The following is a 118294-nucleotide window of genomic DNA, read 5'->3' as shown; positions in this document are numbered from 1 at the left end:
TCTAAAGTGCGTATAAATGCACACTTGTTTTAACTAGTGCAGTAATGAACAACTACTAAGATTCAACGCTGTTTTAAACGTTAACTTTGAAAAACTACTAAATAACAAGATGTGTTGATTTTTCTTCTGGGTTTTACGTTTACAAATGGACACCGAGTAACAACACCAATCAATGAAAAATCTAAACAAAACATGTACCTGTGTGTTACAAATAGAAATAAAACCAATATTATAATCGGAGGAGGGTAATACATGAATTAACCTTGTTGTCTATGCTTTAAAGTGCATTTGTGAAGCCCAAGTAAACGAAAGTATTGTATAGCAAAATCCAGCGTCATATTCTATAAAAATTCAGTGGTATTAGTTCCTCCACGTTAACACTCGAGATGTAGTACTGCCTTCCTATACATTAAGTAACACCCGAGCCATAGATGTTGATCGTGGCTGAATTACGTAACTTGGTTACACAAGTTCAATGTGAACGCGCTATTTACTGCTCTCTCTCCGGACTCCATGCCAGCACTAACTCGTCTGCTTATAAATTGGCGTCACTTTGCCTACAGTAGAATGGGAGACATGTCTTCCAAAATACAATTACCAACTGCAGAGGCGGCACTTCCTGGCAGAAGTGAAAAACTACAAGTTTCAGGTAGGAACAAAATCTTTTTTTTTTCCAAAAGCTAAAACTATCGTTGTAAAACTTTAAGTAATGGGTTCAAACAAAACGCCAACACCTGGTATAAATAATGTTGCAGGACGCAACAATTGTAGTATCTACAGTATAGCCTGTCCCGTAGTACTTCAGAGTAAAATCCTGCGTAATTCATTGAGAATGAAAGCAGTCGTGAAACGTCCGCCCTGCGCTTTTGTTTGTCCCTAAACTCGCATGCTCAAAGGGCATGCTCAGAAAGACTGCCTCCCAGCACACCATTGTACCAACTGTATATCCGCTTACATTCGCTGTTATGAAATGCAGCACCTTTTTGTTTCAATTATAACAATAAAGCTAACGAGGGATACGTTTCTATCTGTTGATGACTCTAACTTCTGATTGACGTCTTATCTAAAGCTCGACACTTCCGTAACAAAAGTGTATTAAAAATAAACCCAGGAGGTATGATCGGAAGTCAAGTTGCAAAATGAATTGTGGGATAATGTATCTTTTTCTGAAATTCATCTGGTTGAAGATGTTTATTAATTCAGAATTCATGAACGCACAAATGTGGTTCACGGTGCACAGCCCTAATGAATCTCGAAACTCGCAGTTGTTCACAGGACACATTCCGTTGCCTGTTTTTGGGGCTTGCCTGTGTGCGTGTGTTTATAGCAGCATTCTCCTATTTTCTTTAGTGTACAGTATGTACTGTATCCAAAAAGCAAACTAACCTAAACCCATTTAACAGAAATCGCTGTTGAGATGTTGTCTCCGTTTGACATCTTTAACAATTCTGCAAGTGCAATGACAGTGAAGAGCAGGTAAAGCCCACGAGCACCAAGACAGTCATATTGTAATTTTAAACCAGTTTGAAATTGATTTCCATTATATTAAAAAAAAAGCTAACTCGAATTTTAACTTTCATCACCCGGCACATTATGCAGGGAACCTAATGAAACGTTATAAGTATGATGCAAAATCTTAGTTGCCATTCATTGCTTCGTAGATTGTTTGCAGTATTTTGTGTTGCAGTTACTCAGATATTGCTACATACTGTACTGTACATTCTGGATGGATAAAATGAGTCACACCGTGCCGGTGCTTGCTCACTGTTTTTCAACAGTACCAGTCCAAGAACAGTACCTGAATGTTTCACAGTATATGTGCTAGGTAGGGAGACATGACATTCAGTACAAATGGGGTGAAGATCATTCTGCATCTGTAATATCAATAGCCATTCTGTGACTCATTTATCCACAGTTTGCAAATGGCTTTTACCAGTCATAGCAATCACCCGCAATACATTTTGGACCCACGCGTTAGTCATTAAGGGTCAAGTTGGACTTTGTATTTTGCATTTTGCACTCACACGGTCACTGTTTTTCTAGGCTTGAAGTTAAGACACAAGCTGTTAAGCAAAATGAAATAGACCCATCATGCTGTTATTTACCTCAAACAGTAAATAGCAACGCAGTGGCGGAGTCTGGCAAGGACCATTTCATGAAGTCACGCATGCAGGGTCATTGTGCCTTCAGGTTGCAATTTTGATGATTATTTCTAAGTGTCTGCATGAACAGTAGCTTGTCTGCAGAAGACTTGGGAGTGCAGAGATGCTGCAATGAATAAATCAAGCAGTTAAAAAGATCTGTTTGCAGTGTTGTCTCATTTGGAAAGGGTTAGGTAGCCAACAAGCCATCCAGGTTTCTTACTACTTAGCCTACAAGCAAATATTATGAAGCTGGCTGCTGTAGTTTGCCTGGATCAAACATTTACCCGTTCTGACTCTGCATATATACACTCAAATATTTTCGTTATATGGTACATTTCATACCAAATGTAACTGTAAAATGAATCCGTTTGTGTAGAATGTGCAATTTATTGACCTCTCAGCATGCTCACAGGGTACTGCATTCTCCCCGTGGAAAGACATCACAGATCAATCGTATCAAATATACTGTATTGAGTAGTATTTTCACTCTGTGGACTAGCTGGTGTGGAAGTGATATTCCTCAAGTGAGGGGAGAAATTTTACCATAAACAAGGCGATTGAAAAATGGTGAATCGTACTTGGGGGGGGGGGGAACGCTTAAATAACATAAGCTGTTTGGCTTTCAAATAAAATGACTTAAGCAAGCAGCCGCGCCTCATATTCCAGTATGTCACATTATTGTCACACTCTGTTTTCAAGGTCTTCAAGTGAATAGATGTTATTATTTTAAGATGAATTGCTGTAATGTATAAACAGGACAGCACACAGCATTTCTGTTTGATTACTTTTACCGCCATTTCTGTTTAATTGCTTGCCATTAGGTGACCTCTGGGAACTAATGGATGAATTGACAAATTCCTATGCGTATCAGTCAGAAGTCATGTTCTCTTCTCCACAAACACCAACTGAGACTGTGACCAACGCTTGAGGCTGGGCAGTATTTAACAGTAATATAAAACTTTGGTTTTAGGTCCAGTTATTTGTTTGTTCTAGCCACCCAATTTGGAATAGGCAATTGTGTATTGTGTAATTTTCATATCTCGACTCTCTGCTACCCCTCAAGGGCACGAGTGGGAGAAATTACGAAGTGTAGGGAGACTCCGTCTGTTTGCTCACCTTCAAATCATTTGTCTTTTCAAGTGTCAGAGGCACCACCGCCAGGTGTGCAGGTGGTTCAGCGCCATTTGAAGTAGAGTCTTGTCCAGACAGCACCAGTGAGGCTGTCTGGTACTGCCTGGAGAATCCCAGTCATGGCTAGTGTCTCCAGGCTCGGAACCATGATTATAGAGCTCGTAGTGTACTCTGTAGCAAACATTTGCTGGCTGAGCTAATCAAGAGGCCACAGTTATGCCGAACCTTTTATTTGGTAATTCCAGCAATGTTACTGTATCATTACAAAATGGATTTGTGCTGTACAATTTGAATATTTTAAAGTATGAAATCATTCTTCCTAAAAGCCTAGGATTGAAGATTGTGAAGTATTTCAGTAGCATAGAGCACTGAATGAGAGTCTGAGATGTTTCTGTGGCCTGCAGAATTAGTTTTTAGTCAGTGCTAAATATCCCTTTTGCCTTTAAAAAGTCTCCATCTGTGACTCACACAATTGGTATGTTTGCTTAGAATATTTGTTGCTACAATTAGGGTATTTCATAAAATTTTGAATTATGTAAAACTGAACATTGGCTACACCAGTCTTTTTTCCACTCACAACTTTTGAGTCATAACTGTTATAAACATTTACTGTTTTATTGAAACCATTTCAGTATAATTTTGTAAGAATATAGCTATATAACTGTAATTGTGTAACTAAATACTAGCTGTTATTATTATTTTAAATGTATCTCTGAACAATTTATAAATATATCATTTAGTAGGACCCTGCAAATAGATTTTAAATAGAGGGAAATGTGTGTTTAAAATGAGTTAATGCACAATTTCAAATATTATAAGTGCTTAATTTAAAAATGCAATTTCACACAATGCACTTGCTTTAAAGATTAATACTGTTTCCTTTGTGCTTTGTTACAGAATTAGACAGAAAACAATTGTTAATAGGCCACATTCTACACTCTTAACTCCAGCACTAAACACAACTAGCCAGGAAAATGATAGTTAGGATCTCAGCAGTGATGTGCAAACGTACCAGAAACGATCAACGACTGAAAAAAGAATGTGGCGCCCTGTCTGCTTGCTCTTTGAACAGCAGCTCTATGTCTTAAGAAATATCGATCAGGGAAAAACATAGTGCAGTACCTTCAGCGGTCGGGTCTTTGTTGCAACAACGGGTATAATGAAAGAGAAATAAATGGCTTACATTGAATCCCTGAGAGGTGTGAAGCAACCGGGAAGGCCCCAGCCGTGCAGAAAGCTCAGACAAGCTGGGTAAGCTTTCAAAAGCTAAATCTGTTTCCAAGGTGGTACACATCAATGGAAGAAAAAAAAGGGCTTGGTGCTATATCAGGTGGGCACACTGAGTTTCTTTCTGCTGAGCCTTTTTATGCAGAGATGTTAGTGCATGTGTGTGTTTTTCTTTCTCCACTTTCTCCTCTCCCTGTTCTGCTGAGAGAGTAGGATCCCTAGAGCTGTTTTGGGCTGCTTAAGATGCGCCTCACATCACACCTCTGTGTAATGGTATGAGACACAGGCGTGCGGAGATACACCCCGCAGGACTGCAGCAGTCTGATTACTGTCACTGGCCTCCACAGGCTTCCCCTTGGCAACCGAACAGCGCTGGGGGGCTTGGACGTTGCCAGGAAACAGTTTGAAACCAAGACTAGGAGAGGTACTTGGTGGGCGGCTCTCTTGTTTCAAGACATTCATAAGGACTAAATTGGAACCCGTAGATTATGAGGGTGACAACAAAAAGATTCAAAGTCAATATGAAGAGAATTGCTCTGGAGTTGCGTTTTTTTTTTCAGAAATCTAAAAACGAGCTTCTCTCTACCATACTGAGCAGTAATTGCGGCACTCTAAAAGGACAGCTGTCCTGTGAGTGCAGACTACCATAAAGAAATATTGCACTAAATATACAAACCGGATTTAAGCACTTATAAAACAACTGCTTTATTCAGCTTCTTAAATTTGCTTACAGGAGTCTTATTAGTTATAGAGAACGAAAGCTGATGTTACAAATTGTGTGCCCTGTATATCAGCCTTTTTGTAGATATGCATCAGTGTAAGTAATTTTTCAGTGTTATATTTTCTGTCTTTTATTGAGGCTTTTTAATGGAGGTTAAGGCTAGATTGCTAATTTTGTTCCTATAAACTCTGAAATATGACTACAAGCCCCTCTCAGGCACTAAGGAGAACATCCCTGTTTAAAATATTTATAGTGTGTTTCTGCTAGTTTTACACTCTCCCATTACTATTCTATTTCTGTCCTTAAAGGAATAGAAATATGCTGGTGACTGATGATAATAATGATCTTATTACTTTTAAACTCTGCTCTACCGTATTTAACCAGATAACTCTGTTGAATACAATTTCTCATTTACAGTGATGACTTGGCCAAGAGGCTTACACCAGTTTTGAACCAAAGCAGTGTAAGAAAGAAAATAACAAGCAATTAAATGCACATAAGATATGGCAGTGTTAGTATGTACAGGGGCCAGGAAGGTAAAATTTAACCATACAGCTGAAAATGTCCTCAGATATGAAGGTGGACAGTTTAAGCTTACTGGGCAGTTTGTTCTAGTCATTGACAGTGGCAAGTTGAAGTGACTTGCACTCAGGGTCAGTGATTGTTCTTGGGAGGTTCAGTTTTTAAAAAATAAACCATCTAAAATTATAGCATGGTGCAGAGAAATAAATTAGATTATTAAGATCTGTGTTTTCCCAGTAAAAGATCTGGAAATTAGTTTAAACCATTAAATTTAACATTTCTAAAAGTTCTGAAACTATGTTGTCGAAGCTGGTACTATCGCCTCTTTCGAAAATTGGTTGGATGACACCCTTGGATCATTCATCTGCTAAAAACTAAATGAGCTAGATGGTCCAAATGGCCGCCTTTCATTTGAAGATTTTCTATGTTCTCATGCTCGGTGAAGCATTCATTTATACACAGAGAGGACCAATCAATGAAAGAATAAAGATCACAATAATGTGTATGATTGCAGACACCAGTGATAAATCTTACAGCAGAATGGTACAGGTTAAGACAAAAAAACAGATCTAGAGGTCATTCTGTAAACCACATTCCTAGTCTCAAAATGGAGAGTATGGGCATTATAGCTAACATGCTAATGAAATGCAATGAAAAAGACTAGATTTTAGCTTGTAATTTATTAGTATTTTAGATTTGAGAATATAGCTGTTTCCCCTATGGCCCAGGTCATTCTCATACCCCTACAGCAGTACTTTGACTTTTCCTGAATTGCATGGCAGTACAACCGTGTTAATGAAAAATGATTGTTCAGTTTACTGCTGGATAGACACTGGACAAAGTGTACATAATTAACACCCACTCTAATGAAAAGACACAAAGTTAGTTTCATTGTCCTTCAAAAGATGACATAGTTCCTCAAGTTAATATCTTGTAGCGTTTTTAATCTCAAGCAATATGTAATTTCTGCATGCTGAGTTACACTAAATTCACAGGCCTGTGAAATTCCCCAGATGTGCCTTTGAAGTAGAAATTTCTGAACATTCCCTATTGTACATTTTTTATTTTCTGAGTCTGTTTCATGTTTTAGAGTTTTGATTCTCTTTAAACTGTTTGATTTTTATAAGTTACCCCTTGTGTATGCTTAATCCCAAATTGTATGGACCCCTTTTGACTTGAACTCTTTTATTATACACGTACTGGGAGAGGTTACGATAACCCTTACATATTCCTAAATAATGCATCTACCACCTTGATGACTTGAAATTGATATACCTATCACAAAAGTATAAGTGGCAATTAGTTGTTTATTATGTGGATTGAAAATAAGGCTAATTAGCAGTTCGTTAAGCAGGAAAAATCAGATTTCATAATCCTGTGGTGTTTACCAGTTTGAAAACAAGTGAAATTGTAGTGCCGTTAGGATCTACAAACTTCCCCAATCTGAATTGCACCTGAAAGGATGATTTATCAAGAAATATTTATGGGACATTTGGAAACTCAGTCCTTTTTAATAGTATTATGTTACGAATATTTATATTTCTGTAAGAATGGTAAATGGAGACTTTCAGAGATAGTGTTGTGCTAAAAACCACAGTACTCTTGCAATAAGCTTTTGTAGATATCGTTTTGTGTTCAATTGTTTTTTAGCTTTCTTTAGTGATTTAATTGGTCGCACTCCTCCATTTCCATCCCCACCACCTCCTTTTTTTCCTTTCCCGATTTACATGAGCTTGTTCAGTTTAGTCTCTTACTGCCCACTTGTTCTGTCATAGAAGAGCTAAGAAAAATGAACACACATCCTCCTTGACAAATCCACTGCCTAGCCTTCCTCGCATTAAGATCCTGCAATGCACACATCAAGAGTTCCAGTAAATGCAAAAGGACAGGCCAGTCCCACTGGCTGCCAGCCAGTAACTGGAGCAGCCAAAGGCCCACAGTGTGTTCCGGTCAGTCCCAAGCAGTCTTGTGTTGCTTTGGTCAGAGTCTGCAAATAGCTGTAATTACAGTCACTATCGGGTATTTCTGCTTATGGTCCCTGATTGGGGACTTAAACTGAAAGAAAGAGATTATTACAGTGACCAAATCAGTAACAATTGTACTGAAAATAGATTGGTAGTTTGCTCCTCTTTCAGATATGTTTCAGGAAGTTTAGCTTCCTAAAGTGTGGAAAGACAATCGTATGAGGATGATGTACAAGCTGTCAGTGGTTGGTAAGAAGTATGTACCGTAAACATTATTTTACTTTTCTTTTGCCGTTTTGCCATCACAATCCCAGTGCCTCCTCTGAATCTGATGCAGTATTCCTAGATTTGAATAGTCTGGAGATTTCACCCAACATTCCTGATTAACTTCTCCACTCAGCAGTTTCTTTTTGAGACTTCACTGCACTGTAGTTGATTCCTTGATATTTTTAACCAGCTTTCAGGTTATAGCTACCTCTGTAGTCAGGCACTGTCTGAATATTGAGTGAGCTTCCATTTTCGTCACCACCTACAGAACCATTTGTCTCACAGTGTTCCATTTCCTGCCCTTCTTCTCTCTGTACCACAGCTGCAATGTTAAATGCTACTGTCCTAAGTGCCAGTCGCAGTGTGTCAATTTTACTGAAATTCATCTTGAATACAGCATTTTTTGAAGGCTTTCGGTATACAAGGTATTGAAAGAAATGTCAGGTAACTAAGGGAATTGTTGTTTATACTCTTTTCAAGTTATGTGGCATTTAGTGGTGATCAAGTGACATTTTGGGTAATAATGAATATCCTGTTTTTTTTTAAAATAGGTGTTACAGCATTTTTGGACCTTTTCATGCTCAATAATATGAATGAAAACTTTATTCCATTCCAAGCATTACACTTTCTGAGAGAGCTCAGGTGTTAGTGGCCTTTTCTCATTTAAATCTTGTCATGATCAAACAATCATGAAAGCTGCCTGTTCTTTTGCGCTTAATGAGCTGTGCTATTACATGGTAAATTCTGGTACATACAAGCACTCATCCCCTACCACATATTAATAATAAACACTTATTCCTTCAACAAGTTAATAGACAGGAGGAGAAAACCAGTTCTCTTAGTTGAAATGTATTCATACTGTATGCAACAGAAAATTGGTTTTAGTATGCATTAGGATACTAGATGCTAGAACATCCCCTTTAATGTCCCTTTGGCCAAAGGAGATCTTTGGGATAAGGTAACATATGCCTTTAAGAGGAATTTCCAACCAATCAACTGCCTTTTCTTTTCCAATAGAAAGAATTATGCATCTGCCACACTTAGCTGAATCCCATAAGGCTATGTTATGGAGAGGGTGGGTACACTTGTGTGAGAGTGGGGGGTGCTGTGGGTAGTGGGCACTGACATGTCCCTAAACCACAGAAGGTGGCGTGTTTGGCATGTAGTGAGTGGATTTCCTGGCACTGAATAGCAAAACAGGACTTGCAGGACTTACAAAACTGTTCACTTCAAAGACATATAGGAGACTATTAGTAAGTGAGTGAATGATAGGCTTAGAAACCCCTGTACATTTGGTAGGGGTGGGAAGAGGAGGTGAGGGGGAGCTGGAGAGTGTGCCATTGTTAACTGTATATATGTGTGTGTAGCCAGGAAAATGGAGGCAACAAAGGTACATTTGTAGTGCCAGGGAGCGCTGGTGATCATACGAGAGGCTATTTATTTATCGGCTCATTTTGGGGACATAGACACAGACAGGCTGGCACAGGCTGGAGCTCCGCCAATGCAGCTTGGGAAGGTTGCCATGCTGTGAGAGAGAGAGCAGGGAGGGAGAGAGGAAAAGGAAAAAAAGGCAGGCAAGACTTGGCACGGTTCTATCGCAGCTCCTTTTGTCTAGTTGCTCGGCTTTGCGCTAAGGAAATCAAAATACCAAGGGTGTAGGATCTCGGCTTCAAGGCTAAATAGACAAAAACAAGAAAACAACTTCGAAAATTTTTTAGGGAGGAGTGGGCGGGGGGCGCGATCATTTTAACAAAGAGATGCGGTGTAATGCAAATGATAGGAGCACACCTAGATCTTTTAGACTGAAACAAGTTATTTCATCTGAGAGATGACAAAATGTGTGTGTGTTTTATTAGCAAGAAGGATCCTCTGTTTGTATTTAAAGTACAGAAGGAGATGACTTCAAAGTAGGTCAGGCTGCTCCAGACCAAGGACCGCCAGCACTATTGCAGCCAGACAGATGAAAGAAAAGTTTATGGTGTGCAGTTTTTTGAAGCTCTGGGTTCACATGCTTTGTAGTTGGATGGCTGCACATTTCTTGCTTGTTCTGAAACTGGCTGGTTATTATGGTTGATCTCTACACCCCGATGACCAGTTCGGAGGGAGTGACCAACAGTTTGAACTCCAAGGAGAAGTTGGGCGACTTCACTGGCAACTTCAGTCCCCACAGCAGAGCGTGCCTCCATGATTGAGACTTGGTTCTGGTCCAATTAAAAAAACAAAACCCGAAAAACGTTTAAACTGGACACCATGGTTCCTTGGCTTTTGCTGGGATTCCAGAATGACCTTTGGTTTGTCGGCAAGAAGACAAGTCGCAGTGTTCCTAAGGAAGGAAAGTACTTGTACAGTTCGCAGTCCTATTGAAGTACAGCTGGTTCCAGCTGCATTCCGAGTTGGAAAGATGGTCTCTGTTTTGTGGTGGAGTTTGGAATAGATTCTTTTGATGCTGCTTCTTATGCTGGAAAAATCCTGTTAAGCTTGGGCAGGCCTGGATGTTTATCTATGTGTATGCAAATAGCATTTCTGCATTTTTAAAAAAATGAAAAAGAGCGGTTCCAGTCTTCATTAACATTGACCAGGACGTCGGTGTTTTGCAGCTTTCTAGGCAGTTCCAGTTAAGTAGTACTACTTAATAGAAAGATCTCAGCCTCACTTGGGACAGAAAGGTAACCAACACTGTATCCCTCATTGGTGTATCATGCCACCTCCTGTCTCGCTGCGCCTGGAACATGTCTTCTTTGTGCACTGATTGTATTTCACTGGTATGTATAAATTCATTAAACACTGTTGTTCCCTCTTGAGTAAATGCAGTAAGCTGGAGCAAGTGAGAATACAGACAGCTCTTTTGCTAAATCCAGTCAACCTACTGAGTGTGTGGGCATCTCTATGTGTGTGAGGCTAAACTCCTATTTGCCACGCATTCTGCATGTACCAGCTGAATTTCACCACTCTGATGTTTCAGGCTGCTTGCTGAAACATCATGCTTATGAGGAAGCCTACTGGGAAGATGGCTTTTTTTTGTCTGAATTCTCAGCAGGCAGTGGAATTACTATATTTTGAAATGCTGTTTCTTTAAAACATATCTTCATATTGTAAGACTTTTTTTTTTCTTACCCGGCTAAGAACCTTGTTTGGCTCTTGTCCCCTCAGTGGGCATTTCTGCTCATTACCCTTTTGAGTGTATTAGTCACTCATCTCCTTTCCTGCACGAGCATCAGAATCCATTACTGTGCCTGCTTTTAACTTAAAGCGTGAACTGTTATAGTCATCTGAGGCCAGTTTTTTATCTTAACCATAATATTCCAGCTCCTGAATTGGTTGCCCTTTACAATGCACAATTCATTTTATTTAGTTCATTTTGTTGCTTCTGTTTTTAAACAGGTATGGATGGTACTTTCAAGCGGTAGTATCACTGACATGTTTTTTTCCAAATGAGGCAGGTATCCATATTTTTACACAGAAATGATGCTTTACCATTTTATCATAAAAATAATCTTGCAGATGCATTCGGTTAGAGTTTTTGGAGCAGGCATATTGAGATGTAATTTAATGTTTTGTATTTCAGTTCCAAAATTTTAAGCAGCAATTGTTGATTTTTGAAGCACAGTGTTGGAAAAGCTCACAAGTCTCTTTGAATAATTTGCTGTTTTGTCAGATTGTATGAGACAGTTACTGCTGAATTTAGCAAATATATCCGTTAATATGCACAAGCTAATCCCTATTTACACTAATTGCATTTGTACCTCTGTTGATGGAGTTTTGGATGCAAAAAAATGTTTCATTGATAGTATGCACTAAAAAGCTTGTTCCTACTCCCTTGTGTGGGCTTTGACCAGGAGGCGCTATGGGCACCTTTATTCATGTTTATTAATGTCCAGATATAGTTTTGGATTTGGGTTTCTGCTTCTTTTTCCAGGGTTTTGAACAGGGCCTTTTTTTGCTCTTGGATCTAATTCAGAACTTAGCTTGTCATATGAAAAGATGTTGGCGCTGAGCTGGGAGCCCCTGCTGTCCCTCCACCAGCATCATTGGATCCTACCTCCTTGATATTATTTCTATGGCGCTTTCCTGTGCCCGGATCCATGGTGCTGGGTTAGGGAATGGTGGAGGCTTAGTGGGTCACAGCTGATATGGTGAGATCTGTACTTCACAGTGCCACTTTTGGATCTATATAGTTCAGCTTTGGGGTCTTTTGGGAAGAGTCTTGGAGAGGGTACCACTGATAGTGGGGGACGTGGAGGAATATTGTTGTTAATTGGTTTTATTTCCTTTTTTAATATTAAATAAAACAACTAAAACTGTTCCACAAAAAAGTTAGGCTAATAGAATCAGGGAGCCTGGAGTTGCATCGACCAGGCTGAGGATCAGGGTCTGTCAATGTTTTTCCCTTCATGTCCCAAATCCTCACTGTTAAAGCAGCGTACTTCAATTCAATTCATCTTCTTCTGGAAGATGGGTTTCTGGTGTCTAAGTTTCAGCTACAGTAACACCCAGTTCAAAGTTCAGGTCCAGGTGGCCCACGTTAGAAATAAGCAGTCCTTTCTAAGTCCAAGACAATTTGATCAGAAATCCATCCCTACTCCATGGTTTAAATACATTGAGTTAATATTGACACTTTGTGAAGGAATGATAGTGTTAATAAGATATAAATATAAGATTATTAATAAGGAGGACTTCATTTATACCGTAACTCCTTAACAGTGTTATAAAGAAATAAAAAAAAGCTTTTGAGAGAAAATCCAAAACCCATGTATTATGTTTCTCTTCTTCCTCTTTGAGAAATGCTAATGAGAAATTAAATAACCTGTTGAAGATTTCTTTCTTTCCTGAAGTCATTCCTTTTTGTGCCAAAAATGAGCACTGTCTGCAATAGTTATTGATTTGGATTGCAAAAAAATGGTTTCCATTTTTTAAGCAAAACAGTAAGCACTTGCAGACCATTTGCAAAGGAGCATTTTTGGTGCTGAACTGTATATAAAATTATATTAGTTTTCTTAAGTAACAGCAAACAACACCATTGTGACCCATAAAGCAATAATAATTATAAACTAGTTGTTTCTGTGTAGAAAAAGCTGCTTATTTTGCCTTTGCCTCCCCAAATCCTACATCTAAAAATAACCAAGGCCAAATAGAATGTTTCTTTTTAATACAAGTAGCCCAAAATGTTAATTAGCAAAGATTGCTGGCCTCTGAAATATGTTGAGAATTACTTGTTTCAGTTGAAGTCCAAGAAATATAAAAAATTTAACGTTTCTGTTAAATCCTAGTAATAAAGAATTTATAATCAGGTCCGGAATATAGTTTGTTAATACTTAGCAAGTTTGCACATGGGTTTTTAGTCTTCTTAAAACATGTTATCCTCTGTTGTGCTGAGACCAGTTTTAAGTTAACAGGCACAGTAATGATGCACCACATTGCCAAATGGAAAGGCAGTCAGATTAAAGAGTGAGTTTCTTTTATCACAGAAAGTTTCTGAAACCTCTTAAATAATAAATACATAAATACATACAATCAAAATGTTTTTGATAATCTTGATATATTAAAGACTAAATTACTATGTAGCACTATTGCAACATTAACATTTCAGTATGAGCACTGAGAATGTCTTTTAAACAACAAATAATTTAATCCTCAGTGATTTGTTTTATGCACTTGGATAAATACATTACTACATTGTTGCATTCACCAATTTGAAATGCAAGCCTAAGCAGAGGTTAAAAGTTACTTACTGTATGTCTCTCAGTAGAAGTGTTGATTATAGTTATTAAGATGGTTTGCATTCAGTATTTATAAACTGAAGAAAACTGAAATGAAGGCACCCTAAACAATGGTATTTTTACATGGGATGAGAAGAAGAACCTTAGACGAGCACAACATTTCCCTCCACACGTGTATTCTTTTTCAGCAGCTATCGATTTGAGGATGATCTCTACCATAGTTCATTTACTGTTCCCGAGGTGACTCAGGAGACTATTTCTAGAGGCACAGACCCACCTGCAAAAGCTGGATTCACTTCCACACAATGTGGTTGTTGTCTGGTCATTTTTGTATCTTGTCAGAATCAAGAGCAAGTGCTTCTCATCAAGAAGGCCCTGTATGATAGAGGTTGCAGTGTCATTGAGATCATTTCATGGGCAACTCCTTCCTGCTAGTGTCAACATACACTGGACCTCTAGTCTAATGCTGCATGCTTCGTAAGGATGTTTGCAGAACTATGTTTTCTACCATAGAAGCCTGGATTTGTAATCACCTAAAAAAGATCAAGTTCGAGGCCTGGTGGCAATGGAATTCCCCATTTTTCTGCAGGCTTCATTTGCCTTCATAACAGTTAACACTTCGATTATTTCTTCCTCCTGCTTGGTCATTGAGGACTTGTGGGACCATACTTGGTGTGGAACCACTGTTGTGTGTGCGACACTGTGTGTGCAGTCCTAGGGGTCAAATGGACATGCAGGTCTCTCCAGTACAACCAGGACTTGGTCCACAGACTTGGTCCACTTATGTACTAAAGAGATAAAAGAAAGGGAATGATGTGTAACATAGATATTGGACCCATTTTTCTGTTCTGAAATGTATCTCCTCCCTCAGCACCTTTGTTGTTTGGGCTTAACTTTGTTTTGTTTTATTTAAGCCTGTCCAGTATCCACTACCTGTAAATCACTTTGAGTGGAAAGTCCAGAAAAGCACTATATACTACTATTTTCTCCACTATGTACTCCATAAATATTCCCCTACTTTCCAATCTCTTTTAGGATTGGAAACAATCCTAAAACAGGGAATATTATTGATTCATTTATGACAGATCAGAAAACTCCAAAAACAGCACAATCCCATGTTTTGTGTTCTTTACCATATGTCTGAAAATATAACTACTCCAATTTTTTAAAGATTTATTTGGTCAGCGGTTTCAGGGGTGGTACAAGTTTCAGGTTTTGATGAGATGCTGTGCAATTCAAATTGCTACAGTACATCATTAGTTTAAGGTAGACACTTTTTTTTGGATTTGTTTTTTTATTACGTTAAATGTAATTTGACCTACAATCCTGTCTTTCTTTTAAAGCAACGTTTGCAAAATTTCTGCATCATGCTCAGGAATAGGAGTGTCACCCCAGTATGACTGGTCAAATAATATGATTATTTTAATGAATTCCTTCATAAAAAACATGTATTGTTAGCCAGGCAAACTGGCATAAAAGTGTTTAATATAATATTATTCATAATCAATCAATTAAAAGTACTTAGCACACATTAAGTGTCCTACAAGTTATGTTATTCGTTTTTTATATGTCATTTCCTCCAAAAATATGCTATGTGTTTTTTATTTCATATTATTTGAAGAACTGTTACTTTAAAAATTCTGTAGAATACAGAATAAAATTATGAGTAGTATTATATCATATTATAATGATGCTAAGGCCTACTAATTTGTGAGAGAATAAAGCAATAACAACTTCAGAAGTTGGTGCTCTAAAAAGGTTTTATTTCAGGTATGGACTTGTAAAGGAAACTCCTTAATATTTTAGATACAAATGAATAACAAAACATTTAATGAATACTGTCTTTAAATACATTTTCTCTGTATTTTACTGTTTCTTAAATATGGCAAATGTATAGAAAGGTATGTGAAAACAGAAGTGGTATCCCATTTTAAGGACTACCTCTTTTCCTCTTGATCTCTTCATAATGTTGTGCCAGAGTCATTAAATTGATCTGTGAGCACAATGAATTAAATGATACTGCTACTTGATATTGATAGGCAAAAATAAAAATCCTTGCAAATTTTAAAATGTTATTAAGGTTCTCACTGGTGGGGGGGTTATATAATTCATCTCACTGAAGGTGTAGGAGGAGGATAGTGCTGGAAACAGGCCTGGGAGATCTAGAGTTAGCCTTTGTGTAGGTGGTAGTGAATCCAATCAGTCAAGACCTATGTTAAGTGCCCTTCTGTGATGGTAGTTTTACATTCACACTTTGTGATCTATGCTCCATTTGACCTTGCAAAGCAAAGGTTTCTGAATCCAATAGCAACTGCTTTATTGCTATGTGTAAGAGCAAAAGTAAGTCCGCAGAAACACGACCAATGAGAAAATCAAATCTGCAGTCGTTATGGAAAATTCTTTATGGGTAATTTTACAGATTTAAGAAAATTAGAAACATGTAATGGTGCACTAGTTTTGAGATTCATTCTCTGTCATTCTCTCTCCACCTCTATTTTTTTGCATTTAGAGTTGCCAATTATTTTTGTACCCACCTTATTTGGGCTAGCCTGTTACGTGTTACCGAATTTACCCTCATCCAGTGCTGTTTTAATGTTTTGCACGCACATAAACAATAATTTGCCAGCAGCTATGTCACCTTGTTACTTACATCTGACAACCCATTGAAGATACGCAGGTGTGAGCCTGGCCAGTACCTTCTACCTGTAAAGCACTTTGAGTGGAGTGTCCAGAAAAGCACTATGTAAGGATTATTATAATGACGTCCAAAAGGCTTTATTGTATGTGTTTTCAGGATTAACAAAAAAATGCAAAAATCCTGACTACCACTTGCACCCTGCACTCCAATCATATAGTACACAGCTTAACTGCGAGAATATGCAACTCTAAAGTTTTTTCCAGTTATCCAGTAATTAAAGGGGAACTGCAGTGCTATAGTTATAGCTATTTTTGCTATTTTGGAGTTAGAAAGAATCGGCATTGATGAATGCATTTAAAACTACAATGAAAGTAATATTTATACAGTAATGCGTAAAACCTCCAATTTACATCACAAAATAGGCAAAAGTACATTGTAATTACATGCCCTATTACAGTGTTAATCCAATAGGAATATTGCTCTCAACTTTGATATGGTTTTGTCGCTGAATACAACTTACTCATTGACTCTACGTGCAATTATGTTGGAACATTTCTGTAGTGAAATGTCTTCTGCACAATCTGTATTTATTCGCATGTACATCTCATTATATTAGTCATTACAGTTGCCAGAGAGCAGGAAGGGCTGCTTCACTTCGCAATTCTCATGAACTCTTGCTCTCAACCGTGGCGAGACCCGTGGTTTGCGACCCGACAACTACACGGTATTTTCACAAAGTTCACGATTTTGCACTGAATTTGAAATTTGTAAGATATTTCTATACTAGCAATTTATTTTGTTACCGAGATTTAATAACCATTCTGAGAAATTGGGACTACTGTTCCCTTTTAAGTCAATCATCCCTGTGTGGCTATTTACAATCATCCCTGTGTGGCTATCTAGTGCTTAGATGCTGTGTACCAATCTCTAATGGCAGACCAGCTGTAACTGCAGCTTCTTCTCAAACCAGCAAGCCCCAGTGATTTATACACATCTCTGCTGGCAGCTACAAACCCACAACTGCACATTGGGGAAAATGAGGAAGTGTAGGCAGAAACCTGCCTCAAACCCATAATGACAGAGCTTCGCTGGTGCTCAGGTGAGCACCTTTACTGGTTGTACCACTTATTTATAAATGCTTACAGTGATACACAGGGCTGATCTATTACCATAGTAATCTATAATCAGTATTAAAGATTAGTATTATATGTCTGTAGGTGAATATTTACTCTGTTACATTTGTAAGTAATCACCTTTGCCTTACATTTGCATACCAGCACAAGGATCATGTGTGCTTTCCTCCCTAATGTGCAGTTATAAGAGACATCCACCATTTTCAAGGTAGTCTATAGAGGTGTTTACAATATCAGAAATATGTGGAAGGATAAGACAGGGGGATGTTTTCCAGTCAACATTTTGTAAGCACAAGTACATTTTCAGAAATTCCAGTTCTTATTCTAATATATTATCTCAACCTTCTCCGATCAATATCTTACACTGAACACCAACCAGCAATCACTTTGATTTGTTGCTTCATTCATTGTAAGTATTTGAAAGATAATTTTTTTCTGTGTGGGTTTTAGATAGACCGTCATTAAGCGGTACTATTAAACATCCATCTAGTTTACTGCTTTATCCAATACAGGATCACAGGGGAACCCGAACCTAACTTCACAAGTAACGGGCGCACAACAGGATACACCTCGGAGGTCCATTGCAGGGTAGACACACACATACAGGGCCAGTATTCCCAGAAGCCAGTTAACCTACCAGTATATCTTTGGATTTTGGGAGTAAAACCCATATTAATATAGGGTGAACATACAAACTCATAGCATCCCAGGAATTGAACCCAATGCCTCAAAACTGTGAGGCAGTAGTGCTAACCACTGCACCTCTTTGCCACACACATAATAATTGGGGAAAAAGATCAATTAACACTCACCTTTTTAAGTTTCTTCTACTCATCTTCAGAAGCTTAAGGTATTTTCAAATGATGGTGCTTTTTCTGTCTTCATCACACCAGTAAATCGGCTTTTTTACTACAGGGAAGGCCTGCACATGCTCTGCTGTTGCAAGAAATACTGTCTAGTGTTTCAACCAAGTGTAAATGCACTCTTCCAGGAATTAACCATTCCCTAGCGTCTCATCTCAAATGCAAGCTTCTGGAATGCAAGCTAAACACAACCTATGAGAATTAACATTCTTATTCTTAAGTTCTAAGTGAAAGCACCACAAGATGCCTAGTACTTAAAATAGATCACTACTGGAAAGAAAAACAAACCTACCCTGTCTGAAAAGTTGCCCAACTTCAATGATGCTCCACAGTCCCACAGATATTCCCAATCACAGTCAGTTACTGACGTAACCTGAAACTGAATGAGTGATTATGTTTTTACTAGTTACAGTAAGTCATTCAACCCATATTCACTTTTGTATTTTGTCAGTAAATATACAGTATAATTTGTAGTATCCTCTAAATTTATAAAATATCCCCAATGAAACAAGGAGCAAAAAACTTTTATGAAAAAAGATTTATTGGATTGGCTAATTTGTCATTTTGAAAAAAAAATCATGCTATATTCTTAATAGCATTTCACGGACCAATGTAACATTTGTTTAGAAATAAATAATAATAAAAACACAAAGGCTCACTTTTATTCTCACTCCTGTAGTTAGTATTTTGTAAATCCTCCTCTGGCATAGATTACATTGACAAGATGCTTCCTGTAGTGTGCTGTGTGTTTTGGTGAAGGGATTTATGATATTTGTTCCAGGTATAATTGTTCCATGTCCTTCGGACCCTTTGGTTTCTATGTAAGACCTGACGTCTTGAATTTGAACAATGGATTCCCAATTGGAGGAAGGTCCCAAGATTAAGTCGGACAGTAAACAACATTAATTGTGTGTATAATTAACCACTTCTTTGTCATGTTGGATGTAGAATCATTGTGTTGATGGAATGTACACTTTCAGCCAAGCTTTAACGTCTTAGCAGAAATAACCACATTTTTGGCCAAAATGTCCTGGTATTGTTTGAGTTCGTGATTCCCCCTGCCTGCCTTTGCAATGGTTCTAGTTGTCGTTCAGTTGTACTTAGTCAAAATGATGGTGCCTATTATGATGGTTCACCCTCAAAAGAGGCGTCTTCCTTGCAACTTGGCCATGAATGCCTTAGTAACTGGTAAATTACCAATTACCTTGATACTTTATATCCAGGAGATGTCAGTTTGCAGTTTCCAACTCTTGCCTTTATATTCACTCATATTGTTTCCTTGGGGCATGCCCATAGTGGCAGGATACACTTACGTCCTCTTCTTTTTAGGGCTGCTGTAGCTACCCCCCAGAATTCTGTTTATCCAGCAGGTTGGTGATCTCAAGCATTAGAAAAAGTTTGAGATTTTTGCAGAAAGAAAAGACAGACTGGTCTTCCAGCCCTATTAAAATTCAAGTCCTGGAATATAATCTCATCATTAAAAAATAACCATTCGAAGAGGCAAAGAACAGATAATCACAGGGAATGTACTGTACAACAAGAAAATTGTTCAACAAAAAGAAATTTATCAAGAACATTTTAATTGTATCCTGTTTGTCTCTAACACCTTTTGCAGCTAATGGAGCACTAGTAAAAGTCATGCAACCCAAGGTAAATAAAGCGCAATTCTCAGAAGGAGTTACATATTTAGGAATATTTCTTAAGTTTTACTGACAACATTTTTTTTCCTATACAGAATAATTTGTCACATGGGGCCTAATTTTCTCTCTAAGCTTTTGTGTTAAAGCATGAGTTTACTTGCAGAAATAAAAAAATGTCATCATCTGTGATGATTCATGTATTTATTTCAGCTTCTTGTTTTTTTTTTCACTTTTATTTGAGTGATTTACCTTCATGCATCTTGTTCCTTGATCTCCCTCATTTAATGAAAATGAAGTGGCACTTTTCATACACCATGATAATGGAAAGTAGAAAATACAAGCCATAAAATGGTAGTGAATAAAAGCGAATATTTTAAGCATTGTGTGCTGGCTGTGACATGAAAGAGATATTCATGTCCAAAATTATGTTAAAAATAGAAGAATTTCCCCCTCCCTCCATAAGATATTAAACTCCAGATAACACTTGATAAACAAAGAAATGAAGGAATTAAACGTAATGAGGTTTCTTGTTCCTGGCCTGTATTCCTTCCTGTATTTCACCTACTACAGTATATGTGATAGTTACTGCAGACTTATTTCTTTGAAAGAAAAGGAAATAATATTTAAATAGAAAAATATACATTTGATGAATAACCGTCAGATTAAAGAGAGTACCCCTGTGCATTCCCAGGATAAAAATTCGTATTAATCTGTTATATATTTTTCTTGTTTTCCCCTATTTTATTTATATTCAGAATGTAGGCTTCAAGCGTGGATTGTGCTCATTTATAGTACAAGAGACAAAGGCCCTTACGATCCCAAATTTCGCAGTTAAACCCTGAATATGTTCAAACACTTCATTTTGTTTAAAACAAATCAGAGACACAAAGAGAGATGGCAACGATAATTAGCACGAAAACATTTCTAATGATTACCTCTGTAAAATGAGTAATTTCTCTACTGTTAATATACTGTTGCAGCCGCTTTGGAGATTTAGTTGTGCTTTTATAAAAAACAGTTTCTTTTTTCACGTGCAGCACTATTTAATCAAATATAAAGTAATAAAATAATTAGGGTGTACGGTTTTCAGTGGCATTTCAATTTAACAACCCCCCACAAAAACCACCCTGCTGTGAAGATAGCCTCATTGGGATTTCTCTGGGAAAATAATACAATATTTTAGAGGGAATGATTTTAGGCCTACAATACTGTTCTCTTGATTCTAATGTAGTTTTTTTTCTACCAGGCATATTTGTGTATGGGGGTGTTAACATAACTTTGAAGTGGTTTCTGTGTTTTAACAGAATTTCTCTCACTCTGTCTCTCCCTCTCAATTTTCTCCGTCTCCCCATCCCCCATCCTAAACCGCGATTGGTTGAATTAACTCTGCAGCCTCCTGCTGTGAATAATTACTTTTGATCCAATGCGGATTCTGCCGTCTTTCTCCTTCTCTCTCTCTCCCCCTCCTTTTATTTTTAACTCCCAGTACCCCCCTCCCCTCAGCCCCACGCTACATGCACTCAACACACACGCACAGGCACATACATATACTCCCTGGTTATCAATGTAGGCTGGGGGCTTTATTAAAATGGGGGTAATGTTGCTCACAGCTGGCTTATCAGCACCAAGGGGGGCTGTTAGGGAATTGGCACAGCTGAACGTACTGCACTGTTAATTGTATTGCTTTGATTGCAGTAGACGGGACATATGTAAACTGCTGATTATTGCTCACTTCTTGAATTTCCAAGGGGTAGCTGCTAGATAGCCCTTCAGAGATGTCAGTGGGTGAACACGATTGTGCATGTGACTGGTTTCTTTTTAAGAAATGGGCATATTATATATGATATTGGCGACATCCTTGCTTTGCCTATTGAGGCAAAAAATGTCTTTCTCCTCTTGGTTTTTAATATTACAGAGCAGAATACTGTGCAAGGATGAGACAGAGCAACAGTGACCCTCCCCAACATTGAGCAGTCATACAGGGGTCTAATACTGCATGTTGAGCAGTTTTTCTGCAAATGGCACTGCATGTCCTCACTGGACTACAAGCGTGTTCTGTCCTTTTCAGCCTGACTGGTTTGTCAGATATGCTCATGTCACGGCTTTAACATAGCACTACAGTATTTTAATATGAAGAGGCTGCTGGTTCTAGAAATTCCTTTTTACACTTGCCTAAGCAAAAATCTCAAGCTTGAAAGTGAATGTTCTGTTCTCCTGCTTTTAGTGCAATTCATTTTAGACAATCAGCATTCATCTATATAGATACATTACTCTAACATCAAAGATAAATGTGATCATATGCATTGAATCATCTAGTAGTTGATACAGGAAGCAAAAACAGGGAGGAGATTCTAAAAAATAAGCAAAATGTTCAAGAAATCAATAACTGTGTCTCTGGTGCAATTACTCAACTTTGCACACAGGAGGTTTGACCAGGAATTAAATTTTAAAAAATCACGGAACCATACTATTCTATCTAATGGAATTATGCGACGAAAGCACAGCATGAACATGACATTGCTTTTCAAGGAACTGTTACTGCAGACTCAAGAGAGAATGTGCCAAGGGAAATAATACACTCGATTTCAATAGCAACTTGTCTTCGTCCTCATCTAGACAACTTGGGCAGAGAACAAAAAAGGTCCAACAAAATGGTTGGATTTACAGTGAGGGATGTAAAATTAAATTGGTGAGAAAAATGTTTAAAATTGTGCATTACATTAGTAATATATAATTACTAATGTACTAAAGTAAAGTATAATATAATAATACACTTTTAGTATATTATACACAGTTTTCTCTAATCCTGGTACAAACATAACTTCCAGTATCAGAAAGAGTTTGCAAAACAGCAAATAGGATAATTAGGGGTTCACAAGCATATCATAAACAGATGTGTTAAAGGAACTGAATCTTTATAGTATTCGGACAAAACATGAGAGCGTGAGCATATCTCATTCAAGTGTTCAAAATCGTCAAAGACACTGACAGTTCAACCCGTTGGACCACTGATTTCACAGTGAAATCTCCTAAAAACATATAACTAAAGCTGAAAACTAAAGAGGTGGAATCAAGAGCAGTACCTACAGTATCTGTGATGACAGACAATGTGTGAAAGAGTACTCTGAAGAAGAGAGAAGGTTGAACGTGAACACAAATGACTCCTTTCTTAAATGGTGCTGCATATTTGCTGGCTTAACATTTACATATTTAATATTTTTTAATAAATATTTTTTTCATTCTGTTTGTAAAACAAGGTGAAGTTTTCATATTAGATGCATTGTCCATGATAATCATATGTTTAGTCTTCTTGCAAATGCACAACAGAATAAAAGTAACACAGAGAAAGTTGTCTATAGCTTTTAATACCCTTATCTTTTTACTTGCTTTAGTTGTAGGTATAATTCATTCCACTAAACTGCCTCTCACTTTGGAAAAGAAAGCAGCTGATTGAGAAGTTTGCAGAAGGCATTATTTGTTCGGTTTCAGCTATACTTATGATGAAACCATCAAAAAATATGAAATGAAAATGCATTTATTTGTAATTTGTTTTTTAAAATTCAGTCTGACATCTATGATTTTGAGCTTATGTATTCCATTTTAACTTCTCATTATTCTCATTATGTCTTCCTCATTATTCACCTCACTATTAAGTGTTTTTTTCCCCCAAAATTCGCACTAGTAAGAAAAAACACCTAAATGGATTCTCTTTTATGTGTGTACCAATCAAAAAAGTCCCTTTTAATGTTTTGTCCTTGGACTTCTATTCACTTATTATTCAGTGAAACTGCTTTTCGTCTTTTCAATTCCACACAAGAGCACAGGAAGATATGGAAAATAAAAGATATTGGATAGGAAATCTTTGTTGGAGATTTTTTTCTGTAGTGTTATGGTAGTCAAATGATCTGTATGTAATGTTGCCTTCAGTGCACTTCAACAACTTGCAGTCTAAATGATAGCCTAGACCGGTCGATGCCAGGAATCACAATACAGTAATGTGATTTGATTTTTATGTCATTAGTCTTTGACATGAATTCCTTCAGAATTTGATGTTTGGCCTCTATCTCCTCTTTCTTAAGCAGGATAAATTCTCAGCAATTAGAGGCTCTTCTTATGTATTTTGGTAAGGTACAAAATATTGCATTTATATGAGGTGACAGAGACTACTGTAAATATCTTATTCCATACTGCCCAGATGAACTGATAAAGGATTATGGAATATAATAAAATGTTCCTTTTTCTATCCTCTGTATATCCATGATTTTATATTGTTTCTAAAACTATATATATGATACAAACAATATCGTAATGTAAACACAGCAGACAAAATATCAAAATGCAAATGTTATTTTGTTAATGCTTAAATTATCTGTGGCCTTCAGAAACTTAATGTGCAGACTACACAAATGCAGACTAGTTAATATGAGCTATGTTTTTATTGCTACCCTACCTGTATTCCTCACTTAACGTGAAGCAGTAGTCAAATGATATGGTGAGTCAGTACGGGTTGCTTTCACGTGAAGTATCTTCCTTCTGCAGTACATTTGCCTCTTGCTTTCTTTTTCTCCATTTGTTGTGAATTCAGTTTTCCAATAAAAATGTTGTGAGCTAATGGATTTTTTTGTTCATTACATGCACTGAATGATGACTCCCTGGGCAGTTTTTAAACTTGATTTACAATTAAAGGAAGTTGGGCTATTTTCTAATGATTCGTAGCTGAGCAGTTTTTATTGCACTACTAAGCTGTGTTATTAACAAAGCCAGTACTTTTTATTCCATTGGGAAATCTAAAATGCTGTCTCTTTTTTTTTCTCATGGAAAAAAATGAAAAAGGCATTTTTCTCAAGAATAAATTGTGACTTTTGTTGTTGGTATAAGCACATGTATTGTTTTCTTTTAATTTATCAGATGAAACGTTTAGTTAATTCACAAACATCCAGGAGACACATATTTGCTGTATGTGTTTCAGTAGTTAAGGGAAAGGTCTTATTACCAAGGGGTTATTGGTTCAATTCCTGACTCTACCACCCACACTCTGTTACTCTTAGCGAATTATCAAACTTGTTCATTGTCTTCTGGACCAAAGTCTTTTTGTAAGTGATGCTGCAGGTATAGTTTTTCTAAATGTCAAGCCCTTCAAATCCGTTTCCAAATTTATTGAAATTATATGACATCCTCATGGGCTTTATAAACCTTATAAAACCTGGTGTTGATTTGTGTCAGAATAAGCAGAATAAACCTGTTCTCGCAACAGGCTGATTCATGCCCATGTGGATAAAAGCTATATAATCTAACAGAAATGCAAGGATCTTAACCAGGCTCTACTTAATGACATAAAAATCTATTTTGTCCATTGCGTCTATATTGATTTTCTTGTGTGTTGTTCTTTTGATGTTCCTTTATAACTGCAATGTTTAAATAGTAATTCGCATTATTATTCTCTGCTTCTTATGAAAACCAGGACATTCTGGTTGTAAAGACTTCATGCTATTTTAGAATGATGGTCTTGTCTTGGCAGCACTGTGGCCTGGTGGTTAACGTGGCTGCCTTTTTTTACTTTGGTCCTGGGATTGATTTCCTTCTGGGTTGGGAACATGTGTAGAGTCTGCTTATTCTCCCAGTGCTTTCTCTGGATGCTCCAGTTTCTACCCAGAGACATGCTGGCTGTGTGTGGGTATGTATGTGTATGTATGTGTATGTATATGTATGTGTATGTATGTGTATGTATGTGTACTGTATGTGTGTGTGTGTGTGTGTGTGTGTGTGTGTGTGTGTGTGTGTGTGCCCTATGGTGAACTGGTGTGCCATCCAGGGTGTTGGCTTTCCTTGTGCCCTATGTTTGACTGCTTAAGCTCTTACTAAGGAATAAGGATCTTTCTCATAATGTACCTGTCTTTGTCTTGAAACAACTATACTCTGTGTAAACTGAGAATCTTAGTGGAGGAACAATAGTTAAATGCTAGAAATATATCTGCTTCTGACAAAAATATATAGTGATTATTTTGTGGCGCTCAGAGAGGACATTGCTTGAAGGCATTTCTTTAGAAAAAAGCTTTAGTTAGCAAGATACATGGACCCAGGTTTGCAGCAGGTTAATAGATTTACACAAAGTGTTTCAGCAATAGGATTCTGTTTAGATTTATTTCTCTGAGGGGAAATGCATCTTAGTAAGTGGAAATGCATTTTGATACCCTCTGTGCAGAGTCTCTGTTCTAACATGTCTGTGCATGCATAGACTTTGTGAAACTGAAGGACAGAAACGGTTGATAACGAACCTCTAATATAGTTATCTACAGTCACAGACAAACATTTGCATGTTATTTACAAAAAATGAAAAAAAAAACACCTTGACATACGATAAAAGAAAAAATTGTTTCCTTGAAATTGAAAATTGGCACACGTTTGTACTTTTTTCTTTCAAAGAATGGTGTCAACTATCTATTTGGAAAAAAGAGATAGCACTTACCTAGTGAATACTGTTAACACTGTAAATAAGTATCGTTCATACTTTATTTTAAAATATTGAATTCAATCAAAAGGTATGGAACCTCATACTGTATGTCAGTATTGATGATTTTCGTGACATCCTGTACTGGGAGAATAGAAAGGAAACAAGCATACAAAAAAAAAGAACAAGGAAAGTGTTTGGGCTTTGGACGTACATTGGAGAAGGTCAGTCATTCTCCCAACAAGCCTATTGTGGGAGAAAAGGTCTTTGATTTCTTTGCGCTTGCCTTGATATAAGAGCAGAATCATGGCTTTCCCAGCGATGCTTAAAAGTTTCTTTTCAGAGAGTCACAGCAGTCATTCCATTGAGAAAAGAAAACATTTCAGTGCATTTTAAAATCCACGCCCTGCCATTCTGATTCAACCCAGACATTAGGCAATTTAAACACAGAACACAGAAAGCAGACGGCTATCACTTTCCTTGATGGACCGCACAGTCCACAGTGTAGGGGTTGGTTTGAGACAAGTATCAATCTCAGCATGGATCACTGGAAAACATAACATTCCAAGTAGCAAAGTGAGTTTGACGTTTATTGTAGAAACAGCAGGAAAATCCTGCAGCCAACAGAAATCACAAATGTGTATTGCATAAATTAACTTCAACTTGAACTTCAACTCCAGCTTAATCTGACGTGAATAGAAATTCAAATAAAACTAATAACATTGTAGTTGTGCATAATATCTAATATTAGGGAGAAAATCTATCTATAAATATGACAGTATTTCATGAAACTAGGCTAATCCGAGGAATTATTACTATGGCTTCTAGTTTGAGATTATAAACAATGCTGGGTTTGCTTAAATTGCAACTGCGTAGATTAATGATGTTAGTTTTTTTCCACACAAGGAAACACAATGGAAAGAATGACTAAATGAGAAGGCTGCTGAGTTGTTGGGTCCTTTTTATTGCTCCTCGTTAAGATCACTGAAATGCTCTGCTTGCTGCTTTTCTTGTAAAATTACTTTATCTTGTTTAGCTTGCATCTCCTAAACTCACCACTGTTTGTCTGTCATCCAGTCTGCCTTGTTCTCAGACCGTTGAGCTGGCTCCTTGTAAAATTAAAAAGCATCCCCATAGCTTTGCTTCCCAATCACAGGGCTCTTCATGACCTTAGCTTCCTGTCTCTTCAGCACTTCCACGTTTTGCTCTGTTCCTGACCTGGTTTGGAGATCACCAATAGCTAGTCATTTGTTTGACTTACTGCACAATTAAACTTTAAGTCACTTTTGGCCCTTACGCTCCCTGGTTTAGGTAACTCAATCCCAGTTAATGTCCATCTATCCAACTATCAATTCTCTAATCGTTTTATTGGCGATACACCTTGGACATGGTGGGACGCCAGTGCACACACAGACACAGACATGTACATACTCACACCAGGGCTAATTTTCCCAGAAGCCAAATAACCTACAGTACATCTTTGAACTGTGAGTAGAAACTGAAGCACCTGGAGGAATCCCAAGCGAACAGAGGAAGAACATACAAACTCCATGCAGATAGCATTCCAAGTCCAGAATTTAACCCATGGCCCCAGCCCTGGAAGGCAGCAGTGCTAACCACTGTGCCACCATGCCACCCCCAGTTAATGTCACACAAGCCTGTAACAAGGCATTAGAAGAACGAGTTAGAAGTCCAAACAATGGATATATGATATGTTTCTTGAGTACATCAGGAATTAATTGCCGAGAGTACCTATATGTCTGTTGGTTAGAGAGATCCACATTGAATATTATAGTTTCCACTAGCTGCAAAACTATCTGGAGGAACATTTTACAACAGCTCTATCTGCTCTGTACACACTTGGATGTAGATTTACAGTATACAGTCTAATGCAAAGAAATCACCAAATCATCGTGATGATTAAATAATATTATCCTGACCTTCCCATGCCTCGAAACGTTTCATCCTCTAGCACAGTTTCTACATTTTGGCATGGTCTGAGCATGCAATGTAACTTCTTTTTTTAAGAAAGAATATTAGATTCTCCATTTCATAAATATTCAGATTGATTGCTATAGCAAGCTTATATGAGTCTAGGAGCAAAATAATAGTTTGAAAGGTCACAGAATTAGTGTAATGGTCTCCGTGTGCAAGGTGGTTTAACTTGACTTCAGAGTAAATGCATCTGTCTCTGTAAATTCCCTCACATATTGGATTTCAAGCTGCAACTGACATAGTGATTGACCACATTGACCATGAAGACCAAGGAGGTTTTGAAACATGTCAAATATGAAATGGTAGAAAGTCTCAGTAACTGGCAAATGGTTACTTATCTCTTTCCGTATGGTGAAGTCCATCATTAGGACGTGTGGTGCGCATATTGCACTACCTAGAGCAGCCTGGCCTGATTCTCCAAACTGGTTAAGGATGCCACTATGAAGCCAAAGTATGGCTTGCATGGCCAAGTAGCAAGAAAGAAGTCTTAACTGAAAAAGACTCATATTAAATCTCATTTGAGAGATACTGCGGACATGAGGCACAAGGTATAAATGCAAAGTTTTATGGATAGTGCAAATCCAACACAGCACATCAGCCAGTTAATTACATCTCCATTGTCAAGCATAGTGGTGGTACTGTACCATCATTTTATGTGGATGCTTCCCATCTGCAGAAATTGGTAAATTTGTTGGGATTGAGGGGAAAATGGATAGAGCAAATTACAAGCAAATCCTAGAGGAAAACCTCGATTCACTCAGAATCTAAAACTGGGTCGAAAATGAACTTCAGCAAGACGATGAGCTGAAACACAAGGCCAATGTCACATTGAAGTGGCTTGATAAGAAGTGATATGAATGTCCTTGAATGACCCAGTCAAAGTTCTGACTTGAATGCGATAGAAAATACAAGGCTTAACAACTATCCATGAAGTCCATGAACTATTTTGAAGAAACATTTAAAAACTGGAGCAATTTTGCCACGAGGAATGGACAAAGTTAAATTATTTCCTGTATGTGCAAAATGTGTAGAGACCTATTGAAAAATACTCAGAGCAGTAATTGCTGCAAAAGGTGCTTCAATGAAGTGCTGACTTTGGGGGGGGGGCGACTACTTACGCTACTTATTCGTAAAACTTTCCAAACTTGAGAAGATTCCCTTCTCTGCACTAAAGACAGAAGTTGCATCTCCATTAACATCACCCATTAGCATCTCCGTTTCAGACTATCTGCAGCAGTACCTTTTTATAAAGTATGACCAAAGGGACATAGAAAGCCGCTGATGTGACCACTATGCTCACATCACTATTTGCTTAAGAGAATTCAACCCCATCTCTCCACGCAAAGGCCTGACCAAGCTAGACCTGATACTCACATATGCCTCTTAAAATTGAACGCTGCTAAAAGACTGTCTTTTATGCGTTCAGTGCAGGGTAGTATGTGCCACTATAGAGAGAGGGGAAAAAGAAGCAATCATTCATTATATTCTGCTCTAACACTCTCCCAACAATCTGTCACTGATTGCGGCTGCTGTGTCTCCTGAGTCATCAGTACTGGTGTAATGGTGTGGAACTAGCGAAGGTGAATGGTAATTACTTACTGAGTTTCTGATTGCTGGGTGGAGAATAGAACTAATTTATTACATCAGGGGAGAATGAAGGCTGAATTAGAGACATTTCCAGTTGCCTATTAAAAGTGTAGAATCAAGTGGCCACTTGTCTTTTTTAATTTTGTTTTATTTTTCGTAGACCATCCAGAGATTCTTAAGGCACTGAGGGTTCTGTTTTAGAATGTGTGGATATATCCATGTACCACTGCCCAGTGAGCACTTTAGCTGAATTTAAACTTTTATTTTATGTGCTGAACAGTTACAATCAAAAGGAAATTGTGAAACATAACGATCAGGACAGGTCATTTAATCCATTAGAACTGACCCTTTTCCTGTAGTGACTATTATGGTATCAATTTCATTTCCAAAATTCCATAATATACTGAAAGCCTCCAGTCCCTGCATTAATAATACTGTGTTTGACAGTGTCCACTAATATCTTTAGTAAATGGGATTCTCTTATGATTTTAATTTTCTTTTGTTGGCATTCCTGAATGGATTATGGGGCAACCTAGTTTAATCATTTTAAAATTTTATGAACTTCCATGATGACTCTTTTTACTGTAGCTATAGTTTATTGAAACTAAAATGATGAAATTCTTTTAGTCTTATTCTTCTATAGCATGCCCTTTAACCCTGGAATGGATAGTTGCCTATCTCTGCACATTGGGGCTTCTATTCTTTTTATTACTTTGTGACCAGAGAGGTATGCAGTATTTTAGGTGTAAATGAACTAGAGCTCTTTAGTTTCAAGACAAGTTCTTTTTATTTGTATACTCCATTCTATGCTCTTTGCCTTTTTAAGTTAGGTAAATTCATTGAAGTGATGTATTTATTTCCAACACCTACAGTAACATTAGAGAGCAGTGGTTAGGGCTCTGGTTTTGTAATCGTAAGACTGTGGCCTAATTTCCAAGAAAGGCAGTGCAGCTGTGCCCTTGAGAAAGAGACTTCACTGCTATTGTTTCAGAAAAATGCCCAGCTATGTAAACTTAAATCATATTGGAGAAAGGTGTTCACTTTATATTTTTTTTCAGACTTTGCATAGTCTATTTTTTTGCTTACTACTGTTTGTGTTTATGTACTGTACATGCACAGTTTTATGTTGTATTGAATTTTCTTCATTGCATACTGTATAAGCGCATTTCATTTAAATTACTGTGTATTCCCTAACTTTTAGTTGTAAAAAGCACTACTGGAGTAGAATGGACATTTGTCAGCCAGGATCTTTCAGGATTTTGTTAAAAGAGAGACTGTTGTGAGGTAGTGTGTTGCTTGCAGTGTGTAAAAAGATTATATTTCTCAGAGGGGTGTGCAGCACAAGAGTCATGTCTTCAGACAATTAGCTACAGTACTTCAAACTGGGAGGGTGTGCAATGAAAAGTCATTGGCAATTTTATTAAAACACTGAAGTTTGTTTATATAGATTCCTCTGTCCAAGATTCATATAAAAAGAGAGAGGATCATGTAGGAGACTACAAAGATCTCTGCAGGTCTATTTTATTTTTTCATAATTATTTTTTTAATGCCAGGATAAAGATTGCAGGAACTAGTTAAACGAAAACCCACATTTATATTACATAAAATGATTGATATGGTTTAGAGCAATTCCAGACCTCTCAACATGAGAGCCTGGCTAAATGGGAAAATTTGCTTTCTTAACGCATTGTTTCATATGTGTACCTCAGAGGAAGCTTTGAAGTGTTGAGTGAATCTTGACAACGTTTGAATGGCCTGAAAAGTAAAGTAAATACGTGTTGTATGGCTTGACATTTATTAAGACTGCTACTTTAATGCATTAAGATTCATGTTTACAGTCTGAAGTAGCCTCATGTTTTTATTCTCTTGAAAACCCTTTACAGATTTGTGTCAGCGTTGGTCTTGAACTTTGTGACAAGCTCTGTGAGTAAAATGAGATGAAAGCAGGCTGTATGTTATTTTTGTATTAGAAATTTATAAAAAAGCTTGTATTGACCAACCAAAGTCCTTAAACCTCTACCCCCAATGTCAAAATCTACAGAACAAGCCTACCTACAGAGTGAGGATACAGTTAGAGAATACCATACCATAGTAAGGTTTTGAAAAGCCATGTGGTCAAGGTCTCATATGTTTGGGGAAGGTTGGCAAAAGGACAGATTTGATTTTTACTTAGACAATTTCTTTTAATTCTACAGAAATGTACACCTTAGGCTTACATGAAGAACCACACTCCATTATCTACTCAGACAACACCTGCCCACCCTGCTTGAAAACCTGCATCAAGGAGCACAAACTGAATGTGATGGTTCTTCTATCTTGAGATACTTGAGGTGGAATATGCTATGTTTAAAATTCATAATCGCACTCGTACTTCAAATCCTTTTCAACATCCACTCTCAATGTGCCTATTGAAATGCTCTCCTCAATTCCTTAGGACAGTATTATTGTAGCAAACTAGATGGCTAAAATTGAGTCCCTGTTAGCAATTGCACTCAGCCTTGAAACGAAACCAGAATTTCGTTTTCCTTTTTTTTTCTTCCAAAATCAGAAAATGCTGAGTTTGTTTCTTGTCCACACAGAACAGGGCTTTACAAAAGCTTTCCTTATCTATTGAGTCTGCTAAATTTGGGGGGGGGGGGTTCGGGAGAAGGGTAGGAGATACCGTAATTGAGCAGGATCTCTGAAGCTTAAGGTCATTGAAGGGGAATTTTCACTTGAGCAAAATGATGTTTTGTTCACAACATTTTCCATGAAACTGCATTACAAGTAACTCATATATCATTGCTCTTTCAAACCTTGTGTCAGTTTAGCTTCAAGGTATTGAGAGCCAACACTGGCAATGGATCACTTTATAAGATGTAAAAAGATTAATTTTGTGCTGATAAGCCTAACAAAGGTAGAATCTTCCATCTTCCCAATACATCGTCTGACCCAAGGAATTTTAAATCACTTTTGCAAAGTCCTCAACCCTTGTTTGTTAATATCATGAAAAAGAACAAAGGAAATTAAAGTTCAAATAGCAGGGTTATTGTAGTACACTAATTGTTCTTTTAGGCCTGATCAAAAGGCTATAGCTGCCCTAATATTAGACTAGATTTAATTGTTAGTGCTAACCTAAATCTGTGTGAAACTATGGGAAATGAGTATCTGGGTGGCTTCATGTTAAGATGAATGGGTAATATACTAACTATTTTTAATACAATTGCTTCTAGGGCCACTATTGTGGTATCCAGAGTTCTTCGGGGCTCTGGGGATGAAAATACTTGTGAGCAATTTATCATACCGTGTAGGTGAAATACAGTACACAGGGAGGCAGTTGTTGCAACAGCTGGTCAGTTGTTACAGTCACCTGGTTGAAACCACATAAGAATTAAGCAGAGGTCAGAAGAGGTACAAGAGCTGTTGATTGGTATCCCTTGACTACTTTTAATAAAAACAACTAGTGGGCCAACAAAGCAAAAGAAAATGAAAACTTCAGTGTGTAGACTACCATGATCTGTGAAGGTTCTTTGCAGCAACTAGACATGTACAGTAGATGGACCAAATTCCAAGGGACTGACCCCATTGAAATCCACAGAAGGCCAGGTCCTCCTTAAAGTCAAGGATGCAATTCAACAATGTTGGAAGGAGCACTTTGCATGTAAGTCAGAATACTACTGACTCCATTGCCTAGCACCCCATTTGGGGAACACTCACAGACCTCATACACTTGAGGAAGTAAGACTGTCTGGCAAATGTATGAAAAACAAAAAAGCATTAGGCCCAGATGGCGTTTCAAGAGAAATTCTAAAAGCAGGAGGGGAAATACTGAACAACAAGCTTCGCTCTCTGTTCCGCAAAATATTGAACAGTGAAAAGATCCTTGCTGATCTACAAAATGCCAACATAGTCACCATCTTTAAGTTGATACAACTCTGGCAACTATCACAGCATTTCCCTACTCTCCACGACAGGGAAGAATCTTGCCCTCTCCTTCTGAAGCTTATAATGCCACTGGCAGAAAGCGTCCTTCCAGAGATTCAGTGTGGTTTCAGGCATTCTTGGGACCCTGTAGATATGATCTTTGTGGCAAGACAACTACAGGACAAATGCCAAGAACAACATCAATAGCTTTTACTGGCCTTTATTGACTTGATCAGGACCTTTGATTATATTAATCGGGTGGCATTGTGAAAATTTTGACTAAGTCAGGATGTCCTAAGAAGCTTGTGAGCATCATCAGTCTCTACACGCCTGAAGAAGGCTCCACGGCCGAAACACGCTTCCTTTCTTTTCTTTTCAGCATGGAATAAACCCATTACCTGTTCCTTTGCAGCCTACGCATGCCGACGCAGCTACCTACTTGAACAAAATCATCAGGCTCCTAAATGATGAAACGACAGCTTCTGTTATGTGCTGTGTCTCCATTTTTGAGCCCTTGGCTGTTCAAACTGGAGTTAAGCAAGTATGTGTGCTGGCAACTGACACAGTTTTCCATCTGTCTTGCTACACTCCGCACATTCACCCAGAACCTTGCACCTTGAACCTTGAACCTTTGGTATCACAATACAGGACAGATGGGAACCTTTTCAAACCTGCCAGATTCCGTGAAAAAAACAAAACATCATTTTCATCTTTCAGAGATCTCCAGTATATTGAAGATTGTGTCACGGTTGCACACTCAAAAAAGATCATTGGTAAAACCCAGGTTCTCCATCTACCAGCTCCAGGCCCACCACGTAGCCAGGACCACTTTGCCTACCTTGGCAGCCACCTGTCAAAAAGCCACAATGGAGGAGAAAGAGCAGTGCAGAGTAAATATGTGTTCTACAACCACAAACAGCTAACCTGCACCAAACTTCTAGACTACAAAGCTATAATAATTCCACCTCTGCTCTATGGGTGCAAGGCATGTGTCAGCATGCGTAGGCTGCAAAGGAACAAGGTGACACCTGAAGAATGCTCCACGGCTGAAATGTTGTGTTGTCTTTCTTCTTTTTTTCACCATGGAATAAACCTATTACTTGTTACTGTGTATGGGTGTCAGACACACGCCTACCAAAGCAGCTAATTTACGGCCAACTAACGCAGGGAAACAGGCACAGGGGGGCTAAAAGAAATGATTTAAAGACGACCTGAAAACCAATTCAGCAATGTAAGGTAGATCCACATGCCTGGGAACTTCAGGCTCTGGAAAGGGACACCTGGTATCAACTGACCCACGATGTTACTCAGCTACTGAACGATGGCAGAAAAGAAAGGTGAGCTGCTGACACTCCTATAACTTTAATGCCTCATCCTCAAATTACACCTGTTGCATCTGTGACTAGGACTGTCATTTCAGGATCGAACTTTGCAGCCATCACAAGACCCATAAATAACACAAAATGAACAAGTTACCTGTGAAGAGAGATCTACAGTACCTCGTTTCGAGGGATCGCTGAGAGAGACAGTGATTAGGCAGTACTATTTTCATTCCAGTTTCCAATATCTAAACTCAATTTGACACTGTTCTACGCAAGTTGATTACTGACACATATAAATTGTGTTTGGCAACTCATTAGTACTGTATATTAGACAAATACTGTACACAGACATTGACACAGATATAGAAATATACTGTACATTTAGATAAGAGAAATGATGTAAGTGCATTTAAACTTGAGTCTTACACCCACTGATAAATTTGGATTTCATATCATATTTTTGACTTAATTGGCCTAGTCGTTAGCAAATACACATCCTGCCACAACGTGGGGTTCAGTTGATAATTTAATAATGCTGATGGGTGGCTAATAAGCTTTGTGGTTGGCAAACGATTATGCATGTTTGTGTTTTTTTAACTGTCTAGTTATATCATTAATCCTCTTAGTCTTTAAGACATGGCCTTCTCTACCCTCTCTTGGTGTCTGTGAAATATCTTGGAAGGGCGATTAGGTTAATCACTACAACATGTTTCCTCAGGATCCAGAATCTTAAAAGGACATACTGTATCTGGATGAGGAGGCGGGCATTTCAAACTGCTCCAGTTCTAATCCTGAACAATTAATTAGGGTATTAGTTTGTTGCCAGAGGCATCTGCTGTTTAAGTCTCAGTGTGGTCTGTGTGACATCCCTTTTTCTGTTTTAAGCTCCTTTATTTTACTTGCCTGATGTTTTTGCTTAAATTATAGTATGTTCTTGTATGTTGTTACCCTTACACAGCATTAATGCCGTGAGGGCATTATATATATCCACAACTGTTTAATTTGAAAATAAGCAACACATTTATTCCCATGAAACATCACAGTAATATTATAGCTAAAGTCAATGAACAAAAAGAGTTTCCATTTTCCACACAGTGTCTTCATAAACCGGATGGTTTAACATTATTTTTGGTCAAATCTAGGTAAAATGTCATGTTTATGTTTATTTCATCGATTTTTTTTAGTAATACTAGACAAAAATTAAATTAAGGCTTTAACATCGTGTTTTTTGGTTATTGTTTAAATTAAGTTATGTAATTGTTTATTGAAACCCTTTTTCAAGTTAGTTGTGTTATAGTTTTTATCAGTTTATGCTAAAGGATTTACATTTTATTTTAAAGGTTGTTGCCCACAAAGTAAAGCACATCTTATTGAAGATGCATAGCAAAAATACTTCTCTATTTGCTATTAATAGAAGTTGCTTCATTACACTGCAGACCTCCAATGAACCTCGCAACCTACCTTTAAAAAATACTCTAGGAATGACTAAGTTGTTTTTGTCTTGAGCAGAGATACTTGGAAAGAACAGTTTGCGGAAGTAATGACAATTCTTTAAATGAAATGGTATAATCGAGTTAATTAAAACATTATTAATTCAGCTTTCAGAAACTGTCCCAGATGATGTAGATGATTAATATTCACTCTGAGTCCTGGAGGGCCACAGAACACCAGGTTTATAGGTAATTTACAATGTTCAATGATTAAAGACCTGGAAACACAGGTAATGCAGGTCAGTTGAGTGAACAATTGATTCCAATCAAGTCATTGATTGTCTAGAGTGGAATGAAAAGCAGAAGACATGGTAGCCCTCCAGGACCTGGAGTAGATATCAGTATTGTAGATGATAGAAAAACAAAGCACAGCTTCAGTCTTGCCAGAACAAGGGCTGCTTAATTGAGAGTTTCAAAGGAATTCAAAAAGTTATGTGTGAATCCTGTTTCATATCAAATTTTATGATCCGAACATTACAATATTTTGATCATATCTGGAACAGTGTTTTAACTGCAGCTAAAAGAAAGTTAATTATGCACTATGTCTTACAAATCATGATGAATTAATTTATCCAGCACATGGCCTTTATTTCAAACGACTTACACAAAATAATCACTATTTGTTCAATGATATACATGTATAAGAATGTTACGGTCAGTCCAGGCATCACTGACTGTAGAATATAATAAAGCTAGTTATATGCCATAACCCATGGAAATAAGAAATATAGAACAAAGAAAAGAGCAAAGAATGGAATAAGCAAAGCAGCAGATGAAAAGTATAAGGTTATGATCAAACAGGAAAAAAACCCAACAGTCACAATAGCGGCTTAATAATTTGAGGTGTAAGTGTGGTGATGCCTCAGTCTATGTCAAGCAGTGCAGTGCGAATGATGAAATGTATTTTAACACTACAGTGGAAAAGGTAGGAACAGAACCTTAGTTACCAGCTTCTGAGGCAAGCGAGTTACCTCAACACCAAAGGTCCCAACCCACCGGCATGCTCTCCCTTAGGGTTGTGTCCATTAATGAAACTCTACTAGATTTTCGGTGAACTTTCATGTGTTTTCAGTGTTGTTCAGCCTTGTTTGCTAGGTAGCTACTGTAACTGCACACTCTGTGTAACTTGTGTATCTATCTGATGCTAATTGGACTGGCAGTACTTGACTGTTTGTGGACGTCCAATGGATCATTCCAGTGATTGGGAACAGAAATAAAAGTATTGTGTTGATTTTTCTCAAAGGGGGGTTCAATGTCCCATTCTGGTGGGCAGTGGGAAGCGATCAAATGAAAGGCCCACTCTGCTTTAGGAGAGAGAGTTTTCTCAGATGTCAATACAAACAGTTGGCTAAGGCGTGACATCTTGTTTTGTTTTAGTTTTGCAGTCTCCCTGTTTTACAGGTTTACTGCCTGTTTCTTCTTTCCTTGTCTGAATTTTTCTAGTGAGGGATACGAATCATGATCAGAATTGTGCCTTTTGTTGCGTGGGATAAGTGGGAAAATGGAATCACAAGAAAAGCTCTGTGTTCATTTTAATATTCACGAGAATAATAACTGAAGGGATGTGCTTTGTACAACCTCAGTACACTAACACGAATACCACTGTTACTTATACTATATTACTTGTAATAAATGGATAGAAAAAAGAATAGATGTGCATATTTAATGGCTGGTAATACTGCATATTTGGAGACAATTACAAAACCTAATTGCCCCTGCGACGTGTTGGTGTGCTGTTTTCTTTTCCAGAAGGGCCATTGTTGTTAAAAGAGGCTGTTGCAGTCAGCCTGAGCAGAGCATCAATGACGCTGGCTCATTTATCACTGTCAGCTAGGCAGAGAGAGCCGGGGAGAGGGAGATGCCTACCCAGCTCCCCTGCTCATCTGCTGCTTGTCTGCTTGCTGTGACTCCCTGGACCTCCGGATCTGGTGATCTGCAGCAGGGCGGGGGGAGGTGCGAGCCAGGAATGGTGTATTGAGAGCCGGCACACTCTGCCATGTCTCCAGATCTGGATGCAGCCACAATCAGAACTATGCAGCGACCCTGCCATTACTGTTTTAAATGCAAGTGAAGCAAAATTTGATGGCTTGTTTTTTTTTATTTCCCCTCTCACTTCTTTTCCTGAAGTTCAAGCATATGCCGATTATTTAAAAGAACGAGATGCAGTTCTTACCAAACCTTTCCATCCTTTTAATCTCCTGTCTTTTTTTAATTAACGGACAATTGTATGTGTATATATATATTTGCAAAAAGGAAATTTCCTTCAGATTTTCACTTGCCTCAAAACAGGATGTGTTTACATAGTGGAGTAAAAGACGCCACATTTACAGATATCAGATATTGGAATTCATGCTCCATAAAAAGAACCAATTCTGATCAATGATTCATTGGCCAAGAAGCATCTGGTTTGAAAGCTTAACCTCATTGTTTGAAATGCTATATATGATGTCTGTTGCTTTCTATAGTGAAGTGCTGTTTAATCTAGATATACTGTAACACAATGAGTGTTATTGTATAGAAGCTTCAGAAGTTTTCATTTTTTAGACATATTTAAACTGACCTCATATTTTTAACTTTCATGTACCAAGTTAAGACAGGGGTCTGATTTAAAATGGAAGTTCAGTTCTTTATGAAATGGTGTTAGGAAATTTATAGAATCTTAACATATGCCCATGTTCCTTTCATCTCTTAAACCACAACAGACCTTTTTTATTTTTGGTTTGTGAAGACTAGTTATGGTTTATACTTTTTGGTATGCAAAAGCTTATGCAGTTTTCATGTACCTACATGCAATTCAAAACAACCCTAGATGCAATCAACAGCTCCTTTCACAAACAAAAAAACTGACAGCCAAAGCTCTTCCAAAACTGATGTATTACTTATAAGAGCAATATTTTATTTCTAATGAGTTGCACTTGATAGTAGTTGAGTATTCAGCTCTAGATAATAATGAACTTGTCTACAGAGTAGAGGGAAAAATAGATGTGAGTATTCAAATATTTCATTTTAGCATTAAGTGGGGAAACATTAAATGGTTTAAGTCAAAATATAATTACTGAATTCTAGGGTTGTTTCGAATTTTAAAAACAATGTGAGTTTGACAGCTCAGCACACACTTAGGAAAACGTTTGTCCTCACCAATAAACTCCATCACAGTACATCACGATTAGAACCACCTGATGCTCTCCAAAGTAGGGCTCTGAAGTGTTATTGCACTTTTAAGTACAGAGTCAATCTAACAAGGATGAAGAGCATGCAATACAACATGCATCATTTGTTTTCTGGCTATATTGTGGACACTTTCCCTGCAGTTGACATTCAAGCCACTTTGCATTAATGAAAAGAATCTCCTACAGCAAACGATAATGCCACCAGGTATCAACAATTAGTCTGCAAAAGAAAGGAGCTACAGTAGTTTCATACCTTCATCATGAATAAAAGCAAGATAATAAAGTGTAGCTTTCACTGAGATATCACGAAGGAGATATCGCGAAGGAGAGAGGAAACTGTAGGGTGCAAGGTTTCACAAATTAATCAGAGGAGGACTACAGTCCTGTATATATGTGGACTTGAACTGCACCATCAGTGGCTGTTATGAAGAAGGTACTATAAATGGGAAAATTTTAATTTTAAGTTTGCTACACTTTCCTTCACGTCACACGATTAGGAACTGTAGATTTGTACTGTAGTCCACTATTTGGACTATAATCAGAATATCCCATGGAGTGTGTGGCCTTTTAAGCTGTATAAACTGTATTAAAGAGGAAGGAATACACATGGTGACTACCCAAAGGCCTTGAAAGTTCCATGTTCCTCTTGTGTGTAAAGCAAAAAACTAATAGACTAGCTAAAAGACAACCATTCAAAAGGACGCTTGATTTTAATTTTTCTCCTTCACAAAACCGTCATCGATATTAATATGATACCTATTCTTAGAGATCTGACCTGTGTTAAAGAACCTGCATACTGTACATTACACAACAGCCTGATTTCTTTTACAAACCAGCATTACATATGAATGAAATACCCATTTAAACTGAATTCTTATTGACTGGCGAGTAGCAATGCTGCCTCACAGCTCTTGAATTGTGAGCTTAATTCTGACCGAGGACTCTATCTTTGAGGAGTAAGCATGTTCTCTATGTGCTTGTTTTTTCTTGGTGTCCTGCCTTCTTCCTGTAATCAAAAGATAAGCTTTTAAAGGGTGTCTCAAAATAAATAGCTTACAGTTTGTGTGTGTACAGTATGTGTATGTCCTGCATTGGGCTGGCATTTTACCATACTGTAATCCTGTTTTGCATCCTCGTGCCTGATAGACTCCAGCACAGAGCAACCGTCTAAGGGTAAATTGGTTGCAGAACATTAATGGCTGGCTGAGTACACTGATCCTAAATTGAAAAAAAAATTGCAGAGAAATTCTGTGTAAAATATACTATGAATACGTACGCTCAGAGAAATTGTTAAATGAGGTGTACGTTTTTAAAGCACTCTGACATTTAATGGGACTTTTCTTCTTCCCCAGTACAGCAGTGTGAAAATCACTAGAAAACAGTGGGGGAAGAGGTAAAGTATATATATATTTTATATCTATTTGTTCATTTAAAGGAAAGAAATAGGTTTGGAATGGGATATACAGTGCAATCATGTTATACTGTAGTTCCTAACAGAAACTGCAGCAAAAGGATACTGCTACAAGGCACCAAGAGGAAATTTAAAAGGTAAAAAATACTGGAGCACTTCTTGTTTCTCAGACAATAAATACAGGTACTGTAGGCAGTAGTAGTGCAGCTATTCAATATTTTAAACGAGACTGGAACTGAAGTGGTCAGGTGACTTTGTAGAGTTAACTTAAATAGAGCATTACTAACTAATGCAGTCTTTGTATGGGCTTTGGACCTGTGCTGATGATGGGAAAGCCTGCATGCCTGTCTGTACAGTATGTACCAGGGCTCTGCTTTTCTCGCTGTTTTCAGGCTTGTTTTTTGGAAGATGTTTGAAGGCAACCTAGTTAGTTTGAGAAACTGTCTGAGAAATTGGAATAATTGCTGACTGGCGGAGGCAAAGCGAAAACCCCCCTCTGATCTCCTTTGACTGAAGGAAAAAGTGAAAACTCAACTATTCATACATTGCAGAAACAGTGTCATCTCTGACTTTTATACAGACTTAAGTGGTACTTCATGGTGTTCTTATTAATCCATTAGTAAGGTGATTATAACTGCCTTTCAGATACTGATTGTTATTATTTTTTATCATTTTCAACCACTTATTTTACAGTAGCAGGTCTAAATAATGTATGTTAGTACATGGAAGAGCAGAGCAATCCAAATTTCAACTGATGGTTCTCAGCTTTAAAAAATGAGCAGGTTTTAATTTCATTATGCTTTGTGCAAAATGTAATATATTTGATGCTAAATGCATTCCTGCCAGACAAAAAGAATCGCCAGGCACAGGCAATATATGTCTAGTGATAAAAGAGCAGTTTAAAACAATAAAAGATGATGGTTTATCTCAAATTGTATTTATATAGTAGATATAGTAGATAAGATGAGATACTTTCCATGTTTTAGATATACAGTACTAGATATAGGTGTGTTGTATAAAGCCGCAGTACATTTTGTTCATATATTTTTGAGCATGTCTGTGCACTTAAAAAGGAACATCTGTGCAGCTGATTAAACTTAAAGCCTAAATTGCAATGTTTTTCATGTAAGAGCTGTGAAAGTACAAAATCATTCTACAAAATTGTTTGCAGAAATACTGCCATTTCCTTTTCACTGCCTTTACTGATGCATTTGTGTCAGCCGAAGTCTAACCCTTTCAGAGGCTATCATTATTTCGAATAGGAAGTTATGCAGTTGTTAACTTGACACCTTTTTTTAAAAAGAAGTGCAGGCGCTTGAAGTCTGTAGCATGTCTGGCCTCTGTGATGCGTACTTTCATGGGAAATGGGTAAAAGAGGAAACACAACATCATTCAAAATATCCCTCCACAAGTGTCATTGTTGTGACACAGGCAGCTGCTTCGCCCACTGTCTGTCCAGCTCAGTCCAGAAAGCAGGCGGCCGTCTCCCTAGTCCCTCACAAAGAAAAGGCAGCCTGTTATCATTTCTCCAATTAATATTCGCCCTTAACTCACTGCATCTCTCTGCTGACTTTTCCATTTAAATTGTTTATCTGACAGTGGGTGGTGCGACTGCTTAAATGAATCTGGTTATGTTTACTGAAAGGTGGTAATTACTACGCTGGCAATGAAATAATCAAAGTCGAGCAATTTGGTTGGTGGTTATTAGGGATCGCAGTCTAAGAATCCCTGTTCAGTGAAGTAATGCTTTTCATGCTCCACTGCAGGGGAGACAGTGCTTTTTTCTACCCAGCACTCCGTTACTTCTTGTCATGGCTGCTTCACACTTCCTTGAATGTTGCAACACACCATGTAAATAATTCACAACACCCCTCGTGTATGATGAACTGACACTTTACTTTGTATCCAGTCTCGTAAATGGTTAAAGAATTTCTTTGAACTGCTTAAATGACTGCATTTACTGTAACTACCAAAAGTATTCACCACCCCCATTTCCATTTTATTGTGGTTCAATATGGAATTGTAATACAGTATATTTGACTGGCAGTTTTTACCATTGACAAACTCTATAAAGTGTCAAAGACACTTTAGACCTAAACTGATTATAAATATAAAATGGAAAATAACTGATTTCATGAGTAGTCACGCCCTTGGAAACAGTATCTGGTAGAAGCATGTTTAGCAAAAATTACATGTATAAGTCTTCTTGAATAATGTTCTACCAGCTTTGCACATTTGGACACTGCAATTTTTACCTATTCTTCTTTGCAAAATTACTCAGACTCTTTCAGTTTGGATGGAAATCATTTACTTTTTTTCTTTTTAAACTTCTTTTATTTTTTGGGGTCATTGTCCTACTGGAAGATGAATCGTCACTCAAGCCCCATGTCTCTTGCAGACTGGTGGACTCCAACAATATGACAGTTCATTTACAGTTAGAAATTTGACTTTTAAAGACATTTGGTTGCATCAGAGCCTATTTAGGTGTTTCATAGTAAAAAGGAGTGAATACTTATGCAGTCATTTATCACTTATCTTCTGTTTTAGATTTATGATTAATTTAGGATGATCTGTAGAATTGTGTTTTCAGTTTGAGAGTGCAGAGTGTTTTGTGTTGATCAAAGGCAAAATATCCATGTGATTCTATATTGTAACACAGTAATATGTGAAATAGTCCAAGGGGATGAATACTTTTGATAGCCACTGTCGATAACTGACAAAGCAGATGATTTCTGTTGTGTTAACTGTCTATGCTTTTCGTACTCTGCTAGATACAGTATAAACTATTGAACTTTCTTGATCTGTGGTTTTTGACTCCTAAGTCAGAATTGTGCTTTTCTTTAGATTTATAACAATCTATCAAGGTGCTTTTCTATAAATTCAATCATATTCTTACCCCTGTCAGTTCTTTGCTTCAGTTCTTATTTCTTTCTTGTTATCCTTTTATTGTTGTGTTCTCCATCGTCTTAGGAATATTCGTACTTACTCCGACATAAAAACAAGAGCAAAATGTATCATCCGACTGCTGTGTTTTTGTGCTTAGCTCATTTTTTCCCATTCAACCATTTATCCATGCATTTTCTAACTGCTTTATCCAAAACATGGTCACGGGGGAGCCAGAGCCTATCTTGGCAAACAATGGATGCAGGGCAGGATACACCCTGGATGGAACACTAGTTCCTCACAGGACACAACATGCCCTCATTCAAACCAGGGACAGTTTTTCCAGAAGCCAATTCATCCAGTATGTATTTGGACTGTTGGAGGAAAACCACATGAGCACAAGGAGAACATACAAAGTCCATGCAGATAGTGCCCCAGGAATTAAAAGCAATGCTACTGTTCCACTGCACCGCTATTGTGCCTTCATTGTTTCCATTTCTTAATAATTATGTCTGTGTCAAAAAACAATTCCTTGGGTATTTTGATTTTAATGACAGATAGCATGGTCCACAAAAAATATACATATACCCCAAAATGAAATATGGTCCATAATAAAAACAAAATACATAATCAAATCAGATGTGAGAGATGCATTTACAGGTCTAAGTAAGAAGGTGTCCCAGAGCTTGCAATATCACCAGGAATTTTGTTTGCAAATAGAAAATATCCTTTCTTCTTCCATGTAAAATCCAGTAGTTTATGAATTAGTTGTTAGCCAGGACATATCTGTTTGGAATGATATGACCTAAGTGACTGAATGTGTAATTTCCTTGATGTTTGTAGTGGTAATAGAGGACAAATGCATTTTTTGAATGTTTTGAATGCTGATAAAATGTATTTCTGTGTCAGAAAGTACTTTGTGTCACGTTTAATCCAGATTAATCTGATATATGTTGCTTACAAAAAGTTTGTGAAATTTGATAGTGGTACTGCCTGTTTAGTGTGGTATATTTTGCTCATTAAAGTTAAGGACTAGAGTGTGTCGATAATGGGAATGCTTTCAATCACAGCGTGGGCATAATGTGAGATTCATCCTTGACTGTTGAGTCACTTTTACTAAAAACCATGGCGACGGTATAGAGTCCTGTGCTGCTGTGTAGCCTGGTCCCTTCATCTGCAAAAGATGAGCTCTCAGCCTCAACAACATGTGCACATACATTATGGAACCTACTGCAAATGATTTTAAATTCTGCCTCGCCTGCTTATTTTCTACAGAACATCTTTAAATTTCACATTTGTCTTGTAAACAGTTTGTCCTAATTACGACAAGTGGTAGTCTTTATGATGTGAATTTCTGAAATTTGAGAAGCAGCTAAATGTAGCAGTTTAACAAGCCAGCTCTATAAATCACTAGTGCTGCCAATGCTACTCCTGCAACTTTGGTTGTCTTCTGTTTGTTAGTATAATAAATAAACTTAATAAAGTGAATTATAATAATTAGTAATAATACCAGTACTAGTACTGGTCTAAAAGTTAATGACAATGATGATAGTACCATTAACACATTTGTATAGAGAAAACCAGGTGTTCCTAATAGCTAATGAAGTGCCTGAGCCAATAAGGAAAATAAACTCTTGTTATTTATACAGGCCCCATATTGAGCATAAAAATTTAGCATTTTCAGAGATTTTGCTCTCTACCATATTTGTGCAGAATACAAGCTTTTGCATTTGGATCTTCAGCACAGGTACATTACAGTAATAGACAGCAATACAGCGTCTTTACTAATCTTTCCTTCAAGGAATGCTTAACAATGATGAAATTAGACTCTCTGTAGCAAAATTCTTTTAAATCAGTTAACACCGTCTAAATGAGATCATGAGATTTTCTTCAGGTAAAAAAAAAACGAGTGTAAAATTTAATCAAACTTCTCTTTATCTTTCTCAATGCATTAACATGAGGAAGTCTGAGCATGCAGTGATATGACAGTAAAAATGCTTTATTGTAATCATTAATATCAAATGAAAAACTGGGAAGAATACAGTCATGTTTAAGATGACAGAAATAACAATTTGTCATTGTACTTTTCGCGAGCAGTGTTTTTTTGATCGTGGTGGCTTTGTGAGACTTCGCTCAGTTCTAACAGTGATGAGATGAGATCTGTACACAGTGGGATGTAATGATGGAATATGTTCTGTATCCACCATAAAGTGCATAGCGCTAAATGGAAATACCAGTGTACTGCAAAACATAGCTTGACAGCTGCACACTACGGAGCCGAGGGGATTTATTCCCCCTGGCCTGCCCTCGCAGGCCATGTGGCTGACTTTTGGAGAGAATCTGCTGCTCCACAGAGACCGCGAGCGGCTTGGATGAGCCCAGATGTTGAACTCGGTACTCCCTCGTTTATTCTAATCTGTTAAATGTCCTATGAAACAAAGCACCGCACCACCTGCATTTTAAGCAGCGTCATGAGAGCTAAAGACACTGTAAGCAACTGCTGAATGTTAAAATGCTGCTGCTGTTGCCATGTATACAAATGATTATTTTTTAAGCTTTGTCTCCAGTTGACAGAAAAGAACTGAACCGCAATGAACAGCCCAGCAGTGCTGGGGGGGGGGGAAGGGGAGAAGGGGGGGGGGTCCGTGGAGACTGAGAGAAACAATATAAAGGTGATTTTCTTAAGACTCCATCTTCAATTTCTTAGGATCACCCAGCTGGCACACAGATGCTTGAATGCTTTTCCATTAATAAAATTGATTTTTTTTTCTTTTAGCATTTTCCCTAAATTATTTCGAATAAATACATAGATGTTGCAGCAATCATTGTTTCCCAGCAATTGTTTTCTTTAAGATACAGCAGCACAGAGGAATGGATATCTTCACAAGCTGCCCCTTTTTCTGTCCTGGGTTATTAGGGATATCCAGAATTCCAGTAGCTAAAACCACTAGTGCTGGATTTGTACCTCTATCCCACACCACTGATAGAAACAAACAAACAAACCTGCTTCATGATCTCCAGAACCAGTAGACAGGACAGGATTGTTTCTGATTTTAACCACAATACAGCCAGGATTGGGGGCCTGTTCCAACTCATTTTTGTCTTCTGTGGCAAGGAAATGCCCAAGTTGTAGTTAAAAAGCAAACATTCTGTTGTGTCTTTGTAGGGAAACATCACGTTAATGGAAATAAGACTGTGCCACCGTTCCCTGAGGGATTGCAGATGGCCATGTTTGGTAAGTGATGCTCGTATTCCAAGAGGAAAAATGACAGTGGGGGGTGTCATGCAATTAGTTTTTTTCTAGTTAAAAAAAGGTTAAAAAAAGAAGTGCAGAACAAAAAAAAAGAAGACAAATTAATTGCAGCTGATGATAACAATCTCATTTTAATAAAATGCATTACTTCAGCTGTTATTTTCTTTGCTCAGGATTCAAGCTAGGTAATTAATCATTGCTGACGGAATCGAATAGATTTTTTTATTGTTATTGTTGATTTTTTTATACAGATAAAATATGTTTTACAGTAGCCCCTTACATTTTGTGCCTACATATAATTTACAATCACAATATACTGTATTCTACAGGTTGTTAAAAAGGCGGTTCTAATCCTTGATTTTTCTAATATTTTTTTTAAACTGACTTGATTAATTCCACTAGTCTCACTGGAAACTTGGATGAAAGATTTTACTATTCTTTCACACGCAATTATTGAGCTTCATTTGTATGAAGAAAAGACAAGTTTATCGATAGCAGAGAGAGTGCCTGAGTAATGATGCTCTGTGTTCTACTGCAGGGTCTGATCTAGTGATATTTCTATTTCCTGTTGTTTTTTATTTGTTCATATCAATTTACTAATTGCAGAAATTTGTATGAATATGCAAAAGTAAATTGTGAAGATTCTGAATATCCCTGAACTAATTTGTGAGATTCAGTTAAAAAAATTGTGGTTAGGAAAATTATTGTGTAATCAGAAATGAAAAATAAACATTTTTGACAATCAGAATCAGTGCAATTCAACATACTGTAAAATAAAATACTCATACACCGAGTTATTCCATTCTGAAAGGAACTCTTAGAAGAATTCTGAAAGGCCTTTTGTCATTGATCCCAGGAGTAGAGGAATCTTCAATAGCAGGGTCAGGACTAAAGTTGACTAATCTGGATTGAGATTTGATTAATAAATAGAAAACAGGGAGTACAGATATGGGTGAATTCTCATATTGATGTGATATACTGTTATCGCAGTGGTTCAAGTAGGTAGCTGCGTCAGCATGTATAGGTTGCAAAGGAACAAGTAAAGGTTTATTCTATACTTTCAGCATGTAGGAGTAAACTTTTACTTGTTCCTTATCACAGTGGTTACTATTGCTGCCTCACAGTGCTGGGGCCCTGGTACAATTCCAGACCTAAGGTGCTATCCAGACCTGAGGTGGTGAAAACTGTCCAGTCCATCACTGGGGTTGCCCTCCCATTTATACAGGACATTTATGACAGACAGTGCTTGAGGAATGCTCTAAGCATCATCAAAGACCCCACACACCCCAGCTACAGACTGTATGACCCTCAATTGAAAGAAGTGGTTAGAAAATGGATGGATGTGATGTAATTAGTGGAATTTCAAAGGGATCTATACTAGGACCACTGCTGTTCTTCATATTTTTACTTATCATCTCAATTCAGGTACAGTCATTAACTGTCAATGTGAGACAGCAATAATAAAGGCAAACAAAATATTAGTCTACCATATATAGTCAAAAGTGTAGAATTCAAACTGTAAAAGGTTAGTTTAACATTTTATGATGCACTAGTTAGGCTTTATTTAGAATATTGCGTACAAGTTTGGTTAGCACATTACAGAAAATATTGGTGGTCTGGAACGAGTCCTGAAAAAAGCCACCAGATGCGTTCTGTGGCTTAAAGGAATGCCGTAGGCTGAAATGACTAAATATTTTAGTCCCGAACACAGGAGATTAAGAACGGGCCTCATGCAAGTATTGAAAACCCTCCATACCAAACCAATAGGACATTGACTAAGTAAAAGGAGTGAACTTCTTCAGAATGAACAGTGAAACATGAAACCAAGGGACACACGTGGAAAAAGTGGACACAGGAGACAATTCTTTGCCCACTTTCTTTACCTAAGTGATTGTAGAAGTATGGAACATGCTTCTCAGTTATGTGGTCGAAGCCGAAACCTTGGTTCCCTACAAGAATTGGATGTAGGAGATCTGTAGATCGATTGGTTACTAACTACCAAATAGGCGATATGGGCTGAATGGCCTATTGGCCTTTATATATATAATATATAGGCCATTATATAAATATAGACCTAATTGCCTACAGTTATAATCCCTTTTAACTGTGTTTGTGGTTGTAAACCAGATATCACAAGTGCAGAAATTAATTTATGGCTCATTTTTATACATAGTGTTTGGGAGTATGGAATAAGCTACACAGCCATGGTGGTGAAGCCAGTACCTTGCAGCTGGGTGTGATCCTCAGATATATTAGCAACTAGCAACTCGATGTGCTTGATGAGCCACATGGTCTCATCTTGTGTGTGATCTTTCTTATGTTCTTAAGTCATAATTAATCAGCAACAAATTCCAAAATTCCATGGTGCATTTAAATATATCTTGTATACATTATTATAGTCTTCCTTTTCCTGTCATTGTTGACTCAAGGTCCCCATTAAAAGGATGTATGCTTTCAGGTCATAACTGGTTGGTTGTGACTCAAACATACACCTGACCTAAAACACTCACTTGTCTTCGACTCTTGCATTCAATTTTATGTGTTCTGTATTTTGTTTTGTGTCTCATTTCATGAAGTGAAGTGCTTTAATGTTAATTTATATATCATTCACAATTTTCCTGAAAGGCCTGGAAGCAGTGGTGCAACCCTAGACAGACAGTTCTTTACATGTTCTCCTCAAGTCCATAAGAAAACTAGCCTACCTGTTTTTCAAGCACTACAGTACATGCCTACAGACTGTGCATGGAGTGTAAATAAATTCTAACATTTTCAAACTTGCCTCTAGCAAATAAGATAAGCTAGAAAACCGTGCAATGATTTTTTACTCTTATTTTGTTAAGATAGTATTTTTTGGTCATAAAATATCTTGAAGTTTATGTGTTTTAGTGGCCCTAAGCACATCAGAGACCTGAAGCAACATTGTTATGTTTGAAAAAATGTAGTTATACCATAAATATATATCTTGATCTTCTTACTAATCATTGCACAATGGATCTGAAAACTATTCACACTGCTGAGAAGAAAAAAAATAGCCAATAACTCTATGACTGATTACATTAACTGCATACTGGAACAGAGGACCTCAGTGGTAGACATTTATTTATCATCACAGGTATAATCAGTTCTTTGAAGAAAACATTTTTAAACCAGAGCTAAGTACCATGTTGAATTAAATTGAATGTAATTTAATGTGGTTAACAGTGTATGTTGTATTCATGGCCAGAAGACAAATTCTACAAAAAAAGCTAGCTCATCCTCATGTTATCTTTATTATTCTTTTTCTTAAAAAAAAGGTATGGGCTGTTTCTGGGGAGCAGAGAAGAAATTCTGGAGACAGAATGGTGTATATTCCACGCAGGTGGGCTATGCTGGTGGATTCACTCCCAACCCAACCTATGAGGAAGTCTGTAAGGGTAGGTCATTACTGTACATTGATCTTTTAGGAAATAAGAAGACAGGAATATTGGTGAAATGAGAGCCAATAACAATAAGTTCTCTGGAAAGAATGCCATGACAGAAGCCCCCAGATATACCTCAAGTCTGACACCATCATATCAGACACCAAGCTAGGTTAAGGATGGTCAGTATGTGGACAGGAAATATCCAAGGAAGTTCAGGTTACTGTGTTAGCAGACAAGTAGGTGGCACTCTTGCTTTGGAACCCAAAACCGCAAAACTTAGTACTCATTTGTGTGACAAGGTATGCTGTATTAGAAAAGGTATTGTCCTTTCGATAAGATTTTACAAATGTTTTGTATTTCTTTATGCTGAATAATAATTTATATTGTATTTTCACTTTACTCCTTATTCATCAAAACAATGAATATGTGCATGGCAGAAAATAAAGCTTACATCTGGATCCTAATACTACTATAGTATCTTTATTAATGTTCAGGTGGGTAGCTGCATCAGAATGCATAGGCTGCAAAGGAACAAGTAATAGGTTTATTCCATGCTGAAAAGAGAAGAAAGAAAACACAACGTTTCAGCCATGGGGCCTTCTTCAGGTGTGAGGCCTAAGCAAACATTTTATGACTTAAAATGAAAACATAAAATGAAAAACATTTTATTAATGTTTGCTGGCATCATTCAAATAACTGCCCTGCTGTTAGTAAGATTCATTGTAAATTCAAATGGAAATTGAAAAGTATTGTAATATTCTTAATTCAGAATGAATGAACACTTTGGAATCAATTATAAATTTTGCAGTAAGTTCTGTTTCTATCTACCATCTTTGCACACATTCCTAATTTATGTTCCACTATGTTACCTGTGAGACGTTTTGTGAAAACATATCCCTGGTTTCGTTTCGAAAACTTAAGTTGACAAATGTCACAGTTCTCTCACATGAGGTGGTTCATCTCATTAGCAGGTTCAGTCTTTGCATTGTCACACCTAAATCGAGAACTTGGGAGATTTGCCTTTATCACAAAGAAAGCCAACATCAGTGATTCTGGGTTATAAAGGGTTGTGAAGTAGAAATTTGTTTGATGGCTTTTGTCTAAAAGCCTCTTGGCAGAGAATGTTTTTTTTAATTGGTCAAAATGCATACTCAGTGGAATTTGGACATATTTGAACATCAACATTTTTTTTCTGTTTATTTTCTGTTTTTATTCTGTTTTGAAAGAAATTTTATCATTGAAATGCATTATTTTCTGTGAACAAACTGGCAGTTGCCTTTCATGTTAAGTAGGCATTTCAAGTTTAGGCATTTCAAAAATACTTTTGTGTTAAGACACAGTGATGTTTGAGGTTGCTTCTTTTGCTTCATCACCTTTTAATACATGATCCATCTCTGCAATAATGTTGAAAAATTATAACCAAATTCATCTATTTCTAGCTGATTTATGAAAATGATACTGTACGTCTTATCAATCTCTCATTTTCCGCTGAAGTACTCTGAGCAACAGTTCTTCTGGTAGTATGTTATTATCTTCACAATGATACTGTACACAAAATCATGTGATTGCGTGTGATGTTGTTTTTTCATATAGAGTGAACTGAAGTTAGTAAAGCAGAAAACTTTCCAAAGAAAAATAAATTAAAACAATTGTCAAGAAGAATTGATTTGACAACTAGAAGCCATGAAAAAAGTAAATGTGTTTCATACACATCTGATAAGCAACAGCTACTTAACTCTTATTGTGAATACTTTTAAAGTGAAAAATATAAAACAAAATATATTTCCATTTTTGTATGGAGCAATTAAAGCAAAGTAAAGATATTACATGTTTAGTTTACTTGTAAAATAGCAAATTGGAGTTCTACAGGAGCAAAAATTACTACTGAAATATACTGAAATGAAATATACAGTTTAAACTGGGTCTTTTAGCATTTTTAACTGTCATAGATTGGATCAAGGTGAAATAATGGAATATCAGGTCTTATTTTTAATTGCAAGACTTAAAAAATGGGATTTCATAAATTTAGCATAAGCATTGCAATAAAAATGTACTGTACACATTTTTGCTTTGTGGAGGAACAACTAATAGGTTTATTCCATGCTGGAAAAAAAAGAAGAAAGAAAACGCAACGTTATGGCCGTGGGGCCTTCTTCAGGTGTGAGCTTTTGCTTTTGTGCTTGACATCTGTTTCAGTTTATATCGGTCTCCTGACTGCAGAAGGAGCTGTCCATTCTAGAGTGCTGAATGGGACACGCAGCATGCAGTTGGGAGTGCATTTTCCTAGAAGCTTCTAAATTAAGTATTTATTGCTCCATAAAAACTATCAAAAGCTGAACAAGTCACAAAGCAAATGAATAGAATAGAATGCATTCTACTTATGTCACTCATTCTGATTCACCACTGTGCACTGTGCAATATAATTTTTTTAAAGTGTTTACTTTTTATATACGTGGATATAAAAGAATATCAAATTCTGTGCTATATGCAAGTAGAAAGCATTTAGTTCTTTGAGTGCACTGAGATCAAGTCAGTGGTGCTGCTCCATCAATCGAGCAGCACCACATTAAACACAGCAGTAGGTATGTTTTTTGTCACCTTTGTCTTTATACAGAAGTGCTTCCCACCTCCAATCAGGCTCAGAATAATAACCATTAAGTTGGAGTGTGTGCGTCAAAATGCCTGAACATACAGTACTGTTTGTTTGTTGGATTACTTTTTGTAACTCTCAATATGCTTTTTTGTATACAGTAATGCCTAGCCTTGAATGAGTCAGATGCACAAATAACAAATTAATATCTGACTCTGCAGAGGTTCCTGACTCACTGTTTTCACAGCCACAAATTCTAAAAATGTTTGGACAAGCTTGTGCTCTCTTGAGAGTATTTTAACAACCATATACTTGCCTGGGATCAGGCTTCCTGTCAGCCTTTGAGTATTGTTTAAAGACAGTTACAATATTCATTTGAGTCACATTATGGAAATAAATGAATAAAATTAGTATTTGACTTTCACTGTTGCTTTCTAAATAGATGACTAATTAGTGGTTGCTGATGTTCTGTGTTTAGAAAGGCTTTTCTTTCACTCTGCAATGTCAGGCTTACCAATTCAGTCTGCCAAACCAAACTGTCTAAATAGGTTTTAAAAGCAAAAACTGAACACTGCAGATACGTTTAAATTCTAACACTGTTCCTGCATTAGATGCAGTTATAACATGCATTTAGTTTTATTGAAGAAATATTCTTCAATAGAAATATACTTCAATAGAAGTATCTATATGAGAAGGGATAGGAGCTGCAGGAAGCTTTACTCATCAGTTGCGACATTCTCGAAACACTTTCTATCGCTGTGTCCACCCTTCATGAAGAAGCCGCTTTGTCCTATTATTGAAATTGCTGTGTACTATTTCTTGTCCTGTGCAGATGCTCCTTCTTAAGAATCAAAGGGAAGACCTCTGCTTCACCACTGCAGTTAGACTTGCTAATCCTTGGAGAGTGTCTGTGCTGTGTAGATTGGAAAGAGATCCGATGTAAACAAGGGATTAATGGCTGCTGGAATGTCTATGGAACACTGGCAGAGTACAAAAAAGGAATAAATAAATAATATGGTGCTTCCAATTTAGACACTGAATCACTCTCACACCAATCACGACTTAATGTGCTTTCCACTTGCCTCATCCCTTATTTTCTGAAGAAAAAAAAACAGAATCAGGTCTCATGTTAAATTATTTTGAACTGGACCTGCAACAGCATTTGAAATATTGTTAAAGGTCTATAAATGTTAAAGGTCTATAAACAAGTAAGTCCTTTGGCTTGGTGCAATACTGGAAATTTTCCACTGGTTACTGATTTTTATTGCTTATTTCACTGCATCGTTTTTAGTGATGTCAGACAATTTGAGTACTTTCTACTTGTGATCAGTCTGAAATAAGTCTTAAAGTGATAAAAAAAGAAGAGCTGGTTTCCTCACATTTTGATCATGCTTACATGATCAAACATGCTGTTTGTTAAGCTATACTTTGCAATAATATGTCTACTATGGTTCTCGGTTTTAGGATTCTTTAACAAATTGGCTCTTTTCATTTTGCAGAGCATTAAGTTCAGTTAAGAGGTTATGTACTGTAAGGTAAGACAGTAAAATTGGCAACAATGCAAACATGATACAAGAAAGAGAGCAATCACATTAAAATGATACAGAACTATAGGAACTCCCATGGATAAACTCACTTTAGGCTGTTTCATACCTGCAAACTCTACCACCTTCTGAAATATTAAGTGTATAACTGCCCAGAGTTTATGAATCATGGGAACAAATTTTCATGGGCAATAATTTATATGCATAACTTCAAATTGAGTCTTTTCATTGCTATTCTTATGAGAAAATGAATCTTTAGATGAAATTGCTCATTTTTTTCTTTTTTTTCATTTTATTTTTTATCAGCATGCTTAATGGAAAGCTGGCAGATTCTGTTACAACTGTCTTCACTTTGGCTCCTAATGGTTATGCATAGCTACATTCCTACATATAATAAAAAAATGCATTTTACATTAAAAGAGAATGTTATTTTCTTATTACAAATATCTGTTGAAAAAAATAGCTCTATATATGCCAAATATCGCTATTGTATTGTTAGAACCCCAATATGTTTTAAATCCTCTCATCTCTTTTTGTTTTTATTGTCTTGTTGGCTTAATTTTAATTTTCCCATTCTGTACAAGAGGGCTGTTGAAGGTATCACGTTCCTGTAGGTAGCAATGAAACTGACCCATACTGTAGGTTATTCTTTATTACTTTTTTAATATTAGCACTATAGATCTGCCAGTGTACACAGGTGATGTAGCTTTCCTTGTGGCACAGTAATGACAAATGTTAATGGCAGATAGATCTCATTGGGAATGCATTTGAGCTTTTCTGCCTTTGGGCCTTATTCACATTTTTATAAATATCTGCATTTTATCCCCTTTAGACTTCAGTATGTACCTTGTACTTATAATACCCATCTGGAATCATCAAATGGTTTAAAACTCAGCTTCCTAGTATTTCTTCACCTGCTTTAAAGAATGATTTAATCATATAGATATGGTCCTTATACATGCCTGCTTGCTGAGCCATTTCTTACGTTGTAATGTCCACAGTGGCTGACAGGAGAGTTTTTGCCAATTGGGGGAGCAGTGTGTCTGTCACTGGAGCCGTTGTATCCCCAGGTTTAAAATAGTAAATGTCTCAAACCTTGCAATTTAAGCCGTTTAAAAAGTGCATCAAATGTTTTTATGAGATTGGTGTAAACTCTTGGTTTTTCTTTTCTTATACTGGGAAACTTTCTTCAGATACCTGTGAAGCTCTAGAGGATAAATAAATTCAGAAAAGGTTGAACAAAAATAAAAGCCAATTTCAGCTGCCTCATCTTCAGTTCAGGGTGCTGTTGAGGTCTGCCTATAAAGCACTTTTTAGGGAATTTTCTGTGTGAAGTGCTAGATAGATCCAACATTTTATTACTGTTTTCGTAGAAGTAGTGTGAGGGGTACCCAGGGTATAAACTTGTTTCATGTTTAAAAAGCTCAGATGTAAATTAAATTCTCTACATCAAGGCATGTACTTCTAAAATAGAGAAATTAAAAACTATAAAATACAGCATGTAGTATTAGTAATTATATGTATGTAACTTGATGGCTAACTGCTAGTATTTTTAGTGGTGTGTTTTCCTGACCAACAAATAAGCTTGGATGTGAGAAGGATTATGCCAATAGATACAGTATCACCATTTCTTACATCCTAGACCTAGATTTGATTAAAGCTCTTAAGTATAAGACTGTATTTGAAAAACTTTACAAAACTGGACTTTATGAAACAGTAACTGCACATTATTTCATTTTCAGTGTTCTCTTTCCTAATCCTGACCATAGGCTGAACCTTACCCCCTCCCTCAGGGTCAATAACAATATTTTTATAATTGTTTATGATATCATTAATAACATGTTCATCGATTGCTCAAACACAATTATGAGGAGTTTTTTTTCTCAATATTCTGAAAATAAATAGTAGAAATAGTAGAAAAGTAAAGTAGAATAGTAGAAAGTAAATCTGTGGATATTGGAGAAGTGGAAAAAGGTCAGAAGAGAGAACACAGGAAAGCAGGTGCATGATTTTACTCAGCTTGTCTTATTCCATTATAGTTTACCAATATTGATCCCAAGTTTAAAAAAATTAACCCCTTCCCTTCACTGGAACAAAATTACCATAGAAATTAACTTCATAAAATTGATGGCTTAATGAAATTTATTGTTTACTGACTTTACTGACTTACTTCCCTTGCTTTAATGTAGTAATACATTTAAATTGTTATCAAATATTTAATACTCAAAGGATTTGAGCTAATTAAGCCACAGAACATCTTTATCCAAAACAGCACAACAAGGACTGAAAATACAGCAAGCTCAGAAGTGGAAAGTTTGGAAGTGAGCCTTTCAAAGTGAAAGTAGGAAAATGTGTGGACTAATTTAATACAGATTTCCAGAAAGTTTTTTTAGGTGTGAATGAATACATTATTGATGTGTATGAGTAGGTTTCATGTTATTCCTTACAACCAAGTTACCAAAGTGATAGTTTTGTCTATTAATTGTAGTGTAATGACAATGTAAGGCAATGAATGGTGTGTCATGTACTGTAATATTTTATTTTGACTGCTTTACTCATTGTGCCTATAAGAGAATTTGGTGACGTTTTCTTTCCCAAAGCAGTTCTCTTCAGATTAAGCACAAATGGAAGGTGGAGGGAAATGCATTTTGAAATCTTGTCCATGACAACATATCCCCTCACATGCCACCCACACTGTGTTTTGCTGCGTGCCAAAGTGTGTTTTACACTATTTAAAGTGTGCAGGTCTTTTATTTTAAAGGCTTGCTCATATAATCTGTTTAGTATTTGTTACGCCTAGACTAAACCCTCCCCATTGCTTTCTTAAAAAAAAAAGAATTGTCTGTATGGAAGAAGCTATGGGCATGCTGGTGCAACACTGGTTACCATTGCTGCCTCAAAGCACAGTGCCCCTTGATTCTAGACCTGGGGTGCTGTGGATGTTCTAGACCTTTGGAGTTTGGATGTTCTCTCCATGTTCATGTGGGTTTCCTCCGGGTGCTCCAGTTCCCTCCCACAGTCCAACGACTACATCTAAAGGCCCCAGTGTGACTGTGTGTGTCTGTATCTGCCCTGTGATGGACTGGAATCCCCTGCAAGGTATTACGTTTCTTTGCGCCTGCTGCTTGCCAGGATAGCCTCTGGCTCTGGATGAAGCGGTTAGAAAATGGGTGGCTGGTTACAAGAAATGTTTTATGTACATGTAAGAAAGTGCGGGTAAAAGAAAATGTATTTATTTTAAAAAATCAAAGAACACACGTGATTTGTAAAAATATTTTGCATAGGGGAAATATTAAATGTTGTCCATTACATTTTCATAGATTAGTGTTTAACAACTTTCTTTCTATACTTTACAGCCTGTTGTACAGTATCATACATGTTTCATCATTGATACTATGGGGGAAGTTCATTTCAAAACAAGAAGGCAGTATAACCTTATAGTACTCATAATCCTCCATCTACCATCTCACCTTCTCTTCTACCCTCAACCTTAACTCTAACCCTATCCTAAGGCTCAAGTAATAAACTAATCCTATCCCTTAATGTAACCCAAATCCTAAACCAACTACTAATTGTATACCAAAATCATACTAAATACTGTGATCCTAAAGCTAACTCTACCTCATCTTTAAAAATATATCTATAACCGTACTCTAACAAATTGTAAACCCAGACTTTCTATACCTCTTTCTCTTTCTATACCACGGTCCTACCTGTAATTCTAAAACTCACCCTAGTGCTAGTACTGAATTGGATCTTACCCGTAACTGTAAGCCTCCCTATAGTTAACCTCACCAGACCTGAGACTAACCCTATCCCAAACCTTAACTGTTGATTTATTAGTATTCCTAGCCATAGACCTAACCTGAACCCTACCTGTATTCCTCAGGTAAAACTGGACATGCAGAGGTTGTTCGAGTTGTGTACCAGCCTGGAAAAATCAGCTATGAAAAGCTACTGAAGGTGTTTTGGGAGAGCCATGATCCCACACAAGGTACAAATTATATGCAGTCTTGAGGAATGAGAGGATTTTTGATTGAATGTCCATGTGTGTATCAGGGTTACAAACAGAGGGATAAAGAGAGAGTCTGTGACTGTTATGTTTTTTTTTCATTCTGTGTTAACCTGTTCATCACCCCAGTAATTTGTTTTACTTGATTTGGAACAGAAAAAAAGAGCTGTCATTTTTGACTTGTAGTAATTAGGGGTTTTGTTGGCAGTAGAATACAGTGATATTCAGAATCAGGAAGAGAAGGGCTTAATAGCAAAATCTCAAACAGAGGTATAAAACATGATTTGCTTTCATTGATTTTTCCAAATGCCTTGAGATCTGGGGCACAGAAATTCACCAAGAATATCTTCCTGAACTCCTAATCTGTGCCTTTTGGTATTCAACTCACATATCCGAATACAGCAAAGGTTGTCAACGGATTTGATTAAAAATACAAAGCCTGACCTGTCCTTATTAAATCTCTTGATTTGGAGGCACTTGGATTGATAAAAGACAGCTTGTGTTGTGAACATACAGAAACACATAGAATTTCCAATATCGTAAGAAAATCCTCTATGACCTTATTGGTTTCATCTCAGTTATCACACATGAAAAGGGCTACTTGTGTTATCTAGTGCAGTTAGTCTTCTTAAATGCATTTCAACACTTTGCTGGAGGAGATTATGTAGATTGAAATGAATAGGAAGAGAAGTAGTACTGTATTACCATATTTCACAATATTTGCTAAAAACGAGGAAGATCTCTGATTTATATGCATTACCAATGCCCTTGTTTTGAATTGTATTGTACCAAATGCAATATTACAATGTCACTTTTAAAAGAGGAAAAAAAGAGCTGTGACACTACAAACCTGCACATTTCTTCACAATACAGTAGTTGGAGATCTAGGATGTCATTCAGTATGTAGATATCTTTGTGGATAATAACTTAATTAAATCTGGGCATTATCATGTATTTCTAGGACATCTCACTATTATGCAGCCAATAGGTCATTCAATAGTCCCTCACTGTGGGACTTCTTTGTTAATTTATTCATCAATTGTCCTTCACCTGCTAGGCTTGCATAGTGGAGAATTGTTCTTTACTTGAAGATTGTTAGATGCCATTTGTAAGGTTTGATATTTCAAAGGTAAAAACGTAAAGCAGGGGGCTTGTTATCTTTCTCCCCAGGCAAGTGCTTGTCTGCATACATCCTGTCTCTTGTTAAGGTCAATAATCATTTTCTATCAGGATTTTATCATCAAAGAATATTTAGCTCAGAGCAGTGAAATAATTAGCTGTGAGCACTTTTCGATCAAGGGAACTGTTCTTTGATTATAATTATATACAGTTTTTTTTTTAGTTTTCAGGTAACTTTATATTTGATTGACTGTGAATTACTGTAGTTCTCCCTCGGAAAAAGGTAGACATTTCTAAAGCGGTGTTTAAAAAAAAAGATTTATGTGGCTCACAAGATTAGTTTCAGTGGAAGGAGGGGTAAGAGCCAGAAGGTGACATGATGACAGGTGCTATTGTAAGATGTATTTAAGTTCTTGCAAATTGAGAACTGACTGCTCTGTTTCAAATCTATTTGAATATAAACTTCTTTTTATTTTTAGTTGGTACAAGCACAGGTCACAACTATACTGTAAAGCAGCTTTTCCATTTTCCCTATTTTCCTGATGACTGAAGTATAGGATTTCTTAAATATACATCATCAAGTATTCTTTGAAACAAATGAATTCAATTAATGTGTCTTATTTACATACCTAATACCAATATGTGACTGAGATTACTGGATTTATCTGGAGTTTTGATTTGTCCTATTCATTATACATTTTTTTTTCTTACAACCACAAGTGCCGTAATATAATTCAGCACTGAATTCTCGTCTTATATAGGAATGCGGCAGGGCAATGATATAGGAACACAATATCGATCTGCTATCTACACTTCCTCTCAGGAGCAGACAGATGCAGCGATCAGGTCTAAAGAGGAATACCAAAAGGTAATTTTCACTTGTGTTTTTATGTTAACTGTCTATTTCTAAATCTGGAATTATGCATTGCTTTTCCATGTATATGTCCAATGGAAATTCTGACTCTTGCAGACTGAATGGACAAAGCATTGAAACTTGTATCTTCTTGTATCTTGTATCTTCCTGTATGTTTAAATGGTTAAATGCTATTTAAACATACAGGCTGATTGCCTCTGTGATACAAAAGCTCACTTTCTCTCACTTAGCCCAGCCTTCATAGTCCTGGTCTTGGTGGCCCCAGGTGCTGCTGGTTTTGAATCCAAGTTGTTTTACTGACCTCTTAATTGAACCATTTGTCTGATGGACCATTTCAGTGGTATTCTGCCCCTACAAAGGAGAAGCTTTCAACATACTTTTTAATTTTTCCATGTAAAATAAATTCTACAAAATATAAATGGTAAATTATTATTAGTCAAATTAAGAAATCAAGAGCTCAGCAGGAACAAACACCAACCACACACTGGGATCATGGAATCCAAGATTGGAAAGTCTTACCCTATAGCCTGCAATAAAACAGTCACACTTGGCCTTAGCACTTGACCAATATTAAGCACTATTCAGGTTAAACAAATACACTCTCTCGGGGGCATTTACTCTCAATAGACTAAACTTAGCATAAGGCTGTATTTTTTAGTATCCTGGACATGTAAGAGTTACAAGTAATAGGTTTATTCCATGCTGAAAAGAGAAGAAAGAAAAAACAATGTTTCGGCCATGGAGCCTTCTTCAGGTGTGAGCACGGCCAAAATGTTGTGTTTCCTTTCTTCTCTTTGCAGCATGGAATAAACCTATTACTTGTTACTTTGCAGCCTATGCATACTGACGCAGCTACCCACCTGAACTACTTCATGTTAAAGTTAGCCTGATATCTATACCTTCTCAAATATATCAAGATATTTTAAAGATATGGACGTGTGGGATTACCTCAAATGATGTGTAAAATAGTTTAATGCAAATTGTTTACAAACTGCAGGACTATGACTACTGTGGTCATACAGTACTGTAGTAGCTAAAATCATAGACATATAAATGTAAGTTGGTTAAATTAAAGGCTACAGTAAAACACAATCATTAGATTGTTATTGCAGCAAGAATTCACAAATTCCCTTTATGTTTAGTTTCACCTGTTTACTGAAATATTTAGGGTTTTCATTCAGATCTTTAGCTTCAGTGAATATTAGTTTTACATACTGTACCATACAGTATGTAAAACTAAATTGTAGTTTTACATACTTATTGTACCATACAGTATATAATGTATATTTAAATAAGCAGTGCTGAAATAAGTTTAAAAATAATCCTTTACAGTTATAAATCACTTGTGTAAGGGACGACTTCTTATACTAACTAGAATCTATAAATATAATTTTAAGGTCATCAGTCTCAGTGATGTTTTTAGTTACTTTATAAAGAACATTACCCCCAAATTATTCTATTACAAATGTTTGAATACACAGACTACACATGTAACTGTAATGGATTACATTTTAAGAGTAACTCTTCCACCCACAATATATACATACTGTATTTTACAGGTTTATGGTGTTTTGTAAGGGTTTGCAGTCATTGTGAATAAAGGATATAAGTATTAATAAACCTATGCTGTTATTATCATTAATAAAATTAAAAAAAAACAAAATTAAAAGTATATAGGTAAGAGTTACGAATATTGATAGATTAATGGCCTTCACACTCAAGATCAAGCAATTTCAATTTTCAACAAAACAGAAAAAGCAGAGACATATACTCCAATCTTACAGTATTGATTGTGCTGCAGAGTTTTTTCATGGAGCTGCAGGGTTTCTTTTTGATATTTCGTCTGAAATGATTTGCTGCACAATGTAATTATCAGTAAATGGATTTTGATTCTAGATAGCATGTTCCAATGGTTTTCACTAAAAGGTGTACAGTACAAGATTAATCTAGAAACATGAAGGAGAAACTCTTCCAAGGCAGTTTCTGTAAAGATTTCTCAAAGATCTTTGTTTGAAAGTTTGATAGGAATTTGAGTACTTTTTTCAAAAACTGTTAATATGCACTTTACTGTAATATGCCACTATAAAAAGCAAAGCAACATAAAACACAATGAAATTAATGTAAATGAATCAGTGGCTTCATAGTACTGTAGAGGCACTCACCTAGTACATACTTTGTAGAAACCATGACTATATTGGATTAGAGTGTGTGCTATACCATGATACACTTACAATGACAGCTTTGTTGTCTGTTGTGCCACTCTTAAAACACTATATCAGTCCCTCCATCTTCACTGCATTGTCCTTTATGGCAGCAGTCATTGGTCTGTCCAGCTATTCAGACTATTCATTTTCCATCACCGAGCAGTTTCTACCAAATTATTCTGTCATTCTCCTCTGAATGTCGCACAGTTTGACACCCCCAACAAAGACACAACCTGGTCAGTCTTCTCTTCTCTAACACAGCACGTTTGTAGTGACACAACCATCCATCCAGCATGACAACGAGAGAATTGAGAAGTAAGTGGTCAACCAATAGCATGTCAAAGAAATTTTTTCAGTAAATCCTAAAAACAAAATAGGCATGAAAGGTTTCTCAAAGCCTTTCAACTTTACTGCTGTTGTGAATTAATAATCAATTTTACTTGGAGGCCAATGTAGAGACCTAAGTCCTAAGTCCTTTTTTTCTGCCTAATTCTGCTGTTAATGTACAGACTGATGGAAAGTTTATGTAAAAGATTCAGTGTAAGTAAGGCAGTTTCCTTCTTTATGTATGAAATGGCTTACGAAAACTTTGGAGCAGGGTACTTATTCACTGCAAAAAACAAAGGAAGTAAACAGGTTAATAATTGATGCTACACCACAAGCTTGGAAGCAGATGTAAAGTTCCATAATATAGACAAGTAGTAGATAAACATTTTTTCTTCTTGTTCCAGTCAAAGCTCAACGCTAATCATCACATAGTGAGCATGCATCAAATCTGCACCATCTACATAATGCATATGCTTCTCTTTAATTGACAAGGATTGCAGGCAAATGTGGATTCCCTTGGTGAATTGAAATGGAGGTAGCATTTCCTCAGTAGCGCAAACAGGAAACACAGAGTGGTACACATTGAAAGCAGTAAGGTTTTTATGTCTTTGTATATGTGTGGAGGAAATTGAGCCTCAGAATTAGCAGAACCTGTGTTATACCCAGTTGTTCTGTTGGACAGAAAGTCCAGAGGCAGTTAATTGTGGAACAAACAATGCAGTTGACAGTGGCAAGAAAGTCACAGTTTTACATTTTCAAAAATTGGACGATTACAGCATTAAAAGCTAACAGTCATCACCCAGAAGTAAGTTTAAGTATGTGAAAAAGTCTGTTTAAATACGTAAAATAATTGATTGTGTTGTCTTAACTGGATGTATGAAGATTAAATCCTTGTTTAAAAATACAAAATAACTTATTTTCAAGTTTCAATAAAAGAGTTATTTCAAGTCCTTTCAGTGTAAATTATTTCATACTGTAATGTCGTGATGTTTCGTTTATATATAATTTTACATGCACTACTTTAAAGTCATTTACAAAGACTGAAATTCAGTGAAAGCAATCCATGAAATTAATAAAACATAAATTACAAACATTCGTGAAAAAAATGTTTTAGCTCTATGATGATCTTGTATATAAAATAGACTAATGTTTGAGGTTCCTGAATTGTTGATTTGTGTTTTACAATGTGAAAACCATGGATCTGGTCTCAGACCATCTCCACCTCAGCTCAGCGATTTCTCCTACCTCAGAGGCTGAAACCACCCTTTATGCACAACTGGGGTGTACTACCACCTCTTTCCAGCAGAGGCCGCCATGAATACTTTCTCTCTGCATAGACGCATTGCAGACAAACAGGAAGGCTAATGTTTTAGTGAGTAATGTGTCCCGTTTAATTGAATAATCTCGATTTTTAAAAGATTGTAATCACTACAAAGATCAGAGAAAGTGTTGTGATATTACATAATGTGAAATCGACAGGAAAGGAAACAGTTCAGACCTTTTCATGTCTGTGGATCATTTTTATTACTCTTTCACATGATCATTTTTATTTTCCCTTTCACAGAGGGAACCTTGACATATTTGTCCACAAGACCATATACGTGTGTATTTATGTAGTGGAAAGCATTAAAAATGCAACAAACGTTATTGTGTTATAAAGCCAGTAAATACTGTACATATAAAGGCCAGCCCATACTGTAATGCTGCGCAAAACTAACACATGCAACATGCTTCACTCATGTGAAGAGCATTGTTCTTTTGGATCAGCAATATGATGGCTTCTCCGTTGCCGAGACAGCTTGCACAGGCTGCCTTTGATTTTCATTTTTTTGTTCCACTTTTAATAGTCACCGCCATAAATCTAACAGCATCAGACACGGGATCAGACAAGAAAAAGCACCTGTTTTCATCCTGTGGATTAGAAAAGGTCTTTGCAATCATAGTAACCGTGAAGAATACTGAGGCAGCCTTTGTTAGCAAACTGGTTTATTTGAAAAGCACTGCTCTTCAAAAGTCCTTCAGTTTGGCTTTCTTTACAACATCGCAGCAGTCCAGCCAGGAGAATGCACCGCAGAGCTCCTCTAAGGTCAAATCCATCTGCAGTGCTCACATTCCTTCCCGATGACAGAAATAACTGTAAAAGTTTTAAAAATTAATTACCCGGCTTTAGGTCTCTTCTTTCCCAGCCCCAGGCTGGATATAGTCCTGCGGCCTCCAGCTCTGATTTGTTATTATGTGTCCTTGTGAGCCTCTGTATAAAGTGGTGGTGCCATGTCTGTTTGTTAAAGATATACACAGCACCGCAGCAAGTTCCTCTCTGCATTTAACTCCATAAATATGTACTACTGTACATGCACTGTGTTTTGGCTTGTAAGGATTTATTCTTTTAAACAAAGCTAACTGTTCAAAGGTTTTAAACAAAGTTAGAGTTGAAGGGAATTGGATGAAACCGACTGACTCAGATGTTATGAAGCACACAAGTAGATTACCACAAATCTCTTTGTGAATCAGTTCCTTGTGAACTGATTTTTGTTGTCGCTGAGTGGCCTATTTATTTTGTGTCCTATAAACTAGAGTCAAACTTGGGAGAGGACTGCAGGAAACTCTTCTCTGTGAATTATTAGTAGTTTTTTTAGTAGTACATGACTGAGCATGGTAAGGGCAATCTCAGTACTACTGAGAGCTAATGTAGCAATTTTGCACTACATCTGTATTTGCTATAAAAAATCTAAACAGAATTTTTAATCGACCCCGATTAGTATCAGACCAAAAAAGTCTTGTCGAGAGGCTCATGAACTCACCCAGGAACTAGAGAGAAAAGCTAGGTTTATTTTTTTCCTCACAGTACAGTAACCACTGCTGATTCTGTACCTGGCTTAAACGCATTCATCCAGTGATCAATAACTCAGCGGCACCAATTGATCAACTTTCCTGGATACAAAGAGACTCAGTCTTGGTTTTGACATCAGTATGTGCATGTCCACAGGTTTCTTAACATTTTGCCATTTATGTGGTGTGAAGTTGAAATTGCAAGTTGTAAATTGCTCAGAAAAAGAAAAAAACATGTCCTGGTATATACAGTACATTATGCTGTACATGAATAAACAGATGCTTGAAGGAGTCCAAAGCCAAATCTGAATGCACAGGGTTAACAATGCCAATAGTGTTTTCCATCTGTGTTTTTATCGGCTGTGGTGGATGAGAGATTAAATTAGTGAATAGCAATGAAAACACCATATTGTTCATCCATTGTTAAAAATACACATGAATTGCAAAATCAAGTAAAAATACTTTGACAATTTTTGCAGATATCAAGCTTGTAAAAATTCCTGATTGAAATTAGATCTATTACTGCCTTCTTCGTCATTATGTCCAGTCTGGCGTAATGATCATATCTCAGGCCTTAGAGACACTTTTGTGTATGCGATTTGGGACAGCAGTAAATGCAGCTTATCACTGAAAGCTGACTGACAAAGTCTAATAACTTTTATTTATTAAACTCAGGATGAGAAAAGCTTGAAAGCTGCTGTTTGAATTTCATGGAAATATAAGAATACTATATACAATTGCTGTATTTAGCAACCACTTTCACTAAACACAGTAATGGCGAATGCCGTAAATGCTCAGTCATTTACAGCGTGCTGAAGCTGTTACAGGTCTCCCTCTACTGGTAATATATGGCAACATGCTTTTTTGTCCCTTTTCCATTGTCTGTTTTCTCCCCTCCCATCCATTTCTCCCAAGAAGACATCTGCTCAGCACCACTGCAGAGCACTAGGCCCTGTCACCATGGCAACAGGCTAGGCTGTCATCTTCTGATTGGATGAGAGCCTGAATTAAAAGGCTACCAGGGTTGGAGGTCATTTGTAGAGTGCCGCCGTGCTGCCGTTTTAATCAGTTGTTGACCCTTGCTTTAATGAAAAGGATGTCAGAAGGCAAGGGTTAATAAAGGCTGTGGAGGCTGGCAGCTGCGTCCATTATTGAGGAGAAGGGGGGTGTAGGGGGTAGAGAGCAGTCGGTTATAAGTATGGGGAGCCAACAGAAACTGAAAGGTCAATGTCATTACAGCTTTTGTTCCTAGGCTATCTGCTGCTAGCAGAAATTCTAGGCTTCAGTGCTCTGATTTTTTTTAAAAACGTATTATGGTTGAAATATAAAAAGAAACATCACGAGGGTACAAGCAAGAGGCACCACAGGATATGGCTCTGCCAAGCAGCCACTGCAAGTTATAGAGTACACGGAAAGAGCACACCCCTGTACACGAGCTGGCCTCGCACTGGATTTTTAACAATTTTTAAGAGCAGCTTCATTTGTTAAGCTCACGACCTTCTGTGGTTGTTGTCCAGCAGGTCCTTAATGGATTGGTCGTTAAAATGACTAAATATTAAAACACATTTCAGCTGCTGCCTTCATTAGCTATTCCAGGTTACAATGCAATAGTGGCTCTTTGAATTACATAAATGTAAAGCAGTTACTGCCTACTCTGGCAGTAACTGGGCTGCTAGGATAAAATTTGAAATTGAATGACGGGATTAAGGTTTATATTGTCTCTTTTTGCTAATCTGTCAATGGCCCTATGAACATTTAGTAATCATGATATAAAGATTATAAAAAGACTTTTGTGGGTTCGTGAGGCAAAGACTGCTTCGATTTTGCAGACAAGATGATTCTCAATGACAAGGAAAAACCCTAAGAATGCCTCTTAGTGATCCATATAAACTTGAAAATGTTAAGATTGGAATGCGGTGCGGGGAAGTCTTTGAAATAAAAGAGAAATCTCATTGGAAGTATTAAATGACAATACACTGAAAAACAGTCCTTTGCTTTTAAAAGCAGGGTATTTAGTATGTGGGTTTGTGAAACAAGTTTTTATTTCAACCCAAGAATAGCTCCATATTGTTTTTCTGCTAGTTTTTTTTTATTACTGTTGTTAGCTAATGAAATCTCCTCCTGGTTAACTCATTCAGGTTTAAAGATTCAAGTTTGGGTTTAAAGAGACCATTAGCTTTGTAGCGTGTTAGTCCAGATGCCTTTCACTGTATTCTATTTACTGTATTTAAAAACTGAAAACGTACAAGCTGTGGAGTGAACAAGCTTCACACAATGACCTTAACACACATTACTGACCTTTGTGTTGCTTATGTGTTAACATGAATTTGGTTTATTTGATTGTGTCATCACACTTGGACATGGACCAAAAACAATTTCTAAAGTGACTGAACTGCAGCTAATGTGCTTTGAAGACAATATAAGTGAAGTGGTTTTCCCTCTCATTCTGGGATAAACTTTGCTGTATGGTGCTCTGCAGCTTGCAGTGTTTGTGCATCTGAAGTTTTTGTGAATTTATTCATTCTCTTCACATTGGTGTTTTTCTAGTGACATAAAACTGTATTAATATCCCCTAAATAACGTGACATTTTTATCATTTGTAAATATAAACATAATGACCTTTAAAATCAACCCAATCTATATCAACCCCCTGATCTATGTCAAAAAGCACCTTTAAACTGGGTGTTTATTTTTTTTCTGTTTAAATTCAAACCCCAACTTGGGCATGAGAAAGAAAACACTGCCTGAGTCTTGGACTGAGTTGAGCCTCATCTGTGATGGCAAATTTCAACAGACGTACATGTACCACAAGAGGCCACTGTACTCCATTCTTGTGTGAGGAGAGATAACAGCAAACACATCTTCTGTCACAAAAAACGAGCTGCTCTTTTTCTGTCTGGAGTTGGAATAATAGGATGTGAGGTATATCCACTTATATTATTATCTCAATTAAGATGTCTGAGCAGACTGGTTGTGCCCTTGAGGGTTACATATGTGCTGTATACTCAGTACAGATGTCTGACAAAAAAAAAACCATTTGGTTTGGCAAACCAATTAAGTTTATTGCTAATATTTGAAGGATTGAAAATCTTTTGAATTTTGTTCTTTGTAGGCTATATTTTAGTTTAGTCATTCTAGTTTTCCACAATTACAAACTAAGGAATGTCCATGATTTGGGTTTGGAACCCTTTTGAACATTCTTCTAAGTATAGTACTTAGTAATTGTTAGATAGGAAGATAGCTGTTTCATAATTGTGAGACATACTCTTTTAGTTTTTTTTTTTACTTCAGTTCACCACAGTGAGGAAGAAAAGCCTTAATTTCCATATACTGTAAGTCATTTCATAACTAAATTTGTTTTATTTAGAATATTAATTTGTACCGAAAATTGTTTCGTGAAAAAAGGTGCACAGCAGCAAACAGGTATAAAAGAATACTATGACCAACTCAAGTTTAAGTCAATTTTCATATACATATTTCCAACAGAGAATTAAAAGGGCATGTAATTAATTCCACCTGAAGGGCTGGCACAGCTCACAAAGAAATATTTATTCCTACCCTCTGGATTGAACCTACTCCTATTATAACACTTCCTCATGGAGGTTTGTGCTTGTTAAATTACCTTAGATGAAGGTTTTTATTGAATGAATTCCTGAAAATTCACAAGTCTTTTCTTTTCTTAAATTAGCATATCAAAATTAATTTCCCATATTTATATCCACCCACAGTGCCTTCAAAAAGTCAACTGCATCTCACTGACTAGTAACCCTCCCTGAACAATTGCAATTATTGTGTTAATGACCAGAATTCATAATGCATTGAAATGATTTTCACAACATACACACCAATTTAAAGGGGTAAAACTATTTTTTAACACATTTTTTTAACAAAAATTCATGAAAAATAAAACAAGAAGATTTTGTTTACCGAAGTGAAGAAACTGGGGTAGAAGCACCTTTTGCAACAATTATAGTTTTGAGTTAACTTATGTATTTGAGCATCACCTTTTCACATCTAGAATTGGGGATTTTTGCCCATTCTTCCTTGTAGATCTGTACCCCTCTGTCTTGACTAATGTTCTGTTTGCCTTTTTGTATTGCTTTCTCACATTGACTGGAAGATGTAGACATCTAAGTCTTTTTTAATAGCCTTGCTATTTACCATTTTGTATTTATAGCTTGGTTTTACAAGCATGCAGAACCTTTCAATTGTCTACATTTAACATCATCAGCCAGGTGGTTGCTCAGTCTTTATGTAAAACTTATTTGCTGCTTCTACAGTGTTACTAATTGTCAACATTTGGTGTCATCTGCAAACTTGATTATTTTAATTACTGTACCAGAATTGAGATGATAAGTATAAATGAAGAACCGTAGTGGTCCTAGTACAGATCCCTGTGAAAATCCACTAATTACCATCACATCCATCCATTTTCTAACCACTTCTCCCAATTGAGGGTTGCGGGGGAGCTGAAGCCTATCCCAGCAAGCAATGGGCGCAAGACAGTGTCCATTGCAGGGCAGACACACAGAAACTTGCACTGGGGCTAATTTTTACAGAATTTTCGCAGAAGCCAATTAACCTATCAGTATGTTTTTAGACTGTGGGAGGAACCAGGAGAATCTGGAGGAAACCCACATGAACATGGGGAGAACATACGAACTCCACACAAATAGCACTTTAGGATCACCATGCTAACCACTGTGCCACCATGCAGTTTTCTTCTCATCTGAATAAATCCAGTGTTGTCTAAGCTGGTCTTAGCCTTAAACCTTCCACTGTTTTATCTTCCTGCTCTAATTTTATTAATTTTCTATCAAAACTGTTAGTTCAGTGCTTTTTTCTTTGAATAATCCTAGCCCATAGTCTGCAATCTCAAGATCAGTCATGGGCTGATGCTGTTTTTTTTTAAAAGGGTTTGGAAAATGAAATGTATCGAGGCTAAGATGAGTCTGAACAAAATTGCAAATGAAATGAGAACCCCTGCTCAACATATTCCTGAGGTCAATAATGTGCTAATGGTCTCTTGTGGGAGCTTGCCTGTGCCAGCTAACAGAGCACATACAGTACACGTTATTAACAGGTGTAACAGATCTTGTCTTGGGTAATGTGTAACTTAAGGACCTGCTCAGCAAAGCCCAGACTGATTGTTAACCTCTTGCTTGCTTATCTGCAAGTGATCTACATCTTGAACAGTGTATAAGGTTTTGGTTTAAGTACACTGTGGTAGATACCCTTTGACCAGGGGTTGGGAATTAAATGATGACTTTCTCTGACAATTTGACACAATAACCGTCACCTCTATCTCCTGATCTGCTTCTATTTTTCTATTCTTATGTCTTTCTAAGACATTGTAACACCTGCAACTTCACCAGCCTTCAACCCTAATATTGGTGACTGCTGTCTTGTTTTATACAGTTTATATATTGTTTTAGCGATCTCCCTAATTCGTCGTGAGAATGCAGATAGTGCTCTTTCATTCACAGGAGTGATGATCATGTTTCATATGACATCTCCCGGACTGTTGCACTTCATTTGAGATCTTTTCTTGCTGACCGGCTGGTGCCTTCCTGATTCCACTGGGCAGTTCTATCCTGCTTTTTCCATTTCCCTTTCCATTACTTTCTGGCCTGGGCTGATTAAGCCCAGCCGGCCAGTAATTAACCTTTCTGTTTTCACTTCCCTTTTCTCCTGGAGCATCCTAGCCTGCAATCAAGTCGGGTCTCCATGAGTGTTCCGCCACTCTCCGGTCACTTGCACTTGGGTTCTGAGCATCACCACCCTCGTTGTAGTAACTGGCCGTGGCATTACTGCTTTGTCACACAGGCTACGCTGATCAGTTGTCTTCTGTTAAAATTTCACTTGACTCTTTAAAATTACAATTCAAGAGATATGACCTAGAAAAAGAAACAAAAGAAACAAAAGCTTTTTTTTCCGTTTGACTAAGTGGAGGATAATGTTACTAGAAGCTGTTTCTTACTCTATATTTTTTATATTAACATTTTGAATTGATCTAATGGAAGACTATAGTTGATTATCTTGGGTGCTGTGTAAATTAACATACATTACACTGAGTTAAAAAGCAGCAAAATATAATACAATCACAGTACAGCAAAGCACATTTAAGGTGTAATAATGTCATTATTACAAAAATGCAAATATTCACTATGGCAAATTTGTATACAGTGACTACAGTCTGTAAGGTGGAAAATGTTTTTTTAAATCTGTTTACTATGTTTACTCATCATGCCTTTGGGGAAAATTAAGTCCTTTATTTTGAGATAATATGATAAATAACTCTTACCCTGAGATACCTTTTTGGGTAGTTAACAGATTAATGGAACATGAATGCAACATTCCAAGGATGAATGAAAATGTATAGGACAGTGGGCACAAGGGACCATAGTTGCAAACAACGGTCACATTAACTCATAGGACGAACAAAAACCTGCCAATAAGATAAATGATCTGAAAGTCAGGAACTTTGTTTTTATTGTACTCTCATCAAACCAATCTATTTTTTTCTAATCAGCCAGTTTTGTCAATGACTTGATTAGTAAACCACCAAAATTCAGTAACACAAATATTAGTTCTTTTAGTTTAGAGAAAGTTATGACATATTATTCGTAATCACATCTGATACGTAGCACGGGCCTCAGACTATGTATGTTTAAAAACATTTCAAATCAAAAATCATTTCAGTGAAAAGAAAAAGGAGAATCATATTCCTCATTAAAGAAAATTATGTTCACTGAGCATATGAAGTGCCATACATTTGAGACACAGAAAAAGAATAGATGACCTAACAGTTAAACATGACAGCGGTTCAGAAATTTTTTGGAATTGCTCCAGTAGTTCACAGCCCATTCTTTTAATCTTGGGTTTTGCGAGCCACTCAAACAATTTTCTTTGTGTAAATTGAAGCCTGTGTGCATAAAAGCCTTTTATGTTAAGATTCCTTTGTACATTTCATTTATGCACTGCGATAAGCCAGATGTTGCCAGGTCTTTGTTTATATCAGTGACTTACTGTAATCTCTTATTTTTGCAAGCAGCTAACGAATTCTTCTATATTCCATAGTCACAATTCCTCTGATTCATCTTCTTATTTAGTTTTTGTACTTTAAATTATTTTTTATACTTCCTGATGTTTGCTGTAAGCTGTCTTCAATATTGCTTGAATTATTTTCTATTACGCATTTTTATACCCCAAATTATAGCAGCCCTCTTACCAGCATGGCCGTGACCAACTTTCTCTGACACATACAGTACAATCTAGAGCCATTCTGTTGTTTTGACACTGCGCACAGCAGATTTAGGATCCCATGGAAAACTAATATGGTAAAACCACAACATTTCAAGTGTTTGGTAAGCCACAAGGGGATTATTGTATGGAAAATACAATAAATACATCTTATCACAATATCTTATCATATGTTGCATATCTGGATTTTTTCAGTCCTGGTCAGTCCATAGACCAGTTCTGGTCAATGACATAGTAAAGGCTAGAGCAGAGATACTGTACAGTATGTGGGCTGCAGCATTCCACCTGACCTCTGAACTCTGACAATTCACTTTGCTGCTTTAGCCTTTTGGAGTCCTGTTTGTTTTGGTTAGTATGTGTTACGGTATATTAAGTCCGCACCCACTTTGATTTCCCCATTGATGGAAAAAAATGTACATTTTCCCTTATGGCTCAACAGAGTGCAACAAAACTGTTTCTGTTGATGAGGTGCTAGAACTAGCTCAGCTAGGCAAAATCTCTGATGATGGATTTTAAATCAAATGAAAAAGTGTTTTATGTCATTCTCAGCAGAGTGCAACTTGAAAACAAATATTCTGTCATTTCACAACTAATGGTTGTAAAATGTAAGGATTTATTCATTTTTAATAGCCATCCATCCGTCCATTTTGTAACCACTTCTTTCAGTTCAGGGTCACAAACACTGCACGCGTGCTTGCCGTAGACCCTGGATGGGACGCCAGTCTAACACAACACAGACAGACACAAACACAGACATGCACACACTCACACCAGGGCCAGTTCTCCAGATACCAATTAACCTACCAGTATGTTTCTGGACTGTGGGAGGAAACCTTCATGTACACGGGGAGAACATACTGTAGAAACTCCAAGCAGATTGTGAGGCACCAATGCTAACCACTGTGACCTTGTGATTATTTTTTATTATAAACAATAAAATTTTATAGCATACAGTATATAGTGGTATGCTAAATTGTTTAGGTTCATGTCCTTCAATGCTATGAACCTGGGCACATCAAGGCTGAAATTAACCTCTGCTTCTTCCTAACAGACAGTTACAACATATTTGAGAGGAGGCTGGTTTGCATGTTTGGTACTTAATAATTGATCCAAGGATCTCATTTAGCGGTTTCTTGAAAAAAGTCAGGGTATTGGCTCCAAAATCATAGTTGGGTAGCTTGTTCAATACTCCCAGAACCCTTAGGGTAAATAAGTACTCCCTGTTCTCATTTTTATAAGCATTTCCACATTGTTTCCACTTCTGTCATCTGGTTCACATTTCACTGTGCATTCTGAAGAAGTCTGCTGTGTTGCCTTTATCAATACCCATGAGAATTTAAAAAATGTAGATCACTTTCACTTTTACTCTTCTCTGTTCAAGATCTAAATGGTTAATCTCCTTCGGCCTGTTAGTGGAAGACACTTAAAGCCTAGAATATACAGTATGTGGGTTGTTCTTCTCCTAACTAATTCCGAGCACAGCAATGTTTTTGTGACATATTGTAAATGAGATATTTTGAGAGCATTGCACATTTTTAACAGAACACCTCTTGAGTTCAGTTCTGTGATATGCAGTCAATACAGTATATATTAAGCCTCTTTTTATTGCTTCCACAAATTGGTGATAATAAGTAAAGATGTGTCAACACAAGTCCTTTTCGTAAGTAGCCTCTTCAGGCTCAATGTTGACTATTTTGTATCCCCAGTCATGAATTTAATCTACATCATTTTGAATTTCGTTTTCTGCTTCTACAGTTTTTGCTGTCGCCTTCCGATGAACTGCAACCTTGACTAGTTTAGTAACCATATTTTAATCTAGAATAACTATATAATTGATTTATCTTGAGCATTAATATATTCATATGTCAGTACCAAGTGGGTAAATGTTCCCCACTTCTTAGTCCATTACTTCTTAGCCAATGCCAATACCACCCTACAGATCTTCTTTTATGTGTTCACATTCCTTCACAAATTTATACATCATCTATTGTCAGAATGTATCTTATTAATATGGAACAGTAGATGTTACAGAGGTTAAGGGTTGTTATCAGAAAGTTCCCAGTTCCCAGTACTCACTATTATTATTTACTTAGCAGGTATCCTTATCCAGACTTACCAAATATGTAATACTGCATGACATAAATACACAAAACGAATAAATCAAATACAGATGACAAACCGCAGTGAGGAACAGTACATGTTGGAAATACAATGCCTTTGCAACACAGAGCAACCTGAAAACAATGTCTTTCAAGTGGTAAACAAAGTGTAGGTAAGCAAGGAATCACATTAAAAAGGAAAAAATGACATTGGATTGGGTAGGGGTGAAAGTTTACAACGGTGCGAGAGATCACAGGTGCTGTCTAAACAGATTAGTCTTGAGGAGGTGCTGAAGGTGGTCAGGGACTGATTTTAACTGATTTTGATTTTAACGGGTAGTTAATTCCAATACTGCAGAGCCAGTGGTGAGAATGAACAGGCCCTGGAGGTGAGGCAACAGACAGTCTGGCAGAGGACAGGTTAAGAGAGGTTATAGGGAGAGATGTGGGACTGTAGGAAGTGGGGGGGAGAGTGGTTAAGGCAGCAGTAGGAAAGCACAAGTGTTTTGAAATGGATTTGTGCAGCTTTAGCAAGCCAATGAATGGAATCGAAATAATGGCTTGGCACAAGAGAAACAAGGCTGAGAAAAGACCTGGCAAGTGGCATAATTCTAAATGAGCTGGGGAGGCCGATAGTGCTGGCCAGGAGGCCAGCCAGGAGGAGCTGCAATAGTATAGACAGGAGATCCCCAGGGCCTGAACTAGAAATTGTGTAGATAAGTTAGTGAAGAAAGGGCACATCCTGTGGTAACTGCTCAGCAAGGCAGGATGGGAACAGAAGAGAGAGGAGTCGAGAATGATGCCGAGGTTCTTGGCAAAGAAGGTGAGAGAGAGCTTGATGGAGTCGAGGAATGGTGATGAGAGGTCCTCAGAAGGGAAGAAGAGGTCAGACAGTTTCAGTTTGAGATGGTGGGATTGAAGTTAGGAGGATAGAGCTGTCTGCCAGGCCTCAATACAGGAAGAGAGAATGGTTTCAGGCAAGTTATTCTTATGTCTCTCAGAGCCAGTATCTTAACCTGCTTGTGCATAATGTACTCTCTTATTTCTGCAAGTCATATAATATAAAATGAAAAATTATTTATTGTATTGTCTTAATCTTCCTTCCAGATTGCTACTTCTAAAATCTTTCATCTTACAGTCTCCACTTCATAGTTATTTGTATAAATGTTTTTTTTTAAATAGAACAATGTATAGCAGTTTTGTTTTTTATTAAAGGCTACCTTGGAACACAATGTAACGTCTATGATAGCAGCTGTCTCTGTCTTCATTACTGTGTTGCAGCTTGTGAAAGTACATCCGTTTTATTAGGATAGACCTGTAAAGATTCATATTGGCAACATTATGCTTTTCTTTATGCTTTAAAAATTAAAAGCATGTTTTTAAAATTAATGTGAAAACTAAATGGAGGCATCATAGAATCTGCAGAGAAAATGATCTAGTTGATTTTCATGTCCTGATTTTCCCTTTTGCTCAAATTCTCACAAGTCACAGGACTGTACCTGTGATCCTGAGCCAGAAAAAAATAAAATAGGTCAGTTTGGTGTGGTTATGTGGGCTGGGTAACAATGAATTGTTATATTACTTCTTGTGGTCCCGGTAGGGCTAGGAGGTTGAGAAAATGAGTGCAGGGCTGCTGCCGACTTGGGGACACTTTTGCTTTTGCCAGGCCAGTGTACAGCTGGGATGTCAGTGGATGGGATTGAGGGTCCATTTCTGCCCACATATGTCGCATCTTCAGAAAGAGAAGAATAATTTATGGTGAAGCCCCTGTCATGGAAAACCAAAGATACAGCTGTGATCGTTCCTCACCTGACAATTTGGAGGGTCTTGCGCTGAACTACTGACTGACTGGAGGGTACTGCTCCACTAATTAGCTTATCTGTGTGTCCACTCTCTGACTGCTCTCGTTATTTCCTGACCAGCTTGTCTAGGCCTGGCACCCCCTCCCCCTCCCCCTTCAGTGCCTCAGCAGCATCTGTGGCCGTTCTAAATGGAGCAGTGTTACATGCTGCTCCCCGACATCCTAATGTACCCTACCAGTTGGTTTAACAAACACTGTGCTGCCAACCATCTGCCAGCCAAATCTGTGTTCAGATTGCTTTAGTAACAAACTCAACTTTCTTTCCCTCTTTCTTCTCCCCTCTCGCTCTCCCTCCTGTACTGCATATTAAAGGGTTGGTATAATGGAACAGGTGAAGTCAGAAATGAAACTTCATCACAGAGATGGTAATAGAAATCATTTTCTTTGGTGCATGGGAAGAAATACACCATAAAACAGCACAAAATTACTATCGCATTGACTGCAAATGACTACTAAACTCTTTAAGTCTTTAATTTCCAACTGTTCCTAGCTATCTAAGAAGTTACCTTGCATACTGTAGTTTCATTATCAAACATTGAGTTATTTTCTCAATACTAGATTCTGACAGATGCTAGATTCTAAACAGAAGCATTTTCCACAATCAACCTACAAAATCTTTGTGATATTCCCTTCAAACGTGAAGATATTGTACTAATTGCTAAGTGCCGGTGGTAGAATTTATCAGTCTGATGCTCTTTAGAAAGGATGAATGGCTGCATACAGAAAAACCTATTCTAAGTTTGTTAAAATATAAGAGTGTTGTTTATTTGTGATACAATACTGAAGCTGTAAACAAGTTTACTGAAACTTTTTTACAGATAATTTTACCAGCATTATGTAAAGAGCTGTTTCTCGTGGAGCCTTCTGAAGATCTGCTGGTACATTATTCCAGTCATGCACTATCCTGCAAAAAAACAAGCATAGAAGCCAATAGCTGTCCTCGCCTTAGGCAGAGTAAACACAGTATGTTGTGAGTATACGTCTATATAAATCTTTTTTGTTTCTTGACAGAACTCTCAGGAAACATTGCCAGTTGTCTCTTTGTTTTCAAAGCTAACTGCCTGTGCACTTCATACATCCCAGTGTTGTGTACTGTAAATATTGTATGCTGCAGAGGAATTGAAGACTCAGCTGAAGGGACTTCCATATGAATACCGGTTAAATTCTTAAAATCTGGGGGTTTTAAAACACATTTTTTATTTCCTTTGTGGGGTATGAAAAATGATACTTGGCTTCTGTGTAAGTTTACATTATTCTCATCCCACAAGATATTTTCAAAGGTTGTTTTGATACTGAGGGTGCAAGAAGAAGATTATTTGAGAATTGTATAAAAAGTACATTTTTATTTTTAGTAGTTTACCTTTTATTTGGGTCTGTTAATTTCCACTGCTTAACAAAATGTTACTGCAGTTTGATGGAAGTTTTCTTAGGCTAAGGAAATAGTAGCACATTAAAACTGACCCAGTTGCTACTGGCCTACTATGGCACAATCTTCCTTTTAACTTTTTATGCAAACTTTATTCCAGTACCCGTACCACACTAGAGTCACTCCAACAACAAAGATGCAGCAAAGGTTTTCAAGTATTTTCTTTCTTCATAAAATTATCACTCTGTGGTTTGAAGTTAATAATCAGTTAAAAATTGTAATGCGCCACTTTTAAAATCCTAATTTGTACCTGTGTCCTTTCATACTGGCAACTTTTATAACACCATTCTTGTACTGTATATTGCAATTTTTTCTTTACTGTGTTGCCTCTACTTTATTGCATTGATTTTAATGTACTGTATTAGTTTGTATTGATTTTGCACCAATGTGAAGTTTCCCTCTTTATTAAACCTTTTTATTTTAACCAGTCCTGCTTATTGTATATTCCAGTGCCTATGCAAGACCTGGTGATGTGGTTGTAGGTCTGTACTCTGACCTTCATCTTCTCACGTGTACTCTCAATGAATCAGTCTGAAAGCACAAAAAAGAGCAACAAAAAAGAATGAAGAAACATAAAACAAAATTAGACCATTTCTGTGTATGAGCCCAGATACCTTTTGTTTGTTTGCTATTCTTTAGTTATAAGCTTAGACAGCAACTGTCAATTAAATTCTCTTCTCACTCTCCTGTTATTAAATTAAGCTTTCTCCTGCTTAACTCCACAAACCTCTTGTGACATTTCTTTTGGATCCTGATGGTCTGGACTTCATAATTCCAATTAATCTACTTTTCTTTAGGCTCCTATTAAGTCAGTCCATCTCTGAATTTCACTTGAGTAACCTCTGTCCTGTTAGTCATATACTGTTGCTTTTGCTTGAGTGAATATGCCTTTGAATGTCTATTCTGAAAGAAAATGCACACGAAGAAGCACCTACTGTATATTACTGGCAATCTTATAGCTTCAACTTGGTACTTTATTGAAGGTCTCATGTGATTGTCTGTTAGGCCATCCACACCTCTAACCACCATGATCTGTCCAGACAGTAGGAAAATAAAAGATGGAAACATTTGGCATTTTAGCTGCTGTATGGAACAGTCGTTTTAATTCTTTCAAGTTGTTCATCCTCCCTGTTAGAAATGCAGTGGATTGTTTAATGCCAGTTTTTGACCACGGTTTACTGTTATATTGTTCCCAGACCTTCCCATTTTCATTTTATTTTTATAGTCCCCACAGGAGACCTGAACAAATGGTATGTAACAGATTTCTGGCACTAGTATCTGCATTCCCTAAACATCATTATGGTCACAGGCACATTTCTGCCAGAGAATGAGCAACACTATTCTGATCTCCAACTTCACTTCAAATGTATATGTATGAGGCTGGTTAAAAAACTTCTGAGCCTGGTATAGAAAGGAGCACTGAAGACCGCTCAATTTCAGTGTCCATGCTGAAAATATCAGATATATTTACCATTTGCGTATCCTGTTCAGGAGGTAGACTGTAGTTGTTTTGCACTCTTTTCTTAATAAAGAACCCTCAAGCATTTATTATATACTACACCAATTAGAAATTTCAAACTCTCTATGTGGCACAGCTCACAGGATTGAACCCTCTCCCTGCACAAGTAGAATGAGCAAGAGTAGACAGGCTCCTCTGACACCCACTGATTGAACCATGTTACTTCTGACATGCTACAGGGTCCATAGTAATGTCTGTAAAGTTCTGCACTGATCTGAGGAGTAGAACGAGCCTCACAGAATTCACAGCATGTCTTCAGGCACCTGGGAAGTCACAAAAGCCTCCGTTTTTCCAGGAACTTTGAAAGTCCTGGCTGAATAATCCCAGCCTATGGTGCTGAGGCAATCATGTGTCACCCAGTCAGCCAGGCTACAGCCTGACATGGCATCTGGATCATAGAGCCTAACCTGAGTTTAATATGAGTTCTTTTTCTGATTGATCTAGTCAGGAGTCTGATAAATCAGTACAGTACTGTCATCATACAGTACTGTATGCTTGAATATGCATTGCTATCTTAGATTTATTGCCATATTCTTCTTTTATGCTCAATGATTTTGCTTCTTCATAGTGTAACCCATTTCTGAGATTTTCTGTTACTAAGATTTTGCCTAGTTTGTTTTAAGTAAACAATTAATCCTGATATTTCAGTATTTTGTGGTACTGAAATGTAGCCCTTTTCTAGAGGAAAGAAATAATGTTAAGAACAAGAAACATTACCTTTTGTTGCGGTGATCATGTTTTTGAAGAATTTGATCAGTGTGAATTATAATTGATAAATCATAACCATGGTTACTTTTCAGCTCTTTTTATAGCAGTCAAACTTAAATGTACTGGTGAGGTCTTTGAATGCATTGTTGATATTCACAACACACACATACTGTATATTGTAGCTCCTGCTTGTGTGTGAGCTACAGTATATAAGACTTTCGCACAACAGTGTATCTACACTATAAGCTTGTTTTTAAAATGTGGAATCAACACTTCTAACATACCCACCCAATATGAAATTGAATTGTTTTTAGACATGGATCTCTTGCAACATTTCGTACTGTAGATCCATGTGATATCAATCACATGAGCAAGTTGCAGGAGTTGATGTTATGTCAAGATCTGAGAGACCCCTGGCTGACTAATGCCAATTCTACATCAGTGGAGCTCAGACAATTGTGTGTCACTGCTTCTGGAATCCCACAGTTGATAATAACACATCTCTTTATTTCCTCTTACTGTCTATTATTGTTAAATAAGGAATTAGTTTCTTAAGCGCACTTAAAACATTTTCTTCAAAGGAGTAAAGTTATTGTCCTAGCTAAATCTCACTCTTGGCTTGAACAGTCTGGCCTTCCTGCAGCTCTTTCCTTTAGGAAACAGGTGAATTAATGTTTAGCTTTTCCACTCAAGCTACAATTCAGTGGGGCTGTTGGTGCAAAATGGTTACCATGCATCACCCAGGAGAGTGTGTTATATTTTAATGGTGACAGGTGGCACTGTTATGTAGGAGAACGGAGACATTCGAAAGGGACATTAAGTCAGGTTCCTGACTACTGGGTTGTTAAAGTTCACATGGTAGTGGTCATGAAAGGGTGTTAACTCATTTCCTGGCTAAATTCCTCTTTGATCATACACAGTCTGGGTTTCCCTATAGTTCCCCCTTAACTCAACTGATGAAGTAATGTTTCGCTTTCCTACCTGAACTACTGGGTATTTGGCTGCCTTGCATCTCCCAGGTGGGTCCACTTCAAAGGTGAAGTCCCCCCCTGCGTGTAAACGACTGGAATGAAAAAGATCTATAGAAATACAATTCTTTTTTTTTCCAGAGGGTTACATAGTATGTTCATTGAAAGGGATGAGAGCAGGTTACCAAACAAAAATGCTGTATGGTCCCTGAGGTAGAGAGTTCAAAAAGAGATAAGTGGAAGTGTTTGTCTATTTAATCCCCAAATGTTTTGTTGCAGCAAAATGCATAAAGGTCTGGCAGCATACTGTAGATTGTGGAAGAAAAAAATCACATCTTTCTTTTCCTACAATATATAATTTGGTGAGTTTAAATTATATGAACACTAATACAGTATGTGCAAAACTATAAAGGTTTAAACACAGAGAGTTAAAAAATATTTAATATTGTTTTTCCATAAAAGCCTGTGATGGAAATAAGAATTTGCACAACTGAATAGAGGAATTTCAAAACTGTAGTTAGGCAGTAACAGACTAGCCATGTGATTTTTCTTTACAGCAAAGTCTGTATATTTGGGAGCTCAGAGTTGTACCGATGTTTTTGTTTTAATGCCTTCACTGAACTGAATTATTCATCGAACCATGCATTGTCTAACCAGTTCTTCCAATTCAGAGTCACAGGGGAGCCAGTACCTATCCTGGCAAGCAACAGGCACAAGCTAGGATACACCCTGGGTGGGAAGCCAGTCCATCACAGACAGATACATGTACACACTCACATCAGGGCCAGTTTTCTCAGAAGCCAATTAACCTGCCATGTTAGTCTTCGGACTATGGGAGGAGCACCGAGATGAAACTCATACATACACTGGGAGAACATACAGCCTCCACGCAGATCTTGTCATCCTTAGATCTCCTATCATACTGCCAGTTGTGCAGCAGATTGAGTAGAGTAGACTGAGACTGAGCAGTTTCAATATGATGTAGAAAATCTTGCAAACATTCACAAAGCAGAAATGTCTTACTTTTACAGTTTGTTGTTAATAGAGGTTATGCAGGGGGGACAGCATGTATCTTGATCAGTACACCATGTGTCTTCCAGATGATGGTCATTTTACCAATTTAGACTGCAGCACTCAATCAGTAAAAGGATTAAAAATGTTTCCTTATGCTTACTCACAAATTCTGAATGTACAGTAATGAAACTGCCTAATTAGTATGTATAATTATTGATTGAGTGCAATTGAATGTTTTTGAGACTGTTCCCAAATAAATTCTCTAAACAAAAAAAAAGCACAAAAACAATAATTGATGACTGGGTTGTTTAAAATAGAATTATGGATAGACAGCTGTTTAGTTGGGTGAGTTACTTTACTAACCTCTGCTATACCAACAGAAAGGAAAAAGGATTTTTACAACTGTGTAAATTATTAGAACTTTAAGAACGATTTGTTATGTCTGTGGAAATTTTGACATCAATTTGCTGTTGCTGTGTGCTAAATTGTGGAGAAGTACAATGCAAATTAACTCAGTCTTTCAGTCAGAAAGACAACTGAAAGAAGCCTTCTGATGCTTTTTTGTTCAAACTCACAGGCTATTCATGGTTCCTCTTGTCCGCCTTCATTCCATCGTCAATTGTATGCTCTGTATTTCTTCATATGCAATTAATCCTTTTGGAAAACACATTCATTTTATCAAAATTATGGTAGATTTAATATGGCTATCTTTCTCTATGGATCAGCAAGTTAATTAGCTCTGTTGCACCAAATAACCTCCATTATTTTCTTTTGATTTCACACTCCATTCTGTTTGCATTGGTTATCTAGTTTGATTACTTTTTAAAATAAATAGTGTTGTGTGTCCTGGTTTCTAAAAGAAATGCCAAATGTAATTACAGTGTCTTATTAATAGATTTATTTTTGCTGCCCTTTAAAAAGAAGGAAGGTTTTTGTCTATTTATAAACATCTTGATATGTTATAGAAATAATCTTGTATAATTCCTTATAGTTATAGAAATATAGAATTTTCTGGCCCTCTTATCATTCTAAATTGTTCTCATGAGTGCTTGGATCAAGTGATAACTATTCCCTTGATTCAAAATCCAGAACATGTTCTGGTCATTCTGTTCTTTCATATCTTTTGTTTTCAGTGACAGTGATGTAGCCTGGACAGTAATCCATATGGTGCTAGTTTATCCTGGTATCAAATTCCATCACCATTCAAAGCTAAAATAAGATGAGCTCCATAAATGCTTTGAACAAAGGACTTTTCCTTTGACTTTTCAAGGACTTTCCTTAGACTCAAAAGCCTGATCTAAAGATAAACCTATCATTCCAGTTTTTCAATACTTGCAATTACATTTTAGTTGGGACATAACTGGAGATTTATTGTCATTATGTTTCAAACTCACTCTACCACTTTTTTTTAACTGGAGAAAAATTAACCTTAAAATTGTCGGAAGGCAATTTAAATAAGATTACTTTGAGTCAGTTCTTGAAAAATCAAGACGTTCTTCACAGATAATTTGATGGTGTGTTTCCAAATAGAGCCTCCCGTCTTTATGCCATTCATTCAATTGAATATTTTGTTGAATGGATTAATGAAGACCAAATTGTGGGCATGGGGCAAGTGTATGAAAAGAAATTGAGTGGATTTTTCTGTATTCCTCCTTAGGCAGAAAAGAAATACCTTCCAGTTCTGAGTGCAGGGCCAGTAAAGCTATTTCTCTGTTCTTCTGCATCAAGCCTTTTTTTTCCTGCTACCTCTTTAACATTCTGTTCTGTTTGCACATGCCTGAAATCACTGCAGTAGAAAGTCATTTAAGGCTGCTTATCGCTGCTTTTCACGTTTCCCAGTTAACCAGGGCACGCAGGTATTTGCATTCCAAATGAGTCCACCGTCTGACATGCAAATTAATTAGTCTAAATTATGCATTTAACAGTGCGGGAATGCTGCAGAGGACTAGTTTAGCAAATGGTGGAGTGTCTTGAATCTAATGGGTGTTTGCAGGCCTGTGTTTCTTTTTGTTAACCCACTAAGCACACTGTAGAAATGGGGTCAGCATAAATACTTTAATCTTGTCCTCACGACATCACTCTTAGCAAATGATGAATACTTTGATTTAGAGGCACAAGGTGGACTACCTGCTCCTACCTAGATGGAAGAACAGTTAAAAACAAAAGAATAGTGGTGGAAATACACTGCTCTCCACCATAATAACATCGGACCCATATGCAGTATATGTATATTTTGGTTATATAAATCTTGGTGTTAGTCTGACCTTTTTAAAACACACCAAAGCAAAGCATCCATATATTATTCATTAATGAGGTTTAATATGTAGACTTGCATCATTTTGTTTTCTTTCTTCTTGAGTCAGAGTTGTGTGCAGCTGTACTGAGATACAGAGAACCTTTTTTCAGCAAGCAGAACAAACCCTGAAAGGGCTACCTATTTGATTTTGATTCCTTCCACAAATGGCCAAAAAATGCTTTAATCTTCCACAGATTGTTTGGCTGGGCACTCAACAAATTGATGGCAGTTAACAAAAAGGCAATTTTGTCAATTGGCTATTTTCCTTAAAATATCACGCCGTCAGTAAGCTGTCTGCAGGCTGTTACATGTTTATGCAATACGCGTCATGTTAGATTAGCAAGCAGCTTCCATGTGGAAACTGTACAACAATCGTCAGTGCTCGACATTTCAAGAAAATATTGCATTGTTTATAACTTGGAACAGTGGGGTATAGACATTTAGTAGAAAACAAACATTTTTTACCAGCATGATTTTCCTGGACTCTTACAGAATGTGCATTTGATCTGAATCTTGTACTGTGTTATAGTCATGTGTTTTGCTAGGCTTGAAGTTTTAAAGCCATATAACTGATATAGACTCTTCCATGAGATGAAGTCTTATTTTAGTCTGGATCAGTTTTGTTTCTCTGTCTGAACACATGATGCTGGGTGTGATGCAGGTGGTTTTTACACAAGCTTTTCAACTTTGATTGTCAAATAATGTTTTGTGCCTCTGCTTGGCAGAGAGAACTGTACTACTTCTCCAGAAGATACAATAAAAACTGTAGTTAAGACAGGGACCCTACTCAAATCAATCAGAAGTCATAATAGAATATGCATGCAAGCACTGCCTTACCCAAACAAAAAACTTATACTAGAGGTAGTGGATATATTTTAGAAGAGATATGCTTTATATATACAAATACATATTTTTTTAGTAAACCACAGAAATCTAACATATTGTATTAAAAAGCATTGAGCTGTTCCCTGTTCTCACCGTTTTAGGTGGAGGACAGCTAAAAAAGATTCTCTCTTCAGTTCACTGAAATGAGCTGAAGCTCATTACTTCATACATAGCCTCTCAGGGTACCTGTGTGGTACCTACAGTATGTGGTATCTGTTGCAGTAACAATGACAACCATCAACACAGGCCCCCTTATGTCCCTTTCATACACCTTGGGCATAACAGGTAATTCTCTTGACCTTGTCTTTGCCTTTCATTATGTAGTGTGTGTGGCTCTGGATTCAACCTCAGTTTTTTGACAAATATTTACATCTGATTCATAGAGTACATTCTAAATGAACCATGTACATAAATATGGGGGTTTTAATACTCATGAAAAATGCAGGCGAGCAATACCACCATAACAAGCTCAATATATAGTGTGAGTATTGTCTCTATCCAGGCCTTCCCCTTACTGCTCTTAACATTGCCAATTTTTATAATTGCCTTTGATCTTTTCTTGAGCCTAGCTTTGGTGCCTCCTTTTGTCCCATATATAGCTAAGTTGCTGTAACCTAGGGAACAGAATAATATGCTGCATTTGATCAAACTCTCTTTTTACCTCAGATGTTTTCTGCATAGTTGCTATAGCACCAGGTGCACAAGATTCCTGATTCAGTGACCTGGTTTAACACATTAAAGCAGTGCAAAGGGCTGCTACCTGAGTCCTGACCTGAATTTAGTGCGTTCAAGCCTTAACAACTTGACTCAGTAGGTCTCACTCTCATGCCACCAGTGCATCCACATCCTGAGAGAAGCAGGGAGGAGAAGGAGGCTACCCTAGTCTATCTCACCTGCAGAATGTTTGAGGTACGCTTTGCCTTAAGCACTAAACAATAAGTGGCACATAGCAATAGATCAGGAAAGTCAAGTCACATAAGTAATCTACAATTCAGTTTGGTTCAGTCATTTGATTTCAGAACCCAGCCTGTCCTTTTGGCAACGTTGTTTTCACTTTTTTCTTTAATGTGTTTAATTTCGAAATTTACATTTTTCAGTTTATAACTGAAACGGTTCCCATTTCCAGTTTATAAGTGAAAAAAGTCATATACCTTAGAGTTTTTCTCCACTCTTTGACCGTAGCGTTATGTGTAGTATTAGCCTGTAGTGCAAGACTGGTCTCCTTGGTGACCACATCCTGTAAAAGCAGTGTCTAGCTGACACAATGTGAAAGTTACAAATAGCACATCTTAGTGTAGCAGCAGCAAGTGCCCGGTTTCAATCGTATCTCCCTGTGCCAGCTTGGATTCATGCCAGCAGGGTGCTTGGCATTTCTTCAGCAGAAAGCTCACTCTCCTGTTAGATACCGATTGAGCAGCCATGCTGAGTTATTCAGCCTCTATAAAATGACAGTTACGCCCTGGTACATAGCGACAGTTTCTGAGGGAAAGTAATAGCATGAGGTTTGCCAGAGCTGATGTGTAAAGAGCTGTATAAAATGCTGTATAGACAGTATTTGCAAATGCCTATAATTTATTCAAGATACAACATATTTTATTAATGAGAGTTTCATGCCATTTAGTGCCTTGGAATTCACTGAGAAAATATGTGGTTACCCTACTGAATTGGTAGCAATTGTATTAAATCAGCCATAAATAAATATCAAAATTTGATTTTTTTCAATGTTTTGAACCACACATACACAAGCTTTAAAATGTTGTCCTGAATTTTGAGTTATGTTCTACATTTGTGGGATCATTTATTCATGACTAAGCAGAGGCAATGGATAAAAAAGATTAACTTTCTTCTGATCAGAGAAGAAGCAGATCCTAAGAGTTAGATTATAGAGAAATCAGATTGCATCACTAGAATTCATTTCACTTACTCAAAGAAAGGTGAGTGAGAAAGTTGTCTTTGTAAAATAGCCTATGCACGAAAAGGTCATTTGACATGGCATCTAGTGGTCTCTTCGAAATCATGCTACGACAAACTGTGACATTTACTATTCACTAACTTTTTGGCCACCCCTCACCTCTTACATTTCTTAAAGTAAAAGACCTTTATTCCTCATCTATTTATTTTATAAGCAGTGAATGGATGGTAGGATGTGGATACTGTGTACCTTAAAGAGCCCTGGGCCCATTTTTTAACATTTAGAATAATAGATATGACTCTTCACATCAGTTCATTCACCTTTGAAAACATCTCTTTCCAAAGTAAGGAAGGGGCTTCAGACAATGGGAGTGTTTGCATCATTCATTCTGTCTCCTGTCAAGCATATGCAAATTAACAGTCATGCACAGACTTTTTCACTTCCTTTGAAGTATTTATATGGATGTTTGGATGAGATTTGGTCTCTCAGGCATTGCCCTTGATAGGTATAGATTATATTTGCTCAATAGATGCCATTTAGTCTCTTTTGATCATTTTTCTTCTGACCCTGGATTAATTATTTCTGGTGTGCTACAAAATTCTGTTTTGGGATCCTTACTTTATAACATGTACAGTATATGCTGCCTTTAGGTCAAGTTATTCAATGGCTTTTAATGAATTTTCATAGTTATCCTGATTAAATTCACATTTCCTTAACTCAACTACATCCTATAGTTAAGTTCTGATAGATCTGACATTCTGTAATGGAAACCTGGCTAGCAATTGAGCAGACATGCTTTTTGATAACACTAATATTAACAGCAACACCTTTTTATCTATCTCGAAACTTTGGGGCTCATGTGTTACTAGTAAAATCTTTTTTCACTGGTGTAATATTGCTGGTTTATGTCCTTGTCTTCAGCTGGTAGAGTTCGATGGGTCAGTTCATGCATTTGTCAACATAGGACTAGTTTATTGTAATGCATTGCTCTGTTTACTTTCCAACAAACTCCTGAGATGGCTGCAGTTTGTTCAGAATGCAACCACTTGTGAAAAGCTCATGATTACATTTCATTTATCTATATGGCTATGTGGCTAGCTTATTGAATGTACCAAACTCCAGAAAACACAACTTGGAGTGATAGGGCTTCTGAATGAGAAATGAGCTTGCATCTTGCTGCAGCTGAAAAAAAAGTATTCAATGTTGTATGTTCTTTGCAAATCAAAATGTACCTTGATAGGAAACATTCGTTTTAGTTAATCTTCTCATAGTATGATTTCTTTTAGATTTTTTAGTGTCCTTATATAATTGTAATCACAATGATATTACTTGCAATAAAATGGTTTCTGTAGTGCTTTCTACATTCAATTCTTTACATTTTGGCTATTTATTTTGACATCAGTGTAATGTATCATTTATTACAGGATATGTAGTTTTGTATTGTAATACTTAATTTTATTTGATACAATCAACAATAATATAAGGACAATACTATAAATTCTGAGAATTTTATAATTTGATAGTTGATTTCTTTTAAAAACATTGCATTTAAATATACATTTTTAACAATTATTTGGTGGTGCCACAAGAAAGAATATAAAGTACCAAAATCTGTGTCACGTAGTTAACTAGATGTCATGTAGCTAAAGTGAATGCATAGCCCTGTGCACATGGCCACTGTAGAATACTGAAATTTCCTCACAGGTTTTCACTCAGTTCAGTTTTCAACAGATGAAAGCCTGTTATATCTATTTCCTTTATTGGAATGTTGAAGCATATTTTGTGTTTAAAAATATTTAAATAGGCTCATCTTTATGAATTTGTTGGCAAGGCAGTAGCCTACTAATGATATAAACGTAGGCTCTTAATGACTCTTTTCTCAGCCTTCTTTTTTTTTTTTTGCTGAGCATTTAAAACTCCAATGTAACATGTTAAAAGAATTAGAAATTGCATGATATGCCTTTAAAAGAATTTGGCCTTGGGGGTAAAATTGATTTACTGCTACCTAGCTCCTGTCTCCAGCAGATGCTCCTGACAGGTGCTCACTTGTTTCACAGCAGATGGTCAGTGAAATTAGGTAGCTGGCAGGTTCCTTCACAGAACAGGTTTTCCTTTCACACATCTCCAAGCACAAATGGGGAGAGAGTTTTGGAACGTGGAGTTCTTGGTTTTTGAACGAGTGTTCACTCCTTCTTCAAGCCTAGGTTCATAATTGGTAGTGTTCTGAAAAAATGAATTCGACAATAAAGGGTGTTGGAGCTTGTGTATTTGGTGTCACAGAGTAGTTCTGTTTACAACTAATAGCTGTTCTATTCCAGCAGCATTTAAAACCATAATACAATCCTGAGGCTTCAAGGTAAGAAACTCAGGACCCTCTTTGCCTGTAGAATCTTATAAAAGAGCTTCTTTGCACATTTGAAGCTTGATGCATTATGAGAAGGTGTCTCTTACATGTGAAGGGGCTCAGCGGTACTTGTTGTGCACATTACAAAATATGCAACTATGATCACACACCTATTTTTTATTACATACATTTTTATTTTCTGCAGACTCACAGCTTTCAAAACAAGTGAACAGAGGGAGAGTATGCAAACTCCACACAAAAAGTACCCCAGGACAGACTCCAGCAATTGAAGACAGAAGTGACCCAAACACTGTGCAGCAGCAGCTCTGAGACCAATCTCTGTGAATTTCATTATAGATAGGTATAAAATTACACTGCCAGTATTAATATTTTTGTGTTTATTCTAGCTTTCTGGAAAGCATTCAGGATCTTATGGTATTAGAATAGCTGAAAATGGTAAGGAGAGGATGATGGGAACTATGAGGTGTGTGACTGTCAAAAACAAACAGCAAGACAGAGATCTGAAGCAAGACAGTGATTAAACTAGAAAACAGGAATTCTAAAGACTATGTGTATACTATAGATCATCTAATGCAGACATAGCTAAAAGCAATATTGTGAGTTAAGGGAATTATGTAGCAGAAGTGATGTTAAATTACTGGAAGATTTCAATTTCCATGCAAAATTTGGGAATTTATCATGGAGAATACTGAAGCTGTAATTGATATGGTTGAAATACTAAATGATTTTTTTTAACTCAGATTGTAAATGTACTGTACCTAATATTTTCAAACAACCAGGGTATAATCAGTTCTGGTACAATCAATCAAAGGAATAGATATTATAGAACCACTGGGGAATGGTGACCATAATATGGAACTGTATCTTTTGATACATTGTTAAATATCTAAAATATTTAATCTAAAATTAGCATTTAGATTTTGAGAAAGGTATATATTGATGGAATGAGGCAGAACTTAGATGTGGTAAACTAGGAAAAAAATGATTCAAAGTCAAAAGAAGAAGGATGATCATACATTAGAAACATAATATTAAATGCTGAAAAGTAATTTTTGTTCCTTATTATGTCCAAGGAAAATATTGCTTAAATGGTTTAATGGAGATCATTAAAAACATCATCAGTAGAAAGAGAGTGCACTAAACCATCTTAAAGATGCCAGCATTCAAAGATAGAAAAATGTATACCAAGTTACAAGCACAGCTTATAAAAAATTAGAATCTCAAGAAGGAGACAAAAAAGAATATTGTAATAGAGACATAAAATAATGTGAAGCATTTTTTAGTGCTACTTGCTGAACAAGTAATAGTAAAAGGCTGTTTAAAACAAATGATAAGATAATAGGAGATAAATAATAGAAGATGATAAAAAAACTGTTTACTTTTTACTGTATATTTATTCATATAATGTTGTCAGTTTTTTACAATAGAAGATAAGTATGCATTACAGTGAGCTCAAGTAGTATTGGGTGATTTTACCATAACTGACTCAGAGGTTCCATAGAGGATATCGCTAATAAATTCTGATCACTTGCCTGGGACTAACGATGTTTTCCCAGGCATACTAAAGGAAATGAGAGGTGTTATTCATACAGCCCTCTGGTACCCAAAAATTGGAAATTGCAAATGTAACACCAATTCGTAAAACAGGGAGACAAGCGGAACCAGGAAACTATAGACTATAGACTTACTTCTGCTTTTCTTCTGAAGTTATGGAGATGATAAAATAGATTAGATTACTTAGAAAATGACAGTATTTTAAGAGACAGTTAACCAGGATTTATAACCTAAATAGAACTTATGTGCTACCATGAATTCTTTGAGCAAGAAACTGATATTGGACATAACATTAAAGCTTATGATATATTTGGACTTCCCTCCTAAAAGGGACTTTTTAGATTCATTGCTAGTCAGGATCTACATCCATGGCTTATATTCTGATATACAGTACACTAGTTAGAAATCTAGATAAAAATAGCAACAAGGGTAATTACAAAAAGATGCATAAAATCAAAGATTGACCAGACATCTGAGAAGGGATCCATACAGATAGTAGGAAAATAAACAAATCATACCCCATGGGCAATGTTCCCTCTAATTTTTAATGGCCTGTGTGCGCAAAAAGTTCAAGTTGTGCAATTGTTTTTCCAGTGACAAAAACTTGTGCGCACTAATTTGAGTGTTTGTAAAATTGTAAACCTGAAATTGTTTTATGTTAATATAGTAATTCTCATAGAAGCGTAGAGATCCAAAAGACCGGAACAGCGATTGAACCAGCCCAGTCATAGAGACTGAGTGTGGAGCGAGCATGAGCAGTGAGGTACAGTACGAGACTACAAGAGCATACTGTAGATATTGATTATCGAGTAGCAATAATAATGCACACAGCCAGTCTCATGTGGTCAATTTTGCATTTTTCAATTGACGACCATGTTTGTTTTTATGTTATTATCATATTGGTTTGGAATGTAATTTTTTGTGCGCAGTTCAATTTCTTATGTGCACTGATTTCATAACCTGTGTGCACGCGCACACACACACAGCTTACAAGCTGAAAAAAGGTTTAAATTCACTTGGCTAGTAAACTCTGAAGCTACATTTTTAGTTGTGGAAGGATGGAAAACGCTACATATCTACATCGTTGGAAGCCAACATGCTACAGTAGCTTCCTTTAAAAAAAATAGTCGGATGAGATCCTTGAATTAATTATCTACCATTTACAAAATGAATGAGATGAGCCTAATGGCTTTGATTGTCACAAATGTTCTTTCTTTTACTAAACATTAGTAAATTATTAATAGGCAGAGAGAATTTTGCAATCACTATTCTGTAATTGGATGTTTTCTTTATATTGGACTTCTGATAACTTAAGAAGACCTTGCTTCTATTATTCAAAATGTTGTTTTCTACAAAAAGACTTTTGTTGGCTAGTCCTACCATTGTAAGTGTTTATTGCACTGATAACTACTGTATAGTGTCTGGCCCTCTTTCAGGTACACTTTTGTCTGAAGACAGAAAAGTAGCATTTGTTGAGGCCTTGAAAGATACCATATTTTCAGTCCTGTTGTTTATTGCACATACTGTAGATAGATTCAAGGCCTTTTCTCTACTTAATAAATACAATGGTATTCAGTGGTTTTCTGTGCCTTCTTAATTACCACAATTATTTGAACAATTAGTCATTTTGAAGAGCTCAAAATAAAGCTGAAAAAGTTTAAACACGAAGTACTGTATCTCAGACTGTTGACAAACTCCTTTTCCTGACACTACCTGCTGTAAAACATCCATAGCACTGCTCTGAAATTGAATCAGACAGTAAAGAAGACTTGTTAGAAGCTGCCTGACTTCTTCTGACTAACACTTATGTTGCTGTGCCATGTGACAGTGTGCCTCTGTCTACTTTTGATCCAAATATTTTGTGCATCGTTGTGTGACCCAGAAAAGTCAAATTTAGTCAAAAAATGCTAGAAGGCTATTGAGGTCAGGCTATCAAATATGACTTTGAGTGTCTTTCTGTGTAAATATTCCAGTGTACTGTATATAGAGAATTTTAGAGTGAGAAAGGAAGTGTGTGCTCACTGTAGGTACTTCAGGTTTTATGCATATTTGGGTGATTTTGCAAACTCAGACATAAAGCACAAAACAATAGACATAAATTGTTGAATGTATTTGCAAAAACACCAACAAGAATTAAGGAGAGATGTCATTAAAGATGTCATTGTACTGTATGTACACATACAGAAATTAAAAAGACAGAAAAAAAAGAAATTAAAAAGACAGTCTTACCCTTAAAAACTACAACTAGTCTATTTACAAGTTATAGTATACAAGTGTTTTTTCAATACAAATTAAAAACCCTAAAGATTTGTATGGATTTTAATACTGTGTGTATAAATTACAAATCTGTCAAAAATTTGTCTTACAAGGAACAATTTTAAGTGTTATACTTTTGCATGTTTTAAGTATTAAGTATGTATTAATTAGCTGTTTCATAATGCTGAAAGCAGAACAATCTGACAGGTTATTCCAATCCTGGTCCTGGTGTATCTGAAGGTATAAATCAGAAAAGATTCACAGAAGAGATTACCTTATTTTTTTCATAATCTTCAGATTTCCGTGTTAATCATACTGGTGGTGAAAGTATCCAAAAACTCCATTTGTGTTTAATTCAGCTACAGTAGATCACATGGACACATTTGACCTAGGAGTCAGTTAATTGCTGTTTGGCATAATCATGTCTCTTCTTTGTTGTGTTACCATGGGACTTGGCCACAGACCCTGAATTCAAGAGGTCAGCCTCAAATAGTGGTCTCAAGCCCATTGTATCTTGATTATGTCATGGGTTTTTTTTAAGATGCCTAATTGCTGGTTTCAATTAGCCTCTCAAACCAAAGCACTTTTCTGATGCACACATGGGTCAAAATTCTTCCTGATGGAGTACCATTCACACCATTATCTCTGAATGTTTTCATGATGGGCACCACAGTAGAAACTGGGTAGGTGAGGTGTATAATATTTAACAAAGTACAGCTCTCAGGTAGTGATAGTTGTGTTTCTATGTTCATCTTTCTTTAATACCCCATGGCAATCAAAAAGTTTATAAAACCTTATACAAACTTTCTGAGGGTCTGTGAAATTACCAAATCCCTAATATACTTCAGAGGATTTACAGCAATTATTCTCTGTGTTTCTAATTATTTTGTGTATTTATAGGGTGTGAATACTTTTGAATATTGTTAATTTAGAAATATAATTATTTTATACAGTTATGATATTGACATATTCAGTACACATCTTCATATAATGTAAAGCTTAGCACTTTTGATTTTTTGACTGTTAAAACAAATTATATTCTCTTTGCTAAATCATCTTTTAGGTTACGTTTGTTAAGGGCGTGAATACATTTAAATTTGTCAGTATACCGTGTAAAGTTACTCATACTCACATACTGTACACATGAAATTACTTATCATAGAAATGGAAATAGAGCAAATTATTGACACTGAAAGAAGAAGGCTCTGCAACAGAAGTATGGACAGAGACCAACACTGATCTGCACCAATTGCAAGCAGGAGGTCCATTTGACACCCATATAAAAAGAAGTCACATGTATTCAGATGTGGATAATTTATTTTTTAGGGTGTGAGATAGCTCATAGCTGGATGGTACTTAAGGTTAAGGCTTAACTTATCAATGTCATTTTACACAAGTGAAAATATTTTGAGATGAAACACTTTCTTGCATGCCTTTGGCCTTCAGTCATGCTGCAGTGGCTTGTGGGATGCAACCATTTTGCTTTGGGGAAAGACACTGCACATCTGGATCATGAAGCCAGACAACTGTCAGCTTTTCTGTTAGCCAGGCCCTAGATGTGATAATGACCTAATTCTTTCTCTGCATCAGTGCTTTCCCAACACATTGTACAAATTTTACTTGTGAAAAAAGTCACCTACCCAGATAAGCATCGGGAATATTTGTGCTCTTGTGTGTTGCACAAAATCAGTGGCTCAGATGGGAAGCTCTTTTTTAACACATTAAATATGGTGCTGTTAAAAAACACGCCTTATTCTTCACTGCAAAATTGAGTGGATAGTAACCATTAAAAAAAACTGCCATGTAAAATAAACAGAAAGGAAAGACTTTCAAGCAAGTGCTGCAGTGGCCTGCAACCATGGTCACAAGATCTTTTTTTTTCCCAGCTGAGACCCTAGGCATCCACTCACTGATCAATTTAGTCTCTGTTTTGAACCTGCAGGACTATGGCTCTTCTACTTTTGAAGCCCTGTATTATTATATTTCCATATCTTTGTATTCACCTTCTCTTCCCTAGCCTCCACATGCTTTTTTGTTGTTAGCTCTTTTGCTCTGTGCCCTGGACTGTCTAAATGTCAGGGCACTAGTCTTTGAATACTGTAGGTACCAGTACTTGGGAGGGCAGGGGAAAACTATTGCTCAGGTTTTAAACTCTTACATGTAAAATGGCTATGTCTGTATTTCAATATTCAGTTTATTACTGCTGCTTAGATAAAAGAAAGACCTCCAATTTTGCTCTGTTTTTAACAGGTCCTGACTGAAAATGGTTATGGACAAATAACCACTGAAATCCGCGAAGGCCCAGAATTCTACTATGCTGAGGATTACCATCAGCAGTACCTGAGCAAGAACCCAGGAGGCTACTGCGGACTGGGCGGCACTGGAGTGTCCTGTCCAGTCGGACTGAAGCACTGACACACCTCTTATCTTCCTAAGACAACGTGTAGCGGAAGTTGCCTTAATTATCAAAAAAGCGCCACGAATCAGAATTTAATTAGCAATTAAATTTAATTGAATTGAATGAGTGTTAATTTAATTAGTTAATTTAATTTAATGAGTGTGAGATACCCAGCCTATTGTCTAAGCTGTACATTTACAGGTTAATTAGGAGTTAGGGGTTTTATAAAGTTAAAAAAATACATTATCTAAACAATGGAAGATGTCTCAATATAGTCCATTTAAATTTCTGTTACACAATGCTTATGCTTTTAATGTAATGAAAAGCTTTCTTGTATTTTATTTCTACAGAAGTGTTTATTTTCTTTTAGGATAATTTAGGTCATCCAATTAGATGAATATGGGCAATACATATACAGACTATAGATTGTGTAGTTTTGAATATCTGCTTTTCTTTGAGTGACATTTGATGCATTTTCATATTGTTGGATTGCCACTCTCACATACTAAGTGCATTAAAATATTTTACTTTCTGCCAGGCTGATATTCCATGTTAATTGAAGCTTTGTCTGTCACGTTGATTGCATATTAAACACATCTTCTAGGAATACAGTAATACAAAACATAACTTACTTCACAATCAAGGGAAAATTGCCCACAGGGTTTGTGCAACTTAACTTATCACAAGTTCCCTCGTAATTAGTTAAACAAATTCTCACGTCTCTATTCCATCAGCCAGGTGGGAGCTGCATTTCAGTAGTGGAAGAAGGGGGTCTTCTATATCTCCTATATATACTGATGGAAAAAAGAAATACAACATTTTCTGGAATGAGAATACTATAGTTATAGCTTATGTTCTTTTACAGAACGTTTTCAATTTGTTTTAAGCCCTCTGACCAGCAATACAGCTTTTGCAGTGATGCATTGCAAATTGCCAATCACACGGAAGCTCGTTAGGTGCACTTTTACCCAACGAGGTCCAGGTGAAACAATGCCCGATCAGGTCACCTTTAAAAGGGCCTTAATTCAAAGCTTAAGTCATTGCAAGAAAAAGGCAATACTTATTCAGTTTTCTGTTCATTTCATAATGCCTCGAATGTCACCAGAAGCAAGGGAGAGGGCCATTGGCATGCTGCCGGCAGGCATGTCATGTGCCAGCGTTGCCAGACACTATGGAGTAAGCCGCTCCAATGTGTCCTGACTGCAAAGAAGGTTTCAGAAGACCGGCAGGACAGATGACCGTCCAACATCCTGTCGCCCTCGATTGACCACACCAAAGCAGGACCGACACATCAGATTGGTCCATCTGAGAGATTGTTTTAGATCTGCCACCATTACTGCTGCTGAAACTGCCAGCAGACACAATGCCCGCATCAGTGACAGCACAGTAAGGCTCCATGCTGCTCTCCTTAGAGCAAGGCGGCCCGTCAGAGGCTCTCTGCTCACACCTCCTAGACGTCACACCCGACTGGCTTGGGCCGGACAGAGGCTGCGATGGACTCGTCAGCAGTGGCATCAGGTCCTCTTCACAGATGAGTCACTCTTCAGCCTGTTCCACGCAGACGGGAGGGCCAGAGTGTGGAGGAGGAGGTGTTGTGTTTATTAAATACAATCAATTATGACTTTTAGTGGGTCTTTTAACTTTCTAGGAGAGCTGTTAAAAATAAAACTTGACCACTTTAATTTAGGATTGATTTGTAATAATTTGGGCAGAAGGACTAAAGAAAGGACTTCTAGGGTGGGCCTTAGGTTCAGGGGGCAGCATGATGGCGCAGTGTGTTTTTTTTTTGCAGCCAACATATCACCCTGCAGCTCACAATTGGCAGCCCACTGAAGTTAAGCTGGTGTGAGCCTGGTCAGTACCTGGATGGGAGACCTCCTGGGAAAAATTAAGGTTGCTGCTGAAAGTGGTGTTAGTGGGGCCAGTAGTGGGCACTCACCCTGCGGTCTGTGTGGGTCCTAATGCCCCAGTATAGTGACAGGGACACTATTCTGTTAAATAGGTGCTGCCCTTCGGATGAGACATAAAACTGAGGTCCTGAGTCTCCGTGATCATTAAAAATCTCAGGCCGTTTTTCGAAAAGAGTAGGGGAGTTATCCTGGCATCCTGGCCAAATTGACCTTTAACTGTCATGTTTTCCTTATAATCCCCATCGATGAATTTGCTCTATGACTCTGTTCTCCTCTCCACTGATAGCTGGTGTGTGGTGAGTGTTCTGGCGCACTATGTCTGACGTCGTATCATCCAGGTCATCCCTGCCTCATTGCAAATGACTTCGCTTTGAACTAAAACTCAGAAATTAAGATTGTATATTTATGATGGTAACTGAGATAACCCAATATTAATAAAATTAATAAATGACATTTAAACTGGTGTGGTAGAGTACTCCAGTGCCTCTAACAATATATGAAGATGAAATTCGTCAGCTTTTTCAAATCTGTGCTTTCTGTTCATTATTAACCTTTACAAACAGCCTAACATTTACATTTAAATGATCCATTTTCTTGATATTCAATACGTACATAACTGTTCATTTTACTTGATTATGAACACTTAACATGATTTTATATTCAGATAAGGAATTTCACTGAAATAAAACAATATCTCACAATAGTCTTTTTTAACTAAGATGTGCATTTGTTTCTTATACATAGTAAGTAAAAGTGTCTAAAACAAGGGTTCTATTCATGGGTGTATGTTTTATTCTATAATTTTTCCTAACTAAGTAGCCACATAAACTACATAAAGGATTATTCAGGATGATCTCTGAAGTGACAACATCTTGATATGACACGAAGGAAAACTTGACATCTTCCCATGTGATAAACTGAATGACATTTAATTCCGCAGAAAACAGTTCAGAACGGCCTGAAGCCTCCTGCCACGATAAGACCATCATCTTGTGCCAGACTTTGATGTGCATCTGACATCAGTCCTGTCAAGATGTATACGATATTCATGTGGACATTTAACGCATCAGTGGTTCCTAGCCGAAGTCCCGGAAGAACACCGTGTCTCCTAGTTTTAGCCCCTGCTGAGATCTTAATCGCAGGCTTACTGGTTTCAGTTTTCTATCTGGGTCATATTTGTACATGTGCTTTCAGCTCTTTAAAGGTCAAATGGGATTGTTAATTGGTATCAACACTGTACTACCTACCAAGTTTCAGAACTCTGCCTACTTGTGGGAGTGTCATACAGCACAATTTCCCATCTGTGTTGGTTTATCCTAAATTGATCAGCTCGTAAGAGCTGTACTGGCAAGCAAGTTGAGAAGAGGATGTGTTCTGTTCTGTATGCTGAAGGTGTTGGAAACGGTACCCTTGAAGTATTGTATTTTTGATCCTCAGGACTAGCAGAAGAATGTTAAATAAAAGTTCAAAAGAGCAAGAAGATTAAGTCATCACTTAGAACATTAGATTTCATTCAGCTGGAAAGAAAAACCAGCAGTGTTCCTCCAAGACCAAGATTTGGAGCCATTGGTCTAGATATGTGACTTTGCTCATGAGCCCATACCATGAACACACTTTTAAATAGTTTCTTTTACATATTTAATTATAGTCCATATTTATAGCTCAAATAATCTAGTTAGAAATCAAAATACTATAGTTAATATTTTCCAATACCAGTAATCCTGTTTCTTTTGAAGTTTCAGCCTTAATCATTTCAAGTCATTTTGAACAATTGGAGAACCTCACAAGAACTGCTGTATATGATACCTTGTTGGAACATACTGAATGAAGAGCAAATTGTTAGTGTTAAAGTAAAGATTTTCAACAGCATTGGCTCTGCAATATACACAATAAATAGCTGTATTATATTTAATATAGCATCCACAAGTTCAAATACAGAAAGTTGAACAGACACTGTAAAAAATGACTCTCACAGAGTTATTCCCGTCAACATGAAAGGGTATGGGTTTTCAATTAATAAAGTAAAAAGGAATCACATCGTAACCCACTTATTTGCTTTAAGCTGTCAGTATAATAAATAATATGGCCATGGTACATAACATTTTTGAACCTAGTCTCCAATTGAATCTAATGTAGCTGACACCAGGACTTGAAGCCTAGCTGTCTGCTGCTCTTCACGAGTAATGGACTGTCCGCTGGATGGGTGTTTCTTCAAGGAACTGAAAAGATGGAAATCACCGGTCAGAGCTGTGAGAGGGTAAGTCTGGAAGTATTCCATGGGGTTTGGTCATTTAGGGTCTGCATTTATGTTATAATGCAGCAGGATGATGCCCTGATACAGTAACTCTGGCCATTGTTAACAAACTGACTCCCTGCAGCTGCAGCTGTAGCAGGTGGTCAAGCATCTTACAGTAACTTAATGTTTGACTGTGACCTCTGTAAAATAATAGATGGTGTGTTGTGGTGTACCTGTGATACAACAGGTGCAGGAATTGTAGAATGCTGTCTGTTAAAAACATTTCTCTCTTAGCGAACAGAAAAAACAACATCATAAGCGTTTATTCAGAACATTGAGCAGTTATAGTTTTTCCATACAAATTTACAAATTATTAAACAGAAATGTATTTAGAAATAAGAACATTCAAATAAACAGCATTATCACTGGAAAGAATTATATGTAGATCTCCCGTGAAACGAACACAGCTTTCTCATTTCCAATGATGAGAGAAAGAGACTGTCTAGAGAAGTTAGCTGTGCGGTGTGTGATTATTTGGTTTTTTGAATGTGGTCTGAATAAAAAAAGTTAAAGAATGTGGTGGACCGTTCTTCAGTTCAAAACTGACCAATAAACTTTGGATCTTGGAGGTTCACTTATCATACATGATCATTATTATATACTGTGTGTAAAGTTAGCTGACTTGGCTTGAGATGAAGTTAACAATCTGCTTTTTCTTGCGAGTCTAAGGCTTGCAAGGTGTAGGTGGTAAAATGTTTTTAGTAGATCTTTTTTATCTGACTAATCTGAGAATTAGGTTATTATGTTTTAATTGTCTTAAATGAACTGAGAAGAACATGAATCACTCAGCGTGGACAAACACTAGATGGCACCAAACAAATGTTATTTCCAGTATATCAAGGCTGCTTTTAATACAGTACTTGAGCTACAGTGCCTTTGAACACATAATTTGGGAAATACTGTAGAATAAACAGTAGAAAGAATAGCCACTTAAACAAAACAGCATTGTATACATTGTGCCTTAGGACAAAATTTGTGTTTGGTGCGGTATTTACACACCAATGTGAAACACTTCTATTAATACAGTACAAGAAGAATTCATAAACTACTCATAACACAAAGAGGCATAGAAAGGTGAATGGTAACAGTAAAAGGCAGACAAATCGATGCATCAAACAAGATTTATTGAAAGAGTGAAGGAACTCAAATAATAAGTATCTGAGGACAGCATGAAGAAATGACAAAATTCTAAACCTGAGAGTAAAGATTACAGTAGATCAACAGAGAGGTCTCATGGAAGATACTGTAGGACGTTATAAGAAGTCTGCAGGAGCAACTTGGACACAAAGAGCCAGAGGACACAAAGGCAGAGATCTGTTAGCGACTTGAAGGATGTCTTCTTCCAGCAGTCATTTAAAAGTACTGATCATATTAATGATATACTGTATAACCATTAAGATTTATATATTGTTTCAGCTTATATTATATATTTTACTTTATATATTGTAAATAGATATACAGTACACTGCAAGAAAGGGACGTAAGTAAGTCTTCAGTTAGTCTTCAGTAAGTCTTTTTAGATACAGCAATATCTTTCAGTGAACATTTGCACATTGCTACCAGCTTCCGTAAAATTATGATTCTACTCTGCAACATCCATGAATTTCTGTGTTCAGCTAGGGAGAAAAAATCCTGTTTGTGGTAAAGATGAGGTAAAATGAGGTAAAGATCTGTGAAAATGTCAAGGCGTAAGGAAGCAGACAAATGCCAATCTGAAATGTGTTTGTGTGTGTGTGTGTGTGTGTGTGTGTTTGGGCTTTTTGGAAACATTTGTCTGGAATTGGTAATAATTCTTGGCTGGTGTTCAGAGAGCAGCCAAGCAGCTGACAGACCTGCTGGCAGCATTAATCCATTCAACTGGCCACTCCTATATCAGACCAGGTGGCTCTTGTACTCTTTGTAACTCCTATAGTCACTATAAATCTGGCTCTACAGGGAAATCTGGCTTCAAGTACAGGGGTCTGGCATCACAGAATAAGACAGAGCTGGAGGTCCTCAGGCCATTTCACATTTTTTGGTGTTAATTACAAATTCAGATCAACCTTAAATCAGAGCACTGCATGCAACAGGTAACTAAAATCAAAGACAAATACAACCAACATAAATCTCTTGAGCAACTTGATTTACTCTATAGAAAACAATGATTTATTTTAACAAAGAGATGAATATTTAAGTTGTAATACAGTATATTCTGTAGCATGTCATACATCATATGAGCCTGTTATTTTAATTAGTTGTGTTATTAGATTTCATAGGCCTTAGTCTAAGCTTAAAAATTACATACAAATAACTGTGTACAAAGGAATTGTTTTGCTGGTGAAACAGCAACATGGAATCAGGCTTTAAAGAAGGAACTCAAAACAGTAATAAAAGAGAACTAAACTATCTCTAACATTCCTAACCGTAGAGTATGTGAAAACATTACACACTGTGCTTGTTAACATTGAGTACAAAATTTTGTTAGAGGTAGGTTAGTTCTCTTTTATTAGCGTTTTGATTATAATTACACGCTCATTGAAAAGATACATTTTCTCTTTATGCATGCAAGGAGTGTACGTTATAATGGTGCCTGTCATGTGGTGAAATCCTAGACCTAAATCAGCCCTCACACACCTCAGGTCTCAAACTTGAAACAGAGGGTCAACTGCATGTACAGTAACTGCTTTTTATTTGTGTGACCAAAACAAAAGAATGGACTTGTATATAATGTGATTAACAATAATACTGTTTCTCCAAAGAGAAAAAAAAGATTTTAATGACCTATTTAATTGCCTCTTTCACCTGTTATTTAACCCTTTTCATTTAGCAGTGCAATTTTTGTTTCATACATATCTCATGAATTGTAAAGCTTGACAAAATGTACATAATTGATACAATTTACAATATGCATCTCATTCAGCTAAAAAGAGACCCAAAATTACAGTGTTCCTCTAGCAAATATGGGTAATCTTTTCAGTTAAAAGAAACTTAAATTTACAACAGCCAAATCAGTAAAAGTATATATAAAAACATATTTACACTGTTAAACAATATAATAAGAAGTAACAAGATATAATCTTATTTTATCAATTATAGCTGTCATACCTTATCCTGTATTTTAACAATTCAATGGTCAATAATCTAATTAAGATGATGACATCTAAAATAAAGGGGAGCATACTCTATAAGTTTGGCATTAACTCTCCTGACCTACAGTAGGTATTGACAGCGACGGCCATAAGGTCATGGCTGACAAAACCCTCTTTCACTTGCAAGAAATGAACCAGGGAGCCTGCTACAAGGGTGAAGATGGAGTGAAAAGATATCCTTAAAGGGGGGCTCAACAAGCAAAATAGTTAAAATTTAAGTGATAGTCCTGAGGGCAAATAGGTTTTCGGTGCACTTCAGAATCCATGGGTGGAAGCTAAGTGGGGTGAATCTGCACCAGTTGGTTGTCAGAAAAAGGAGGAGTAAGAGGGCTGGAGACCTATAGGCAAGTAGTTATGTAGAATGGAGCAGGCAAAGAGGCAGGAGGTGGTTCAAAATGTGGAGCCCAGGCCCAGTGCAAACTAGTTTCATGAGCTCACTTCCTGGGGGAAGAGTGGGAATCAGTGAGCGGAGGAGGGGGACGGTGGCAGCGGAGGAGGGGGACAGGGCAGATTGGGGAAGGGGGAGAGATGTTACAATGAAGATAAGCAGGGGCTGTAGATTTGGTGGGTTATACGCTTGACCAGAAACAGAGAGAAATGGGGAGAGGTATGTGAGTATTGCGAAAATTGGGGGGGCAGTAATGGGAATGGGGGAGGAAGCAGTCATGGATGTCCTGGAATTCCAGGGAGGGTTGACATCAGGAGATCTGGAAGAAAAGAGCAGCCATACAGGGAGACTGTCGTTTTCATAGGTAGATGAAATGCTTGTCCGAGATGGTGAGAAGGCGACTCCCGTCCTGTCTTGTAAGAGGTGAACAGTGGTCAGACTGCCCACCCCAACTGTGGTAGAAAGGCAGACGTGTGCTAAGAAATGAGGTGTGAACAAAGCGAGGAGGGTGACAGCGGCACAGGAGTGACTAAGGTAAGGTCCAGCAATGCCAATTGTGAAAGACTGTCTCTGAAAATACCTAAATGCTGAATATGAGAAAAATTTAAGCAAAGATGTGCTCAGCAGGTAAAATAATTAAGATTGCAAAAATTATATATTACAATTCTAACCTCTCCCAAACTTCTAAGAACTCCATTTAGATAAAATAAGTTAATATTAAAGTTCTCATAAGATTACTATACAGTATTTCCCACAAACTCCCATATAAATATACAATCATCAGTTACAGAATAACAAAGATTTGCTGAAAAGATTGGTTGACAGAGATGGGATCCTCCCAGAATTTATTTTGTATAATTAATCCACTTTTAGAAATACCCTGATTGTTATTAATTTTTATATTTGTGATAACCTTCTAGTACCAGATTTAGCTGTGTATTGTAATTGCAGGTATAGAAAATATCTTACTAGCTCACAGAGAGGATGGATATGATATACTTAATTTTTTAAAAGCAAGTTTATAGTTAATGTCTGACTGAGCTCATCCTTGGTGTACAAAAATAAGGAAGAATAGTTTTATTCACGGCAAGATGGAGAATATTTATTTGTGTTATAATGATGGTAAATGTTTAATGTGTTTCAATATTAAAACATTTTGCCTATCACAAAAACATAATTCAGATAATGAAGGTCTAGTCATTTTTAATACTGGAAATTGTGAAATATGGGCATAAAAAAGTAGGCACTTCCATCCTGTGGTGTCTTTAGGAATTGCAATGATACTTAAATGGAGTATGTGTAAATTATAGTAACCTAGAATAAACCATTTCTCATAATTCTCATAAAGTTCCAAAGTTCCATTGCAGCAAAGAAGTTTTTCTCATGATTTTTCAGTTTTTCTGTGATTATACTCAGAAAATGAAGGTTGTGTTCACATCTTATCATACTGTATCATCTAAGGGAGTGCAAACTAACCTAATTAAAAATGAACATAGATTCATAATTCGCTCAAAAAATTTTCACGTTCTTTAGAAACAAAAGTCCACTTCCAGTCCAGATTTTTTGTTCAGGGTTCTATCAAAAAAGCTTTATTTAATTAATATTCCTATACTGTACATCTTAAGTTTTCTGACTCACTGATTCTGTGTGTTCTGGTTACATGCTAGCCCTCCAAAAATACATATGAATATGCATCTCAGTTTTTATGGATAATACTGTAACGAAATCAGTCCTTAAACAAGTTCAGCAGATGACAGCAACAGACTGGGGCTACAGGAGTGTGCTATTCACTTGGGAGAGATAAGGATTGAGAGAAACTGGAGATAGGGAGAGAAAGGGGGAGCACAGCCTTCCATTGATTTACCATGTGGTTTAAAGAGGTAGAAAGGTGGTCCCCTTATATAAGGTGCAGTGGGGGAGGAGAAGCTGCCAGCGAGCAAAGTCGGGGGGTGATGGCACAGTCCAAGGGTCCGGGGGGGAGTGAAGCACTTCATAGTTCCCCCCTCCAATTACTCATCTCTGAGGAACACGCCTGAATCCTGGAAATGGACTCTCTGTCATCTCTGCCTTGGTGAGTGGTGCATACCCAGCTGTGGAAATGCTCAGAAGGAAACCCCAGTGTTTGGACATTGGGTGAAGAGGGAGGCCTCATTTCCCACCTCCCTTGTCTCCCAGCTATCTCTTGCTGGCAGGTCTGTCTCTTCGGAGGGACTTGGGTGAGAGTAATGAAAAGAGACTGGTGATGAAGTGGCCTTACCTCGATAAGGGGGTTGGCCAGTCCTTGCGGAGCACCATCAGGACCTCCTTGTGGAGCTCCAGGACCATTGGATTGTCCACATTTATAAGATATTTGTCAAAGGAATGTATTCCAGGACCTTCTTCGTCAGCTGCTGGAAAGTGGCAGGAGCATTCCAGAGACCAAAGAGCATGATCTGGAACTTTCGGAGTCTTGGACCCAGACTGGGCATGCTTCAGGCATCAGCTAGAACAGACAGTATCCACTGCAGAGATCCAATGATGAGAACCAAGAGGAACTAACCAGATAGCCCAGGGATTTGTCATCCGGGAGCAAGGGGTAGGAGTTCTTCCACTGTGACAGTGTTTAGCTTACGGTAGCTGAAGCAGAACATCCTTTTGTTCTTGCTGACCGTTACAATGGGGGCCCTCTATAGGCGCTCTGACAGTTTGATGATCCCTGCTTCCTTCATTTCCGCGAAGTCCCATTCAGCAGCCCACTGCCTAGCTCCAGAACGCAAGTGTGGGCACCCCCTGAAGATTTGTCCATGGATTATGAGATGTATTGTCAGGCGTACTGTACGTCTTGCCAAGCCACTGCGATGGCACGCTGAAATTGCTTTATAAGATCCCAGACATACTGTACTCACCTTGCTTTTTCATCAAGCCCCTTGTGTTCCTCTCCCACAGAGTCCAAATCACTGCCGTCCTTGCTCCCTGCTCCTTTCTGTGTGGCGGCATCTTCTGGGAGCGAGGATGAAGGTGGCGTATCATTGTCCATGGCTGGAGGAACTGTAGTGAACTGTAGTAAGTTTTAACATACACAGAAGGGTTTTAAGGGAATATCCTGAGAACTAATTGGAACTTAAAATAAAATTGAAATAAAATTAAATAAAAATGATAAGCAGAGCTGTGGCATTATACAAAATAGGAGAAGATGCATGAAGGACAGTGTTCAATTTACTGCAAGGCAATTCCAATTCTTCAAGAGATGAACAATAAATACAGTGTCCTTTGGCATAAAAATAGAAAAGTACTTCAAAGAGGTTTAAAATGATCCTACAGTATGTTCAGACTTTCTTTCACACTTCTCAAGAGGCTCCATTCCTTAACAGCTTCTCTCATCTCTCTTTCTTCCTTCTCTGCTACTTTCCCTGAGTATGCACAGAAACACTGTGTGCCAGAGAAACTGCAGAAACTTTTAAAACAATACTTAAACTTCCAAGATGAATTGCAGAATAAGAGACTACTCAACGTCATGACAGAGACCACAAGCAGGGGGCTGTGACCAGTTACAACTATTATCATGTTCTCAACTGTCATGAATCTTACAGTGAAATCAAAGAAGCTGAACTATGGTCCTATTATGTCAACAGAAGTTCACCAACCAACAAAGAGAGCCTTCATGAACAACATGATTATTACAAGGAAATCAGTACCTGGGGATAGAAGATTTAAAATGGACCAGGATGAAATCTAAGGCACGAAAGTGAAGAAGCTTAGTTTTGAATAAAGGGAGGGTTCAGAATCGCTTCAGAATAACTGGCAGAGAAGGTATCACTACTGTATCCAAACAGACAGACAGCAAAAAGGCGTGGCAATTGATTAGAGAATGAACAAGAGAAACATAGTGTTATAGTGTTATAAATTAATGAAATGGAGAAGTAAAAGAAAGAAATTCAAGGTTATTGCTACCAACAGAGTGAGCGTGCTCCCCAGACCTATTGCTGTTACTGATGTATGAGTTTCAAAAAACAGCAGTTGTGTCATCTGAGAGAACTACAATAATAATGTTATACATTACTTTTCATTAAACCTTCTTAGCAGGCAGATGGTATACAGTGATTAATGCAAAAATAATAAACGAAGCTTTAATTGGGGCACAAGGGCCGAAGAAGCTTAGAAACAGGGGGCCTTTGTCAAATACAGTAATTGTAACAGGAGCTGGTCCAGGCGCTCCGAGCCCCAGACTCAGATGGTCAGGACGCCATGATGAAGTCTATGCCGTCAGATCTCTCCTGGACCCGCTGGTAGGTGGGCTTCCATCTTCCAATGTTGAGCCCTGAATAGCAAGAGCACCAGGCTTAAATAATGAGGGACAAACAGAGGGCAGGTGCACATAATCAACTAAAATACGAAAGGGCCGGAGTGCCCTTAAGAGGAGGGATTATGATTGTGAAAGTAATGTAAAAGACAAAATAGGAAGTACAATCCCATTTCCTATCATGCCCTCCACCCAAGTGATACACCATTCCCCCTCTGTGCCCCAGCACATCATCCTTTCCCAGGTAACAACCTCCTCCCTCCATGAGAGGGGACCCCAATAATCCCCATCAGAAAGATAGCAGGACCAACAAGGCTATGCTGGTACTGTATCTGCTGCTACTGTATATTCAAGGTTGTATAGTGTAAATTAAAGAAACCACTTCACAATACAAGCTATTAAGGAACCATCATTGTTATAAGTAAACAAATCTAGAAATATGCACCTACAGTACTGTATTGTGAGAAGGATTCAACTAATATGAATATTAAACTCAATACGTTATTCACTAAAGAAACATCATGTGATTTGCACACAGTAGACACTTAATTCATATTGAGTACACCTCCAGTATTCACTAACTGCAGCACCACTAGCCTTGAAGACATTAATGATTATGCAACATAGTTGCTTGATTGTGGAGACTTGAAGACCGTGGGTTTAGATTGTGAGTATACTGAAATCTTTCTAGGAGCAGGAAAGCCTCAGCTACTGTACTGTACAATGACTTATTTCTCTTACTTGGAGTTGAAGCTATGCTAGTTCAGTTCTATATACAGTAAGAAGTGTTATGAATGAGACAAGACCATTCAACCCAGCTGCTATTTGGTTGCTAGAAGCTAAATGATACAAGGATCTCATCCAGCTGTTTCTTGAAAGAAGTATGGCTGGGTAGCTTATTCCAGACTCCTGAAACCTTTTGTAGGAAAAAGGTCTCATTTTTCAATTTTAATGTCCTTTGCAGCCTTTGCAGCCTCTTCAGCTGGAAATAACACATGGAACAAGACAATTTTGAGTGGCATGCACAATAAAAGCCTAATAAACATTGAAGAAACTAAATAATATATATATATACAGTGGTGTGAAAAAGGGTTTGCCCCCTTCCTGATTTCTTATTTTTTTGCATGTTTGTCACACTGAAATGTTTCAGATCATCAAACAAATTGAAATATTAGACAAAGATAACACAAGTAAACACAAAATGCAGTTTTTAAATGAAGGTTTTTATTATTAAGGGAAAAAAAAATCCAAACCTACATGGCCCTGTGTGAAAAAGTGATTGCCCCCTAAACCTAATAACTGGTTGGGCCACCCTTAGCAGCAACAACTGCAATCAAGCGTTTGTGATAACTGGCAATGAGTCTTTTACAGCGCTGTGGAGGAATTTTGGCCCACTCATCTTTGCAGAATTGTTGTAATTCAGCCACATTGGAGGGTTTTCGAGCCTTAACCGCTTTTTAAGGTCATGCCACAACATCTCAATCGGATTCAGGTCAGGACTTTGACTAGGCCACTCCAAAGTCTTCATTTTGTTTTTCTTAAGCCATTCAGAGGTGGACTTCCTGGTGTGTTTTGGATAATTGTCCTGCTGCAGAACCCAAGTGCGCTTCAGCTTGAGGTCACGACCAGATGGCCAGACATTCTCCTACAGGATTTTTTGGTAGACAGCAGAATTCATGGTTCCATTTACCACAGCAAGTCTTCCAGGTCCTGAAGCAGCAAAACAGCCCCAGACCATCACACTACCACCACCATATTTTACTGTTGGTATGATGTTCCTTTTCTGAAATGCTGTGTTACTTTTACGCCAAATGTAATGGGACACACACCTTCCAAAAAGTTCAACTTTTGTCTCGTCAGTCCACAGAGTATTTTTCCAAAAGTCTTGGGGATCATCAAGATGTTTTCTGGCAAAACTGAGACGAGCCTTTATGTTCTTTTTGCTCAGCAGTGGTTTTCGTCTTGGAACTCTGCCATGCAGGCCATTTTTGCCCAGTCTCTTTCTTATGGTGGAGTCATGAACACTGACCTTAACTGAGGCAAGTGAAGCCTGCAGTATTTTGGATGTTGTTGTGGGGTTTTTTGTGACCTCTTGGATGAGTCGTCGCTGCACTCTTGGGGTAATTTTGGTCGGCCGGCCACTCCTGCGAAGGTTCACCACTGTTCCATGTTTTCGCCATTTGTGGATAATGGCTCTCACTGTGGTTCGCTGGAGTCCTAAAGCTTTAGAAATGGCTTTATAACCTTTTCCAGACTGATAAATCTCAATTACTCTGTTTCTCATTCGTTCCTGAATTTCTTTGGATCGCAGCATGATGTCTAGCTTTTGAGGATCTTTTGGTCTACTTCACTTTGTCAGGGAGGTCCTTTTTAAGTGATTTCTTGATTGTGGCAGTAATCAGGCCTGGGTGTGGCTAGAGAAATTGAACTCAGCTTTCCAAAGATGTGATAAACCACAGTTGATTTATGTTTTAACAGGGGGGGCAATCACTTTTTCACACAGGGCCATGTAGGTTTGGATTTTTTTTTCCCTTAATAATAAAAACCTTCATTTAAAAACTGCATTTTGTGTTTACTTGTGTTATCTTTGTCTAATATTTCAATTTGTTTGATGATCTGAAACATTTCAGTGTGACAAACATGCAAAAAAATAAGAAATCAGGAAGGGGGCAAACACTTTTTCACTCCACTGTATATGCTTTACAGCTTAAATATCAAAAGAAACCCTTAGACAGAAATAAAAAATATTTCACTGGTTTGTTATACAGTATTTCTTATAGCAGGGGCAGCCTATCTATATTCAAGGAAAGCTTGTGGTGCCACTGAAGATGTTTCTTTTACACCTTCATAGAGGGTCAAATATTGTGAGCAAAATAACAGTTCATAAAAAACACAGATATTGATCTTAGCTCATTTCAGTAATCTGAGACAAATACGATTTGTTCCATATAGAGTGTTTGTAAGCTGCTGCAGGAAGATGCCTGATGGAGGAAGATGGAAGACTATGGTGGACCACAGAGGATACATGGGCAGTGTTGAAGCAACCAGTGGCAGTGGAAGGCAGAGTCCACTGAACTGAAAGGTGGAGTAGAAATGCATGAGTGTTAACACACAATGCCAGAGAAATGCTGCTGCTGTCCATCTGGAACAACTGCTTCTGTCTCAGCAAGAGCCCCAGCTGGCTGAATTACCTGCCAGTTCCAAGGCTTACTCTACTGATGGGATGGTGGTGAGTGAGGCCAAGGCCACTGTCTGGGATGAAGAAGCTTGGATGTGGACTAGCAGAACAAGGGCTCTTCTTGCTGGCAACTTTGTAGGAGAATTGGCAGACCAGACTGCTGCACAGTGGCCCAAGGCCCAAGGCAAAGCACTGGCTTGCAGTCAGAAGAGGTCTAGTAAATGCTGACTCTAAAGTAAAGTGCTCCGTCTAGAGGAAACGTGGCTTCCTGTAGCTCTGAGAGACCTGCAGGCTTTTCTGGTCCTGGCCTTGGAAGATGTGTGCCTGTGGCTGCAGAAGAGCCAAAGAACCTACAAGACCTCCACTCCAAGAGGGAATGTCCAAAACCAAAATAGAGTCAACAGGCCACCCCATACACCCTGACTGTACAGTAAGTAGGCAGTCTCTCCGATATCTCCAATAAGAAGGTAAACCTAGAGCAGAAAGAGACTCAGTGGTCTGGTCAGGATCTAAGTCAGATGAGGACAGTGAACCAAAAGGCTTCTCAGTGCCAGTGACTTTGAGAGCTCTGCCAGATTTCACCACATGTGAGTCAGAGATAGACAGAGAACTGGCAGGTTGTTCCATTTCCCCTCCTGAGGTGGACAGCAAGTTGGCAAATGCTACACCCCAAGGCTCAGAGAAAGAGTTAGCCCAGAGCGGCGAGAGGCTCAGAGGGCTGCTCAGCATTGAGGCCAAAAGGGAAAATCTGCAGGGTTCACAGCATAAAAATAAAAGAAAAAAATGAGTTTTTTGCTGCTGATACAGAGATAGCGAGAGCTGCTGGATTTTGCAGCATCTCATCTGGGTGATGGGAGTGAGTCAAGCATCTGGTGTGCATCCCTCAATCCAAACAGAAGAGCAGAGCAATTCCATAGCAAAGCACTAAGCTCTTAGGTCCCCTGGTGGCTCAGCCAAAGAAACTGAGTAATGTCATGGAAAAAAAAAAGAATTTTACAGAATCAGATGATATGCAGCAATCCATGGAGCAAGAGAAGGGGTGCTTGCTGTGAGCTCACTTACCAGGACAATTCTAAATCCCCTGAAATGATATAAAAGCACCTGCTTGTACAGGGCAGTGCTCTTATATTACTTCAGGATAGTGAACTAGGCAGCAGGTATGTTTTGCAAAGACCTAGTCCAGACCATGGAACTGGGCAGAAGCTGTGTCATGGAAAGAAATTCTTGGTTCCTGCAGGCAAGGATAGAATCTAAGAGGAACTCTCTATTCAGGAGATTCCTGCAGCTCCAAAGCCCTCATTCAGCTCCTCTGAGGCTGTTCATAGTATATGCAGGACCAGTAAAGACATTTCAGGCACCGGTGTGAGTTATTTTAGTCAGTTTTACTGGGGAAGATCGCACTGTGACTGTTTACCTCACCCAAGACAGGAGACCATAACTGAAGCGATAGATTCGCAAGTTCTGAACCAGGCCTGCACCATGGACAATGGACATTTAGAGTGTCCTCAGAGAGGACAGTGTAGCGATGGTGTACAGCAATCCTCAGTTCTTGTGGAAGATTTTCTATGGCATTTAAGTCCGTGCTTTCAATATGCCACTCAGGGTCTTCCATCTTGTTCTTTTTAAGCCACTCAAAGGGCTTTGTGTTTGGGGTCATTGTCCTGTTGAAATATGAATATATATTTTGCAGACTGTTCCAAGTTTTGTTCAAGGTTCTGCCTATATTTTGCTTCATCCATTCTGCCCTTTATTTGACAAGCCTACTAGTATCTATCAATGAAAAGCAAAAGCACCTACAGAATTTTATGCTGCCATCATCATGGCTTCATGGTGTTTTTTTGGGTAATGAGAACCGCTCTTCTTCCACCAGATATATCACTTGACATTAAGGCCAAATAACTCTGGTATCACCAGACCACAGATTTTTTTCCACATTTTTCTCACATCCTTTCTCACCTCTCTATCATACAGCCCAGATCTGTGGAGTAAATCAGCTATTGTTGACTCACTCAAAATTTCTTCCTAATTCAACTATGAGGAAACAAATATGGAAGAGTTTTCCAGCTGTAACACAACAGAATGTGCTACAATACAATGAGGATTAATACTTTCTACGCCACCTGTACAGTATACGCTTCCTAACCATACAGGCATGAAGACAGCCCAGAGTGTGAGCAAACTGTTCAACTTTCTTGTCTTATTATTTATATAGTAAAATGTTTTATGTTGGTTCCATAGTCTAGATGTCCTTTGGGAATACATAGAAAAGGAAGAGACTGGTAAAACACCGTTCAGCAGTCTGGGGTGGAATCAGGAAAAATGTTTTTTCTTGATTGTGCTTCAAAGCTTGGTGGTGTGAGCTAAAGATGGCCATTAAAGATAATGTGTAAGTTCTATTTCTGAGCACAGATTCCACCCCCCTCATTCTTCAGAACCCTTAAGAGCTACATTTTTTGTAAAGAACCTCCCTATGGGCAAGGTAACTCAACCAGGAGAAACTCCCACAGGTAACGCTCAGCTGGGAAACAGTACTAGTCTTTGGTTCCATTTGATGCCACTCGTTACAGTTAATAATGTGATTATTAATGACAAATGTGTTACTAATGAGAAAAAGATCTACTGTGACTTCAGATGGCTGCTCAACAAACAAATCAGATTACAATTTTGCATGAAAGTGTTATAATAGGATATGCTTTTGTATATTAAATCACAGCCAGATTGTTCTCTTTGATATTTTAGATGTAAATATCCTTAAGCACAACTGTACACCATAGGAAATTTTCTAACACCAGTAAGATTTCCGCCTCTCCCATGTTAATACTATTTAATATACAATGTTAAATTACAGTAATCTTTTTATATCATATTTCATTCTTTACAATTCTTTTGCTGCTGTTTTTAGCATTAATTGCAATCTTTCTCTATCTTTCTAATATCCTTTTATGTGTGCCATTTTTTAGTTTATGCCATATTATTTTTCTTTAACTACAGTAGACTATGATTGTTTTGGTCATTTTCTAAAGTGCTGTTTCTCACCTAATATTTTTCTATTTCTACCGCTATTTTCAGCTCTACCATTTCAACAAGTTGCTGTTCCATTCAGAGCTCCAGTAGAGGGGCCATTTTAGCTTGGACTTAAAATTCTTCATAACTGGTGAAGACTCTAAGCTGGAAAGGAGCCCATCCACGGTCTTGGACAGATCATAAAGAAAAAAGAAGAGAAAAATATGGCCAACAAGAAGAGCTGTAACAGTGGGTAATCTTTCTAGCAAAAAAAAGTCATGTGATTACAAAGAACTACAGTACAACATCTTTATACTGTATTTTGATCTTTGTACTTAAATATATGTTTTCTTGAGGTAAAGCACCATAAGCTGAACAAGAATGCCACTTCTTTTACTTTACCACATGTCACATCTGGCCCTAAGTGAACAATAACATAATACACAATAAATTTGCATTATACAAGCAGAAGATAACATCTTAACATATTACAAGACTGATGACTTCAAGTAATATGTAGACCTATAATTTTATTTAACAAGTAGAACACCAAAATACCCTCCATTCTTGCAGTACAAGGACCATCTCCTGACTTCAATAACAAATGAGTGCATCTTTCATTATAGTAAGCAATGTCTCATACACTAGCTATCAAAGCTATTACAGGTCAGGCAGGTACAGTAATTGCAATTTCGAATGTATTATGTGCTTGAAAGTATTAAGCTACACCATAAATGACATTTTATTGAAACTAACATGTTCTGGCTTTTTTGATAGTTGTGACCTTTCTGTCATTTTACCAAACAGTTAGATTATTAAAAACGTTATAGATGGAGAAGAAGGGACAGGATTGGAGGAAACAGATGGTATGACTGGGGCTGAAGACATACCAGACAGAATGCATATACTTGTAAGTACTTAAGAGACACAACACAGAGAAAATTGACAGATGGGAGAGTTTGGGGGAAGTCTGGTCAGTCTTATAGATGACGAAGAAGATGGCCTTATCAAGGCCCTTGAAAACTGAAGCTACATACTGTAAAACATCACTGGTTCCAGAAATTGACTTCTCTTGCAAGGTCCTCGATTTCCTTTTGAGTACAATGCAAAGATGACCAGTAAATAGAAAATACTCTTTTGCTGGTAAAGTGAAAAAAAAAAAGTAATTCAAAATATTTCTTAATAGATAGGAAATAGAATTGACAAAAAAATACTCAAGAGTGAAAATGAGCTGAAGGCTGGAGGCTGAATTAGCTGATCCAGAACTCATGGAAGTATTGGTTTTACTTAGGAATTTGTCATCTTAGTCTTTGCTCTGGAGGTTAATTTGAATAGATAATGGAGAGGGAACTCCTGATTGAAGTTGCCAGTTGATTTCTGATATTTTATGTGTAGGATTTAGTACAGTACAACTTCAATCGAAGTGCTTTTGAATTTAACAAACTAAATCTGCTAAAGGGGAATTTTGTCAGCAATACTTAACAAAGGAACAAGTAATAGGTTTATTCCATGCTGAAAAGAGAAGAAAGAAAACAATGTTTTGGCCGTGGAGCCTTCTTCAGGTTTTTTTTTCTTCTCTTTTCAGCATGGAATAACCTATTACTTATTTCTTTGCAACCTACACATGCTGACGCAGCTACCCACCTGAATAATTAACAAAGTCAAGAAAGGTAGTACCTAGTTTGATAACTAGGATAAGAGACTTGGTTTATTCTTAAAAATAGGACATACTGAAGAAGGCTCCACTGCTGAAACCTTGTGTCTCTTTTCTTTTCCTTTCAGCATGGAATAAACCTTTACCTGTTCCTAATTCAGGAATAACAATGGTGGGGTACCATAGGCTAGGTTAATTGCTTACTATGGGTGTTTGTGTTTCATATGCTTTAGCAAATTTTACACAGTATATTATAACCCAAGAAATAAAGAGCTTGCATATTTATTATAAAAAGCACATTAATAATTTCATTGATAGTGCTGATTGCAATTGTTAAAAAAAATAAGTCAAAAGATACAGGAAGCATAAACTGTATGTATTTCATCATATAACAATGTGTTTTGGGGCTGCAAAAACATCATGTATTATGATTTACAGGACATTCAGCGATAACAGACACCCCCTCACCTCTATTAGTCCATTAAACTAAGGGTTTACTGTAATTTAAAAAACAATGAAAAAAACGGTTCACTAGTCCAATGGCCAAGATGCCTTCTGTCATCATGAAAGGCTTTGAAGTCTTCCCTATACTGCTACTATACTGTGATAAAACTGAAAACAGAAGTCTTTATACTATAGAAAAGTACTACCTTTGAGCACAAGCTTATTCATCTTCCTCAAGTGTCAAGGTGACCAGCTGCTACTGCCAGTCTGCAGGTTTATCCAGTTGTTTTACTAGCTGCAGTCCCTTGAGGAATGGTTTCTTCCTTTGGGCTTTCTGGAGAATGTCACCTTGCAGCAGTGGAAGAGAATGCTTACTTTCTCTGAAGGGCCTTTAGCAGAGGCCATTGGAAGTGTATTGATAACCTTAACTACTGTATGACCTTGTATCCACAAAATCCTAAAACGTCAGGCGTCTCTTCCAGTTGTTAATTCTGAGCCAAGTGCAGGATTTATTGCATTTCCTTTTTTGACACACAATGTGGCTTCATATTTTCCATAGCGCTGACAAAACTGGCATCTTTTTCAAGCAACAGCTTCTTTCTCTTCTCGTGCAAGTGGACCAGGCAACTTGTTCTTCAAGTATCCTTCCAAAAACTAGGCTCATCCTGATAAATTAAAAATGTAATGTTTTAATGTTGCTTAACCCCCACATATCCTCTATACTAGAACTCAGAAGTTCAGGGGGTTTTTACCATCTTCAAGGATAAAAAGAAGATCAGGGCGAGAAAACCAGCAGCTTCTCGGCAAGGACACCTCCCGACAAGGCACCGTATATTGCTCAGGCACAACGCAACCTGTTGATAAGTTAATATATTTTTTTAAGTTTTGATGATTAGCAAAGTATAAGTTCTCCTTGAGTCTTGGATAATTCTATTTCTAAATTCTTTCTTGTCAGTAGCCATATCACCCTGCAGCTCACAACTGACAACCCACTAAAGCAGGTGTGAGCCTGGTCAGCACCTGGATGGATGACCTCTTGGGAAAACTATGGTTGCTGCTGGAAGAGGTGTTAGTGGGGCCAGTAGGGGGCACTCACCCTGCAGTCCATGCAGGTCCTAATGCCCCAGTATAGTGACAGGGACGCTATACCATAAAAACGGC

At 37.4% G+C, this 118294-nt stretch overlaps 1 protein-coding gene across 1 annotated transcript; it reads left to right on the top strand.

Moving 5' to 3' along the window:
• Positions 1 to 470: 470 nt before the first annotated feature.
• msraa (methionine sulfoxide reductase Aa) lies at positions 471 to 97393 on the top strand. Its single transcript, XM_088909071.1, has 6 exons — positions 471 to 649; positions 47343 to 47411; positions 50723 to 50842; positions 58854 to 58958; positions 60857 to 60963; positions 96706 to 97393. Exons 1-6 carry the CDS (start codon positions 514 to 516, stop codon positions 96868 to 96870), a joined length of 702 nt encoding a protein of 233 aa, XP_088765197.1. The 5' UTR covers positions 471 to 513; the 3' UTR covers positions 96871 to 97393.
• The last annotated feature ends 20901 nt before the right edge of the window (positions 97394 to 118294 follow it).

Source organism: Atractosteus spatula, chromosome 2 (genome assembly GCF_055471065.1).
Source record: "Atractosteus spatula isolate fAtrSpa1 chromosome 2, fAtrSpa1.hap1, whole genome shotgun sequence".
Classification (NCBI taxonomy): Eukaryota; Metazoa; Chordata; class Actinopteri; order Semionotiformes; family Lepisosteidae; genus Atractosteus; species Atractosteus spatula.
This window is presented reverse-complemented; position numbering and strand designations above follow the sequence as displayed.

Coding starts and splice junctions, on each gene's coding strand:
- msraa (XM_088909071.1), top strand. CDS start 514: ATGCCAGCACTAACTCGTCTGCTTATAAATTGGCGTCACTTTGCCTAC. Junction 650..47,342: donor TGAAAAACTACAAGTTTCAG/GTAGGAACAAAA, acceptor GTGTCTTTGTAG/GGAAACATCACGTTAATGGA. Junction 60,964..96,705: donor CTAAAGAGGAATACCAAAAG/GTAATTTTCACT, acceptor TGTTTTTAACAG/GTCCTGACTGAAAATGGTTA.